Raw genomic sequence first — 144,179 nt, forward strand, 5'->3', positions numbered from 1 at the left:
TTTGCTTGTTTCTCCTCTTCTTCTTTTCTCTTTTTCCTAAACTGTGCACCTGATGGCTTTGACCTTTTCCTTTCCATCTGCCACAATTCGCCACCACCACCGCCCATCCCCAGGGTTGTCAGATCTGACTGACAGTTGCCAGCCCAACACAACAAAACCTCCACTGAAACTCATGTTAATAGCACCAGGTGTGATATATATTTAAATATACAAGCTTTGGGTAACTTGTTAAAATTTTGGCTGCTTTTCACCATATTTGGTAGGTTTTTAGGAAGTTTTTATTGTAAAATTATATATCTATATAATTTTATAATTATATAGAAATATCTATATAATATTCCACCCCAATGTGTTCACAAGCTGCCCAATCTGGCAACACTGCGCCATCCACCAACATTTGTCCAAACTGTCTAGATTCGTATTTGTGTTATTTTTTTTATCAGGATTCGGGTTCACACAAATACTGTGATTTAATGACCATATTTACAGTATTATAAATGAAATGGGCTTTGTGTTCTATCAGTTGTGTGCATCTAATTTTATTAGACGCACAGATTCATTCTGTGGAACATGGGAGGAAAAAAAAAGAGTCAGTTTTGCATATCTCGCAAAAGTTTTGCGAGATCCTGAGTTACTTTTGCGAGATCTCGCAAAACTTTTCAATATTAGGACATACACTTCGCGTTAATCTTGATATGGCAGTGTCCGTGAGGATGAAAGGTTTGGCGAGAGACTGCCAGCAAAAGTCACCTTTATTTATAATTCAGCGGTTACTGTTGGCTGTAACCAGGCCCAAACTGTACAGGCATGAATGAATGAACCCGGCTGACAGTCTCACTCTCACGCCATCACTGCTTCACTCGACTCGCACCCCAGGCTGAGAGGAGAAGGGGGCGGGGCAGCGCTGTGTGTGTGACGATCGAGTGAAGCAGTGACAGCGAGACAGAGAGAGAATCCCCCGCCTGCCCTTTTTCTTCTGTTACAACCTGTCTGACCATGGCAGAAAGCTACATGCAATACACAGCAAGCAGAGGGCGCCCATTACCCCACAAGTGGAGTAGTGCGGTAGGCGTTGCTGCGGCGATCGCAATGCGTTGGGGGGAGGGGGGCGCTCATGCCGCCCTAGATGAAATGCCGCCCTGGGCGGCTGCCCATGTCGCCCATATCAGAAACCGCCACTGACTTCTAACATTCATTCTGGGTTATTCTTACATGTAAACATGCCACGATCAGCTGTTAACTAATGTGTATGGTTATTCTGTCAGTGTTACAAGCACCTAAAAGTCTTGCTAGTCTAGGCTTATGGGATGCAACAATAAAAGTGAATTATCAGTGATTCTGAAGATGGCGAAACTATTTATTTTAACAAGAACAAAATCAAACACACCGAGTAAACAGCCACACATACGGAGTCTAAATGCTGCTGGCACGCCTCGCTCAGTTATTCCTCAGTGGTCCCTGTTGACTGAGTAGAGTTAGTTGTCTGCAAATCACCAGCTTCACAGGAAAAAAAAGCAACAAGAAAGAAAGAGAGAGAAACACCATGCACACCCAAAAACAACCCACTGAAGGCCTAACAGGCCTCTGAATACTCAGGACAATCCATTTCAAACTATGCAAAGGCTTAGGAGACTGCTTGCATGCAGTCTGCCAAAAATCAGTCAGCATGTAGCCCGGTGGGGGTGATGCTATGTGTAGTTCAGCCACTGATTGGTTAAAAGTCTGAACAGGAACACAGCTGAATACACCCTAAAAAGAAAGAAGCCCAAAAATAAGCACATGAGAAACAAAAGCGATGGCTGCAGTGGATTCTTCTCTTTGAAACTAAAGAACCAACAAGAGTACAAACATGAACCAGAATAGCCAATATTACTGGCTGTTCCATGTATTTTTGACAATGTCCGCTACTCGCAGTACACACCAACAACATGCAGTGTTTGTGCCTTTAAGGTTCTTGGTAGCGCGGTCATGCTGGGTATTTAAGTTTATAATAAACATTATTAGCAGTGGAAGGTAGCAGCGTGGAAATGGCTGTACTTTTAATAGGCTACGTTTCAGTCTATTTCATACTTAGTTGATTTTAAATATTGTGCTTGGAAACAGGAGAGAAGCAATCAGTTGTCAAGACACTGACACTGACTGACACGAGGCATAATGGAAACACAACACAAAGTCATGAATATACTAATTAGTGGATCACATCATTTTTACGCTTTGTGATTTTTCATGCAGGCTTTACTCGTGTTTCACAGACCGTAGTTGTCACAAAAAAAAAAAAAAAAAAAAAAAAACTAACAGGGAAAACATAACAGGTAATTTTTTTTTAATTGAATCCAAAGCAGCCTTAACTTATTTACCTCATAGTTTTGGGTTTTGGTGTTTTTATACAAAACAATCTATAGTTTAGAGAGTGAATGCTCGCCATCAGATGGCAAGAAACTGTTGCTGTTGGCAACTGTTGGCTAATACATTAACCCTGCTTTAGCTGCAGACCAGTGGCTCATAGCAGCTAACACTGTTACAAATCTTTGGCCAGATATTACGAGGCTGCTGATACAAAGATGATACGTTTTCTGTGATGGGGTTGTTTCTCAAAAATAAAATAAATAAGAATAAAATTGTACCACATATTACTTACTTTTTTGAGAAAAGTTACAGTGCATTATGTTACTTAATTACTCATAATTTTCTAGATTACTCTGTGTTACTGAGCAACATGGCCTGAGATCCACTGAAGAAACTGTGTTTTTTTTTTTTTTTTTAAATGAAAAGATAACAATATAAACCTCAGGCTACAGTCCCACACACTGACACAAATACAGCAATGAGGACACACAACATCTGTCTTGTAGAGTTTGAGCATGAACACACAGCCAACAGCAAAGTTGGTGAAAACGATCCCAAAGTGCACCTCACAGCAATTTTTCCCGTACAAACCGGCACCTGTGGAAATAGTACAAATGCTGCAGTGCTACAAGCCAGACTGCTCATCACTGTTTTAGTTGCATATAAAAGAGGTTAGCACACTGTTGCTAGGAAAGACCCAGTAAACATGTCAATATATATTTATATATTCATCTGAAACACACTTCTCATGCCACCGAGCTTATTGATGCTGCCTACAGTCCTGTAGCATCAGAGAATTTATAATACTGATATCAGATGCATAGAGGCAGTGGTTGTGACCTCTGTCACATGTTAAGCTTACTATAATATAATAAATCAAACAATTTATGTGCAGATAAAAGTAAATGGCAATTCAAAAAAATAGGTAATACATGTCTGCATAAGGGAAGTGGACATTGTGAGGCTGTCTCTTCATCTAAATGAATACATATGGGAACCCCCATCAATGTAACAGCCATCTTTTTGTAGAATAAGGAGGTGTCTCTTTGTTGTTGTTTTTTTTCCTCAAAGCAGCACAAAACAAGGCAGGGACACATGGATGCAGATGAATGGAGAAGTGAGGTCAAGCATGAGAGCCACCTGGATCCAAAGAAGCCGATGCCTCTCTCCTCTGACCTGGCTGTGTTGGGATGCATCCAGTGAGAAGCAGAGCTATGTGAGATGTTCTAATATAGGCCCATCTGCCTGCCTCTCCTGGGTACCCTGCTACCTTTGCCCTGCCATGTGTTCCCCTGTAGCCTACATTTCCAAAACGATGCCAAACGAGCCCACATTCAGCATCTGTCTGTGCTAGATACGTCAGTCTGCGCTGGCCCCCTTTCACAGCCTCGCCACAAACACTGAGAGGAAATTCATGCACTCCAGGCTTCCCACACCTCTCCACTAAATTATCACCTCCCCAGAAAGACAGCGGCATGCTGCCTGAGAGTTTGGATTACATATCATCAAGTGCTGGGCCCAGACAGTTGACATTGCTGTGTAATCATCATTGCAGTCATAACTGCTTCTCAAGTAGGGTCACAAGGTAGTCAGCACTCAAGTATCATACAATAAATGTTATGTAAATGCTTGAATGTTCAAAATGCTCCTTGTCTGAAGAAGTGCATATTTAAATGCCTGTTTAGCGACGCTCTGAAGATGTGGTGATAAAAGCAGCTGAACTGAAATATATGAAAAAATGGGTGTGCAGCAAGTTTATTTCTATGATTTTGGATATTTTTAAGAAAATAAAGAATATGAAATGTTATTTACTTTACATCAGTTAAGGAGGAATTAATGATAATGGCAAGGCTCATCCTGCATCCATAATAAAATTTTACATTACCATTATTAAAAAAAATAGATGTTCCCTGTCCCTGATATTGCCTTATTTATTAAGACATATACTATATAGAACAGACTGCACTATATACTGTACTATACCTGGTACTATACTACTACCTTGTTTTTTCAAAGGCCCCCTAAAGCCTTCTCAGAAGTAACACAGTATGCTGTTTGTATCTAGGAATCATATTGAACATCCTTAATTACAGCAATGCAAATGAAGTACATATTTATGGGGACTTTTTTCTCTCTCTATGTGCACAATGTACTGATTTCATTTTGTGTTCTCAAGATGAAACTAGTCTCTAGAGGCGCTAACACCGAAATTACACCTGACCTGAGAAATATAGCAGCCCGACAGGCCCCAATTTAGTTCTACAAATGTTTCACAGCCATATCTGCATATTCAACATACCTAAAGGGATGAATCACCAAAAAAAAAAAAAAAAAAAAAGAAAAAGTTTTGCTACATTTTTACTCCCATGTTTTTTCAAAAGTTGCTTCTCTCAGGGAAAAAAAATGTGTTGATGAATGAAGCTCTCATACAAAGTGAGTTGCTGACAGCTTTGGAGACCTAAGGGAGCCATTCATTTGTGTGATATGTTGAAATCAGTCCCGCAAATGTCCCAGATGCCTGAGCACTTTGAAAGAGTCGCAGGCCGGTGCTGGCACTCGAAATTCAACAGCACTCCAAATGAACTACTGCTTTTAGAGAGCAGAGCCCCTCACTGCCGCCGCAACGCAGAATTTCTCATCACCTGATTGTATGAATCAGACATCCACTGGTTTAATTTCTGCTTATGATGTATGATGGAGACTGCAGTCGGCCAGGAAGGGGCTTTACATTTCGGTCTCTTGAGGAAACAGATCAAGGAACGGGTGCGTGCCTCGAGGGGAATCATGGCCAAAAAAATTGTCAGGGCCATCAAAGGCTGGAATCAAACACAGTTATGTGAACGGTTGAAAAAGTGCTTTATTAGTACCACTGCAGACTGCTGGAAGAATTAGAAGTTTTACTGACTACTTTAGCAATACTGCAAAGTCTCAGTGAAGTTTAAAAAGGTAATTTTAATATACAGAGAGTTAGTGTTCAGTGAGTTTCTTCATTATTGATGAAGCCAAGATAATGACTAAAGAAACAGATTTAGTTATCCATGCAGGAAACACATTTAATACCCCACCCAAAAAAGGCAGGAGTCAATACAAAATGTGCTGCTCAGCTATCAAGGAACACACATACATATATATATATATATACTACTGTGCAAAAGTCTTGAGCCACACCGTATTTTTTTTTTTTTTTAAGTGATCTTGAGCAAAAGCTCTCCAGGCTTTCTGGAGGTCTTTCAAAGCTTTTTTTTTTTTTTTTTTTAAATACTTTACTGTGGCTGTAGCTCAGGAGGTAGAGCAGGTCATCTACTAATCGGAAGGTTGGTGGTTTGATTCCTGGCTGATCCAGTCTGCATGCCAAAGTATCCTTGGGTAAAATACTGAACCCCAAGTGTGAATGTGAGATGGTAAGCACTTAGCTGTAGAAGGAAATGCTCCTATGAATGTGTAAATGCCAATGTGCTTAGAGTAGAAAAGCTCTATATAAGAACTAGTCCAGTTACCAAGTCACTAATTTTCAATCCAGTCCCTGTACCCAACCATTTTCAAGCCGAGAGTTTTTGTTTGTTAAGCCACTTAACTCTGGCCTTTGAATCATTCAGTCATAAAAAGGGCGCCTAACTCAATGGATATCTACGTGTACCAGGCAACTGTGAAATTTTGTCTTTAGGAACTTTGTTACTAGCAGCCTATTGCAATAACACAATTTGCTCCCATTTCTTTAATTGAATCTACTGTATGAAAAGTGCCAAAGACAACACACCTTCACAGGCATCAAGTAGTATTTTTGCACCAAATAGGTGATTCCCATGCTGAGACATGTCAAGCTGGCATATCCCAGCACGGTCTGCAGTGTGTCCTGAAAGAAAGATATTGGACAAGTGCAGGACAAAAAAAAACCAAACAAACGAGCAGACCTAACATTATCTATAGCAGATGAACTGAATCTGAAAGTTGTGTCCTTAAGAAATAGGAAAAAATTCTGTCATGACGTGTGATGGTGGAAATGTGGACCCAAATGCAGATGAGGAGAGCTGAGAGGATTAAAAAAAACCAAAACCTGTTATTTTACAGAAAACAAAGTCTATAAATCCAAACTGAAGGTTGATACTCTCAGGCAGACTGGCAAAACAAATGATGAGACAGACGCCACAACCAAGAACACATGTAAACTAAGGCCTTAAATACACAGGAAACTAAGTGGGGAAAACACAATGCAGCTGGGGAAAATCAGGTGAACAGAATCAAACTTACGGGACAGAAGGGAAGCAAAACTAAACAACTCGCAGAAGACCACAGACTCGCAAAATAAAACAGGAAGTAACCAAACACCAGACAGCAGAAAACCAACAAAGAATTGAATATAAACTATAACCAAGAGCAGAACCTGGAAGACTAAAATGAAGCAAGCCTGACAACGTGAATACTAAACACAACCAGAAAACCCAACCATGCTCAGAAGCTGGAACTAATAACTCAGATGACAAAACATTAAACAATATAAGTTCAAAACACAAAATTCTGGGTCAAAGACCCAGATTCAATGATCCCAAATGCACTGTCAGTGAAGTACCTGGATAGAAAAACACAGTGGAACATTATCCTCCCAGAGCCCGGACCTCAACATTAGTGAAGCAGCGTGGAATAATTATAATAGAGAATGGAACAAAGGGCAGCCAAAATCAGAAGAAGAGCTTTGAATGTCCTTCAGGAAGTCTGAAGAACTATTCCTGAAGACTAGTTAAAGAAATTCAGGCTGTGTGGAAGAATAAACGTGGTCATATCAAATACTGACTTTCAAGCTTGTTAGAAAAACTCGTGTTTTTGCCTTATAGTGTATTTCCATGTATGTTTGCATATTTGGAAAGGTCACTGAACCTGTTTCCCATTTTCTTGCCAAAACATAAGAAATGAAGGGTGGCTTAAGACTTTTGCACAGTAGTATAGTCATGGCTGATTACTGGACCTCAAGATAACTGTCCTTTTTTACAGTTATGATATGCATATTTTCACAAAGAGTGCAAGGTACCACATCCACAGTTTCTTCTAGATCGGGATCCTCAAATCCAGGCCTTGAGGTCCACTGCAGGTTTTAGATGTGTCCCTGATCCAACACACCTGAGTCAAATGGCTGAATTTCCTCCTCAGTATACAGTCAAGTTCTCCAGAGTCCTGCTAATGACTTCTATATTTGACTCAGGTGTGTTGAAGCAGAGACACATCTAAAACCTGCAGGACACCAGACCTCAAGGCCTGGACTTGAGGATCCCTGTTCTAGATTTTAAGTTTAAATATCAGGAGCTGACACAAAGAACTGACCCCAAATGTAACAATATTTATAAAATGTCCATTCACATTTATATTTACTCTTGCATTAAGCTGCAAAACTGCTACCAGAGGTGTAATGTACAAACCACAAGGGTATGAATAGGTATGGTCTTATTTTAGAGCATACCTCCCCAGTGACAAGCCATTGTAACCCTCAAGATATAATAAAGCACTTTAATTTTTGAGTATAATATGTAGCTGTCTTATCATTTCCACACTAATTGGATGCACTGTTTCCTTTGCTTTGCTGATGTCAGCCTTACAGCATTTTTCTGGGAACACAGGGGGGAATTTATATGGCAGTATAAAAGAGTCCATTTTCCTGTTTATTTAATGCAAGTATGATTTTTTTGTTTTATGTTGTTTTTTTTTTTTGTTTGTTTTGGTTTGTTTGTTTTTTTTTTTTACCCCAGCACGAGACCTTTGTGGCAATTCTGACATTCATTTGAGTCTTGTATTATTTATAACTTTGATTTAGATGAAACACCGTTGGAGTGCTTTGTCTGGGGAAAAAGGGCTCTCTCACATCAGTGCAGCTCTTAAAAGTCCACCTTGTGCTTTAAGTCATTGACCCTCCCTCTCGTCTATTCATTGCTCAACAAATGGCGATGCCCAGAGAGAGGCTTGCTTCTATTCCCTGCTGCGGTTTCCATTAGAAGTACTGACACACAATAGAGCATTTTTAAGCCTTTGACATTGCCATTGTAATGGACTGGGGTCATGGCATGATATGTAGGATGTAATGCATAAAACGCTGGTTAAGTACACGCTACTGTTCTTTATGGGTTTCAAATTATAGGCAAATCTTTTCACCTCTGTCCAAGGTGCTGCTGCAGGGGTGTCATAATAGTTCACATGAATACATTATCCTCAAATCAATTGTGTGACCCCATGACCCAGTGCACATAGCACAGTGATACCATTCATATATATCAGACCCAAGGTTCCCATGACAAAGCAGCATTTACTGGAAAGGTAAATTGAAAAACACACAGTCGGAGTAACCTCAGTGCTACTGTTATTAGTGCTACAAGTGAATTCTACTTTGTAGCTTCAGTTCACAGACACATTAAAAACTACATTTAACACTATATGAATTTCAGATATTTTTTTGTGTTTGTGAATATTTAAAACTAAGTTCTTTACACAGGTTGTTTTCCAGGGTTTAAAAACTGGCATCAGTGCATGGTTAACATAGCTTAGCATAAATAGAATTGGACCCTGTATTTGAACTATTGCTTGAAGTCTGAGATTTGGCATTTTGGCTGTTTCCATTTTATTTATTTGTTTATTTATTCATTTATTTGTTTATTTTTTAACTGGATATGATCTAATTTGGACAAAAGGGGGGGGGGGGGGGGGGGGGGGGGGCATTATTACCTAATGCTAGTGCTTATTGCCCAAATAAAAAGGAATAATAAGGTTATTGAAGAGTCATGGCTAAAATAAATTTAAGAGGGAGGAGAAAACAAATATTTAGTGCCCATTTATAATCGTGGCTCCAATAATAAACATTTGGGTAACAAGGACAACAATTTAATTCAAGTATCGAAGTCATGTGCTTTTGAATCCATCCATCTGCCCCAAACCCACTTAAGAGAAATGCTGGATTTTAGATAAAAAGGGATAAAAACTAGCGGGCTTTGTGCTATGAACAGAAGCAATATGGATGAACATAATGTGCCTAGATGGAGCAGAGAAGCACTTTTAAAACCTACCATAATCATTTTGGTTGTTTTCCCCTCAGTGAAAACAGTCACTGTTAGGCTCTGCTGTGCGGTAACTGATCCAAAGTAGCCTCAGCTGCAGGTTTCTAAGTAGCAATAGTGTAAACTATCAAACTCCCACTTTCTAACAGCAGGCCTATGGAGGAAGAATGCTGACTATTAGAACACAAATCTGTTGATTTTACAGATTGAGTATCACATGAAGGCAGACGTCTAAAACCTAAGCGGACATTTACCCAGCTTGGTGAAATGTGATTATGTATAATGCTTCTGTTGCTCTCTTCCTCACGCATAAATAAGAAATAAAGGTTCAAAATCATAAGCCTCTCCAGCCACAAGAGTTAAGAGTTCCATTACAGCTACATTTTCATTTGTGGAACCAGCCTACGATTCCCAGGGCTTCAGATACTGCTGTTTTGTCATAGCTGCTGGTGTCTCACACATTCTCACACTATTTAATGTACTAGGTGTCTTCTTTCAACAGGCAGGGTTGAAGTGAATATTTTTATATTCACACACACGCACATATAGTATATGTTTACTGCACTGACAGTGCTTTTTGTCTTGTTTTTACTACAATTGTGTCTACTGTATCATCCCAACCCTGTCACTGTAACCTACTAAATACTAAAGATGGTAACAGACATTAACTAAAGTTATAAAACGTTTCAAGTAAATAATGATTGCAGACTTTAAGATCTGTTATACTTGCACCATCTATAAAAATGTATATGAAAAATTCACAGTTATTACATGCATCACCTTAAGGCTAATACACAGAGGAACGGTCACATGGACCGCATGTTGAAGTCTTCCCATTTTTTTCTATTCAGTGTCTCTTTTTACAACTCCTGTCTTTACATTTACAAAGCAGATTCATAATACGTGCAAAATTTTCAACTCGCAAAGAGTTATCACCATAATCACATTTAAAAACAGGTGCCTGGTCTGAGCAAACAGCAGGGCTGCTATTGATCATGCAGTGACTGTGAGACTGGTGAAATTGACATTTTTCACACGCTCTCATGACACATGTCTGTGATAACATCATTTCCCTTGCGGGATCAATGAAGTATCTATCTGTCTTTGAAAAATAAATTCATGAATGATAATATCAACACACAGACAAGGCAGTGCAGAGTTATTCGGACCAATTAGGCAAAAGTGAGAAGTGTCTGCAAATTGTAATGTAAAATTACAAATAGCAGAGGATTCACTGTATTCCCTTGCATGTTGCAGAGCAATCTTAATCAGCAGCGCTTGTTGCAGCAGCACAACTATATAAACAATGGAAGTAGCCATCGTGACATCACCCATTGGTTGAGAAGTCCCATGAAGCCTTAAGCGGAGCAATTTCACCATCGCCATCATGTTGTTTGTGTTTTGTCCTTGTCTAGCGTCTTCTTTCTCTTCTCTTTCTAACCTGTGAATGGCCACAGCAGATGGCTGCCTCCCCCTGAGCTGGGTTCTGCTGGAGGTGTCTTCCTGTTAAAAGGGGAGGTCTTCCTTCCCACTGTCACCATGTACTGTGTAACATGATGCACACACAGGTTAGTCGTGGAGTTCAACAGGTTTGTGTGCTGAGATCAATGCTTTTTACATTATACATACTTCCCTTAGGTAATACTATTAGAAAACACTAGATACATTTTTATTGTAGATGATAAACAACCTTTACACATGATGCCAAATTATAAAAATCAAATAGTTTTTTTTTTTTTTTTAATCTTATCTTAGTCAAAATACAGGCAACTCTTATAGACATAAAGACCTGGATGACCTCTAATTTCCTGCTTCTAAATTCAGACAAAACTGAGGTTATTGTACTCCTGCCCTAAAAACCTTAGAACCATGGTGTCAAACCACATACTTTAGATTGCATTACCTTGGCCTCCAGGAACACTGTGTAAACAAATATGTAGGACTGCCGTCATTCATTTGAGCAATATCTCTAAAATCAGAAACATCCTGTCTCAGAATGACCCCGAAAAGCTAGTTCATGCATTTATTACTGCTAGGATGGACTATTGTAATTAATTATTATCAGGTCACTCTAAAAGCTCCCTGATCCAGTTGATCCAGAACGCTGCAGTGAGAGTACTACCTGAGACTGGCAGTGGTTAGCACTGCTGCCTCACAGTTAGAATAACATCTGAAAGGTCTGGGTTCGATTCCACCTTGGCCCAGAGGCCTCTCCCTCTCTCTGTGTGGAGTTTGCATGCTCTCCCTGTGCTTGCGTGGGTTTCCTCCCACATTCCAAAGACATGCGCTTACTGGGGTTAGGTTAATTGGCTACTCTAAATTGCCCACGGGTGTGAATGTGAGCGTGAAAGGTTGTTGGTCTCTCTGTGTTGGCCCTGCAACAGGCTGGCGACCTGTTCAGGGTGTACCCTGCCTCTCGCCCTATGACAGCTGGGATAGGCTCCAGCCCCCCGCGACCCTGAACAGGATGAGCGGAAGCGAATGAATGGATGGATGGATGGCTTTTCTTTTTCTCCCTGTTAAATTCAGAATTTAATTTAAAATCCATCTCCTTACATACAAAATATTGAATAATAACGGCCCAATAATATTTTAAAGACCTCATAGTACTTTATTATACTAAAGAGAACACTTTGCTCTCAGACTGCTGGTTTACTTGTGGTTCCTAGAGGTTTTAAAAGTAGAATGGGCGACAGAGCCTTCAGCTATCAGGCCCTTCTACTATGGAACCAGCTCCCAGTTTGGAGTCGAAAGACAGACCCTCTCTCTACTTTTAAGATTAAGCTCAAAACTTTCCTTCTGGATAAAGCTTATAGTTAGGGCTGGATCAGGTGACCCTGAACTATCCCTTAGTTATGCTGCATGTACTGTAGGATGTCACTTTAAGAGATGCAGACATGACCTCCATGGCGATGAATGAAAGGGTGATAAGGTGCTGACTCTATACATCCACTATCTCAACAGGGTTCTCAGATAAGAACTGGTGGCCTAATCTGAAATGGGTTCACTTCTGACCACATAGGATTTGTTTACTCTTTTATTGAATAGGAAGCCTCATCTCAGGGGTATACATACATAAGGTGAGTGTGTGGATATAATGTGAGGTAAGGGATGGTGTGTTTTTTGTCAAAAAAAGCACATAGAGGTTTTACATAAGTACATGAACAGAATGAATTAAACGTGTAATACAACAAACCCAAACAAGCCTCCTGGAGTTCAGAGTTGCCACCTTTGACCTTTGTAAATTGATGGGATAATAATTCGAAGGGCTTTCTGCATCTTGCGATAAAACTTTGCAGTCCCATCAGGAAATGAATCAGTGTCCATGCTGGTGAGATATTTGAAGTCAATTCCCCATCATTTCTCCATATGCTACTCCGGTACATCAGTCCCATTGGGGATAACCACAGTTTGCTGCTCTCTGAGACCGATCCTGGTGGTATGTGCTTGATGAGTTCTGGGTAGTTAAGAAGCCCACAGCTGTAATTCGAAGCCACCGGTGAGCAGCAACCGCTGGGGTTTGTTGACTGCTTGTTGGGCTTCAGACAATGATACAAAGCTCTGGAGGAGGTTGTCGAGATAGAAACAATTCTTCACTGGGTGATGGGTATCTTCGCCTGGTCTACTATGATGTCCAGAGAAACCAGAGAAAGGGTCTGTCCGGTATCAGAAGAAACCTGATGGAACATCCTCTTACTGCTACTTATTGTGATGGGGTACTCCCTGAAGCAGTGGTCCAGGCAGGAGATGCTCATTCAGGCTGTTACTGTTGTGTACAAATGAACAACTGAAGACGATGTAATTCTTACCATTGTGATGAGCCATGTAGTGCGATGTATATACCAGGTGCTAACACAGGCCCACATGTCTCCTGTAGCCCGCATCCACCAGTTTCTGAATCTCACCGTTATGTGCGTCTGCTCTAACAGGTTACTTCAAGAGGCGTTTCCCCTGCCCTGCAGGTGACCCAGCACAGAGTTCTGGTTCTTCCTTCTAAAGTAAAGGGGTGGTATATTGGTTGACACCATTCACCCCCGCTCTGGTCTTCTCTAGCATCACCATTTTGAACATGTAGCTACCTTCTCATTCCAGTATGGGAGAACATCTGCCATGGTTGGTTACATGAGAGATTCGCCAGAGGGAGTCAGAGTGCTCATGAGTAGGCAGAGGCCTGGTGCACAAGAACTTTGGCTGGACCCTCAAGAGTTCACACAGGTCACATCTTGACTGCAGTTACAATACAGTGAATAATGAACAGTAGTAACATTTGGCAAACAAACTGTGTGCCGAGTGTTAAATAGAACACTTGAGGATAATGTCCACAATAAAGATAAATAAAAGAGAGCAAAAGTCCACACAGTGTGTTTATACCTGCCGACTGTCCCTGCAAGCAGCTCTGACCAAACTCTCTGCGTAGAAGCAGTTACCTGATGAGATGACCTTCTGATTGGTGCAGAGAATGGGTCAACCCGCTGCTGATTGGCTGACTGGTTCCTGTATTCAAATACAGCTGCTCTGTCAATATGAATCAGTAGTGGACTACGGCTGACTACAGAAGGCTTAGGTTGCTGGTGGACCTTCGATGAGGCACTGAGTGTGTCTTCTAAACTCATCTCTTTTGACTCTGTTTATAGCAACACTCCTGTATTTAATCATTGTTAAACTCTGGCTCTCCTGTAGTTTGCCTTTTGTCACATCTCTCGCTGCTCTCGTCTCTTTCCTCTCACCCCTAACCAGTATACACGAGTATAGTAGCATTTGAATGCTGTATAAACTTGTGAAAAACCTTCAATTTTGCACCAAGTTGATAGATTTTAATGTTTTGTGTTTGTAGCCTACAGTGTTTTTGTAAACAGTTTCTCTAATAGGCATTTCTGTTTGTCTCTAGCTGTGATGTAATTCGGCTTCTCTCTGGAGAGCAGTGATTGCTATGTTGCACAATTAAGCTCTGCAAGTAGCTCACCCACCACTGATTGCATGTGTACAGATACATCCAGCTGTTCATATTGTTTCCAAAGTTGAGAAGCTCCAGAATGGCAACCAGAGGGTCCATTACCAACACCTGAAGGTCGCATGTGCGAAAACTGCAGCCTCTCAGCGCCGCAGTTAAGGCAAACCTGGCTGAGTGATGACAGAGTGTTTGAGGCAGATGCAAGCCACGCAGTGAGAGCCCTCACACTGACACTCTCCACTCCCTGCTATCAACCATCAGACATGATTACAGCTCCCGCTCCTTGATCCAGTGCCTGGCTGAGCCCACTACTTTGATTTCTCGTGATTCTCTCCTGCAGCCGAAGTAATCTAACAAGATGCTCAACTCAGACAGAGACTTGACCCTGGCGCGACATTTGTTAAAGTCATGCTGCAAATGGGAACAATTTGTCAAACATCTTCTACTTTATTCAGATTGAATGAGGATGTTTCACAAGGTGGTGCTTTCTCTCTGCTCATATTTTACTGCCGGCTGAAGGTAAAGGCAGAGATTTATTCAGCCACAAATTCGTCCACGGGGGCCTACAAATAGTACTGCAGATAGCACGAACATTAATAATCTCCTGCCAGTGACGACTGTGACCAGACAGGCAGTCATACTATTACCAGATGTAGGAAAGTAAAGCAATTTAATGACATTGAAAAACACCAATTAACATTTATAACATGCAATGCAATGAAAAACCTTTACAAAACACTGCAGTTTTCCGGATCATGTTGCTAATGTTAATGCTGAACAATATAACAGGTTTTGTTTTGGACTGGCAGCATACTGAAAATAAGGCTTAATCAAAACCAATCTAACACTTCACTACAGCACACTGAATCAGCAGTGTAGGTGGATGGCAAATATCATGAATCCAGATCAAGTAATTTGATTACAAAAAAAAAAAAGACGTTTGTAATCCATTACAGGTACTCAGCCTCTGCTTTGTCATGTCTGAGAAAATAACCCTGACGGTGACATAGTGATACCACAACTTGGATTTGGAGACTACAAAATTAGGAAACAGTATGTTCCATTTCTGAAAAGTTGTATTGTGGGAAATGTAGGAATCTGTGCTATCGGAGCTAGAGTCCCACAAAGCTCAAAATATCTTGGCTTTTGTTGGTATTTTTTAAAGGACATCTCCAAAAACATATTTAAATTTTTAGAACTAATTTGCTAAAGTAGCAATTTAAAATAGTTAAATATTTTGGAGAAAAAAAATGCATACTGTCCCTCTGTAAATGAAAAGATCAATACATCCTTCATATCTGTACCATATACCCTATTGCTATTCCTAAGCTTTTGTTTGCATTATGTTGCACTTTCTTGACTTGATAGTTGAGATTGCAATCTCAAGACACTTCCCGGTTAAGGCCATCGCCCATTGGTTTTGAGCATAACATTTAGATGCTTCAGGGTTGCAGTTTTAGTGTTGTCATGTTGATTACTTGGAGCCAGAAATCACCAAATTTGGATAGAGAGTGCAGCGCTAAGTTGTCAGCTAACAGCAGCAAGTTTGGTTAGAAAGTTGCATTCATAAACTGTACATAAACACAGATGCCCGATCCTTGGTCTGTACCACAGCCATTATTTACTCAGTGGCTTTGGTCTGTACCACAGAGCAGAATGTACCACTTGTCAGATTCCATTAAATTAAACCCCAGTTCCATTAAAATGGAGTTCAGTGATAGGTGGCCTAGCAGACAGGTGTCAGATAGAGTCGCATGTGTCAAACACCTGTCAGTCGAAACAGCCATCTCAACTTTAAGCTTTGCCAGTATCCAAATGTAACTTATGAAAATATAAAATTCACCCACTGTACAGTTATGAAGAGGGAAACTATTCTTACCGGGCTGTAAACATGCTTTTTTTTAAGGCTGTTTAGCCACGGATTTTAACATAGGAGTCTATGGGGATTGACTCTCTTTTGGAGCGAGCCTCACTTCCCCACTAAAGGAACTGAGGACCTGTTTTTGACACTTCCATGTTGGCTTCATGCTCCTGGTTATTACTGTTTGGTCTGTACACTAAATATGTTCAAGCTAGAAGCCAGTTCGCTGGTTAGCTTAGCTAAACTAAGGCTAGCTCTTCCCCCAGTCTTAGTTTTATATTTAAAATACAGACATTAAGTTGTATTGATCTGCTTATTTATTGATTTGTAAAAAAAAAAAAACAAAAAAAAAAAAACAATATACTGGTGGTCAAATCAAATTTAATCAAGACTGGGTTGTCTATATATTTATTTAATAATATCAGCCTGTAATGGATTACATTTTTCAAACTTTTTTTCCCCAAAATCTGCTGAAGCACCATTTGGCTGTTATAGAAAACCTAACAGATCTAAATGTTTATATACAAGGCACAGCTAAATTATATAGCCTAACATCACAAGGAGATTCAGGACCCAAAAATCAGTCTTTATGATATGCAATGATATGTGAATTTTCTTATTACTTTGTCAGGTATAAAACCACTGGAAAAAAAAATAAGTTAATAAGCAAACCTTTATACACATCTTACATAATATTTAATGAATCCATTTCAAATATAAAAGGTCAGTAATATATGCTCCAATTGAAAAATATCAACTTAATATCCCAACTTATCTGTGGCCTGCTGCAAGGTGACACCAGAGGTGAAGCTGCCTATAATAATGCACAGTGGAGAGGGGAGTACAAAGAGTACTGCAGCTGAAGTAAAGGAAATAAAAACAAAGCCCTCTAAAATTTTGAGTAATAATAATCATAAAAAAAGACACTTCACACATACAATATACACTATATATACACTGTATTTAGTAATGGTCATTCTTTTGCAACTTAACAAAACAGAGCTTTATAAAATGAGAATGGCAGTGTGCAGTTGGCAATGACACATTACGTTTGACACAGAACTTGTGCTCAATATGAATAATGTCTGTTTCCTGTTTTATTTGTTCCAACGGCTTTAGTGGAAACGGCGTCCAGCGGAGGATGGATGGCCGTTGTTCTCCTCATGCCGGGGTCTGAATGGTGGCTTTGATCTCAGCAGACGCCCTCTTCTCCTTTCGCCCGGCGTACTCACCGATAAAGGAGCCGTCTTCATTGAACTGAGCGTCCTCGTCGCCGTAGTCCACCAGGCTGTCCCCGCTTTCCACCGCTTTGATCTCCCTGCTCAGCGAGTGTTGGCTGCCCTTGAGTGGCTTCTCGTCGTTGTCACTGCGAGAGAAGCACAGTGGCTTTAGAAGCACCTCATTTCACCCATGGCTTCACTCTGTAGCTTATTGGAGAGGACGGGGCTGCAGTGAGCCTCTGTGACTGACATTATCCTTTATTTCTGGCTGACCAATGGGAAATAATCACACCGATGCATATGTTGAAACAAAATTAAAACTTGAGCATACGTGCCTCATTTGACCAAGCGCCAACTGGAAAACAAATGAGATATTAAGGGGCACATTAAAGTGGTGCTGGTGAGGCTACACACATGCTGTGGTCCTGTAATGCAAAAACAAAAGTGAAACCATTACATAGGATTTACTATGTAATATTGCCATGTGAATCCTGGTGACATTAGAACTTTTGACACGAACTACCAGTTATTCAGGAGCTCGGTGGACTGGCTAGCTTTTCATAAATTCAAACTTAACCTGATTCCAAAGCAAGAGTGGAGATCGAGGTACGGTATGCTTGTCAAGATTATGGAAGTACGGTGACAGAAATAATTATTGGATTCCCTACAGAAGTCGTGGGCTTGCTCACTTACAAAAAATTGACAGCCTCTAATTTTTATGGCAGTTGCATTTTAATGGAGAGAGACAGAAAAAATCCAGAAACATTATACTTTGGGGCTGTTTTTCTGTTAAGGGTACAGGACAGCTTCCCCACATTGAGACCATGTACCATAGAATCCTGAACAAGAACCTCCTTCCCTCAGCCAGGACACTAAAGATGGGTCGTGGATGCATGTTCCAGCATGACAATAACCCAAAACATACCACCAAGGCAAAAAGGGAGTGGCTAAAGAAGAAGCACATTAAGGTTCATGCAGTGGCCTAATCCAGTCTAATCTCAATCCTGTAGAAACTCTGTGGAGGGAGCTGAAGCTTGGAAACCCAAAGGATTTAGAGAGTTTCTGTAAAGAGGAGTGGACTAAAGTCCCTTCTGAGATGGTGACCAACTGCAGGAAGCGTCTTCCTGCTGTGCTTGCAAAAAGGGTTTCTCCACCAAGTACAAAGTCATGTTTTACTTGTGGATCAAATGCTTATTTCACTCAATGAACTTTTAGGTAATGTGTTTTTTCTGGATATTTGGTTGATCTTTGGTTTGGTTCTGTCTCTTCATTAAAATGAAACTACCATAAAAATGAAAGACGGTTCATTTCTTTGTGAGTGAGCAAGCTTACAAATTCAGCAGTAACTCCTGAACCAAGCAGCAAGGATTGGAGGGCCCTTCCAGGGCTTAGCTAAGAGGACCGAGTGACAAAGCTGTTATAAACGGAAAATAAATATTAGATAGGCTCAATAAATATAGATTGTATTCTAAAGGGTTTTCACAAAAAACCTTTAGACTATATGATTAAATGAATCTTAGCTTAGCAGACCTGAACACTTGAAACTTTAGTTGGGACCATTTTCTGTCTGTGCTACATTATGGTGATATGATTTATAGCAGAGAGCAGACTTGGCACTCAGTGACTCTTGAATAGAAATCAATGGGAGCGTTCTAAAGCGCCCCTGTCATCAGAGCCAATCAACAGCCAAACCAGGAAACTCATGCTGTTGCAGGTACAGGCCAGTTTTAACTGTTTGGTGGCAAGCATATTAACCTTTTATCACCCTAGTCCTAGAAACATTTCAGAAACAGTTTTTTTTTTAATCAGATTTGACTTTTTTTTTTTAAATCAAGTTATGGCTCTCTCTTTCTCTCCCCCTTGCTAGGACCTTCAAAATAACTGTCCACATAACTGCCGTTGCCATGATTTGCTTTTAGAAGGACGTTGTTTATAGGCATGCCGTCGCCTCCACTTTAGTCCTTGGGTGTTCTTTTTTACTCTTAACTTTATTATTTATAGTCCTCATCATTGCATCTTCTAGGAAAAAGTTGGGTGATCAGAAAGATGTGACGGACATCTTGTTGTTTACTTGTAAGATTCTCAGTGCACACTGCCAGCTGCACTAAACTGACGCACCGAGCCAGTGAGCTGCTTTCAGTGTCTGCTCTGACCACCTGGGACAATTCATAGTGCACCCTAAAAATGATTTTTTTGGTAACTCTTGGTCAAATGTTTGTATCCATGTCATTTGACTTACTCCAGTATCCTGTTCTTAATTAAATATACAGTATATAGTTTTGTTTGGTTACTTTCTTTATCATTTGTACTCATTTCTTTTTAAACTGTTGCTCAGCACCACTGTATGAGATGAAGCCCTTTTCAGAATTATATAAATTCATATTTCATTATTAACAGACACCCAGTGACCCATGTCTGAAATTATATATTGTGGTTACTGACCTCATTATTTTTTGCCTGAGAGCAGTGCCTTCCTGTAGTCTTGTAGTCACTTGAGTTTGAAGGTTAACTAGCACCTAATTCAGCTGAGCGGTACCTGCCCCAGACTGTGTGCTAAGCAGGTTTTTTTTTTTTAAATTGTTGTATCAATCTTTTCATCTGAGTCCCTGCAAGAAGGCATACTAGCACACTTCCCAAAATGCTGAGTGGTTTCTTAAAGTTTAATATATTTTTTGGCCTAGTTAAGCGGTTATACTTGAAAAATACTGTTTGTTGTTATGCTGCAACCGAACATAGTCAGTCGGTGGTTTAAAACACTGGAGCTTTTGCGAAAAGCCGGGCCACCTCGCACCTGAAGTGAACATGACAAAGTCTAAATGCTGTCACACTGAGCCACTTCAGAGTTCGTCACATCAGCATTTGTTGTGCTGTGCAGATCACACTGATTGGAGAATTACACTGGGACTCATACTGCGTTAGACTGTTATGAATTGGACCACTAAAGGATTAATGAAACGTGCCCAGATATTACTGCCCCGGAGATGAGCTGCTTTCAATTACATTGATTGGTTTTACTGTCCTGCTGTGTGCCGGGCAGCTCGCGTTTAACTCCATCCGGACAGAAAATGGCAACTTGTGAACGGTGCTGTGGCTCCCTTTATGATGCAATCTGTCACAACACACCAACACAACACCGTATCTACGATCACAACTTCCTATGAAGGGATGCTACTACTCTGACAACACTGACGTGTAAACAGCTTACTGCTGTTTATCGCATACTTTCCAGTTAGTCAGTCCATCAAATGTCTTCAGCTGAAGAAGTGTGAGGCTCCATGGGAACCTCACGCATGCTGGGGTGTCTTTTTAGTGAGAAGAGAAATGCAAAAAAATAATAAAAATTACTGAGAAGAGAAGATGGAAAGACCGCTAGCAGAGGAGCAATTCATTTGCTGTTGCGCCTGAATTGCAGCCGGGTGGTGAAATAGCGCTCTGAGGGTGACGCTTACCTGTATTCACAGAATGTGTCGTCATTCATGCCCTGAGACTCCACATCTGGGTGAAGGTCTTCTTTTTCTTTTACTGCTCACAAAATAAAGAGAAGATATCAGCGATCTCCTCAAGAGATGACTGCCAGTGAAGATCACTACGTCCCCCGACTGTTAACACTGTCTGAATAAATTTGAGTGTCAGTCCCTAATTCCCCGCACTTACTCAATGAATGAAAGATCAATGCAAGCTTTAGAAAAGTTTATAAAAAAAAATTTTTTTTAAATAGCTTTTTATATATATATTTTTTTAATTTAATTTAATTTTTCTTTAATCATACATTTAGTTTTATGGGAAAAACGAATCTTTGGTTTAAATGTTTTCCTTAGTATGTGGGGAAAAAAAAAGCACATGGCTCAGGGAAATGAAAAAAAAGGTTGTGGCTAATGAGAACTTAATGAGGAAACAAAGGACAGAGCTGCATCTCGCTCTTTATTTCTGCTGACGAGTGAAACCATCGCTGGCCAGACGACAAACCTGAAGGCCATTAGCCGTGAATAATAAAGCTGATAAGGACTCTTGTGTCCCCAGTCGGAGGACTAACACTGAGATACTACAGAGCTTCTGTCACTATTCACCGTGCAGCCTGCTCATGTGCAGCATTTGCATTTTGTCTCGCTGTGGGCTGCACTTTGTTTAGATTGTTTGCTGGAAAAATAATGCAAAATTCAAATGCTGGTCATACAGTACAAATGCTTATTTTCCTTTCAATAGAGCAGCCTATTTTATGTATAAATTTGCATTAAAATGCCTGGGGAAAAAAAAGAAACTAGCATCATACATATTCCTGTAATGGCTTCTGGGATGATTGATCATTTTTTCATGTCAACAAACAACAAAATGGAACTATAATGATGCTCTGAGCAGCAATTAGTATTCCAGCAAGGTGATGAGCGTGTGTGCTTGTAAAGTGGGGACCTACCAGAATACTTCCCTCCTTTATTTCTGTTGACAAAGCAGGCGATCAACACAATGAGCGTGAGGAGAGCGATGGCACACATCAGGCCGATAAACCAGCCCTTGGTAGATATCCCTCCGTGGATGCTGGCCAGACCTGAGGAGAACAATACCCGGTGACTTTGACTCGCCTTGGCCTTTTCATCAGGACACTTGATTGAATGTTTACATCGACAGAACCTATCTGATGCAAAGGCAGAAGGTGGCAGGGCGCTCCACTGATGGAAACACTCCAATATTAATATTAAACAGCTAATCCTGCTTGTCTAATTAATCAAGCAAGGAACGCTGTACAAATGTAATTCCTCTTAGTGAGCCAAATTAAATCCTTGTGACACCGTAAAGGACCACACGTTGCAGCTTGAGTCACCGCTCAAGGACACGCGGGTTGCACCTGCTTTTTTCTTTTTTTTTAATGGGAGGTCAATTAGTTCTGCTTCTGCTTTTTTTTTTGTTATAGTCTAAGCTTTTTCCCCTCCTCCTCACCTGTAGGCCCCGTAGTGATAATGTCTTCAAATATACTAGAATTATAAACCCGGCTGTTAGGAATAAGGCGCACAGTGTACTCGGTCTCAGGTTCAAGGCCATCAATGATGTGGAAAGTCTTAGAGTTGTTTAAGACCTTTGATATCTTCCAGTGACCCTCACCTGTGCAGACGAGTGAATGATCGACAACATGTCAGTACTCATGAAAACACACAGCTAGCTTTATCTACTGTAGAAAAGACTGAACAGACAGAACACGAGTGCTTTATTCTAGTCTATAGAGAAACCAAAAGAGATCGAGCTCACGGTTGTTCATATATGCGATATAAAACTCAGCATGCTCTCCTCCAGATATCCAGCTGATATTTGCAGAGCTGTCGCTAACAGCAGAGCTAACATTAAACAGGGCCGGGACTGACAAGATGAGGGAAAGGAGAGAAATGGCAAAAAAGGGTTAGCAGAGGACAAAGCAGATCAAAGTGTTAGCACTCGAGTGTGTTTACAGGATAAAGGATGCTGCTCAACGCTTTCTAAGGAAGAGGCAAGCGTGCTCCTTACTAACACTATTGTAAGGAGGCATCAATTACATCTGACAGAAGGGGACGTCGGGTCAGTCTCACAACAGGACAAGAGTAATGTGGATATGGAAATGGAAGCACAGGTGGAGCCTGCAAAGCTGAATGGAAATCTACTAAAACCTGAAGACATGATGGATGTAAAGGTTCCATGAATGAAATCAAGTTCTGCGTACAACACATTTATAAGCCACCATTATTTTTTTCCATTTAATTCATTATTGTTGTACTATATTCCATATTTTTTTTTCTTTCTACATGACAGGTATTCGAATATTTTTGCCTGAAAGGAGCAACTTTGGCCCATGGTCATTTTCTCCTTTGATGAAATACAGAAAGGCAAGAAAGAAAGAAAGAAGCTGAAACGAGACAACGTTGAGCATTTTTCTAGGTAAAGTGCAAATTATCAGAATTGTGTGTGTTCATCTGAACTCAAAAAGTAGAAAAATAGTTTCAGCTCTAACATTAAATTTAAAAAACAAAAATAAAAAGTGAAAAAACAATGCATAATGTAATTTAATGAATGTCAAGGACACAAAGTTAGTTTACAAATGAATAACTGGCTTGAATAATCCCGTCTTCACTGTTCTCTTCCTGTTAAATAGGAGTTCTTCCTCCCCACAGTCGCCAAGCGCATGCTCATATTGGATCATTGAATTATTGGAGTTCTTTCTTTAATATCTTAGGATATAAGTGCCTTGAGAAGAACTGCTGCTACATAAATAAAACTAAAGTGGAAAATTGAAATTTTATGTGTTTTAGCTTCATCTCTTCCAGACGTACCTATCAAGCTAGTTTTATCCTTTTGATGCTCAAACAGGGGAAGAGGAAAAAAAAATCTAGTAATTTTGTAATTGCTGGGCATCATCAGTATGGGAAACGTGTGCTTTGACAGCAGCTGTCTAAGCTAGTCAACAAAGCACAATCCACTTCATTTCACCACGGCAAACACGAAAATCTTTGTCTTTGCTTCCAGCTCAGGTGCTTTATTTGCTCAGGTGATAACTCAGTTCACAAGAACACCTGTGTCTAAGCTGTCCATCCCCACCACTGCAAACGACACTCTCTGACTAATGTTGATGGATTAGTCACCAGCTATGGCAATTCCAGTCATTGCAAGTGCGTGATGACTTCGACTGACATAGACAACCTGAGTTAAAAATATCCAGAGGCTCACCGCCGTGTTTTGTCACCACGTTCCTCAGCTTGCTATTAGCTGCTGCAGAAAGCAGCTGCTCACCCAGCAGGGAGCGAATACCCTGGAAGACACCCCTTCAAAGTCAAGAAGCTTTTTTTTTTTTTTTTTTATAAGGAGAGGCCAGAAAATATTCTGATATAGGAGCTTTCAACAGCTTGTACTTATCCACTTATCTCGGTGTCCTGTAAATATCACCCTCCCAGTATGAGCTCATACTTCCCCGCATGGCTCAGGAGGATGTTTCTCCTTGCTGTTTTCTCTCTGTCCCTGGACCTCTTCTTGTCCCAGAGCTGTGTTACTGTTTACCCAGTTGAAGATTACATGGAAATGTCAGGTGACTACTGGGTCAATACACTGCCACGCAGAGGGTTGAGAGGGGCCCAACAAATCAATCACTTACAATTAGACATATTTGTCCTATCCGAGTGACTGCCACACTGTGGGATCGGGATATAGATCTACTATCCTAGATTTCCTGGTGGTGCCGCAGAGAATTTAAACCCCAGCTTGCAGTACAATATGGCTGCCATTTTACATCATAAACTAGCTGAGATAAATAACTGAAGAGGTATTTTTATCTAAGCTGCTGTCACGTCATAATATTCAAATAAAATGTATTTGGTTTTGTATTCTTGTGCATTTATTTCTTAGCCTTGGCCTCGTGTTCATGCTGTGCTGTTGATGCTTTGCTGTGTCAGAATGTGCTGCAGCTCTACCTATGGTGGAACGAGTGGGTTTGGTCACAGGGGACTTTGGAGTGCTTGGTGGTGAGGGGGAAGCTGACTTGCCTGAAAAGAAAGGACAGACCTTGTGGTTATCAATTGGGATGAGGGCTCGAGGTGCTATTGTCTACTGTTAGCATGCGTGCTACTGTCAGATACACTAAAATTAGTGACTACATAATCTACAGTGAAACATGGTCTAGAGTTTTAAAACTATATTTTACATTTTCGAGATGTGCCTTTTAATTTGACTGCAATCAAAAACAAAAAATGGAGATGAGCGTGTGGCGTGTCTGATGCTCTTACTTGCTTTGGCTCTTAAGGCATCATTTATTACCCCAGCTTGTTGCACTGAGTCTGCCGTTGCTAGGATAAAAGTCAATATTCGTTTACAGCCACTAATGAGCCGAGATTAATATGAATTTATAATTAGGTAACTCATTACCAATTGTTATTAGAGAGGAAGCCGCAAACTTTATCTAAGAAGAAGCTGACGTTTTTCTAATGAAAGGAGGCATCAGAGTGCTCTCTGCTGATGGCAAGGGCAAACAGCAGACAAGGTCAATTATGTGCAGAGAGGCTGAGTGTTTGGGGCTGCTAAATTCTGTACAGGACAAATAAAATGTGTCCAAATGTTTGACAGTCAAGTCCCGATGATTTATTCAGGCCTACAGCACCTGCACACGTACCTACTTCTACTTCTAAAGCATGCAACCACTACTGAAAAGAACTGTTGAGCATGTCATACCAACATAAATGTTATTCTATCAGTATTTCAGAGCAGTTTGATGCTCAGTGTATGCATATATATATGACATGCCACAGTTGCTGCATAAGCAGATCTACATACTGAGGCCAGCAGCGGGAGCCAGAGAGGAAGCTGAAGAAAAAAACAAAACAAAACAAAAAGACAGAAAAAAAAGACAGAAGGGACAAACATTGCATGGCTAAGCAGACGTCCACATTCACAGACACATTTATAATACACACTGCATGATCAAAGCTATATCTCAAAGCAATGCACTACTTTAGTGGCATATGTGAAAGCAAGCAGAGGACCATTAAGAAAAACCCTCACACACACACACACACACGCACACACACACACACACACACACACACACACACACACACACACACACACACACACAGTGATGGAGGTGTTACCACAAATAGCTTTCATGTGCAAACCTTGAACCTCTCCCCCGCACACATGTAATAGCTTGACAAAATTGCAACTCAATACATATAAAATGAGCCATTCTTCCTGTAATCATTTTTCCGGCTTTTTTTTTTTTTTCTAGCATGCAAATAAACAACCCCTAAGAGCCAATTAAGTTTCTTTCTGTGATTGTGAGGATTCTTACAGTAAACAATAAGTAATCGCTTGCATATTAAGCACCTGTGCTGCATTTCAAAGTTGAGAGTTCTGTTTTTACATAACACAGCCTGAGTGCCATACTACATTCAGTTTTTTTCCCTGCATTTGTATTGAAAGTGCCACCTGCTTATTTATTATCACTACAGAGCATTTAGTGACACTCACATACAGCTTCCTGTTTCATTTCCCATCCCACCGACCGCAATCACAGGAGCTTGACTTGAATTTGAGCCAGCTGAAGTATGGTGTGTGGACCTCAACTAATGATATGTAATTAAAAGGCAAAGATTACATGTTACAAGCTTGCAAATTATGATGACTTACCCAGCAACTCTTTCATGATTGCACAATTCAGTAATAAAAACTTCAGTTTCCTTCCTGCTCAAAGCAATTTTCTTTCTTAGCTGATTGTTTCATAGCTCACGCTCTCTGTCCAATCAATAAGCATTTGCTCTCTCATGACAGTGACAAATGAAAACCTCCACTGCAGCCATATGAAATTGTTTATCCACAAAAATTACTTACATGAAGATATGAAAAGCTTGGCTGCTCAGGCTTCTATCATATTGCACTAGTTCAATGCCACTTTGAAATGGTGAAATGACTCTGTAACCTGCTTTGCTTAGCCTCGGTTCACCTGAGCAAATTGTGCTCCTCAGAGCTCATCTGTGCTCTCATTGTTCCCCCTGAGAAAGCAACATGCGCTTTCAGCCATTTGCCCACGAGCTTATCTAGACACACAAAGCCTGACCAACTGGCTTTCCAGACCTTCAATCACTCACTTGTTTCCAGGGTGGTGGTGGACTCCTCGCTGATGTCGGGCCCACAGCCCACTGTGGTACAGGAGCACAGGTAGAACTTGTATTTACTCAAGGGCTCCAAGTCACGCAAGATCCACTTGGTGGTATCAGGATTGTTGATGTCTATTGTCTGCAGTGGTCCCACTTCGTCTGTGTCATTGACTGGAAATAAAAATGGCAGAGAAAAAAAAAAAAAAACAACCCAAAATAAATAAATGTAAATATTTTGTGTCACACAAAGTACCTAACAGAAGGTAAAGGAACAACAAGGGAGAAATGCTGTACTTACACTGCATAAGTACAGTGCAAATGGACGGTTTGCCTTCACTCAGAGTGCAGACAATAAATAAAATCTGGACCGAGCCACTGTGACTTCACCCACCGGTCAGTGAAGTGCTGCTGCAGACTCAAATTGCTGTTTTGATACTGATGAGCAAGTGGATGCTCTCAATGAGAAACCAAGGGACACTTCACGCTCCTATGGTAGCAACTTTACAGTTACATGGCAGACCTGACCTAAGGCATACCCTGCTTTACTCTGGTTTTACACTGTAATGGGGACCATGCTTTACAAAGTACACATCATTCTGTACTCAGTAAGACTTCAAACTAGTAACTGAGACAACACACTCATCAGGAAAGTGTTTACTGAGGTCATAGGTCAGAGGGAGCAGTTGGGTAATTTTCCCATAGACTTCTGTAACATCAGGCTCTCTTTCACACTCACAGTATAAAACATGGAAAAATGAAACTAATGCACAAGTGCCTTAAACCTGCATTCTATCTGAAAGCCACCAGATGGCGATAGCTGTGGTAATAAAAAGACTTCTGGTCCTATAGAGGTTTATCGGAAAACAGCTTTCTGGCTTGACCTCTGTAAACACTTTCCTGCTGATTTTACAGGCTCAGTCACTCATTTTGGGAAACATCGAATGAAAAATGAAGTCTTTTCTGTGACGTGGAACTGCACTGGTGCAGATCTGCACACTCAGATCCACGTCTCTTTGTCACATTTGGTTTTTGCGACCAAAATAGTGACAGTGGAAACGCTCAACTCGAGGCTTCAAAAAACAGAAAAGAAACCATTAGGTGACATCATGGTAGCTATGTCCATCTTTTAAACTGTATGTTTGCAACCAGAGGAGTTGGCATTAGATGGGCTGCAGCTTTAAGGCATTTCTGCACTCACTTCAATTCTGAGACCTGGAAAGCGACATCCACCTTTAACATACAATTCATGCACAGTTTAGATCATACACTATAATGAGCTTATGATACGATTTTGACTTGGCTTTGTAGTGTCTTCATATCCAGTACATATACCATAATAAGAAAACTTGTTTCACACATTTTCAATCCCTTTTCCTGGTGCTATAAGAATAAAAAGGATCAAAAAAGGAAACATAGCTCATATTTTTTACCCTGTATTTACATTTGAAAAGGTGTTTTGTTTCACAGCCCACATACTTTGTGTTTGTATTGTACTCCCACATTTTTTGGCTCCAAAAGGTGTCAGCGATTAGTTTTGCTGGAAGCACTTATCCACGCTGTATATACTCAAAACGGTTTGTGTCGGGGTGACAACATGTGTGTTTGACTGCTTTATTTTTTTCTGATCTACTGACGTGGCCACACGTGAAAACTCATCTAGATTTTCAGATTACGTTTTTTATTATTTAAGAAGCAAGTAATTATTTTAAAGTTGAGGTTAAACCTTCGTTCTGGCTTATCCTAAAATATGTCGTCTGCACCAACAATAATTCTGGTCATGACAGTTTATCGATACATACTCATTTTCAAATTTCTATATGACTGTACCATATGTACCATAACATTGTTACCCTAATCTGCTCTTCCTTGTACTCAAAGCATGTTTGTGCATGTTTTTTTTTTTCTTTGACTGAATGACTCCAGTATTTTGAAACACAGTGAAATGTTTGACTGTGTCTTGTTTTTGGGGAACTCTCCAGTGGCCTTTAAAAATACTTCCAACTGACAATCACAGGACATTTCAGCTCTGCCAAAAAAAAAAGCAAATGTCACTTGTCATTTTGGCTTGCACTGTTTCAGGTCCTGTTTGGGCTTTAGAAAAAAGGAAACTCATCCTTTGCTTTTAATCCCTATCCCTATAAAATGTTATCTGCATTCATCTGCATTAAAAAAAACCCCAAAAAGCAAGCAAATTGTGCTCCACTAATTTACAGCTACAATTTATTTGTGTTTTTGATGTGTGTCTACATTGTGATGGGATCTCATTTTTCACTACGTAAAGCAGCCCAGTAGGTAGGGAGGTGGCATTTATGTTCTTTGTGACAAAAACAAACACAGCAGGTGTTGAGGTGACCTTTGCTGTGAAAGAGGTGCCACGTCTCTCTGGTAGGAGGCAACAGAAACAATGACAAGAATGTATTGGTCTGCTTCTCTTATTTGCCTGGATGCCACCCGCTGTTATCAGACATCCTGAGTTTTTTTTTTTTTTTGCTCAGTTTTATTTCTAGGGACAAAAATACTCAATTTTTAGTATGTTATGCAATCAAGTCTGGTGCAGGAAAGAAGCTACGAGCATCATGTTTCCACCCTGTGGAGGCATTACTTTCTTACTTTTACAGCAAAACTCGGGCCTGTCAGCTGGTGCACATGATCTTATGGAGTGAACTGGCTTAAGGCTGCAGACTTTGGCTCTTTCACTAATGACAAACAACAATATTTCCAAATATTCTTCATCCTAGCGGGCCAAATGCAGTTGGCCTTGAGGGGTGTGAAGCAAACCAAGACTCTCCAACACTGAAATGTGACCTGACGGCAAGTGTGAGTTTAGCTCAAATGGGAGAAAAACAGACTGCATTATAGCCAAGGTCATTTTTAACTCCCACTTGTGTCAATGTAGCAATCCAGTGCAGTACAAGAACGGTCTTAAGCACTCAAAAATATGTGTATCTCATATAATTGCAAAAAAAAATGGATAGATTATGAAGCCTTGAGTGCATTTTCAGTGTATAACAGTGAACTGCTCTGTACACAAAGGATCAAATATTTCAAAATGACAAAACAGGTTGAGTGTGAGCCCTCGTCGGTACTTTTATGACAATCTTATCTTTGCCTTGTCAAGCTCCCTGAGAGGCAGGCAGACGGGTTGTTTAGCCTGTACTGGCATATGATGCCCCGGGCTTTAGAGTGGGTTAACAGCTCTTTAAGGCAATGTGACTACGTGCCACCCACTCAAGTTGTGAGGGCGACGTTACTCAGCCTTTACATTCAAAAATGAATTAAGTGATTCAGAAAAGAAATCTTATAAAAATAAAACTTATTGGTATCTGAGTGCAGGTAGAGGAAAAATGTTTATGATATCCACCTCTCCTGGTGTCTTCCCCCCACAAATAGATCTTATTAATAATGTCACAAATCTCTCGATGTCCACCTGCCTGTCCTTCCACTGCCTCAACAACAGTTTATCTTTTCCATTTCAAATTTGCCAGTGGTACCGCTGTGGATCCAAGTAAGTGCAGTGCAGAGTTTGAGGTTGTTTGGATGTGCGGTTTTCATATTTTGACAACTCTAACAAAAGTTGTGTTTCCCCTAGAGCGACAGCTGCCCAATCTTTGTGTAGGGTAGGAGGGGAACACACACATACACACTGTTCTCCACACAATCACACACACAAACATTCAGTGAGAGCATCCTTCAAGCTGTCCTCTTTTCATAACAGTAACTTTATTATTACGTATGCGTGACACATTTAAGGGACATCGGAAGATTGTGTTACATTCCTTCTGAACGGACCGTGCACTAATTATTGATAAAGTCAGCTGATATCACGATCGAAAGGTTTCACCCAGAAAACGTTTAAGTGTTTAAACCCGGTGTTGATCCGGCTTGTGTTAAACAGTGTGTTACAATGAGGCTTCTTGTGAAACCAGTGAAATGTGAAGCTATTAAAGGCTGCTGTGAAGATGGTCTTCAAACAGCTATACTGTAGCTTGAGATTCCACTTGTGTCACCGATGATACACTGACAGCTGGCTGCATTATCCTCAACATTTCGCACATGACTTCCTTCAAGGGGACTTCAAAAAAAAGAGTCACACTTCAAAGAGTCCATCAGCTTTATTGCTGTGGCACAATGAAAACGTCCTCTCCTGAAATATTGCGTGACGCCCGGCCCTTTTTTGTGCTGCCGCCAAATCAAACTCAATTAGCCGGGAAATGCGGCACTAAGACGTTGTTGGAAGTTAGTCATTAGCTTCGTTATGACTTTTATTTAAGGACAGCAAAGTGTGTGCAAACGTGGGATGTGTTCAGGGATGAAGTCCCTTGGGACAGCGAGCTATGCTGAGGATGTCTCCTGCAGACAGGATGGGGTCAGTGAAACCGGACCTTAACAGACTGTGACTCAGTGGCCTTGGTCAGCACTAGCTGAGCTACGACCATGACACGCAGGCCAGCAGACATCACCCTGACATGTCTCCTATACACACACTTTGACCTCAGCTTTATTAGAGCAGCTCAGTGATTTTTCTTTCTGTGCAGAGGATCATGGGTTAGACAATCACCACTTTCTTTCTTTCCCAAGACACTCTTGAAGTACTGCACATACTTGTCTGCAGTGCAAAGTTATGAAGAGGAAAAAGGTTTGAAACAGTAAAGCTGAAATGCAGTCGATGTTTTCAGATTAAAATATATGGAGGGTGCAAGCTAAAGGTAAACTCCATTAAACACAAGGTGAAAAATACATAATCTTATCACGACATTACAGAAACATCACCATTATATCTGTGTTGATTAAGTGTAAGGATGAGGAATAGGGATACGTACTGAGCTGGTACTTAAGCAGGTAGCCGATGAGAATCCCATTAGGCTCCAACGGTGGGGCCCAGGCCAGAGAGACAGTGTGCCTCTGTATATCTGTGACCCTGAAAATAGGATTTTTCTCTGGGACTGTAAAGGCAACACACACACACACACAGTAAGCAGTCAAATTCTGCAACCCAGTTTACTTGGCTATTATTAGATTTTCCCTTCAGTAGTTGCGAATCAATACACTCCATGCTGTTTTTCCACAATCTTACCTCCCTCTGGGGTTTTGAAGTTGACGGGATGACTGCCTGGGCCGTTGCCCCGCCCGTTGAAGGTCATGACGATCAGGCTGTACTAGGAGAAGGGCGTCAGACCCGGTACCGTGGCGTGGTTCCTATCCCCAGGGAATGTCAGCGTGTGTTTGTCTCCGTGACTTTTCTTTGAGTCCACCAGACTGCGCAGACGCCACCAGCTTATCTACACCAGGGAGGAGACACACAGAGACATCCTCAGCAGCGCCTACAAGACATCTAACTTTGAACATCATACATGTGTGAGGGAATGCTGACTGAGTAAGTGGGATTTTTTTTTTTCTGGTGCTGCTAGCAAGAAAACATTGAGCTGGACACAAGTAAAGGAGACAGAGTGGGGTGAGAGAAGCAAATGTTTGGAGCAAGGTCAGGGCCATTCCTTTTAAACTGTGTCTAAAAGCAAAGGTCTGGTTTTGAGGTATTACCCTGTAGCCTCCCAGATGTCCATGTAACTTGTCCTTGTGTACTCGTGTCCAGCTAACCTTGACCGCGGAGCTGTTCATCACCTCCACAGCTACATCATCAGGTGCAGCGGAGGGAACTGCAAAGGCAAACACACATTAGAATTTACAATAAGCTGCAAAAGAAGCAAAGAAAAACAGAGCAGTGAGACAAAAATAAACCCAAAATAAGATGAAAATACTGAAATACTACTCAGCTAGCTACATTTAGGGATCACTGACCTACTGCAACACCTATGAGGAGGGAACTGTACCTAGAGTCACACGAAACTGTGAACAAGCGCTACATTTCCAAAAATCACATTTTACTCAGGACACAACAGTGAGAAAGTGCCACGACCTGAGGTGACCTCCTGAGGACAAATCCAGAAGAAAGCTAAACAAAAGAAAAACAGTGAACGGTACGGTATAGGCTGCTTTCTTTTTGGAGCTGCTACAGCCCCACAGCCTTGAAACTCAAAGTCTAAGTCAAAACCTTGGTCCAAAACCTTTTGCTGGAATAATGTATCTGAAAATATTAGAAGTACAAACAAGTGGAAAGGATTTTAATTAACTGGCTTATTTACACATTGGCAGATCCCAAATGACAGCGTGAGGTTAGTGGGAAGTTTGAAATTTATTTTAGACAGTGTGATCACTTTTATCCAGTGAAAACAGTGAACCAGACTGTATAACATTACCAACTTCTACTTATACACAGTTTATCTTATTTTAGGATAAACTGTGTATTTTATTGTTTATGTATGCATTTATTTATTTAGTTATTTTTTAATTACCTTTTTCAATTTTATCTTCTCTTGTCCTGATATGTTTTATGTACAGCACTTTGGTCAGTGGTTACTGTTTTTAAAGTGCTTTATAAATAAACTTGGCTTGGCTTGGCTATTTATATGATTATATGGTTGCATAATCATCATAAATATGCTAATGGATATGAAACTTCTAGAAATGTACCAAACTTCTTTATATGGTTAGCAGCACTAGCAAGCAAAAGAAAAAAATGTTTGGTAAACAGCTGGTACTGCGGCCACAAGCATAAAGAAAAATAAAATGTTTTTATGTGTCTTGCTAACATGACACACATAAAACACAAATAAGGTTTGTGAATGTTATCATTAGTTATTATTCATCTCTGGCTCTCTTCCACAGCATGTGTTTTTCCCTGTCACTTGCTCATAAACATCGTCTGATTGTTGGGGTTTTCTCTTTTATATTGTAGGTTCTTTACCTTACAATATAAAGCACCCTGAGGCAACTATTGTTGTGATTTGGTGCTGTATAAATAAAACTGAGCTGAACTGAAATTATTGATTAATTGAATGTAGAATAACTATGGAACAAGCTTCAGCTAAAGATAGCTTATTTTTCCCAATTCTTAATTTTAAAATTCTTAATTTTAAAAGGTTTTTTTAGCTGCTCGGTGCTTTGGATATTTACTCATTCATTTAGTGTTTTGTAGGCGGTTTACAGTAGCTTTATCAGGCCTTTTACAGCAATATGATTGAAAAACTAAAATGCTCCACAGAGAGGAGACCAACTGCAGATCTGGGTAATATCTGTTAGTTTTGCAACTCTCTCCCCCTTTCCCATAATGTATACTCATTTTATTTATTGTGAATACAAAAACATGCAGCTGTGCAGCTTTAAACCAACTTATGTCAGCTCAGTACTCACAGTCTTCTCCTGAATAGCCAGTCACTATCTTGGGCTCAGGCCCCCAGCCTTGATGATTCTTGGCTTGGATCTTTATTTCGTAGGGAACAAAAGTGGGGGTGTTCTTCACCACGAAAGAGTGTCTCTTCACTGTGTGCTCCTTCCAGTCCTCTTCCACATCCTGCCGTCTGTAACTCACCTTATACTCCAAGCCAGGACCATTATGCTCTATGGGTAACAGGGGCTGTATAATGGTAGGAAAAAAAAAAGGAAAGCAAAAGTGAAAAGGAAGAATAGTGGTGGGAATGGGTTTCACTGAGACTTTCACAGTTGCGTAAGATATTTGTTGTATTTCACCACTTAAAGTCACTCCTTCCATAGGGAAAAAATGACAAGCTCGTCCAGTGAACTGTGCTCGGAAGAGTGTTTTATCCACCATCTAATAAAACAATGGAACAATTGACCTGGTCTAGCAGCAAGGCTTTTCTTTGATATAGTGCTTGCTAAAACTTTATAGATGAAAAGATTCATCTCCTCACAGAAGTCAGACCATGAGAAACAGAATGAGATACCATTATCCACAAAAGCAAATCATTAACAGTAGGAGAGCTCATGAATCCGGGATTCAGGGGCTACATTACCATGACAGGGCAACCGGATAATAAGTGAAGAAGAGATTCATCTTTCTACAATAAAGGCCAATATATGACTGTGAGCGTTAAAAAGAAAATGTTCATCTTCACAGCCTTCCTTTCTCTTTCTAATCAAAGAGAAGGAGCAGCCTTCACTGAGGAACTCATTCATGGAGATTCTAGAAAATGGCTTCTTTAAAGATCTGAACTTCAGAGTGAAATATCAAAAATGGGCAATTTCTGTTTCTTTAATTCCTATTGGTAATAGCCTATGAAACATTGATAAAACGTCATCTCTGTTCTTTGCCTGCTCAAAACTATAACGGATTGGAATAATGTGCTATGTAAAGGTAGGCCACGTTGCAGTAAGTAGATAATAAAAAGGCCATACTCTATTTCTTACCTCCCATTTGATATCCATTTCATGCGGCAAATGACCTTCGATTTTGATATTTTCAGGGCTCTTGTCAGGGGCTGTAGAAGAGAAGGAATATAGATTTTGTTGGCATTGTTGGTGGAAGAAATCTCCAGTGAAAGAGGGACACGAGAAAGCAGAGTTTCAACAAGAATGGAGTCAATTATGTAGCACGTTTTAAAGTTTTAAAGTTCACAGAGCAGCAGCGTCGGCAGCTCAAGTGGGCTGGAAGACCCTAACAAAAGGTATGCTGAGAAATGAAATGAGAAAAGTCAGACCTGCCGGAGGAGTTTTGTATCTCTCTGTGGGCTCGCTAGGACGGCCGGTCCCCACAGCGTTCACGGCAGACACTCGGAAGCGATAGTCGACATTGCCGTGGAGTTTGAGCACGGCCGAGTTGTGGTTCCCAGGTACTTGGAGCAGCTCCTTCCAGTTGCCTGGCTCCCACTGGCTTTCCTCATACTCAATAATAAACTCTGTTGACAGGAATACAGACAATCAGAGCGCTCCCTCACCGCTATGAATCCTGCCAAAGGATTACTTATCTAACCACCAGCTGTGCAGAAAAGTCCTCAAACCCTGCTCTGGGCTTGTACGTTCCTCAGGGAGACTAATCATAATTCATGCTTGGATGAACCAATAATGGATTCATATTGTACAAGATGGTATCAAACAAATCTATTTACATGCAGGATGATGCTCAGGAATGTGCATGTCATGTTAATACCATTCACTGCAAGATGCTCCGATTCACTATGTGCAGTCTGTCCTGACACCTGCACACACGGATGCTCCTTTTTTACCTGTGGTTGAGCTGTTGTGATCGTCCCCGGGGACCCATTTCAGCTTCACACTTCTGCTCTTGTGGTCAGACAGGACCAAGTTCTCTGGCGCATCAGGGACATCTGAAAATCATCACAACAGCACGGCTTTTTGGAAAATCACAGACACACAAAGGTCGAGGGAGCAAATGTTCAATCAAATCATCCCGGGAGTCAGAGGATGTGGAATGAGCTGCATCGCTGTGCTGCCTGTCGCTGTGTCTTTAGACTTTAACATGTCAACAATATGTCCAAAGAAGCTGCACTAATAAAGCCACAGTCTGCACCTTCATGCTCTGCTTTTGGCTTCCTGACATTTTGTGGCTTTCCTGAATTTGTTGCGCATTAATGTAGCATCAGGGTGCTGTGATCCTTTGACCCCTGAAGCAGAAACAGCGCTCACATGTAAGCTTACCTAACACCATGAGCAGGGTTGAGGCCACGTCTCGGTCCACTGGAGTTTTTGCCACACACGTGTACACACCCTGGTCACTGTGGCTCACATTGATAATGTGAAAAACGCCGTTCTCGACAAAGTATCTGTCGGCACAAACGTTGAGACGAGGCATTGATTTACGTAAGTAAAACGACTTTTCAGCTGGGATTAAGTCTGCAGTGCTGTTTCGGTAAATAATTAAATAAATAAAATTTTACCTTGAATTCTCAGTGTAGTTGAGGGCTATCTCCATATCATCTTTTTCCCACAGGAGCTCAAAGTCATCGCTGAAGGACTTGTCGTACTCTACCAGGCATGAGAGCTGGGCCGCGGTACCTATTAGGATCTGCTGGTCCTCCGGGGCCACCACTATTCGAGTGGGATCTTCCACGGGAAGGACCAAGTTAGTTACATTTCAAGGACTGTGCACAACTGAATGCAGTTCTTTAAAGCAGGTAAAGCTGTTTACCTTTTACATTAAGTATGGCATCAATAGCAGATGATCCCTCTGTGTTTTTGGCCAAACACGTGTACTGTCCTGTGTCGTCCTTGCCTACATTGTAGATCTCCAGTGACCCATTTTCATGAACGGTAAACCTGGGTCCGTGCACAGATTCAGGGGAGTCGTCTTTGCTCCTGGAGAACATGCAGGAAAAAAAACACCTATTAAACACTAAAGTTAAGTTGTCACTGGGGAGAAAAATAAATATAAATGCAGGCAGCCTACACTACAACAATGTGGCAGCACTGAAGTAATAAGAACACAAGAGAGTTGCGTGACAGGGCTTGTTCTGAAGAAACAGCAGGTCATGATACACAAACAGGCTGTATATGGAGGGACGGCACGCACCAACCGGTTGAGATCTACTGCTCTCTGCTGGTGAAAGAAAGTGTACACTTACCAAGTGATTGTAGAAGGAGGAGAGCTGAAGACCTTGCAGTGCATCGTCACTCCTTTACTCTCCACAGTGGAGTATTCCTCCCCATCACTCGTTAAAATCATGGGCTGCAGATCTGCAAAAAAAACCAGCAGGAGAATCTTATCATCAGTCTAAGGCTTTTAGAAAAGCAGAATGTGCTTATTTCACAGTGGAGGAAATAACTTCCAAAAAAAAAACCCAGCTAGATTAGGTTTTAGAAGCTGATAAAACCGGAATGGAAAAAGGCAGATAACTGTGGGTTAAATGAGGAGACAACAATGTTACCTGTGCATTAATTATGGGCTTGTTGTGTTTTTAAAAATAAAAAAAAACAAAAGAAACGATTGAGCTGTCAGCCTGTCAGAAATGTGCAAATGTGAGAGTAAAATCAAAGACGAAAACAATGGAATAATGAGTTAGCTGAGTGTGTGCTCCTTATCAGTTGTAGCCAAAGCCTCCCATTAAAATGGTCTGTCTCTACTAATTGTTTACAAAGGCAGCAACTGGGACTCAGCATTCAGAGACTGTCCAGCTTTATTAACTCCTGTGTCACTGGGAAGCAACTCCCCACATTAGCACAGAGCGACAGAAAGCAACATTCTCTCTTTGAGTTTTTTTTTTTTTTTTTAATCTGCACTTGTAAAGCAGCACATGTTTGTCTTGTGGCACTGGAATTGGTATGGAATTGAGAAGGGACTTGTTAGCATATAAATGGTAGGGAACGGGGCTTGTTGCTCCACAGGGAGAACGCCTAGCCTGAATGAAGGAATACAGCATGTAGACAGCTCTCCTTCCCTGGGCTCCTCACTGTTTTATGGGCACATGCCAGCATCAGTGCCAGCTCTCAAGCGTCATACCTCAGTTAGAGTCTCTATGACTCGCAGGAAAGTCTTATTCAAATACACTGTGAAACAAATACTTTGTATGGATAGTATTTTCATATACTTCAGATGGTGAAGCAGAAATTAAGAAGACTGTGGCACATCAACATACTTACTCATAATCATGATGTTTGCGTTGGACAGAATGGTTCCATGTCTGTTTGAGGCCTCACACTGATAGACAGCACTGTCAGAAGCTTGGGCGTTATGTATAACTACAGTGTCACCAATGGCCCTCCTGTTTGCTGACTGGGTCTCTGGAACAACGCAAAAATACACTCAGTGAACACAAAGAGAATGTGAAGAAACAAACACTATAATTGTTTGTCCAAAACATCTATGTGTTAAAGAGATATCAGCTGAAGTTGAAGTAGGACCAGGCCATAGTACCAGAATGTGATGAAGCAAGTCAACATGACCTCTGTTTTATCCAGAAAAGCTACGAAGAACACGCTGCTGTCCAGTAACATAAACAGTCACCATGGGTCAAAAAGCTCAGCTTTCAGGTGTCTCTAAACTCTCAGGTTCAGGCAGTTTTTCATACTCTCGTCTCAGCACGATGTCAGTGAGAGAAGACATTCCTAATATGGTAATCTCATTTGGCTTGTTTGTGAGGAGCAACCTATCAGAAAAAAAGCTGACTTAAACAGTGGTTCTCAAACTCTGAGGTGTGCCCCACTAGTGGGTTAGAGAACCATAGCAGATGAAGAAAAATATGAAATTAAGTTGAATTAATACGATTTTTGAAGGGAAAGTAAACAAAAAAAGAGTTTCCTGATGCTATCACGCTTATTTTATTAAAATTCAACCTTTTTGTTGTTTTTAATGATTGATAAAAATTTCAGGGTATGGGGCATGGACCTGTTTAGGCACATGGAGTGTGGCACAACAGAAAGGTGTTGAGAAAGCCAAAACAACTTGTTTCAGACAGAGGATGAACTCAGGGTCTGTTGTGAATCACCCAACCCTACTTAGTAGAGCCCAAGTATAATAAATATATTAATGCACTATAATATGTCTCTTTTAAGCAATCACTGAAATTTGTAATTAAAATTCAAAGCATGGATGTGTTTAAAACCCACAACATTTTTTTTATTACTGTAGTTTTTATTACCTTTTTAAATGTAAATATTTAATCATAAATATTTTCTGGTCATTTTCAATTATTGGTCAGTACGGGAAAAACATAATAAGATTCTCCCCCTCAGGACCTCTTACAGCCTAACCTAAATACAGACAACCTGGTCTGTGTGATGACCTTTTGAAGATCATGCCTTTAGTAATTATTTAATAATATGCACATTAGCTTTAACATGCAAACAGACACAGGCCTGTTTGCCTTTTCTTAGTGTCCATGGGTGTGTCTCAACCGAAGGTATCTTCACATTCATCATCCTTTGAGTGCCGTCCTACCCACTTCTGGATACTTCCTCCTCATCTTCTAATAAGTTGTACAGAACAAAACAGCATCAACCTTTAGCCTTTTCTGTGAGGTTCAAAACGTGTAGCAATCACAAGTAGCTCGCAGTGCAACGATATGAAGTGAGGTTTAAGTGAGACTGCTGTGGGACTGACCCCGCAGAGGTACGCCGTTCACCCTCCATGTAGTCGTCGGCTGAGGAGTCCCACTGGCAGAGCACTTGATGTGCACGTCTGAGCCGATCATACTGAGCTGACTCTCTGGCTCAAACACCCACTCTGGAGGCTCTGAGAACACACAGTCAGCATGATGTTATCAGCACAAAGAAGACACTAAGCACTTACAGAGGAGGCCACAATCACAGGAATAGTTATGCAATATGTATTATTCAGTACAAATGAATGCTACATTTACTACCCATTACACAGACATGGAACCACAAGAGGCTCTTCAGCTGCCTTCAGTCTCACCACCGACACTGCCAGCATGATATAGGGATTATGCTATTATACATTACTTTGGAATTATTCCTAACAGTGTTTTCACACACACATCCATAGACACAGGAGATAACATGCTCAGCGTGGCACAAAGCATAACAGAGAAAACAAATCAAAAGAAGGGACACTGACAAAAAAAATAACACCTGCACAGCATAACACGTAAAACTGGTGTTTTAAAGTGGTATTTTTCATCAAATGATTCAATGGCTTGCATCAACAGCGCTGTGCAGATATTAAAGTAACTGCACTCATTCAGTCATGTAAAGCATGCATGCTCATATTTCATTTAAGTACAGTTACTGTAAGTAGGTTTTTTTTTTTGCCATTTTATGTTATTTTATAATTTTGTTTCACTATAACTGAGAAGGAACTACAGTTAGCTTCACAAAGATTTCTAATAATAATGCCATTCTTGTGATTTTGCCTCTGTTTACCACCTCAGTGCATTTTAATTCAAACAATCAAGATTTGATTGAAGTGCAGACTTTCAGTTTTAATTCTTATATTAACATTTTTATACTCAAAAGTAACTGACAGGCTATCATAACTTCACATATAAGGACTGTTTTTAGTTCCTGGATGAAAATCCTTCACAGTCAATGACTTCCTGAAGTCTAGAACCCATGGACATCCCCAAATACTGCATTAGTGTAATTTTACTCCACATGACTTTCTTACATAGTTTTTTACAGATTAGAATTTTTCATGCAGAACATGTGATGGGCTTCAAAATTCAACAAAGTCTTATTGGTGTTCAGACCAAATGCAAAGAAAGGTTTTTGCACAGTGCACTTTCATATAAATTGTGCGCAAAGATGCAAATTTGTGATGGGTGAACAGAGACACGGGCGCATGTTGACACTGTATCGGAAAGCTGAAGTTGTCCCACACACTGTGGATTCTCCTGACCCTACAACAATGACAAATGGAGTGCAGGGTTATTGTCATCCTCTGTCATCTTTTCTATAGAGAGAAATCACAGGACTTCCTGGAAAGATCTGAAAATATTTTAGTTTTACTTAACACAGTGTAAAACTTTGCTTCACATTTGGTTTTGGACACACCAGGAAAGATTTCACTTTTTTGCCTTAAAACTAGTATGTAGTCAAATCAGATCTTCACGGTTCCAGTGATGTTCTACAGTTGTTTTAATTTGAGGTTTAAACAAGTAACATTGTCCAATATTCCATAAAAAGAGCAAAGATCGGAAAATGCGTAAGTCCTAAACATGAATAACAAAGTATATAACATCACGGCCTTGTATTATGTTGGTATCACTCCCTTCCACTAGAGGGCTCCAATCATTGTTTACATTTTTTGGGCTGTCTGACGTGCAAGGAAGAAAGAGACACAGATAGCCTTTTCAGCTACAGAGAGCCAAACAGAAAAAACAAAGCAGACAAAGATTAAACCTGTCACTTAACTATCCAAATAACATTGCCCCAACGTGGTAAGTTGATCTGATTATTGTCAAACATTTGTTTAATTGTGTAAACGGACGTTGTGTTGTTTTGAAGATGTAAACTATAGTTGTTTTGCATAAAAGTGAAATACGTTTTCCCGCATGGGTTTTCAAAGGAGATATGTCGCTGTATTCAATCAGAATATCTGTGAGATGCACAAATTCGGTTTAATTTTGTGTTTAGATCTGTAAGATCCTCATAATGTGTAATCTGATGTGTTGTTGCATTTGTTTAGAGTATAAAGCTAAGCGTCTTGACAGTTTATCAACCTGGAAAATGTAATGTTAGAGATTGTAAAGTGTTTAAATGCTGAATTTGAATCTCAGAGTTATAAGTGATTAATCTAGCACAACCTTAAATGTGAGTTATTCAGACGGTTTATAGTGAAAGGTTCTAAATTTGTGTTTATTTGTATTATGATCTTAAATATTGTAATTTCATTTTATTTACAGTTTAACCGGCTGTCATTAGGCTGTGTATAGCCAGAGGGCAATAAAAAAAAACAACTACAACAAAACAACAAGTTTATGTTATTCGTAACATAAAGTTAAACACGTCGGCAACATGTCCAACAAAGAAGAGTCTGAGGGAGAAGCAGACCTCGCGACACTGAGGAGAAGGCGAGGACAAGCCAAAGCAGCCATAACTAAAATGATTACAGCTGCAAATATAAAGATAAGAGAAAATGAGCCTGAAGAGTTGAAGGCAGTACTGGAGAGCCTTGACCTAGCTGTCACTCGACTCCAGGAAACACACAGACTTTATCATGATAGGCTCACTGATGATATTGACAAAGAAGAGTCGGAAGCCTATGAGAAGGTCATCTTGATGAGTGTTCATGATGTGCGCCACAATGCTTTAGCCTGGCTGCAAGAAGTTTACACTCCTGGTGAAGTTGATGATCAGCTAATTGCTGGTGAATTGGACATCATAAATCAAACTCCTCCAGATGACACGGATGATGACAACCCCATGTCAGCTGAGCTAGAAAACCTACGTGCCTTACGAAAGAAAGAACAAGAAAACTTTGAGCTATTGCTTCGGCGCAACAAAGAGGAGTTTGAACTGGAACTCCAGCGAATGCATCACAAGGCCGAGCTAGATGCACAGATATTACACAATCAACAAAAGATACAAGCTGTAACAACAGATCTATATTCTACACCTAAGGCTGGCAAGAGCCCATCAACAACACGACCATCACTGTCACCAATATCAGAAGATTCAATCTCACACCTGCTTGAATTATCAAGGCAGCAGTATCAGGCCCAAGTGGACTCCCTGAGGCTCCCACCAACTAACATGATAAAGTTCAATGGTGACCCCCTTCAGTACTGGAAGTTCATGAGGCTTTTCACCACAATGGTGGACAAAGAGTCTGTTGCTGCAGAAGAGAAGTTAACTCGTCTACACCAGTACACTGAAGGAAAAGCTCAAGATGCTGTTAGTCACTGCTTATACAATCCCGATCCCAGTGCAGGCTTCAAGGAAGCACTCGAGCGACTAAAAACAAGATTTGGAAATCCTCATACCATCTCCCAGGCTTGGGTTGAGAAGGTTTTGAACTTTAAAGAGATAAGAGACAATGTGCAACTCAGAGATTTTGCGGACCAACTGAGAGGCTGCAAAGATACACTTTCTGCTATGAAATGTGAGGAAGAGCTCAGTGGTCGCCGCACATTGGTTGAAATCATCAGTAAACTACCACCAGATCTCAGGTCCAAATGGTTAAATGTAAACTACGATATCACTAAGGGGGGACGTCTACCTAAACTTGAGGACGTTGTCAACTTTGTTGAGACAGAGGCTGAGAAGAGATCTGACCCAGTCTTTGGTGGCATAGTGAGTTACAAGAAGCAGGAGAAACCAAGCAATGTTATGTTATCCACCAAAAGCTCAAAGAAACCTCGGCCAAACTACTCTGCAAATGTTAAGGCAGCTGCAGTTCAAGAGAACAAGTTTACACCCACCAAACGGCCAGTTAATTCAAAATGTCTAAAGTGTTCAGAGCTCCACTTCCTGAACCAGTGCCCAGCTTTCCGATCACTGACTGTGCCAGAACGCCTCATGTTTGTTCAGGAGAAGCACCTGTGCCAAAACTGTTTCATGATGGGTCATAGTGCTGAGGTATGCACACGCAATTGGGTATGCAACGTACCTGGCTGTGGACAGAAACATAACAAATGGCTACACCCAAACCACACTAACAAGCAAAATACAGCAGCAAGTCAGAATGCCACGGGTGACAATAAAACAACTCAACAAACACAATCTACCCAATCACCTAACGTCACTTGTGGATTTGCTGGTGCTGGAAATGGTAAAGTTTGCTTACCTATTGTTCCTGTGGTTGTTAGAGGCAAAGCTAGCAACATCAGTTCTGTCACATATGCATTGCTTGACCCTGGAGCCAACACAAGTTTAGTGTCAGAAGAACTTACAAAGAAACTCAAGGTCAAAGGCAAACCTGCAAGGCTGGATCTTGACACAGTAGGAGGCAGCCAAGAAGGCATATTTACTCGATGTGTGAATCTTGAGATAGACTCTCTACATGATGGCAACATGTATACACTCAATGGTGTGAGAACCCTAAGAAAGTTAAACATAGGTCTCAGCTGCCTTGCCACACCTGATGAGGTTGCCAGATGGGATCACTTAGCAGGCATTCCTATTCCCAGTGTTAACTCTGATGATGTGCACCTCGTCATTGGACAGGATGCCCCACGCCTTCTCAGAGCTGAAGAATATCGTGTAGGTGGAGATAATGATCCATATGCTACAAGGACAGTGCTTGGTTGGGCCATAAATGGACCAATTGATTACAAAGAAGGCGGAAAGAATGTCAAGGCCTATTTCCTCAAGTCAGATCACAGTCTGCAAATGCAGGTGGAGAGGTTTTGGAAGCTTGATGACCCCACCCAAAAGGACAGCCTATCAATCAACGACCAGAAGGTGATTAAGCAGTGGGAGAATTCAGTCTCTAAAGATGGCTCACACTACATCTTAGACATACCTTTTAAGAACGAAGCTGTGGCGCTACCAAACAATGTCAACTTAGCAGCACACAGACTGCAACTCCTGGAACGTAGACTGACAAAAAATGCAGACTTGCAAATGAAGTATGTAGAGGCAATGAAGTCAACCATCAACAATGGCTATGCGGAAGCAGTCCCTGCTTCGTTTCCTGACCGCAATGATGGCAAGGTATGGTACCTCCCGCATCATCCAGTGATTCATCCTCGCAAGCCAGAAAAGGTACGGGTAGTCTTTGACTGTGCAGCTAAGTACGATGGAGTATCGCTCAATGATGTTGTTCATCAAGGACCAGACTTAACAAACAAATTAATAACTGTGTTAATTCGATTCAGACAAGGTCCTATTGCTATGATGGCAGATATCGAAGGCATGTTTAACCAGATTTATGTAACACCAGACCACAGAGACATTCTGCGATTCCTGTGGTGGAAAGACCATGATCAAAGGAATGAGGTAGTTACCTACCGTATGACATCTCACCTCTTTGGCGGAGTGTGGTCTCCAAGTGCAGCAAGTTTTGCCTTAAGAAAATGTGCATCTGACCATGCACATCTGTATGATGCAGACACCATCTCCACTGTTGAAAGAAACTTCTACGTGGATGATTGTCTGAAATCTTCTGACTCACCTCAACAAGCCATCCATCTAGCAGCGCAGCTGACCAACCTACTCAAGCAAGGAGGCTTTCACTTGACCAAATGGACAAGCAATTCTGCAGAGGTCCTGAAGTCCATCCCAGAGCAGGAACATGCAAAGCGCTCACCGTCATTGGACCTGGATCAAGATCCACCAATGGAGAGAGCTCTGGGTGTGTTATGGGACATAAAAAATGATTGCCTCACATTCAGTGTGAATGTTAAGGGCAAACCCAGCACCAAAAGAGGCATGTTAAGCACAATAAGCTCGGTCTATGACCCCCTGGGTTTAGCTGGCCCATTCATTTTACGAGGAAAGGCACTATTCCAGTCACTGTGTCGCATGAAGCTAGGCTGGGACGAAACCATTCCAAGTAAGATTGCTGAGCAATGGGGCCGGTGGTTGGATGACCTGCCAAGACTTTGCAAGCTACAAATTCCTCGATGCCTCAGACCAACAGTCTATACTGTACCTTCAGTCACCATGCAGCTCCATCACTTCAGCGATGCGTCTGAGTTGGGATACGGTGCCGTCTCCTATCTCAGGCTCGTTTGCCATAATAACATATACTGTAACATCATCATGTCCAGGAACAGGCTGGCTCCAGTCAAAACAACCACTATCCCAAGACTAGAACTGGCGGCGGCGGTGGTAGCAGTGCAGCTTGACCTGAAAATCCACCAAAGCTTTGAGCTACCCCTACTGGACTCCGTCTTCTGGACTGATAGCACCATTGTGCTGCATTACATCAGAAATGAAGATAAAAGATATCAAACCTTTGTCGCAAATAGAATCTCACAGATCCGTGAAGTTTCAGCAGCCTCGCAATGGAAGTACGTCTGCACAGAGCACAACCCTGCAGATGATGTTTCTAGAGGATTTTCAGCTGAAGAACTTGCAAGCAATGAGCGCTGGCACAAAGGTCCTGCTTTCCTTGGCAGAGAGAAGAGTTTTGGCCTCTCCAGCCGGAACTAGGTGGCTTACCTTCAGAAGCTGAGGTAAAGAAATCAAGTCAGACATACACAATCTCATCTAAAGTCACCACTCATTCAGCAGTTGATTGTTTCTTCCACAAGTATTCCTCCTGGTACAAACTCAAGCGAGCTATTGCATTGATCTTACGGGCAAAAGACATTCTTTTGAAGAAGATGAAAACTAAACTATGTGCACCTGTAACGCTTAATGATCTGAAGCGGGCGGAGATTTCCATCATTGACTATGTTCAACGCTCCCAGATCACCAAGCCACTGAGGGTTAATAACTTGAGGAAGTTAGCACCAGTACGCCTCAGTGATGGACTACTTCGAGTTGGAGGCAGACTCACCAATGCTCCAATACCTGAAGCAGCAAAACACCCAGTGATCTTGCCACAGAAGCATCATGTCAGTGAACTCATCATATGGCACTTCCACAAACTCACAGGTCATTCAGGTGTTGAGAGGGTCCTCTCTGAGATTAGGCAATCCTTCTGGATTGTCAGAGGACGCATCACAGTGAAACGAGTCCTAGCACGGTGCATACCATGCAAAAGGCACAGAGCTCCAATCAGTACGCAGTACATGGCCGACCTACCAGCCGATCGTGTGACTCCAAGTCAACCACCTTTCACCAGTGTTGGAGTCGATTACTTCGGTCCCATTAACATCAGAAGGGGACGCGGTGAGGTGAAGAGGTATGGTTGCCTGTTCACTTGCCTAACAACCAGAGCCATTCATTTGGAGGTAGCGCACAGTTTGGACACAGATTCCTTTATAAATGCTCTTCAGCGTTTCATGGCTCGTCGGGGAACACCTCAATTGATGCGCTCGGACAACGGATCAAATTTCGTTGGTGCCCGCAGTGAACTACAGAAAGCGCTGGATGAATGGAATCAACAAAAGATTGAAGAACATCTGCTCCAAAGAGAAACACAATGGAAGTTCAACCCCCCAGCAGCCTCACACATGGGAGGTGTATGGGAGAGGCAAATCCGAACAGTGCGTTCAATCCTCATGGGCCTTACAGGACAACAGACTCTGGATGATGAAGGATTAATGACACTCTTCTGCATCATTGAAAAAATTGTCAATGGACGACCACTAACAAAGCTGTCAGAGGACCCAAGAGATGGTCAGCCTCTGACTCCTAACGATTTGCTTCTGTTAAGACCTGAGTGTTCTCTACCCCCTGGTCACTTTGTGAAGCAGGATCTGTACCGTCGACGCTGGCGCCAGGTCCAGTACTTGGCGGACATTTTCTGGACTCGATGGACAAAGGAGTATTTGCCTAGTCTACAGCAGAGGCAGAAGTGGACCCACCATTCCAGAAATTATCAAGTAGGTGATCTTGTACTAGTTCTGCATGAATCAACACCTCGCAGTCAGTGGCCCCTTGGATTGGTCATTGATGTCAATGTTGGAGCTGATGGACTGGTACGTTCAGTTCAAGTAAAGACACAAACAGGTATTTATACTCGCCCCATCCACAAACTATGTTTGCTGGAAGGGAATATGGACAAGTAAGCTCTACAGACTTTCAGCTTGTGTTTTCCATGAGACTGTTACAATAGTTGTTAGCCGTGTGTTCAAGATTAACAGTTATTGCTCTAAAGTGCATGTATTACTGTATTATTACATAGTCGTTCACCAATTTTACTTGGATGACCATCTGTTGAGGTCATCGGGGCCGGGATGTTGGTATCACTCCCTTCCACTAGAGGGCTCCAATCATTGTTTACATTTTTTGGGCTGTCTGACGTGCAAGGAAGAAAGAGACACAGATAGCCTTTTCAGCTACAGAGAGCCAAACAGAAAAAACAAAGCAGACAAAGATTAAACCTGTCACTTAACTATCCAAATAACATTGCCCCAACGTGGTAAGTTGATCTGATTATTGTCAAACATTTGTTTAATTGTGTAAACGGACGTTGTGTTGTTTTGAAGATGTAAACTATAGTTGTTTTGCATAAAAGTGAAATACGTTTTCCCGCATGGGTTTTCAAAGGAGATATGTCGCTGTATTCAATCAGAATATCTGTGAGATGCACAAATTCGGTTTAATTTTGTGTTTAGATCTGTAAGATCCTCATAATGTGTAATCTGATGTGTTGTTGCATTTGTTTAGAGTATAAAGCTAAGCGTCTTGACAGTTTATCAACCTGGAAAATGTAATGTTAGAGATTGTAAAGTGTTTAAATGCTGAATTTGAATCTCAGAGTTATAAGTGATTAATCTAGCACAACCTTAAATGTGAGTTATTCAGACGGTTTATAGTGAAAGGTTCTAAATTTGTGTTTATTTGTATTATGATCTTAAATATTGTAATTTCATTTTATTTACAGTTTAACCGGCTGTCATTAGGCTGTGTATAGCCAGAGGGCAATAAAAAAAAACAACTACAACAAAACAACAAGTTTATGTTATTCGTAACATATTAATCTTTCCTGGACTGAAATATACCTGCTGAGCATTTGGCAGATTCACAATCCACAGTCTGGGAAAGCAGTGTAACAAATAAAGAAGAACTAGCTCCTTTTCCACCACCCATAAAATGTTACTTACAGATTGATGCATCAGAGTTAAGTATGCAATAATATAATCTAAATTAACATACAGGTCACCCAAAATAGTTTTGTATTTTTACCTAGGCAAACTTCTTAAAGCAGAACTTTTACTTGTAGGTGGGGAATTTGGCACAGTTTAACTTGAGGAAAGAGTTAGTCACCTTTTAAAGGGTCTATACATGAAGTATAATTAGAGCAGCTGGTCTTTAAACCCCTTTTAAGTGATGATTAATCTACTTTCTCAAATAGAAAGAATGAAATCATTTCAGACAAATCAGATGTGATAACACTGCTGTGTTTCATCGTCCACTTTGTGGGTGGTTGTAGCTCAGGAGGTAGAGCAGGTCCCCAACTCATCAGAGGGTTAGTGGTTTAATCCCTGGCTGCTTCAGTCTGCATGCCAAAGTATCCTTGGGCAAGACACTGAACCCCAAGTTGCTTTTGATGCATTCATTGGAGTGTGAATGTTAGACAGAAAGCATTTAGGCACAGAAAAAACTGCTTACGTGAATGAGGCATGTTGCATAAACTGCTTTGAGTGCTCGAGTAGAAAAGCGCTTTATAAGAACCCGTCCATTTACGCTGTTTTTACCTTCGACCGTCACTGTGAAGTAATGGACAACTTCTCCCAGTGGGTTCTTCGCTTTGCACATGTACTTCCCACTGTCTTCTTGTTCAGCTCTCGGTACAATCAGCAATTTCCCATGATTCTCCAGTTTCGCTTTAACAGGAAGTTGGTGGCCCATTTTCACCCACTCAACCTGTGGAGTTGGACTGACAGAAAGGGGGAACAAACAGTGAGCCTACAAATAGTTACATACTGCCCAAACATGACTAAAATAACCACAGATTATTATTATAAGGTCCTATTACTCACAATCCTTCAGCAATACACTCCAGGTTCAGTTCCTCTCCTTTGACCAGCTGTGTCTCTGATTTGACACCAGAGGGCGTCAGAAGAGAGGGTCTTCTCTCCAGAATTGCATTAGCTGAAAAAAACAGAGCACACAATAAGACAGTACAGCATATTCACACACCTTTCTTGTGCACAAAGCTGTTTACATATGCACAGAAATGCACTCTAATAACTTACCATTTTCAGAACTGTCACTTTTCCCTAAAATGATGATGGATGAGACAAAAAAAACAAACAAAAAAAACCACAATGAACATGTGGACAAGGTGGATGCATCATGACAGACATCATTGAGATCTGAATCACATCATAAAACCAAGAAGATGCACATGAACAGAACAGTGTGACACTGGGATGGCTTTTGAAGTGTTTCTGTGCAACACAGATATTGACGAATGTGCTGGTAAATGATCAGTGCTGTGAAATCAAAGCTCGCATCATGCTGGTTTGAGCGGCAAACGATGCTCGAGTGAAGACAAAGAATACAATGAGACACCTACTCGTCTTGACGATGACAGACATGGCGGTCTTCTGAACAATAGTTCGTATTCTGGGGAAGGCGGCGAAGCAGCAATAGTCTCTCCTGCTGTCCTTCTCCACTGCGTGGGAGAAGTAAAGGTCTCCGTTCAGGCCCACGGACACCCTCTCATCCTGCTCGATGTGCTGGAGATCTGAGCACAAGACGATGATGGCAAAGATTCCATGTAGATGTAAAAAAAATCTCTAATTGAACAACTGCTGATTTAACACCATGTATTTTAGTTTAACCCAGCTGAGCAACAGTGGAATGTAATTAAGCAATTTTGCTAATACTTCACTAAGATAGTCACTAGATTCAGTTAAAGTTCCCCAAATTGTGTGGCTTTCAAATGTTAAAAATAAACTACCACTGTCTACTTTGGTCCGCTTGTTATATATTTCATACACACAGTTACACAGAAGAATGAATTCCCCTCTCATTTTTAAATGACTGTGGCACAAAGAGGATGAGATATCCAATGTTCATCTCTGGTACAAACGTCCAAACTGTGTACAAAATAGAGAAAGTTCACTACTCTTATAACTCCACCAGCTGTAACAGTAAGATTAAGCTCTACATGCTTTGGCCACCACGGCTGTGAAGTGTCTTTATATAGGGAAATCTTATTTTAAACTGTTTAAAAGTGCTCCACGCTATATATTTACTACTGGCTTGTTCCAACTCTTCACTAAAGCTAGAGAAAGAAAGACACTTTAAAGCGCATCACTTAATCATTTGTAACTTTAAACACATTCTTCTCAGGAGTCTACCTGATGTATTTCGTGTATGTGGGAATGTGAATTTAAAAGAAGCTCTTAATGATAAGGCGAGTTTGTAATGACTGACCTACCTTCTGATTAGAAGGTGACAAGGAGACATTTTTATAAGCTTAATATGACTGACTGTCTAAACCATTTCTACATTATGTTATGATAGAAGTTAAATACCAAACTGTACATGCTTCACTTTGAATGTATCATAATTATGAGGTATAACTTACTGATAGTCATCCAGTAGATCTGCAGAGGAGGTATACCTTTAGGCGGGTCACATTTTAAAGTAAACGGCTGGCCTTCCTCTACCACAACAGGATCAAGCGTCTCTTTAGGGAATTTAGGAACGTCTGAAAACGAGAATGAGAGTTGAAAAAAAATATGTGCTTGCAGTTCCTCTTTGCTGCAGAAGATGGCAGTAATATTCTTGAAATCTCTGTGGAGCATGTTTTTTTTTTTTGTTTTTTTTTTTCCTGTGGAGCAGCTCTGGATCATTCAATAGCTTGAATCATATGGTGTTCTGTTTATTTATTTATTTATCTTCAGTTCATTTCTGGCCCGCAGAAACAAAACAGACATCACCGCTACTATTGTGCATTGCCCTGTCACCACCACTGAGCGGTTGAAGCCCAGCCAAATTTAGTCAAAGTCCCCTGTGGAGTGGATTTTCTTCGAGAATTTATGTAGTGTGCTTGGGAACAAAATGAAAAATGTGGCAAAGGAAATGATGGAGAGGCTAGATCACACTCTTTTCTGGTGCAGACCTATAGATGAGACGCTGCGAGGGGTGGAGCACTCGGGAGCCTCAATGACTTTCTGCCACATCCAATACAATGAAAAGCTCACAACAGAGAGGTGCAGTCATTACACACGGCTGCTGGCCCTGAATCACTTTGAAAGCTCTGTAACAGAGCACCCCACACACACACACACACACACACACATCTGCACACACATTCAGAGATGCAGGTTACTCACTGGGCACAATGAACTCAATCTCCTTCGATATGGCGGTCCCAAGTTTGTTTGAGGCGTAACAGCGAAAGGTTCCCTGGTACTCTGTAAGGTTCCCATTATTGGGTATCACAAAGGTCCCAGAATTCTCTTCTTTCATCAGGCGGGGGTCTAGAAAGGGGTCAAATTCCTGGCCATTCTTTGTCCATCTGAATCTACATGAAGAAAGACGGTGTTAAAATGTCAAGTCTTCCAGCCAATACTGTAGCACACTCAGTCCTCAAAGTTACAAACCAAGTGCATCATGTTAATGGAAAAGTGTTGTTGTTGTTGTTGTTTGGTATTTGGTGTCTGTTTGACTGCTAATAACAAGCTCTCTGTCCTCTCCTCCTATCTTCTGAAGTACTCACTCTGGCTCGGGATTCCCTTTGGCTTCACATATCATGGGGAAGCTTTCATCAAAGGGGAAGGCGATGAGAGTGCTGGGCGACTGAGCCGTGATGGTGGGCAGCTGCTCAACTGGGCAACAAACAGACAAGCAAGCATGAAAATGAGAGGAACAACACAGGCCTCAAGAAAGCTATTAAGAAGTGACTCGTGCTCATCATGATACTAAGGCAGTGGTTCCCAACATTTTACACTTGTGAAGGCTAATTTCCCCTGCTGATATGTTTTTAACTTACCTCAACGTATCTTTAAAATTGTCTGTTCTTGAGGTTTTATGAAGCTTGATACAGAAAAGGTACTTTGTACATGACAGGAAAAATAGCAATAATGTGATAAAGAAATGAACTAATAAAGATAAAGAAATCATTACTTTTTTGTTAAATAAACACATGACTCGCACAACCTTTAAGGTTCTATTTGTTAAGTCAGATAGTATTTGACTATAATTTATTTAGATAGTATTTGTCTTTGTATTATTGTAGGGTCTTTACTGTTGTTGTGATTTGGCGTTAAATAGAATAGAATAGAATCTTTAAATATCTGCATTATTACATTGAGTTTTAGTCTCTGACTGTGAGTACATATACTGTTTAAAACATGACTTTGAACAAGTGCAGTTATTTTAGATTTGTACATAGGGATACTAGGGGTAGGCATACTTTGTGTAAAGACTTTTGATGCCTGGCAGTTACTATGATTATTTTGTTTACTGACTGCCAAGACCTGGGAGAATAATTCTAATAAAAACAATAATTACATATTTTCATTCATTTTCATTTGGGACAGAGTTAGGGCTAAGATTATGGTTTTCAGCAGTGACAACTCAGACCTCAAAGGGTTAATGCTTTAATATTGAGCACTGTACCATTGAAATCTCTGGGTTTTGACTCATTTCTGTAGCAAGCTTCGAGTGGCCACTTGAGGAACTGCAGTTTATGGCACTGGCTTCATAACTGCTTGGTTGGGAACCACTGCACTATTATGTCAGTTACTATATGAATTCATAAATGAGTTCTAGCCAAAAACAAATGTATCTATAAAGGTGATAATGTGCCACTGAAATGAATCACTTTGTTAGACTTGGTTTATTCTGGTATAAAAGCTCTTCCTTTAGTCTCTGATGGCCTTGATGATAAAGTTTTGATGGGGTGTGGATGGAAAATGCACAACACTGAATTAATGGTAGGATTTGGAAAAGCACATGTCACGAGTCCTAGAATTGTAAATACCAGTATAATGGAGTCATGACTGATAACACATGGGACTCAGATCCAACACATATGGCTGTTAGTAACGCTAGTGCTGAGCTCAACGGAAAGCCACGAGATGAAAAGAAGAGACCAGAGGATGTCTCTAATACTAGCTACAGTATGGCAGGGTAAACTTACTGTTTATGTGACCTAAAACTATATAATCCATTGCAGCAGGGGGAAATAAAACAGAAACAGTCAGCAGTTTGGGAATAATCCTTTCTTGTCAAGTATTCTCTAAATACAACATACACCCAAGTAATGCAAAACACAAGGCAGAATTAATAAGATTTTTCTGACGGTGAGCCCCCAAAATTGCATTCGCCTTTTTCCCAAAACCTTTTTGAACTGTTCTTGATCAAGCCCATAAGAGATATTTTTTACTGAATAATTTAGAGGAAGAGGTTGATGTGTGTTTCCAAGGAAAACTGGGATATACACACACCGAGAGCTCACACAAAAGGAAAGAAAAACCTGATTCAAACAGGATAATAGCTGTGAATATATTCAATTCACAAAATGCTTGATGATTGTAACAGTTCTCTACAGTGTGATGTATTCCCCTCTAAATTATTCAATGCTTTTCTTTTTCTGATAAAAAGCACTTCAAGGAGAAGTGCTCTCTGTGGATGAGCATAAACAAACAACCCTTTATACATTTAACCTTTCTTTCATTCGTAAATCATTTTCTTGGAGTAGCCTGGAATGTGTGTGTTTATGTGATGCAGCTGAGTGTCAGTCTGTTATGTCAAAATTGAACCAATTTGTGCAGAACTGCAACCCATCACAGAGCAATTTAGCAGACTCACCATAACTTTTATGATTTATTTGTCAGATGAATTACATCTTTATTTATCTATTTTTTACTTGTAAACAAGTACAATCAAAAGATTATTGTTTCCATCTGCAGTAATTAATATCTTGCACTCTGGTTCTGTTCTGGGACCATCTTGTGCTTCCACTCACACACATGGAAAGCAGGAGGAAGAGAGAACAGCAGACCCCCTGACAGAACAGAGCAGCTATCAATGTGACTCTGATTAAGTCAGACACAGCATAAAAGGGGGCGGGCATGGGTTGTTAAGTGGCTTGCAGATGCCAAATGGATGGGAAAAAATGAATCAGCAGAGCAATCAGCTGATGTTGACTGGCAAAGAGATTATCCGATCTACTGGAATTACAGCTGAGCTCACCTTTGTGGCCTGAGTTTGGAAATTATATTGTTTTTATGGAAGCACATGTAATAAGTTTGCAACTAGCGACTGAGACCATAAACTCATCAGAAAAGTTTTTACCCAAACATTAGGTTTGTTTGTAGGGTGTTTACGGTTGTTTCACTGTTGAGTGAAATTGGGTTATTTTCTCATAGACATCCATACAGTCTGACTTCTTTTTGAAACCACAGGGTTCCATTAGATAAACTGCAGGTTTAAGGCACTTCAGCACTAGCTTCACTTTTCAGACCTACAGTCATCTTTATACACTCGCCAGCCACTTTGTCCAACTGCTCATTAATGCAAACATCTAGTCACATTGCAGCAACTCGCTGCATTTAGGTATGTAAACACCATCGGGACAACCTGCTGAAGTTCAAACAGAGCATCGGATCAGGGAAGAAGGGTGATTGGTTGTCTGAACTGATGTTCTACTGGGATTTTCCCACACAACCATCTCTAGGGTTTACAGACAATGATCCAAAAAAGAGAAAATATCTCTTTTTCTGCTGCAACATTTGGATGGTAGAGCATTAACCCTTAGAATTTGACATCAACAACATGAATGTGTGGATTCATGCTACATTGTATCAACAGTTCAGGCTGGTGGTACTGGTGTAATGATGTGGAGGATATTTTCTTGGCACACTTTGGGCCCCCTAGTATCAACTGAGCATCATTTAAGCACCACAGCCCACCTGAGTATCGTTGCCCACCATGTTTATCCCTTTATGACCACAGTGTTTCACATCATGTCGCAAAGCTCAAAGCATCTCAAGCTGGTTTCTTGATCACAGCAGTTCACTGTACTCAAATGGCCTCCAAAATCACCAGATCTCAATCCAACAGAGCATCTTTGTAATGTCTTAGGAAAGGAGAGTGGCATTATAGATGTGCAGCCAATAAATCTGCAGCAACTGTGCGATGCTATCAAATCAATATGGACTAAAATCTCTGAGGAATGTTTCCAGCACCTTGTTGAATCTATGACAATAAGAACTAAGGCAGTTCTAAAGGCAAAAGGGGGTCCAATCCGGTAATAGCAAGGTGTACCTAATAAAATGTCTGGTGATTGCATAAACAGTCTCTCTTCTTTAGCTGCTAATCTTTCACTATCTTTGCATTGAACACACGTTGTTTCGCTTTTAAAGATTTCTGAAAACAGCTACTTCCTAAAAAAGTGCTTAGAGTCAACCAGAACAGTAGTGCCTTCCTACACAGCTACGCATTTCGCTCAAGCATTTGTTTTCACATCATTTTCTCACTTTAACAGCGTCTTTTATTCTTAGTTTTCTTTTCTTTTCGCCAAAGTTTAGGGAAATGTTTCTCTGATATTTACTGTAATTCCCAATCAAACAAAATGGAAATGATTTTTGTGGTGCTCACAGAATACAAAAATTACATTCACAAACTTGAAAGCAGAGTCCTGTTGTTAAAAATAATGTCTTTTTATCTGGATAATCCACATGATGTCATCATTTTTTTTCAGCAGTGGGATTTTCTTTAATAGAAAGTAGGAAAAAAAACTTTTCTATTTCTTTTGTTATTTCACTGAACCCCCTCCCATTTCACTACAACTGACAATCATCCAGCATCCTTTGTTGAGAATGTGTGACCTGCTGCTGGACAATCACGACTCACCTTCCAGTGGGATGTCAAATGCTGTAGTCATATGAAAGGCACAAATACAGGTGACCACAACCAGCGCTGTGGCCGGTCTAGGGCTCCTCAGCAACCTCATGGTTTCAGGATCTCGGACAGTCGCAGGAAATGAATGCTCTCCGCTACGTACTCAGTTCATGTCTCTGGTGAAGATGCAGTACCTGTGAAAGCAGCACAAATGTAGAAGTCCCCATGAATCCACCCACACGCTGGCAGAGAAAAAGGCAAAAACCCCAAACACAACAAATCCCCCGTGACTCCGAACCTGACTGCTCTCTGAGCCAGGCATAACCAGGCACACATTTTCATTTCCATCAACAGGGACTCTACTCTGAACTAGTTCAAATTTTGGTATGACAAAGAAAAAATATTCACATTAAAGCCTCCTATCATCCCCTTTCCCCTGGGAATCACATTGTTTTGTAGTCTGTGGAAGTGCGCAGCAGAAAGCATATTTCTTAAGCAACAATGGAAAGAAATAAACAAATGAGGAAGCCTGTGGATTTATTAACGCATGGCAGATGTTCAACATTACTTTTGGAAAAAGCCTAGATTGAAATCAACATCAAAATTACCATCAAAGTTTGGCCGATTTAAATCACTGTGCTGTTTTGATCTGTGCCTGCATGTTTCTGATAACAATGGCTCAAAGAGATTACGAATGCACACAATTTTATCTTTTATTGCAGCAAATACTGCTGCCTGAGGGGTGGGAGACATAAAAAGCATACATAGTTAACAGTCAGACTGAGTAAGCTGTCTGCACTTGCACCCCAACTGAGCTGGAGAGTACAGAGCGCTGGATAATTTTCCATCCAACAGACCAGAGTCTGGACCATAATGAGCACATGATTGGTCCAGAGTGCAGAACTAAAGGAGGATGGAAAAGAGCGATGTATGGGAATGTCTTGGAGAAGTACTATGAGAACCCTCTGGGGTGTCGCTTCATTAGTATGCCTCATGTTGGCTGTGACCCAGCTCAGCAGGTCACGCTGGAGTAATTAGCTCGACAGCTAATATGCCCCAAAACAAACAGAGACACAACAGAGAAACATTACACTTTTAGAGAAATGTGAAATCATAAGGCTACTGGTCTACAGGGAGTCTTGGTGACATTTGTGTAGAACAGAAATGTAACAAGGAGCGTCACAAAGGATAAAGTCCAGTAATTCTCCAATTATCGTATTAATGTTGCTAGGCAATCCAATTAATGTCAAGGAAAACGTGGGGGCGTTGTTAAGTAGTAGCCGAGATATGAGCGTCACAGTAGCTACTCTGCGCTCAACCAGCTGAGAAGTATCTTTAAATGAGTTTGCTCTTTACAAAAGCGCTCAAATCCAACTTGTGCTTTTCTAATCTTCTGGCTGCTTCAATAGGCAACACTGAGGTCAAACTCCTGTTCAAGAAATGTAATCGAATAATTGACCAGAGTAGGGGAAAAAAGAGTCGATTACATTCATTGGATGGAGGGCTGTTGTCAGATGAATGTGCACTCTGAACTCTACAACCATGCCTCATGGTGATGGTATTAACTCTGTCTGTGGCTTCTGTGAACCAATGTGTGACCTCTGCTCCACCCACCTACAGCATCACCAGCAAGATGCGAAGCACTCCATATCATATACATCACCCCACTCAATCACAATTTATGCCTATTGGCTACATTTCCAATGGAAGATTTGTGTGTCAAACTCTTTTAGAGAACTGCCCTAGGCTTTTCTTTATTTCACTCTTTCCCAGACATGGTGATTCATGTTGATAAAACAGATTCAAATAAAGAGCAAGGTGTTTCATACTAATTAGCTTGTACACTGTTGGTAAGCTTTGCCTGGTTAAGAAGTGAGGATCGGGGGTTACAATCCCCAGAAGAGTGCGCTTTCATTGTCTTATTGCGCCAGCCAAAATCCTTTACCAACCTAACAACACCTTAGATGGATTACACTTTGTTCAAACTGTGCCTGATCATTTGCCTTCTGATTTAATTTGTTCCCCCCTCGTTAAACATTTATTCAGAACCGACTTGGCCATCTGGCTGAGGGAGGTCTGCTTAACTGCTGCGAGTGATGATGTCTACACTGAACTTGCAGGGTATGGTGCCTATTGGAACTATATGATGCACAGGAGAGAGGGCGCCCCTCTCTCTCCAGCTCGCCTGATTTACAGACCACGGGCTGCACTTAATCCCCGCCTCTTTCGGGAGCAATCACACCAGCCAGAGATTGATGAAGCTGGCAGAAGGTTAAAAGCTGCTCGCTGTGGGAAGGCCAGTATGAACTCTAACCTTCCTCAGCCAAGGCTCAGAAGGGACAGAAGCTCCGCTGCGGAGGGGGCGCATGGAGGGAAATGAAGGGATGTGGGCCAAGTGAAATCTGCCTCTGCACTTTAAAGCTCTCTCCAAGTGACAGATTTAGAGCACTCTCCGACAAACTTTCCCTTGTCAACGAGACCAAATAATTTTTGAATGTAGATCCATTTGATACAAAGGCACTGTATCCTAATTTTTGATAGCATCATTAATGTCTTGGCATTCCCAACTGTTCCAAATTGTGGGCTATTGGGGCAAAAAAGAAAGCAGTATTCTCTGCTTTTGCATTCTCAAAAGAAGGAAACTACTATGTTTTCAATATAGGAAATCACTGTAAACCAATGATCTATGGACTTAGGGCTGTTGATGGACTCAAAGATAACTTGGACAGTGGGGATAGATATTTTATCAGAATGCTCCACTATTTGTTGATATTACATGGACTACGAGATTAAATGAAAATACAGCTGGAGTATTAATCAATTTGTCTAAAATTAATCCACCCAACATTTTCACAAGCTTTTTTATTAGCAAAGAAATGGCAGGGATAAGGGCTGTAGCTATCAAGTGATGTGCCAATTATATTCTTGGTTGATAATCTGTCATACAAAATATCAAACACTAACTTGTAAGAGTCTAAAATTAAGTCTATAAATTACCCGTTATGTCCGAACAACTGTGCACAGCCAAACATTGTGTAAGTCTAATTGCTGGGGTCTGGGACTGTAAGTGCTTTGTCACTCTGTTCCAGGTGACATATTTAGTTTCCCGTCTTGGTAAGCTCCATTTTTAAACTGTCTGATCCACTGAGCATGCAAACTGGGCCACAAGTAGCCACAGTAGCATCATCCGGTTACCTTATTTATCCCAGACAGTCCTTTACTCTTAAGGTAACTGTGGAGCTGTGAGAAAAAAAAGTTTCTTTGTAAAGAGTGCTCATCTCTCCTTTTCAGACTTTTACTACCAGAACATGTGTTTTGTTGGCTGACTAAACCTTTCTGTTTTAAGGAAAGTGTGCTGTCAGCGCCTTAAAAAAAGTAAATAGCATGGTTAGAAATCACTTCGTTTCTGAGATTTTCTTTTCTGTTATCACCATATCTAATGTTCTGTTTTCTGTTTTAATGCAACTCAGAATTAAACCTAAGACCAACTCCACAATGACTAAAACAGAAAAAACTGCATCATTTACTCTGTGTGCTTGTGTTGAACATTAAAAACAGATGTGTCTTTGTTAGTGAGCTAATCCAAATTTGCTGGTATAGGCTTTCATGTTAGAAATGCAAATGTGCACATGGGGAAGACTGTGGAGTCCTGAACTATTATATGATATTTCACAACAATAATATCCATTGTACCCAATTTTATACTCCACACAAAATACAACATGCCCCATAAACATTGTCTGGTACCAATTTTTATGATTGAATTTGTGCTTTTTGATATTATTAACAGCTACACAACAACATGTGTTCTAAGAAAAAACAAAATATTGTAAATGGACAGGCGAACATAGTTATGGTCAGAAGTTTACATACACTCATCATGGACATGAATGTCATGGTAATTTGGGGCTTTTAATGATCATTAAAAGCCCCAAATTACTGTTCATTTTCCAGGGTGGAATGATTATACAGTGTATATCTTTAATGACTTTAAACAACAATAATTGGGTGCACAAGTTTGAATTTATTTTGGAATTTTTCTAATCCACACAGGGTCATAAGTATACATATAAGGTCAAATATATACATACACTAATGTTTCGTTAAATGTCGCTTAAAAAGTTGCAACTCGACCGGATGCCATCACCAAGCTTCTGATATGATTCTGACTGGATATTTGATCACTCTTCTTGGCAGAATTGATAGAGCTCATTTAAATTGGTTGGTTTCCTGACACAAACCTGGCTTTTTAGCATGTTCCACAAATTTTCAATATGTCTGAGGTCGAGGCTTTGGGAAGGCCAAGAAGCTTAGCCTGCTTTATCCATTCCTAAACAGGTTGTGTGTCTTGGGTCATTGTCCTGTTGGAACATCCAATTGTGTCCAAGTTTGTCTAGCTGTTGTTCTGAAGTAAAATAGAAGAATTTGGGAGCCCTCCTTCTTCATCCATTTCGTGCAATGTACTGCATGTCAACCAAGATGCTACCACCACCATGCTTGACAGCTGGTACAGTGTTCTTGAGTTTGAAAGCCTCAAACTCAAGAACAGCATACCTATTGTCACTGAGACCAAATAGCTCAATCTCAGTCTGAGAGTGACAGTTTGGATCATCTTCCAAACTTTGGCAAAATGGTGACACAGCTGCATAACATGTACTTATGTACAATTGTTTGAACTGATGATCTTAGGATCTTCAGTTGTTTAGAAATGGCTCCCAGCTTGTGTAAATCTACCGCTTCTTAGATCTTCACTCAGTTACTTGGACTTTCCCATTGCTCTGAGTACTGGTCAATCTAACTAACCCTTTTTTTATGCTGGCAAAGGGAAACTACCAATTGTAGTCAATCATGGCCACTAACAAGATGTCAATAGGCCTTGGCCCTGGCCCAGTTGAAAGACATTGTAGAGCCAGCATAACTTATTAAAAGATTTGAGTGTATGTATATATTTGAGCCTGTATGTATACTTCTGACCATGTTTGAATTATATAAAATCCAAAATAAATGCAAACTTGTGCACCCAATTTTTTTAACGTCATTAAGTATGCTGTATAATCATTCCACCCTGGGAAAAGAACAGTTCAAAGAAATCATCAAAAGCCCCAAATTACTATGATATTCTGACCACAACTGTATACAGTACATTGTTTTTTATCACATTCAAAGATACTAACAGGCACTTCAGAGGCAGTTTAAGGCTAAGTATCTTGTTCAAAGGCACTTTAAAATGCAGACTGGTAACAATTTAACTATTGGTCATCACTGTTAAATATTTATTGTGCATTATTGTCAAGTAAATTATTGCATTTATTAAATATTGTGCAATTATTGTGCATTTTAGCATTTTTAAGACCTTTGAAAGATTGACTTAAGACCTGTCAGTACAAATTACAGCATATTTTTATATAAATAATTTCAGTGCCCTTTAACTTCCCAATGTTGATTCCAAGAGCTTTTCTTCACACTACAGTACTATTTACTCAATTATTGTGTAGCTTTCACTGACTTTTACTTAAGGAAACAATTCTGGCACGCCTTCACAGTCCAACTGGCAAGCTGCGTCTTTCTGTTTCTTGACTCCTATAGTTTAGCCATCTGCTCTAGCTTAACACCCAAACTTTAAGCCATAAACATGTACTAACAGTTTATATAAAAGGATCAGAGAATGTAAGGAAGTATTTCAAGGAAAAAGACCACACTAGCAAGCTGTTTCTGTAGCATTCTTTAAACTTGTTAATGTGTTGTTTAGTAACAGGGTGGGGTCCAAGCGGGGCCATACAAAGTTCACTACAGTAGGCCCTTGAGCTGGCACCATCTGCTCCTTTCACACACAAAGACAACAGGCAGAGAAGTGTGGGTCTACTGTAGTCTAATGTGCAAGCCTGTAATAGGATTAAGCAGATCCTCGTCTTGTCAGACTGGATTAAAATATTCTCCGTGCTAAAGACCTGCGACGGGAAGACAGCAGCTCCACACGCCCCTCTCACGGTCTTGATAATGCCTCCACTCTGATTCCCATTTGATCACTCAAGAACAATTAAAACAATGGACCAGCTGATTAACACTAAGCGCCAATTGACTTGCCTTGCTTCTGATGTGTGTAATGAGTTGTTTTTCAGCCATTTTGTTCCTTTTTTCTCCAGTCAGTTGCTCATTTCTCTTGCAATTCTCACGCTGTCTAGCTCATGGTGAAAAATAAAGCTTGTAACTTTTTTTTTTTTTTTTATAATGTACAAATTAATTTTCCTGTGTTTTGACATTTTGTCTTCCCCATTTGTTCCTCTGAATTTAGACTGTATTCTAAGCTTCTGGCAATGATAAGCCTTATGAGTATTCTTCTACATGCATTTCATCTAATATTAAAATATTAGAAAGAAAAAACAGAAACAAGATGATAAATGAGTATAGGAAGCAATAAGAGATAATATGCCTGACTAATTGAGATCGGGCTTGATTTTTACAGCACTTCAGAAAGCAAGACTGTTCAATTACCACACCATTAATATTTCAGGGATCTCTAGCTTTCGGATGCTGAGAGCACTGGGAGTGGAGTGATGACAGGATGAGGATGGAAGAGGCTATGAGCTAGGAATGAGGTGAGGTCCTCAGGTGTAAAAGATATAGAGCAGGTGCACTGATGAGCTGTGTGGTTTGTGACCCCGTGTTGTGTATGAACTAATGAAGAAAGTCCTTCATAACCCTGCAAGAACTCTTACTACCTGAGAGAGGCAGATCTACTACATACTGCAGTGGACCAGCAGAGTGTTGTGGAGCTGCAGCAGGATGATCATGTCACCAGCTGGAAGTGGACAGCAAGGATGTATGTTCTAGTTCATTAGACAAAAGAGAGAGCAAACAACTGAAGAGCTTTTCAACCACTGCATGCTTTCATCCTGTCGGTAATGTGCATTTTTCTGAAAGCTTTCTGCTCTTTTTCACAAACAAAAGCGCGTGCATATTTTTCCCCAGCCTCTAATTAGCTGCTCTTTTGTTTGCCGGGAAGCAGTGTGTCTCAGTTGTGCTTGTAATATTAAAAAAGAGGACTAAAAACTGTACAGACATACCGTCTTCATATATGGTTGCAGCTAATTATTATCTCTCCTCTGGATTATGAGTTTTAATTATCGTCTGCTGCATAATTCATATGTTTAATAAAAACACTTAAACTGATCACCAAAGCATGTCACATGACATGGCAGTAAATCACCCAGGATGTATGTGCTATGCTTTGAGAGTCTTCACTCTGAACCTGTTAATATATTTAAAGCTAAAGAAAGGTTTGCGCTGCTCCTGTCTGCATCACAGCTTACAGCTTTTTTCATTTTCTCTCTGATCTGCTCTCTTTGAAGTCCCACAGGAGTGGCCCTTGCCCAGGACAATAATCACATTAGCGTGTGATCCTCGCTGAGTAGCCCAGCAAAGAGATGAAATTCGTAAGTTGGACTGTGGGCACTGGAGTATTATTTTGTGTTCCACTCCACATTCATTCATGTAGTCTGACTGATGCTGGCAATTTCCCCAGATGAAGCTGTGCCACAGCAGGACATGATCGATGGCTCTCATATCTCAAATCCTTACTTCGATCAGACCCCCAAGCAATTTATTTCTGCCAACAACTAGGAAATTCTGATGTTCCTATAGGGGCAAGGAAACCCTGTTTTCACAGAAACACCCTTTTCCACTTATCCATTTTTAATCCCTTCAGGTGTCTCATATACATGCAGTCCAAGTGATAATTTCAGCCTGTGAAATGAGAGGCTCTCTGCTCACTAAAATTCCTCATTTGAATTTCCTGTTCCGCACTTGAGCTGAGCATCTGGATAGTGTCACCCTAGCTGTTTGACACATCTGTCGGATGTGTGGCCCCACTCCAGCGCCCCTCTGTCACTTATTAGGGTCGAGCAGAGTTTGCCGAGACAAAATGGACGATGAAAACTACAGTCTAAAGATTTACAGCCTTTAAGTACAACAAGGCAAAAATCACAGTGTTTAGATTAGTTTATCTTCAACTATAAATCCAAATAAAAAAGTGATCTAATTTCCTGTCAATTTATCAACAGCAATTTCTAAACAGCTACATGGAGAACTGGTTAAAATGTGTATCCAGTTGTTGAATGAAATGCTTCCAGGTTAAGAATGTAGATTTTTTTTTTACTCCCTAAAACATGTTCAGTAATCCCAAAACATCTAAACATGAAAGAACACACGAGTAGCTGCTTCTTTAAAGGGAATCACGCAGTTTCACTACAAACTGCTTTTGGCACAGTTCTTTAAAAACACTTAACCGATGAAAGCAAGATGCTTCCAAGAACGCTTCCTTTGAGTGGATGAATGGAAGAGTACACAAAACTGATCTGAGGTCTGCAGTGATGTACCTGGAGGTCAGCTGAAAAGTCAACACTTTAATTGTTCCATGCAACTTTGATGTAAATGTGCCTTGGCAAGAACCAAAGGACAGGAAGAAGAATGAACGTGGATACAGTCTGTGTTTGTTTAGTGAGGGCCTTGAAAATCATCCTGACAGTGGATTGCATGCAGCGCGTTGCTGTTTAACTAGGGCTGGACAATATGACAAAAAACCTCAATGTGGGGAAGAGAAATGATGACATACCATAAGATTTGATGGAAACCTTATTGAAATATTATGCTATCAGGAGTGCTGAGCACTTTGTGTACCTGTACACCTGTTATAATTTCATGAGCAATGTAAACGTCCACTTGGACTTTATTTCAAAGCCACTCTTCACAGCTCAACTGTGAAAACATTAATAAAAACAAGCCATGAATTGTCTTTGTTTAAAAGCAGTGACAGATGAACACTGACAGAAGGATGATCTATTGCAGACATATTAACCGTGCAGTAACCATGAAAACACCAGAATCTCTTATGTCACACTACCATAACACAGTTCTGTACTTAGATAAAATAGTTCCTTTAAATAAATACATATAAATGTAGCAGTATGGTGTAAGCATAGTTGTATACAGGGTGAGCCATCCATCCCCTTTAATTAAGAAGTGGACTTGTTGGCTACTTGTTATGACCACAACAAAGAGTGACAGTTAATTTACAGAAATCACTCATAAAGCATTGAGATCAGCCTTGGAATCAGCTTAACAGTCATCCTAATGTTATGTACCATGTTTGCTGCACCATAAGATAAAATAAAGTCCCAGTTCATGCAACACTGTGATGATGTCTCTCTGTCTATTCTCATCACTGCAGAGTAGATCCAGACAGTGAAATGTAATCTACTTCCCAACTGTGAGTCAGACTAAAGACACTTAGAGTGGATCTGGAAATATAATGTGTGTGCACACACACTAATCAGTGAGAGAGAGAGAGAGAGAGAGAGAGATTATGAGTAGTCTCATAACACTATTTTATTTGTTCATTTAGTCAACATAAAGTCCAGCTAGATTTATCGTAAAAAATGACATTATAACATTTTTACACAATCCTTACAAAGACAATTATGTCCCATAATAAGTATGATCCTAATTATTAGTGTATTAGAAATCTCACTAAATGAGACCAGAAGGAACAATGAAAATATTTAGTCCTTAACATTTCAATTTTCTTGTGACAGTTATTTGAGGAACAATTTGTTGAGTCACTGGCTCTAGTTTGGATATTTCAAAACACATGGTATAAGAAACAAGGGAATAAAAAGTGGGAATAAAAGTAACTGTAAAGCCATTTTTTGTTCTTTATGACACACAGCTCACTCTTCACCTAAAGTGTATTATATTTACAAAAAGCAAAAAAGCAGCCAAATGTACCAACATGTGTTTAATTCTTTAAAGATTTTATAATGTGAATTCGAAAGCAGTTATTTTTGTCTTTGCTTTTGTAGAAACCTGCACGTGGAAGGGCCAGAACATGAACCCAAATGTGCTGCAACAGCTTTACAGACATCCTAACATTATGTAGGGTACTCACAAGCTTTCATTTCATCTTCAGCGCTGGGCCCCATGGGAAGAGTAACAATTCCTTTACAGGTAATAACATCCAGAATAAAAAGTAACCATGACTGAGGAAAACTCTGAATTCTGCAGAAAAAGATAAAAGAAAACACAGAGAGCGCTGAGCCCGTTCAGTGCTGTGTCACAGAGACTTGAGGTGGACACAAACAGAGGCGCTGCAGTCATACATGTTGCCAAAGCCTGCAGTTTGGCAAATGCGCTCATTAAGCCACTGACAATCATTCCCACAAAGCCCGATCTAAAGGCTATTCAGAGGAGAGTGGAGGAATGCAAGTTCCATCTCGCCCCTCCACCTCCCTTCAGCATGAGCTGAGATGTCTGCACCTGAAGGCTCGATAAAATGTGTTAATTTGCAATGACCGGCTGAAGAAAAAATACGAGCAGTGAGCAGGGTGGGAGCACAGATCACCCGCTGTGCAAAAATCTGTTGAGCTTTGCTCTTGCTCCAATCTTCTTCTGTCAGCCAGTCACAATCTACTTAATTGTTAATACTGCTGAAGATTGTCGCCCAGCATTAGTCATTGTTGGAGCTTTTAAAACATGCTCCCATGGCTTATCTCCCTTCAGTAAGCGGTTGAAGAGACACTGATTTCCTTTTTTTTAATTTTTTTTTTTTTAATTTGTATATATTTAAGTGGACCTGATTGTTCCACACTGGTGAACCGGAACTCCAAGATCATACAGATGGACTTGAATGATGGGTGGGTGACATGTCTGGGGAAATCACAGTGTGCAAAGAGTGTTGAGACTGTTGATAAGAGCCTTCCACCAAAACGAAAAAAAAAAAAAAAAAAGAAAAAGAGCATTGTCTCTCTCTCTCATAACACATGAAGGGGGAAGGGAGGAAACAACTCCCAGTCTGGATGATGTATGGTGTGGACCCTAGTCAAAGACTTGGGTTTTAACAGGGAGAAAAGCAGAAAATGAAAGGGGGGAGGAGGGTCATGCTTGAATTATGCTGATGCAGGTCGTAACCACGGTGAAAAACCAACCAAAGGCATTGCTGCTTGACAGAACTTGAAGGCGCTAATGACAAGGTTGTTATCGCTCGGGCCTCACAAATGCTGATGGTTAGAAACCAGTAAAGATTGTATACCATTATAAGACGGAGCAGAAATAGCAGGGGTTTAGCTTGTGTATTACCAGCCCTGCAGCATGTCTGGCCTAAGCTGACCCCCCACCAGGCCTAAAGCACCGGAGATCGGTTTATAAATGAAAGCTACAATCATGAAACTAGCTAATGCATCTCATTGGCCCGCTGTTGCAATTAGATATTTTACAAATAGAAAAAACAGCCCAAGAGAACTACAAAGGTATTTAAAATGCAAAAAAGTACAAGGCAAATTTTGCAAACTTAGCACCATTTGACCTGTTCGGCTGATCTATTCACCTGCATCCATTAATTACTGATTACAATAGGCTAGATCATTCTTTGTTGAATGAGAAATATATAAGATAATAATGGGAAATACTCTCTGGTGGCTTTCTTTCTCTCTCCAACACAGCTCCGCTTTTGCTGCCTGTACCTTACAATTAGCATTACAGCAGGTTGACAGTGTTAGTTTAACACCCCCCCCCCCCCCCCCCCCCCCCCCTCCGTGCTGGCCTTTTCCAGCCCTGTCAAAAACTTCTCTTCCTTTTTTATTTTATCTAGCTCGAAGTCATCATTTAGGAAATTGGTTTTAAAAGGCAAACCTGACGAAGGAGATGCTGATAATGGAGCTTGAGATTCAGAAATCCCACTTGGGGGGTGGGGGGGGGGTGTTACAGGGGGACACTAGTCTTTTCATAATGAATGCCGCCAGCCAAAGTCAGTAACCGAGAACACTCACACGCCTTTGCAACGCCAGCGCCAGGCCCTCAGAGCCCCTTAACACTCTTTGAGCTACAACAGGATGGAGCTTCCATTATGGCCACACAAACAGAGGGAAGCCTTATGAACTTTGCACAAATGCTTAGTGCTCCGGGGCCGGGCAGCTCTGGAAGCTGTGTGAGATGGGTAGGTACCGGGGCGAGATGCCAGTTCCGAAAAGCTTAGTGTTCATGCACTCGGGCCAGACAAACCTGACATTGTCCCGAGCACTGCCCCGGGGAAAGCCTCTTCCTCTTTCTCTCTGCCGCTCCAGCTCATTCACACTTTGAGCCCAGCTGATTCACCGATTTGGACGAGGGCAAGAAGGCAAACATTTATTCACACTGTGAACCAAGCTGAGGAGAAAGTGTAAGCAGATCAGCCACTCACTAAACTCTCATAAATATAGCTGGCTTATTTTCTGCCTTCACCACGCTTCGTGGGCCATCTGATGTGCCATGTGTCATATGCTTTGACTTCACAGGGGAAGTACTCATTCAGAAATTGCATTTAAACTGGGATAATCCGCTGTTTTCTCACAGAAAATGATTACAACAGCTTTAATCTACGACACATCTCTTGTCTGCCTCAAGCAGCAATCGCTTAACATTATCTGACCACTACAAGATGGAGGACTACAGCCGTGTCATGTCTCTGGAATTAAAATACTGCTCTCTTGACATGCTGTCGCTGATGGGCAAGACAAGGCTGAAAGAGCAGAAACAACACCAGGCACATTTAAAACTAAAGCTGCACTGCTCCCCCGCCGGCTGCTCTGTGAGCAGAAGAAGAAAAATGCAGGCGGTTCAAAGCCCCACTAAAATCTTAAAATGTAGCTATGGATTTACAAAGCAGGTGCTCATGTGGTACCTAAAAACCGCCTTCAAACCGTCTGGATAAGATAAATGTTGTAGCATTAAATGGAGTTTTAAAAAATGAGTTAAGGCAGAGCCATCAATATCCCTGAAGGACAGCCAGATTGCTGAGAAAGCACGAAGACTGATTTACACTTTTCTCACCATTTGGCAAATGTGCTGGCGTCACACAGAGTGGGGCTTTTAATTGAACTTTGGGCCCACAGCCCACTTCACCAAAAACTCGTCTGCTAGTCAGTCTGTCAAAAACGGTCAATAAGCCTCTAACCTGGCACTGGCAGACAGAAGCAGGGCAGCCTGCCTTTAGCTGATACCAACTTCTATATTCTCTGCAGATTCTCTGAATCAGTGTGACAGCCAATGCATCTTTTTGTATGGGTTTTCTTATAGGTTGTCATGGTAACAGGCGCCCCTATCTTCATACTGATCACTTATGCATTGAAAGTTTTCCTGGGTTGATGCATTGTGTAGCGGCTTACTGCAGCCGGCTACATGCTTCTGCGCTTATCGCAGGTCACAGTCTGGGAATGGCGTCACAAACAAGTTGCAACTCTATTTGAACTCAGCAAGACGCCGTGCATTACTGCCAGAGATGTGGCTGGTACTATTTACGACCTGTGACTGCAAATGGAAAACAGACAAAATTCCAGCAATGAAATTACCCACATTTATTTGTATTCTCTATTATCTGTGACACTTTAATAGGCTCCACTCAATTATTTCCAGATTCATGGTGACAGGTGATTTATTTGGAGCGGCACACTACAGAGACAATGATCAAGAAATATCTAAAAAAAAACAAAAAAACAAATAGACAAATCAAAAAAAAAAAAAAAACAGCAAAGGCGGGGCTCCACTCATTCTGTGGTTTTTCTGAACTACATTACATTTTTAAAATAGTAATAGCTTAAGAAGTGTCTGCAAGCAAGTGATAAGTGGTTCCAGGTCTTTCAAGTTAAGTAAAACAGAAAAGTCATACAGCAGGAGATTTAAGGCAGAGCAGAGAGCAGGCCAGTGAGGACAGGAGAGAGTACCACGCTCTTACCCAGCTCTCTCAGTCAGGCTGCCGGCCATCAGAGCATCACAGATGGTGCACTCTGCGATCATGGCAGTGATCAGGGGATCTCTACTCCTGATTAGCACACCTACTGAACACAATGTGCACAACAACGTCTGTTGCATCTCTGGCTGCATAATACAGTGAGGAAGAAAGCATGACAAGCAAATGCAAAATTTTCTTGATTTAATACTGTAACTATTGTTATTTGCAGAACAATTGCATTCCAGGAAAATCATGCCTTTGAAAGTGCCTGAAAATTATCTTAATTATTCACTGGGGATGCACAGATAGATTAGCCAAATAATGGTATTCCCACAATTATTGGCATATAAGCAAATAAAGTGAGATTTACTGATGTCAGAAGCCAGGAATAAATATCTACACAAAAATAGGGGGATGCAACCAAAGTGTTGGAGACCAAGGTGTCTGTTTACTGTAGGTTCTCCATCAGGTGCCCTGCAGCTATCATTCAGGTCAAGTTTGTTGCTGCCTGCACCTCCATCTGCACCCACAGACGTCCCGCAGGTGAGGTAGTGGGCAGTTGCTATAGCACGACAGGCTTCATGGTCAGAAACACCCATTAGTCTGGACCTAACTTCCTACTACATGAACCTGCAACCCCTACATCCACATATTTTTTTCCCCATTTATTTATTAGTTTTTCATTTGAAATAAGTTATATTTAAATGCCAGTGTTTTCCACGTCTGCAAAAAGACACTTTTTTAAATTTCAATGACTCCACGTTCTATATAATATGCAGACTTATGATGAACGGAGCCCTTAATTCAAGTACAACAAAAGAGTGATTAGCAGACCAAAATCTGGACAAAAGCAGACAGTCCCTTCTAGAGTCGTATCTTCTCTCCTGTAGACAAGTTCAGATGAAGTGCCCACTTGGAACTCAATTTAATCATGTTTCCCCCCCTAGAATCAATAACCTATTTCCTCCCCAGGTCACTTTTAGCAATGGAGAAGGCCTCTGCGCCACAACTATGTAGAGTGTGTACACAGCTGACAGAGAATGCAGCAGCAAACATAAGCTTGAAAATAAATTCATTAAGTTAAACGCGGTGTCTTGCGGTGAAATGTGTAGGCATGGTAACCAGGCTTGGGTTTGCTTTGAGATACACCCTGGACACACAGCCTTCCAAATAGTTGGCGGTATCAGAACTGACGCACACACACACACACACGCGCACGGACACATCGTGCACAAGAATACACAAGTGTACCAACTAGCCTGAATCAAATCCTCTTCTCCAGAGAGGGCGGATCAGCTGTAATTTAATGGAAAGATCCTGCAGGTAGGACATTAATTGAGAAGACGATCATCTTCGTCAGCAGCAGCCCACCTGTCAGAGGAAACACTCAAGGCACCAGCAACGTCTACTCCTCAAAATTATTATGCCAACAAGTAGGATTAATTATTTCCAGAAAACAGGCTTTTTTCCGCCTATAGTCCTGTGACAAGAGAAAGCAGGACAGATAACTCAGTCGCATGCCCCCTCATAATAAGCAGCAAGGATCTAATAGCCTTTTAAGGAGTGTCCTGCTGGTCCCCTCTTCATACACACACCTCGGGGTCAGCCCTTCAGGACCGCTGAGGCAGAGCTACCCGTTGCGCTACACAGCTAATCCTGCAGTGGAAAATGTCGGTGGGCTCTGTCTCGCATGGACGCGCAGCAAGAGATGAGGAGGCAGGACCAATATTTGAGAAGAATTAAAGATGTGTCTGTGTAGGGTTGGAGGGGGGGGTTTAAAGGGCGAGGCCTCATCTGTGTGTGTTTTTGCGCAGACATGCTCGTCAATAGGCCGACTGCACAACCTTTCAAGCCTCATCCTCGCAGCCATTCACGGAGGAGAAAAAGGAGCACCACTTCAGTGTGTGTGTGGGCTGACAGTATTGTCTAGATGTTACTTGCCTTAGCAACAGCAGGAAATCCTTGAATATTTACTCAAGATATATCACCCCAAAAGACCACATATTTCTTAGCTTTTTTTTTCTCTTTTATTTTCTCTCTCTTTTCTTTTTATTTATTTTTTTTTAACTTCTGGACCAAAGGAAGCTTGCAGTGGTGGGAAACCAGCATGCCCACTCGTCTCACGGCCTCTCCTGATAGCCAATTAGCCAACGTCAGGTGTAGTAGCCCACGGGCACAATTCTATAAAGTACACCAGAAACTGTATTACCATGCAAATATCCCTTCTGGCTCCATTTGATAAATTGTTCTTATCAGTGTCTAGTTATATTTTTTTATGCTATATGTGTTCCAGGCCATTCGAGCACAGCACAGGATACTTGGGACTCAGGCAAGTAGTGACTTATAAAATTTCAACTCAATATAAATTATTCAGCGTGTCTGGAGGGGCCTGTTGAGGAGGTGCAAGCACTTGACATTTGCCTATAGCTTAATAAATTGTAGTGTACCTGAGAAATTTATAGATGCACATAAAGCAGCACCTGCTGGTTTGGGGACAAACAGTCACAGTTTATTTGTTGGGTGTAATACTGAACGGCCAATAAAAAGATCAGGTTTGTGTCCTTGTTTTACCATTTATGTGCACCGCTGGTATAGTGGAATGACATCATTGTGGAGTAAGCCTTAGAACAGGAAATGTAACCACAGGATAACGTGTGTATGCTGCAATATCTACCCGACATCAAACACCCATGACAGATATAGAGAGTGTCTCCAAATCAAGAGCTTAAAGCTCTCAGTGGTTCTAAGAGCTGCTGCCACTTGAAAAGGATGCTCGAACAAATGAAACAAATGCCTGCTTCAAACTGAAACATGAGGCACACCCAGAAAGTTATCTTTTCACAACTTGAAAGGACACACGGGGCATTAAAAAATCCAGTGAAAGGAGCGTTGGAATTGGTGCCTTTGTCAGGCTAACATCAAAAGCTGTGCCTGAAGACAGAATATCGCTTTGTGTTTTGTGCATGTGGGTGGAGGTCTGCTGTTTGTTGTACTAAAAGTCATACAGAGGAGAAGTGACTATGAGTGAAGAGACTGCTCTGCTTTTTTATACACACATTTATTATGCCCATTTGTAACTCTACTGTTAAAAAAATATATAATTTTTCCACTAGAATTAAAAAATAAAGATGATTCTAAACTGATTTTTTTTTTTATCCAGATTTGGTTTACTAAATTTACTAATAAGGGGAGCCACATTTACATGCAAGAAAACAGTGAGTCCAAAGCAATTTAAAGAAACATTAAAATCCAGATGGTGTACCCTGTTTTTTAATATATAAAAAAAACTTACACATACCAATATATAATTTTTGTAAAATAAAACTATAGCATTATTTCAGTTGTTCAGTATAAAACAGCTCAGACCTACATCTAAAAACAGCACAAGAAATCTCCAGAATATTAACTTTTCATATCTGGGCATGCACACGTACTAACACTGATAGTGATTTTTTAATTTTGCACCATGGAGCCTGACTGGCAATGCCAGAGGATACCAGAATTGGGAGGTCCACCACTGGCACCCTGAGCACATGTTCCAAATGTGAAAGGGTCTGGAGAATGTTATGCTTCCTGTAACATCATTCAGGATGACCGGTTTGGTGATGGGTCAATGATGGCCTGGAGAGGCACATCCATGGAGGAACACGCAGACTACAGGTTGCACCTCAGACTGTCCATGAGCTCAGTGATGCCCAGGTCAAGATCTGAGAGGAGATCTCCCAGGACACCATCCGTCATCTCATTAGGAGCATGAATACAAGCACGTGAGGGCCATACAAACTATTGAGTACCATTTTGAATTATTGCAATGAAATTTCAGCTAAATGGACTAGCCTGCCACATCATTTTCAGTTGGATTTTCTTTGAATTCAGCCCTCTGTAGATTGACATCCTTTTGTTTCTCCCTAATGGGAGCAAATTATTATTAACTTTCCAGCAAATTATGGTCTGTAAAAGAAAAATTAATTACGTATTACAGCATATATCAGACATCATACACTCTGATATATGATATAGTGCCGATAGACAATTCCTTTTCACTACACCATTTGTTGGTACCGTATTTTTCGGACTATACGTCGCTCCGGAGTATAGGTCGCACCAGCCAAAAAATGCATAATAAAGAAGAAAAAAACATATATAGGTCGCACTGGACTATAAGTCGCACTTTTTTGGGGGGGGGGGTTGATAGAATCCGAGACCCAGAGCACAAATTCCATCTTGAACGGCAATTTAAAATAATAATGGTTTAAAGAACAGGACGAACACGGTTACACCTACGTTATGCTACCGTAGCACATTCAGCTACATGACGCACAACGAACACGTGTTCGGTATTGTTACGTTGTAAACACACTTCCAAAGTCGGCGATATTCACAACAAAGGTCGTCTTTATTAACAGAAAAACGGCTGCTGTAGGCCACAGCCACGCCACCCACAACTACAACAGCGGAACAGCAACACACACACAGGCAAGCTCTCGGTCTTTTTCTCTCTCTCCATGCTGCCTTCACGAACCTCCCGAACAGTCCGAAATCCCACAACATCAACACGCTCTCTAACTAAGAGAATCGCTACAGTATGTTAACGTAACATTAAGTTATTCAGATAACCATAGCATAAAGAACATACTAACAAGTTAACCAAACCATCAATCCATTGAATTCTTCATCCTCGGTGTCACTTCTAAACAATTCCGTACACTCCGTAGACGAAGCGCCGCTTCCTCTTCTGTGTCGCGTTAGTCAGACTCGTCGTCAGCTGCAGTTCCAATTATTCCAGCCTTTCTGAATCCCAACAGGATGGTTTGTCACTGAAGCCCATGTTTTCTTGATCCATCCAATGACTTCCAGGAAAGTTGGGTGGCGCATTCTCCCAGTTGCCGTTAAGCTGTGCTCTCCATCCATCATCCACTGCGCCCACAGGTTACGCAAGACTGCCTTAAAGCTGCAGTTCACGGAGATGTCAAGTGGCTGGAGTATTTTGGTTCATGTGTTATAAATGTCACATATACGTCGCTCCGGAGTATAGGTCGCACCCCCAGCCAAACTATGAAAAAAAGTGCGACTTATACTCCGGAAAATACGGTACTTAAAATTAACACACACGCATGCACGCACGCACGCACGCACACACACACACACACACACAAAATAAAAAAGTTTAAAAAAATTTTTTTAAAAATCAAGCTATGTGTGCCTATTAATCAGGGCAGAATATGCATTTAGTTTTCAATTCCATGTATGTAAAGGGTTTAAAGAGTGTCAGGTTAAGAGTTAAGGCAGTAAAAAAGCTCTACATTTCAAATGAGCAAACAGAGAGTTCATTGAGGTCTCAAGAGGCATCAAGTGGTTAGAGCAAAAGGAGTCTGGCTTTCTCAGACTGTGAATGTATGCCCAAATGCTGAAGGAGCAGCATCATTTAGCTGCTATCTGTGGTCTGCACTGAGTGGGATAAAATCCAATTTGCTTAATCATAAAATCGAACCTACAACAGAACTGGGTGAGGGAAGGAAATGAAGATAAAAATCATTAGTGCTGGCATACCATCTGTATCCATAGACTCAGTCATAGAAACGAGAGGTGTATTATAATCGCACAAGCTGCTGCAAACACTGGCGCATTATAGATTTGTTTGGTGGCTTGGAAAACATCCCAGTAACAGGTTGACCGATGGAGAGCTGGGCAGCGAGCTGATCTCCCAGTGGACCCATGTGGTGGCTGGATAATCAGGTTAACTCATGATTGAACACAAAGCATTGTGAGCTCTGTGACACACCATCCAAAGGCAAACAACATAAAAGTACCTTTTAATCAGCATAAGTGCTGAAAGGTACCAGCGACCTCCGGCTCAGTATTTCCTTTGATGACTTTGGTAATGTCAACAAATTAAAAGCAGAATCGATGATGGAATGGTAGCAATGCAAGAGAAAAGAGGGGCAACGAAAACAAAGGTAGTCCATCAAAAAAGATGTCTCACTGTCTAAATAATAGAAAGGTAAACATGACTTTTTTTGTCACGGTGTAAGGAGTCCAACTCAGCAGCGTGCTCAAATATTTGACTGACCAAAGGTAGTCTGAATAGCTTCCTTTGGACTCATATTCACAACTTAAAGCTCATCATTCTTGATTTTTTAAAATACAGGCATTAAACAGGAAGTATTTGGGATGTGAGGAACCGAATTCTCTGTGGAAAACCACTGCTTCATGCCAGCGTGCCGCCACAATCACTGCCACCACTGCTGAGCTCTCTAACAGAGGAGTGATGAAGTTCAAGATGAATGTGGCAGTCTGGTGTAAGTGCTAAATTTTAACATTATGTAAACTGAAAATACAACAAAATAATGCAGTTTATTTTTTGTTAATAATCAGGTGATGATTAAGTGATCATGCCTGGGAAAAAAAAAAAGAGATAAAAACCAAAAGCATGGACCAAAGGTTGAGGTATGAGCCAAACTATGGATTAGGAGAATCATCACATCCCTAATGAATATCTACACAGCATGTAAAATGATACAAAAAAAAAAAAAATCATAAGGAAGCATTTTCTTTCACCATTTTTTTTTCTTTACTTTCACCACCAAAACCTTCTGACCATCCACGGCTACAGTAAAACAAGAACTGCAGTGTATTTACTTTAAAATCATATTTTACATAGGAACCACCTCACCAAAAACACTTTCAATGTGGTATTATTAACAAAATCACACAACAGACTGGCTCCCACACAAGGAGTAATTGAGTCCTGTTCAAAAATTCATTAATGGCAGGTTATTAATCTGCTCACTGAGAAAGGCTCAGTCTACCACCTCACTAACAGTATACCCCAGTGTATATCATGTCCATGCTATGTAAACACCAATAGCACCATTCGGAGTGAATTCTTACAAGATTTCACCTTAGTTCAATTATTTCAGTCCGATGTTTGTCTTGTCTGCCTGTAACAGCTGTTGGTTGGTTTGTAAAACAGCATATTGAAAATGGAATTAAGAGGTGAGAGAGTAGTTGGATGCACTGAGTTGTCTGATCATTTCAACTGGTCAATACTGTATTGGACGTGTTCCACATGTTGACAGGACTGTCACTCGAGAAACACATTTTGAGCAGCTGACATAATATCAATCGAATAAACCTGCAGGCTGCTTCCTGGCTCTGCAGACTTTTTTCCAGAAGCCATATAGATAAGGAGTAATTACTTTCCCAAGCAATCACTAAAGCCTGCCTACCCCTCATTTATTTGCTTGCAGAAAGTTTTCCCTATTGAGAAACTTGGAAGGGCATAGTTACCAGAATTCACTATAACCCAGTGGAACAGCTAACTGCTCAATGATAGCACCTGTACTATCATTCTCCTGCCTCTTTTTCCCTTTAAACCAGCCAACAAAGCCAATTTGTTACATAAAAAAAACACACAACACCAGTTACTTTTTTTAGATATTGTAAATGTCATGGTCCATGCTCCACACAGAGGTTTCAGTGACTAAAGACAAGAAAAGAAATCTCAGTGTGACATAACATGCCTGTGTGCATTTTTGTTCATGAGGAAAACATGGGGTTCAACCACCCTGTTTCCCAGGAAACCAGTAATCTTGTTGTCATATTTCTCATGTTGTGCAATGCGTCTGGCTTTTTCATGCAGTCCCTAGCCACAGCCACCATTAGGGATGGGCTATGCCATGTCGTGACATGGGAACCCTTATAAACGTGTTAAGAGCTGGAGGCATTAGCATTTTGGACACCACTGAATAGAGGCATTTGTTCCTCTTCCTGTGCCTCCCTGAAAGACTCTATTAAAAGGAGGTTTAGCAATTGCTCTGTTTTGGTACTGAAGTTGGGACAGCATGGAGGAAACATTTGACAGTAGATTTCATAGAAAACATTTTGTCTGTTAGTATTTCTCCTTTGTAATTATTTGCATGTAGCCATGTAACTGATAAAACTGTAATTACATATTAAACATTTTCACACTTGTCTTTTAAACATATCAAAGTTTGATGAAACACTGCTGCTCTTTTGTTTGCCCTACTAGCAGTGACTGAAGGGGGTTTGGGTGAAACAGAATAACTCAATAAGGGGAAGCTGTGATTCATTTATGACACTTTCTATCGACTATCGGGGATAAAAAATTAACTCCCCGTGCATGTCTTCAACAGATGACAGAAAGTTAATATTTACACTTCAGTTGGCACACTGTGTTTTTTCCACATGCCTATAGATGTAAGATGTCTTGAAAACTCGAGTGCTTAATGGCTTTCACCATGTTGCTTTTAAGGAAGCTGGTAACAGACCAAGCCGAATTCATCTCTACTGTTGGCTCCATTAACGAAAGGCTTTGATTGATCTCTGATTCTACCTCATGCTGTGGTCACAGCAGGATCTATGGTCAGTGTCAGGCAGACTCTTCGCTGTCTGCCATCCAAGCTTTCATCTTCAGACCTTCAACAGTTTATGTGTTACATGTGGAATGACTGTCTCATCCATAATGCATATTCCTCAGCTGTGCCTGATGATGAACAATGGTCGGTACGCTGCATCTTAGCAACATGAGCACACTTCTCAGTAGACAGCTTTGATTCTCTATCACTGGTCGTCTGCTGCGCCTGAGCGCTCAGCTGCTAATCCAGAATGAGGTTATTGAAAAACAGGATTGATCAAAATGCAAGTGAACTAGATACAGTTAACCTCAGAAAGAGGCAACTGTAATACTATCAGTGCATTTAGTTTGGGGGTTGCTCTGAAGCATTTTCAAAATTAAGAAAAAGAGATTAAATACTGATACATATCTGACAACTTGCTATCTGTCTAGGCTTAGGTTCCTTTGATCTTTATTACAATACCTTAAAAATGTGAGTAAGAAACTAGGATGTTCAGAATTTGTACAATTACACCTTGGACAAGTGACTGTAGTGTTCTGCCATCAAACCCAATTACGATGTTTTTGTCTTTCCATTTCCAAGCCCAGACATATCTGGGTATGACTAATGAGATTTCCGTTATTGGCCAGGAATCAAAAACAATACAATTAAAATCAAAAAATAGAGCCAAGTTGACAGTAGTGGGAGATATTGTAGTAACAAAGACAGACTGGTAGAGTTCAGCTGTGAAACACCCGCTTTCTTACTTTTTACAACTGGAAAAGATCCACTGCTTTACTGAAGGATCAACCAAACTCTTTTTTGAATCCTGGCAGCCATTTATTTCTTTTGTGTCAAATATGGAAGCAAAAGATCTGAGATTAATTTTGTTTATATGTGATCTTTCTTTTTTATATTATTAGAACAAATTAAAAATACCTTGTTCAAAAAAAAAAAAAAAAAAAAAAAACATCCTCTACTCTGACAATTGGCACTGTTATATATCAGCTGATATATAAATTTTCTCCTGAAAATCATTATTAAAACTGGCCTCGGTGATTTGTGGGTAGGTTCCAAGTCCATAGCAGCAAAGGGGTCCCTAGCCTGTGCACCATGTAGGGGAATTGATTTCACACACTACGAGTATTGATCATCATCAGGTAGGGACAGAGTGTAGCCAATGAGCTAATCACAATCAGTAATGCCCTATTTTCCAGAATCACACTGGATTCAGAGGTCAAAACATAAATCATGAGATATCTGGAGTGAAATAGTAATCAATCCAGCACTACCAGTCTGCAATTTATTTGGCTCAAGAGAAAACAAATAACAAATATGTGAGACTCTAACAAAGTGTACTCATCGATTAGCTTTTCAGTGGCAAGGACAACAGGGAACCACACTGATTCTGTGATATAGAATGAATTTACCACCATCTCTCAGGGGCACACAAAGTTAAAATACTATGAAATTCTATTGATTTGCAAAGTGTAGATTTGTAGGAGGGAACAATTGTGCCTAAAACCAGGAAACTGAACACAATGACTGCAGGCACTAGAGTTCAGTCAGATGGCTGAAAATCCATACGGCCGCTCCAACAGCAACAGAAAGAGGGGGTTCAACTGCGCTGGCCTTTGCATATAATTGGAAAAAGATAACCGCGTGAAGCTTTGCACCATGACAGAAGAAATAAACAAAACTGATGAATGCACCTTGTCATGACCCTGTATTGATTCTCAAATATTGCATTTAATGCTTTCTTGAGAAATAAAGGTAATAAATCTTCATTCCACTGAAACATGCATACAACATCGCCTTCTGAAGCGAGAGTACTTTCCATTTGAAGATGACAATTTTGCTTATTTAAATCTTAACCCTCAATTAGGAGTCCAGGGACAGCACATCCACAGCACGTCAGTTTTACCAGCCCCATCCCCCAGTTTAACACTGCCAACACTGTTTGTCCCTGCTCCCCACTCCCCTCTTCTCAATATTGAAACAAGTAAACAGCACCATCTTTTCCAGCCTTTAAATGAATATAAATGAGGACAAACTCCCCAATTAGCCCCCTTTGATGATTCAAGGGTAGCAGAAAGAGGACGTCACCACTTATGCACTCATGGTGGCTCTTGGCTATACTAAGATTTCTATGTCTTGGACCCTGCTTTAAAGCAGGAACAGGCACGGTGAATTCATCCCTGGGAAAATAATTCATGTGTTCACACCCTCAAGTCTCAGAAGAGCCCTGTGAATGTGCAGAGGCAGCAGAATGGAGACAGCCATTAGTGTCCACAGCAGTGTAGCTCTAATGATGATGGCTGTGGACTTGCTGTGCTCTGCATTCTGGGCACCAGAGCCAGAATGGAAAGGATTCCCCCAACATGCTCTTGTGTATATAGTAGCTGCACCACCTTTACTGGATCAAGACAGGACATGGCTCACACACCAAAACCTCTTTGATGCACAGAAGGACATACAGCTTTGATCAAACCATTTTTTGGTCCTTCTTTCTCCTTCGTTCATATGCAAAGTGCTCAATCATGTGTAGAAAAAAAGCATCTAGAAATTATTAAAATCAAAGCAGGAAACTCCATTAGCCAAACCCAGCCTTCAACCTGGGTACTGACAGTGACAGAGAAGCAATGCTAGACCATCAGTTTAATAGCCCCACCTCCTGCTTTAACACAGCAGCAGGAAACTGGAGACATGCAGTCTTATAAATCAACTACTGTGCAGGGGGAAAAGCATTTTGAACCATTTTCACCACTTATTGAGCAAAACAAATCCCCCCCTCTGGTTACTTTTGGAGCCAATGTGGGGTCAGAGCATAGTAATAGGATCTCACACCTACAGCTATATATGCTTATAGTTGGCTTGATCAGTACTGGACAAGAAAAAAGGAAAAAAGGGAGACAGATAGATGTGATTTCACTGGCAATAGACACACTTCTAGTAATGCATGCTCCCCCACCTACATACAATATGAATCACCACACAGTAGATGCATTGCTCACACACATATTCAGAGTTTTTCCTCTCTGGGATACTAAGCACGCAGTCACAAAATGATGCAGTAGAGTCCAGGCATGGAAGATTATTTTATCTTTTTTTTTTTTTTTTAACTAATTCATTCAATCGCAGCTGTTCTGCCATCTGTGTTACAGTACCACATAGATAATTTAGATTACCTCCAATGCCAGCAACATTCTGTGTGTACAATGTGCAGGCAAATATTGTGATAAGTAATTAACTAAGCTCAAGTGAAGAAGACGATATTGAGGAAATTTGATTTGTAACATTTTTAAAGTGAATCTTTTATGCTCACTTCCAACTTGGTATTTTTATTTTTGGACTATACTCAAGTAGTTTTGCATGCTCCCCACTGAGTTCATCCACTGTGTGAAACATGCCGTTTTAGCTCCTTACGCCACTGCCTTTTGGCCATCTTTCTTCTGAATGGCTGCCCCTCGCAAACAAAGATATGAATAAAAGGTGGGCGGGGCTTCAGTGCTCAGAACCATGTGCCTGAGACGACCATGTTGGAGACATCTGTCCTCACTTACAACACACAGAGCAAAGAACAGAAAACCTGAAACTGAACTTTTACAACAGTCTGAAGCCTGAGTTTTTGGTTCATAGGGATTACTTGTACATATGCGGAACTAATTATTTGAAATTTGTGGATGTTTAATTTAAGCATCTGCCATTGTACCATTTTATTCTAACATAAAATATTAAAAATAGTCTTGAATAATGACTGACTTTCTCAAAATTCATTGACATCACCATCAGACTCACTACATCGTTTCAGCACTTCACATGTCTATGAACAAAATAGGACCGCTGTGATTACTAGAAAATCCTCCTCTCTTCACTCTGATGCTAGCACGCCTCTGTCAAGTTAGACACCCAGTCTCTCTTTGTGAAGTTAAGACACACTCCTACACACTCGGGAAGACTCATTGTTTTCTTCCCTCTTTTCTTGAATAGCTATTTACACTCTGGTTGTGTCGTGAATGAGGGGAAAGATGTTTACTTCATGATGGAGATAGCTGAACCAATCCCAAGGAGAAGCAGCTTTGGTCTAAACATTGTTCAAAGACAAGTGCTGTGTAAATGGGAAGAAAAGAGCATCTACTGCTGCAAAAATCTGCATGAAGGTTCTTTGAGAGCCAGCAAACTATGTCCGTCCTCACCAGAAGGAATGACGTCTGTTCTATTATGAAGAGGGGAAGAGTCTGCCAGTAGACTGCCCTTCATAGAAAGACACAATACACAGGGTTAATAGCAGTGCTTCTGGCACACTTTGGACCCCTGCTAAAACCCCATCGCACTGCAGGTGGTGAAGGAAAAGAGCGGCTCAAGTTTTAAAGAGACCTCAGCGTGTCAGTAATGACATTTGAACAACAGAGAGAGAGACCTGACGGCAACCTTCAAATTTTCCACACCTCTGCCACTGGTGAACCACAGGAAGCAGCGCAGCCATCTGTAACTTTGGTTTGGCTGCAAATGAGGAACTGGGGGCTGCTCATTGCTCAGGGATATGATCCAAATGTTCCAACGGCAGGTGAGTTACACCAGACGGCAGAGCCGAGGGGCCTATACAGCACCGGTTCAACAAAAAGACACGAATACACACCCTGGAAGAATCCGACTTGTGAACCATCTTTCATGAGCGTGTGTTTCCACCTGTGATTCACACATTGGAAAAGGATAATCACAATGCCATGACACAGGGCGCAAACTGTGGCTCAGCTGGGAAAAGCAGGTTTTAGAAAGGGATTACTGAGGTGTAAAATGGTTTAAGAACAGGAGCGATTAATTTGCTCTGGATAGGGAAGGAAAGATACGTGAACTCATCAACTGTCAGAAAACTGACAGACCTCAAGGCTAATAGTGTCAATCATACCCGCTTTTCTGTGTCAAACTGTCACTCTGTGAGCAACATGGGCCCCTGAATTATCATGACCCCTGCAGAGCTGGCAATGTCTTCTTGGACTATTTTTACAAAGTGGATAAATCACAGAGGTGACAACATGCACTGAAAGAGCTTTAGCGTCATAAAATGTATTTTTAAAAGTGGAATGTGCTAAGCAGGTGTTACTTCCTCTTAGTGACAGTGGTGATAACAGTGGATAAAAAAAAAATTTAGCACAGACACGCATCCAGGAAATGGGCAAGAACATACTGTCAATCAAGCAAAGTAGAGCCCATATAATTGCAAAGCCTTATCACACAAAGTTTTATATTTCTTTTAGATATCAAAAAATTCAAAGGAACATTCCAAGTTCAATTTTCTTTGCAACGTGAAGAAATATTTTTTCTTTACTACAATTAATTCATGAGAAAAACTGTCACGCACGACTGACTAGAATTTAATCTGCAGTTTTAAGAGAATTTGAGAGACACAAGTGGTCTGTGGCTGGTGTGTGGCTATACTACACTACGAAACAAAGTTATGACCGCAATTCCACTGAATAATAATCCCACTTTGGTTATCACGCTTTTGGCAGATGCAAGAGAATTAGAGGCAAAGCCGTCGACAAAACTCTGTCACTCTCTCAAGGAAATAAATCACGGCGGCATGAAGTCAATTTAAATGCAAATGTCAGTGTTTAAGACAACAAAGTGCCAGCAGTAGCGTGTCTTAAAGAGTTGTGGTGGTGGTGAAGGTAAATCGTACAACTGAAGACCACCCAGATGTTCTCACTGGGAAAGATGACACGCTGCCTGCAGCTAGAAAGCAGAAGGGTCAGCTGAAGAAAAAAAAAAGAAAAAAAAGAAACCTGCGTTGCATGTCACATGAAGACTGATGGGAGCATTTCCAGGCCGAAGCCAAAGATATCAAAGCGAGTTTTCTCGAGGATCACCACTATTGATCTGTTTTTGTTTCTCTAAGCCATTCTTTCAAGCCTTTAAGCCATTTCAAATTGGCAAAGCACTCATAGTGAAAAGATACAGGGTTAGCTCATACACAGAATTTTGATAGAGCTGAAAAATCTGATTTGAACCAATAGAATGCAATAAAAATGAAGTAGATTTAGCCTAGATTGCTCATGTTGCGTTGACATTTTTGTCCCCTCTTTTTAATCTCTTCTAATCAAGGTTTGGATTAAAGTCTACCTATAACTATTTGGTAGGTAGAGTAATACAAGTGCAACCCTAGATAAGAGGATTCTACATTGATGAATGTAGGCAGGCAAGCAATAAGGACTAATTACTAGACTGCAGGGTACTGTTTTTATCTGTAAAGTATTTGTTCCTCTCAACATCAGGATTAATCTGAGGCAAACATCTGCTTCCTTTTCAAATGCATCTGCAGTTCATCACAGTAAATTACCATGTGGCTGTTAATCATGTATTGCATCTGTGACAGAGCGATGTCTTTCTAACTTTCCTTCTTCTCTCATGCATTTTGTTTTTATTGTAAAAGTTCAATTCTGTATTTCTCTTTCTGTGTTGAAAAGTTACAGTTCACACAGCATTCAGTGCACAAAAATACAATATTTTCTCCCTCATGGGATCATGACCGACAGAAAGACCCTGCAGCTGCATTTCTGTGAAGCATGGATGCTATTTGAAGAAAGCCTTGTATGGAGGGCTTTGCGTAGAACAAGCTGTGGAAACTAATATTTTTGGATATTTTCAACTATGGTGCAAATAAGAAATAAAGGTTCAAAGAAGCAATGCAATGTTTAACATTCCCTAAAAACTCACTCTAATCCTAATGTTACTCCACAGTCTAGTCTACCACCTCTACTGTCTTCCAAGAGATCCCAGCTTCAACATTAAAGTGTTTGCAGACTATTTTCTAAAAGGAAAACACTTCCAATTATAGTGGATGCTAATCTGGTTGGCATTTCATAATGAGCACTACACTCTTGTAGTTGTGTTGAGGAAAGTCTGCATAACACTGATTAGCTAATGCAATTAAACTGTACTTACCCTTACCACTACCCTCTTATGTCTCCAAATGAGTCAATTTGTGACTAAAATGTTTAGTAATTTAGCACCAAGCTACTTTCCTTCTAAACATCCTAATAGTTCTACCTAAACAGAATGAGACCCAGTGACTGGTCTTATTTTGCCAGAAAAAGCCACCCCCTTGAGGCACATTAGAACTCCACTGTAATGCACAGAAAACATTTTAAGGTGAAATCCTTTGCAATCTGAGGCCATAAAAATGTGCTCTGCAAGAAGTCTACCCTCAAAAATCTGGATCTTTAAAAATAATGAGGTCAAGGAGGTCTGTGGTTCATAGCTTGTGGTCTGCAGGTCACACTTGTAAAAATGGAGTTGGGAGCTCCTCCAAGCTGGTGAATTAATTTGGATTCTTACCAGCTTGGCAAGATTCTTTCACTCATCATTTGCTCTATCTGGAGGAGAGTGCATTAAGAAATGGACATGCTGAGTTTTGGCTCTCTGTGGAACACCCTGAAGGGCAAATGAAAAGACTTTTACAAACGATCACAACCTTCAAAAACTGCTGAAAATATAAATTAGTGTTATCAGAACTAACACAGAAAGAACCACTAAAGGATACGGCTCATCAAAATTTACAAAAAAAGTTAAAAGACCTAGGAAATATTGTACTCATGTCAGTATGAAATGTCTGGGCCATTTTCCATGTGCACATTTCCCACCTATAAACCGACCTTAACAATTTGGACAAATAGACCAATTCAAATGCTGCAACAGAAAACAGAAAGGGATTAAACTTTTTGCTCACGTGTTAGCCCATTTAGTAAATTGACCACTCAGCCCTGCCTTTTTATTCCATGATTCTAATCATGCCTGATCTGCTCTCTAATCTTCCATTTGGATGATACTACTATGCTTGACTCCAGGCCTCAGTGGGCCAGTAAATAGGCTTTTAGTATGCAGAGCAGACACTGGATTGGTATGTTCACACCAAATCACCATACATGGGCTGCACCGGCTTGGGACTCCCAACAGTCAACTTACAGTACCCAACGGACCCCAACACAATGTAATGAGGTCCCGGGGGAAGCATCTGGACATACAGCCCTGCTGCCCTCACAGTACACTCTGTCAAACAGACTCATGTTATTTATCTACTATTAGAGAGACCTCCTTCATGGTATCACATGAAATATTAGATTTTTCCTGAATATAGGGGACTGCATAAGAAATTGAATCTCTATTTGCCAATGATGTTTAAAACAAAAAAAAAAAATGGCTTGATTAAACAGAGCAAATTGAGCTTTGCCGAATGACTTTAATAGGCCTTTAACCGCTCAACATCCATCACATCAAGGGTGACCTGTTTAGGATTGTTGTTAGTGCTGGTTTTTGTTTTAGCCAAATGCTAAACTACATGATGCGACCCTTCAAATCAAATCAAATCTCATACATTCATTTTGCCATTAACATTGTTAGGTGAAAATTCTCTAAAAATGTGTGGACATTAGCCAAACTCTCAACCTAACCCTAACCCTAAATGGGTAAACACAGTTAAGTATGCCAGTACTGTCAGTGTTTAGCTCAAATGTGTAAACTGAAAAGGGTTTTAGGGACTGACAAACATCACAGAATCATAGTCCGAGGTGTGTTTCATATCCAGCCTGGTATGCCCTCTGTGTCCCCTGCTTGTCAAACGTATCCTTCCTCATCCTTGGTGCCCTTCACTTTCATGTCCCAAAGGTCCCCTTGTAACCTTATCCACACAATACCCTTCATGGGACACAAAGCCAATGATACCAGGCTCTTCTGTTCCATTCTCTTCATTTGTCACTTTTATTCCTCTGCTCTTTGTTCGTCTTACCTCTGTATGCATGACTTATCCCAAATTGAGACTACAATTGAAATGGAAATCATCCCTGACTCTCACTGACTTAAGGGCAATAACTTCTTGCTATTTGAGGCATATCTGTCATGTTCGTTGTTCCTTGGAGAATCTTATGGTTGTGTTGCCCTTTTCACCGAGGTTTTTAACATAAACATTGAATTTAGATGGATATGTACCCTATGATCCAGAAGCGGCACTATAAATCTGAGCACGCATGCAAAAACCGGGACAATATGATCGGAAAAATGAGTTTGGAGCTGACAGAAATGCACATTAGGATTAGAATTCCTCCCCTTTACTGGTTCTCATTATTGGCTATGGTTTTCACGTGAGCCTAATCTAAGCTGATTAATTCAACATAAAAATTACAGATGAGGCAGAAGAACAGTACATGTCGCTATCTTTGTTCTGACTCCAGTAGAGGAGAAAAAAAAAAAAATTCCCATGAAAAGCACATTGACAAACAGCCTGGAGGTATGGATAATAACAATGCAAGTGAAAGATGCGTGTAAACGCTTGTACATAACAATCACGAGACATTTTTTCTGAATGACGGCATGTAAACAGAAAACACTATGAAAGATATGAAAGCACTGCAAGCTCTGGAGCTGGCAGCGAATAACAATGTCTGGGTAAAATGTTCCATTTGGGAGAAAACAGCCTCAGTATCACAGAAAAAGAGCAATGACAGGCCAAACCATACCTCCAGACAGGGATGAGTGTGCAGCACATCGCCAGCTACTGACCCCTTATCCCCTTCTTCTGCAAAAAAGTAGCACTGAACGTACAAGATAACATTGACCTCTCTACGGGTTTGTCCTTCAGTATCTCCTGATTAATTAACCGTGCAGAGCGAGAAGCCATTGATCATGTTCGCCCAGTGGCCCTGATGATGCAGTGGCCTGTTAAATAAGAAATAAACCTTGATTCTGATGATCAGCACCTCTTATCTTTCCACCTTCATCCCCCATCAGAGAGTGCATGGAGGGAAAAAAAAAAATACTCAAACCCACCTCCCCTTTCCATCTCCTCTCTGAACCAATCATGGGAATCATTAAAAAAAAAAAAAAATCCGGTAAATAAATACTCACATTGCTGGAGAGCAGGAAAGGAAATGAATATTTCATGTAACCAGACACATTTCCAGAACATACTGGCTGGAATGTGCCTTTCCGGCTGTCATCGGTGACAAACATGAAAGAGCAGGGCTCAGGTATGGCTACGCCGCACTCTCAACTCTGCCTGAAGCACAGGGAGCACAAGTCGTCAGTATAATTGCTTGTAGTGGTGGAGCCTGAGCTGAACCTCAATTAGGGCCTGGGTACTTGCTAGGCTCCACACCTTCTTCACACGTCTGCCAGCCCCTTGCGGGAAAACATATTTGAACATCTCAACACCGCCAGGTATCACTGTAATGCTTGTTGTTATCACACTTTGGGTTTTCGCCTTGTATTTGTACTTGTTCACATACACTTGCATCATCACTAGAAACATATTCTAGATAGGGTGATAAAAGGGCAGCTTAAATGGACAATTAGTCTGATACAGCTATTCACTCCTGCTCACTGCTGTCGGGCTGCTTTCTCTATTCTGTTATAGCCATCTGATACTCCAGTTTCCATCCGACAGGCTGAATTGCAGCCCAAAATTACAGTTCTGACGCTGGTAAAATGGATTTACTGCAAACAGTGCACAGATAAGACACAGGTAAACACTTTAGAGTGCTTTCAATGCACAGATCATGTGAAAGAATGTATCAGATTCAAGCCACTTTTGGATTACATATTTGAAATAAAGGCTCCAGTGTTTACAGCCACATCTGACTGAGGCTGGTTCGTCTCAGGACTTATTTCAGTCTGCTCTATTAAAGGCCAGGTGTATACAGCCTGAGTACAAAAGAAAGGACTCTCTGTTTCCTCCTCCTTTTCACTCTCGACCCCCTCATTTCTCTCCTGCTGTACACAGGACAATACAGTAAGTGCACAAACATGCCATGAGTGCAAACATTTATGCTCCAAGGCAAACACACACCTGTATGAACAGGCAAAGACAAAAAAATCATAGTCTGCCTCTTGTCTTTCATGTCTTCAGTGCACTTCCTGCCTCTAAAAGCGCTGCCAGTTTGAGCAAAGCCCGATGACAAACACAGCAAAGTGGAAGCTCAGGTGCGCTCATGCAATACTGCATGAAGCCTCGTTGATGTGCAGGTGGAGGTTTTATCCGAACAGTTGTGGAAATGCGTTGTAAACACACAGTCAGCTGAGTATGTAAGGTTGTTTTAAGAATGAGCCCGTCTGCGGCCTCAAAGGATGTTCTGTTTGCTGCATTTTGTAATCTAAATGATTAAAAGGATGAAAAAGCTCCATGAAATGTGCCAGGTTGGAGCTGAATATTAAGTGCTGTGGAGGCAGGGTGGGGGTGCGCTGGCTGACATGGACCGGCTGGGAGATGGTCGACACTTTGCTTGTCCAATTACTGGCGCTCGTTCAAATTGTTTGGTGAGAAGCATTCGACCTACTTCTGGACACAAAGCACCACTGCCCTGAATACAGAGAAGCTGAGGGGGGAAACCACGTGTGATGACAAGTGCCATTAGAGGCTCTTGTCTTTGGCCTAGAAATTAAATTTAGGCAACTTACCTGATGTGCGATAACACTGGAGAAGCCGTGAGCTGGAATGAGCAGGGGGAGAGCATAAAGAGGATCTGCAGCTGGATTTGATTAAACTCACTAATGGCAGTCTGACCTTCACAAGGTCTTTGTGTTGAACAGTAAGCAGTGGGACCAGTATGAGAAGTAGCAGCACCCCCTAATACAAACAAGAGAGGCAGTTTTGTGTTGTTTGTTTTTTTTCCTTTCTTCATTTTAAATGTGCCACAAACTGTGCTACAGACGATATAGGTCAAGTTGGTTGTTTTTGTGAACAATACAAGATGAGCATCAAAAGGAATAAAAGTATCAAATTATGGGTAAACTATGGAACAGTTCTGCTTTGCTGGGATTCCCTCAAAGGCATCATCCACAACGGGGAAAACACAAAACAACACAGAGGAAGCCAACATTTGAAAATGCTGCACTTCCACACAGGATTCGGTACATTTGCATAACCTGTAAATATTCATACTGAGGGAATCCTCCTATCAGCCACGTGAGACATAGCCGGTTCATATGTGAAAAGAAAAAAAAAAAAAGCACAAGAAGCACACAAGCAACAACTGTTCTTGACTTAAATGTGACTGTAATGTGATTTTAATCGCACAGATTAAAGTCTAATCAGTCATTCTGATCACACTTTACACATCAATGCGTGTAATGAAGAGCCATTTCCCTTAGAGTGGAGCGAGATTAAAGAAACCTGGGGTGTTTTTGTTTGTTTGCCACAAGCTTTATAGACTTTTTTTGAGCAGTGTGACACCATTTACCTTCTAAATGGCATACATAAAGGTCCTCTACATTCAGATCCACACTTGGAACACATGCATCTTTATTCCTGCTCCGCATACCTGGCATATGACTGTCTTATCACATGCAGAAGCAAAACATTTTTGCCCCCAAAGAATGAGCTTCACCATGCTGGGTGACAAGGTATGATTCACGTCTGCAGCTCTGCACGCAGCATGCGATAAGCAGGCTCAGATCAGCCCTGTGTTATGGGCAGCGTAGTGGCAAATAAGAGGGATGGTGCGTGTGTGATCTCTACTGAGTAATTTTTATCCCAGGCTGTCATACAAATAAGAATGACAGTAATTCATAAGCAGCAACTCTGTATTACGGAGGTGATTTAAAAAGGGTCTGAAGAAAAGGCAGCAACGTCGCTGATACTAAACTGTAACTGTAGTTATTATTCCACTCATGAAACATTTCCCAAAAAACAGTCGTGACAGCATTTCCCCGCACCCAAATTCCCTCTTTTTTTCCTACACTTTCTTTTTTCTTTTTGTTTTCTTTTTTTTTTTTTATTGAAATTTCCAACCACCTGCCACAAAGTCCGCGCAGGTGTCTGCTGTAACCACTGTACCAAACTGAGAGCTCTGCGGGCACAAGCTAGCAAACATTTCTAACAAGTGTCACAACTAAAAAGTCAAAGGACAAAAACGTGACATTCTTTTCTTTCTGAGGCAAAGTGAAAAGGCAAAAAATTGGGAAACTCACCTTCAGGTGCAACTCATGTCGAGGCAGCCGTTCACAAAGTTGAATTCTGTCCACCGCTGGAGGAGGAAGGAGGGTCCACTGTTAGCGTAACGCCGCCGTGCCTCGCAGTTGGTGTGAAACGGAGTACCACCCTCCTCCTCCTCCTCCTCCTCTTCCTCGCCCTCCTCCCCTGGATGCTACCGCTCCCCTCTCCTCCTCCTCCCCCTCCTCCCCGCGCCTCTGTAAGGTGGGCGGGGGGGGGGGGGGGGGTAGTAATAGCGGTTTCTTCCTCCTCCTCCTCCTCCTCCACCACCACCTCCACAAAGACAGACTCAAAGAAGGGACCCTATCACAGTCAATAGGTTTCACAAAACCCCATGGCAACGCAGAAAAACCGTGCGCAACTTCCCCACGTTGTGACCGGGTTAAAGCTCTCCCCAGCCCCCCAAACAGTGACAGACATTATTCCCAAGACTCGGAGTGAGCAGGTTTTATAATGGGTAAGAGGAGGAGAGGGGGGGAATAAACTCTACTGGTGAGGATGCTGCTCCAACATGAATTAGAGGAAATAACATTGAAATGGTCTGTTGACTTGCAGCTCTTCATTACGTGTAATATCTCTGTTACTCCCTATGATGGATTTACTTATTTGTGCTGTTTATTTGAAATATTTTATAATGTCACAGAAATTCTGTCGCTTTTACAGATTTACCCTGTATTTTCTAAATGCATGACATTTACAAAATTACAAAAACAGCTTTAGGTGTATAATATCAAATGATTAGAGAAATGAGAGTTTTTGTGGGACACATTACCAATGCTCAGTGAAAGTCTGAAATGTCTGAAACCTAAAATGTGAGACTCAGGTGTACTCAGGTGTCATATTCTCCCTGTGTAAAATTGAAAAATAACTGTGGGTAAAAAAGAGAAAAGGTCTGAGAATCATCATCTTCTGACTTCCCCCAGTCATAAGTCATCTTTGTTGTAGCTGGATTAAATTTTCCTTGTGATTGCATCCAAGGAAAATTAAATGCTTTATGATTTTGTAGTGTCATGCGATATTTGGGGCATAGCCTTGGCAACAAAAGATGGTAATAAGTTCGCTTGCATAGCCACAGGTTAAAAGCCAGACTTTACAATCTGTCCAGTTGTGTTGATTACATTGCCTCGGTATTCAGAACAAGAAGTGAGACTATATGTGGGACTGCTGTGCACGGTACACTCTACCTTCAGGTCCCCAATCTAGTCCAGTCCAGTGCACATGGCAGGACAGACAGACACCACTTTCACACCCAAATCCGAGGCCAATCCAGACTCTCCAACACCTCCAGAGCATCCAGAGAACAACATGCTCACTCCACACAGAAAGGTCTCAGCCATCCATCCAGGGCCTTCTTGCCATGAAGCACAACTGTGTCATCATAAAGTAGAGTTTTTCTGCTCATTGTTAAAAATAAAGCACATATGGAGAACCTCAAGCTATCTTAGATGTCTGTCTAATAAATCAGACAGCGACCTAAATAAAGCCAAAGGTGTTTTTGACTAGATGAATTTTTCTTTTACACATGACATCTTACACATGACATCTTAAATGAAAAAGGCCTATAAAATGAATAAAACACTCATGTAAAATTACAATAACAGACTACAGTTACTCCAGTTTACCAGCAGCCTGAAGACTTAGTGTAGCAGAACCCTGCATCAGCAGAACCGCACACACATACAGAGAAATGACAGTGAATGCTTATCCATTCTAATTACCACTGTGAGAAACACAATTTCAGTCCTTCTCTCTCACTGTTTGAGTCTGGGGAACCTTCAGTGTCGTGGTTGTTCCAGTGTCATTACCTGCTGTTTGTTACGCTTCACTAATTAGACAACATAAAGCACGAGTATTGCCACTGGCCTCTTGAAACTGCCCTTTAGCCATTCAACCATTTTTTGTTTGCAGTTAGATGTTCAGCACCTTACTCAAGGGCACCTGAATAATACAGTAATAAAGGGGGGGGGGGGGGGGGGGGGGGGGGGTAGTTCTTAGTTCTCATTCCCCACAAATCCTCCCCCAGCCAGTTCCAGTGTTGGCTAGAGCCCTGTGGTGCATTCTTCATGATTTCATGAAGCTATCAGGGAAGGGGACTAGGTCTATGTCTTTGAGTATGCATTGATTCAATTATAGTCTGAAGAATATTTGAGTATTGAGGTTGTTGAGAGTATCCAAAGAGTTAAACAATCTCTAACCCAAATAAAACCAGCCTCCTCTGAGTTTTGTTTGTTTGTTTTTGACTTTTTGTACTTACAGTATATTTTTAACCTAAAACCTATCTTATAATGGTGTTTATAAGAATAAAAACAAAAAGAATTCAACATAAACATCTACAAAAGCTGAGAAACGTGTGACAAATACAAATATCGGATTGTACCGTATTGTTATACAGCAGAGAGAGAAGCTGAAGTCACTAAAAGGCAGCTCACTCTCCTGCAGTATTGACCTCAGAGGGAACAGCATTGCACTTTGTATTAATTTTGTTTTCTTTGTTCTTTGTAAACATATTTTAAGAAGTTTGTACTGCAGTAAAAATCAGATAAGGGTAGCCTGACAGATGTTTACTTTGATTACATAGATATTGATTTGTAAATAACTGGGCATGAATAATAAGCTTATTATATAATATTACACTATATTTCTAACTAACTAGGCAGCTCATTCTCTTTCTGATGACAATACTTTCTTTAAAAAACACATTTGGGGGCCATCTTGAAAGAAAGGCAGATATGAAATGTAAAAGTGAGGTCAGAGGTCAAATATATATGACATGATATTTGGATGCAAACTATACACCACAGTGAGGGGAGATGAGGCAGCCTACAACGAGGAGGTCCTGAAGTTGACAGCCTGGTGTTCAGAGCACAAACTGGCACTGAAAACCAAAGAAATCATCATCGACTTTAGGAAACACAGGACTGACCCAGCCATCTCCCCTCCCTGATGGACATCTACACCTCCCGCTGCCTCAGCAAAGCCGAAAACATCATCAAGGACAGCTCACACCCCGGCTTTGAATTGTTTGACCTGCTGCCCTCTGGCAGGTGCTACAGGTGCATCAAAGGCAGAACAAACAGACTCAAGAACAGTTTCTTCATCAGAGCCATCACCACCTTCAACTCACACACACACACCCACTCTAACGTGCAATACCCACATCTCTGTGCAATATTAATATAATTTTCATTCACCAAGTGCAATACTCGCCCATCTTCATTATTATATGTGTATACTTATTTTATTTTTTACAATGTATATATATTGTATACATTCTGTTTTATTTTTATGTATATTTTGGGAAGTTCTATTTTATATTTTAGAAAGTGTGACTTTCTACAGCATGGCACTGAACACGAGTGGCCCTCCAATCTCATTGTACATTCTGTATAACAACAATAAAGACATTCTATTCTATTCTATGTGATATTTAGAATCCCCATATACCACTATCACTTCCTAAATGTTGCCCATACAAACAAAGGCAGCAGAATTTTAAGCAGTTTTAAGGATAAAAGACATTTTATGAAAATTTGACCTTATTTGACCTTGAAGAAGAGGTCAGAGGTCTAAAGTAAGGTGATATTTAGAATCCCTGTATATTATTCCCTATATGCCGATATGCTGTCAATACAAACAATGGCAGAAAGTAAACATAGTTTTAAATATTGTCACATTAACTTTCAGATCAATCTATTGACCCCAAAGAGAGGTCAGAGGTCAAATGTGACATGATACTTTAAACCATTATATGGTACTTTCTAGATGTTGCGAACACACACCACACTTGTAAGAATCATAGTTTCTAAGTTATAAGGCTTTTTGTCAATCTTCAACCAATAAATCAGTAAGTTGACCTTGGAGACCTCAATGAATGTAAGCCGAATTTTAATGGATTGTTAACATGACCCCGCTCTGCACCCCTACGCGCTATCGTGTTTACAGACAGAATGACATGCACACACACAGGTGCTACCAAAAACATAACCTCCTCGGCGAAGGTTATAATGCTCGTCACTGAACTTCTACAGAAACAGCTCACAAAGTAACACACACACACAAAAGCAAGACAAACAATTACATTAAACAAATTCAAAGTACAAAAATTTCAAAAGTTACCACAAGGTTGAATCAACACTCCTACGAAGTTTCATTGCATGCTTCACAAATGCAGTATTCAGTGCAGGGCTTTTTGTATTGGATTACATTGCAGTAACAGGTGTTCATATTGTTGTGTCAACCTGGTGCAGATCAACCGCCTTCACTGCTTTCATCATAATGTCAGCTGTGTATTGTAGACTAATGGCGTCTGCAGGGATCTGTGATTTCAGCACCTTTGACAGCACAAGATCATTAAGAACTCTTTGCATCAGTGGAGCGGCCAGCAAAGGTCAGCTAGAAATCAATTTATCCAATAACCTCAGACCCACAGACTGAAATGGAGCAGATTTCTAACCAGTAAATGACAAAGTGGGAAGAGCCTCTGCCTATTGCTGGTAATGTGCAGGAGCTTACTTTTGGTTGAGTCTGACCATCTGGGTCGGTCAGTAATGTAGACCGGTTTGTTTCCAGATGGTATGAGGTGTTTAAAAGGGTTGGAAAAAGAATCTTGGAAAAAAATCTTTTTAATGACAGAATAAAGGAAGTGGGGCTCAAATAGGAACAACCTATATTGTTTTATTGATCTCAAGGGAGTTTCTCCTTTCTCCTTCTTCACATCCATCTTCTGCACTCCTATGAATGTCAGTTTGTTGCTTGCTCTGTAATGAATTGTAGTATATACCAAACATACAGGCCCTGCTCACATTTTTCCTCCTCCTCAGAGTCCCCAGAGCATGTATGGTTTGTGAGACATAGAAAAGCACCCACATATTGCCATTGCCACAAGCTGGTATAAAAACCTATGATTACAGTTTAAAGTTAAGCAACACCTAGTGGTTGTGTGAATAACTGCATGTCAATTTTGGGCCAGTTTCATCACTATCTTCTGGGGTGAAGCTCAGTAACCTAGAAAAATGGAGCCCTTTAATCATGAACCTGCGACCCTTTTCTTACCATAAGTAATACCTTTTTTGCTGTTGTTTTGCTTAAATAGAGACTGAAAACAAAAAATCAGTAAGTGAAAGCAGAACTTAAAAGTGGCCCCAGGTGAAAGTTGAAGTCTCTAAAAATTGTATTTGTTTACGCCACCATCATTGTGCTGTAAATAACCAGTCACTTTAGGCCATTTTATGTGAAAATGCCAGTTTCAGATGGTAGAAGCAAACAGCAGATGTCGGTTATGGGATGTAGGGATGGCAGGTTATTAGGTTTTGGTTTGTAACTGCTCATACCTGTCACCAGGACTTTTGGCAGGCCCACATCAGAATTCAAGAAGTAAATAAGTAAAATTGGCCCGGTTATGCTTACCACATTCAAATCCAAAAAGCATTACATGTTCAGACTCCCACTAAAGGAAGACTTTCACAGTGCAGCTGGACCATCAGAGTATGAACTGAGAGCAAACACCGGCACAGGGACTTTCCTGTGGATAACTACTTCACATATGGTGGGCACTTGAACGGGGAATGGTCACAATAGGGCTACAGGTAACTGCAGGCTTCTGAGCCAGGTCATCTCACAGTCTTTTTCACAACGGATTCATCGTCATCCAGCTGGCACCAGAGAGGCAGGACTGAGACCTCTCCGTTACACAAAGCAGGGAAATGAACAGATTGACTTGAATCCAAATAACCTGATTTAGGGTATCACAATTGCACTGAATGGATTACACAATGGCTCGACTGAGCAATAAATGTAACAAGATACCTTTGTGAGGTGCTCCGTGTTACAGAGAGTGCTCTTATAAAATCAAATTAGATTTGGTGGGAACATCTGCTTCCTATTTTTTCAGCAGGACATCTATGAGCGTTAAATGTCTTACAGTAGCTGGAGGCCTCGTTCTCACCTGACCTTTAGGAGGTCCAGTTTAAAAGCTGGAATTGTGCCGTGTTATGTTATAGATGTGTTTCTGTTTTTTTCACATCCTGTTTGTCCCCCTTAAAAAAATCTATTTTCACCGTCTTGTTATGAACAATGTAGTTGTAGTAATTTCACATGAGTGATTATTGTCTGAGACACTTATGCAAATTTAAACTAAAGTACCATGACCACTGGGGGTGTTATATTATATATATTATGAATATAGTGAAATATAGCAAAGTTATTAAAGTGGACCTATTGTGCTTATTTCCAGCTCTATACTTTTATTCATGTGCTCTATTACAGTAGTTTTGCAGTAACTGTCCCCTGTTACGTACCTCTCAGTTTTTCATCTGTCTAAAACAAGTTTACGCTTCCTTTCCCCTCTGTTTCTTCTGATTGGTAGTCTCTCATAAATACACGGTTTGAGCTGTGGGGCTGAGATGACCATATTAAGGAGGATATCCACACTCACTGATGTTTAGAGGAGTCTGAAGCCTGAGCTTTTGGCTCACAGGGATTATTTGTGTTTACTCTGACCTCATTATTTGAAACTTTAGCCACGTTTAAAATGACCATCCATCATTGTAGCGGTATATAGATATATGAGAAAAAGTAGAGGCAAGCATAATAGAGCCACTTTAAAAAATATACTATTTATGTTTGACATTTTGAGCAATAACCTCAAAATATATTTACATTCAGTAATTACCTCTGTATATTACAGCAACCAATATAAATGGTGCAGTCTGCCATTCCCGGAGTGGATTTAAATTGCTTCCATCACTTGTAAGATTAACAGGAAGCAAGGAATGCAGGCAATCCAGTGTTTACTGCTGAGTCGCTACAGCCAAACCAGAACTGTAATATAGCTAAAACAACCTACAATCACTGTTTCATATTAAAACCATTCATGGGGAAACAGGGAGTGGGTTTGTTTTCTAAAGCAGTCGCAGGAAACCCAAGGTATTTGTCACAGAAGTTGGCACTGACTCCAGGTATTCATTTTAAACGCATTTTAATAGTTTCATTTGTTAGGGGATTGGTTCACTCCTCTGCTTTTTTAGAAGAGCACTTGTGCAGTGTGGTGACGAACATGTTAAAAGTTAGCATTAAAAGAGTGAACTTCCTCAACTTCTCAGGAAGGTGGTTGAGATTGTTATTCCTTACACTGAGACGATGATTGTTATTCTATCACTGATAAGTTTAAAAGCTGAAAAAGTAGCCAGAAATACGCAGGAGGAATCGACAGTACTGAACAGGCTAATCACAATAGGTCGACCTGATGTGTACTTATGTTCCTATGCATGTCAGGTTACACCCTAAGCTACTGCATAGGGTTCATAGGGGCTTGTGGTTACGACATAGGTTTTCCCCTTAAAGCATCAATCCCCAGTAAAAGGATGCTACTGTTGCAACAAGTCAGTTTGTGAAATTTCTTCCCTCCATATTCCACAATAAACTGTAAATGATATTATTGCAAAGTGGAACTGTTCAGGAAAACACAGCAACTCAGCCATGAAGAGGCAGACCACATAAAGTAACAGAGTGGGGTCACCGGGTGCTGAGCCACATGGTGCATAAGTTGTCAACACTCTGCTGATTCAATAGCTGCAGATTTCCAAAACTTAGTCTGACATTAACATCAGCACAAAAACTGTTTACCTGGAGCTTCATGACATGGGTTCCCATGGCCGAGCAGCTCCTGTAGGTGTAATGTGTTGGTGGTCCAGTACTTTTGTCCATTAAGTGTACAGTTGCTGCTAAGAACTTTAACTGTAGTATTAAGATTGAGGAATTACAGCTTCATGATCAGATGATCTTAATGCTAGCCAACATTAGCTGATGGCTCAGCTGATGTCCTGCTATGCGTCACATCTAGGGCACACTATTCAGGCTGTTGTAGCCTGCCCACAGGTTTTGTGTACATGCAAGCTGCTTTGCAACCCACCTCTAACCCAGCTCGAATCAGTGTGAGTCACTGATACCTCCTGCGCTCTGTAAGGGGGGTCTTGCTGTTGCTCTCCCCCTTTCCATCGCTCCACATACACACATGGAAGGGCAGAAAGGTCTCACACATAGAGCCACGCAGCCATGTAAATCACTGCAGCTGGAAATAATCTTTTGAGAAACGTATTCACTCTAGCTACAAATTAGTCAGGATTTAAATATTAAAGAACATTAAAAATGTGAAAAGAAGTTGTCACGAAAAGCCAAAAAACTGGATCAAAACACTAATTATTTTTCCACCACAAAGAAAGATCTGATCATTGTAACCACCATAATCATTATCTGTCAGATATGCTCCTGCATTCAGAAATAATATGTTGAGACCGCACCATTTCTCAAGTGGCATTTTGCTGGCATTATTAACCATAATTACAAAAGGGAAGCAAAACCAAGATATGAAATCACAGCACCTCCCCAGCTACACAGGGCAGGGCCTCATTATGTGGCAGCGAATGTAAAATTTCCAACGGCGACTGAGCGAAGCCAAAAGAATGAGCTGGTGCCGTCAACGTAGGCTCTGAAAACAGAGGGTACCTCTGTCAAAGGTGTCAAAGTTCAGAGCATGAATGAATGCCCCCCCCCCCCCCCAATTGCCCTGCTTCCGTCTTGTTTTTCCTGATGTGTTCCCCCCATCTCTCTCTCTCTCTCTCGCTCTCTCTCTCGCTCTCTCTCTCTGCATATCACAGAACATCACTGTGGGGCAGAAATCCCCTCATTGACGTCTGCAGGACTGCATAATGAGAATAAATGAGCTGGAAGTAAATATGCAGGCTGTGTGCTGCTTTGCCGCTCTATACCAGACAGCCCATAGGCTTTCATCAAAAATGAAGATGGATTGTGTTGCCAAAAGCCCATAACAATGCTGTGCAGTGTTTTATTTATTTAACGTGGAATTCAAAGGCCATTTTAAAGGATTTAATGTGGTCCTTCAATCCAATTTGGAATATTTTTCTTACGTGCTTTATCCTTTGTGAGGATGTTGGTTTTAGGTGAATGTGATGGTGGTGTTTCAAAATTCTAAATTTCATTTCACACTTGTGCAAATAAATAGCTAATGTGTGTGTTTTACCAAAGTGGGGGCAGCGGGTGAACTGAACATTGTGTAGCAATGGTGGTCCACCAACCCCTTTAGTTGCTCCTCCCTCAGCCTCACCTGGTGGCAATATACAGGGTGCACAACCAGTTTTTAAATCCTCATTTAGGTTGACAGCTTCTTCCCATAATGCAGTACATGCAGGTCAAATACACAGTAAATATAACTCAAGATCCCGCACTTGAAATACTCATGAATTTCATTCTGTGAATTCGTCTTACTCTAAACACAAAATAAGTTCTTTGCTTTTCCCACAGCACAGGGTAGAAATCCCACACCAAAGATGTTGACAAACAATTTTTTTTTTTGTCAGGTCGGATTAAAGTGTCAGCTCTGACGCGACCAGAGAGAAAATCTCCTTCTGAAAGAGGGTGTTATCAAACGCGCGTGCTGGGGGCCGCAGGTTGTTCATCCTCAGCGGATCCTTCACAAACACTAACCTATCACTGAAGGGAACATGCGGCAAAATTCAACTCTTCAATCACACAAGCAAACCACACAAAAAGAAAGCTTTTCAAAAAGGTTAATTAGAAGATGTGATTTTGCACAGGCTCTCTCAGATTTATAGATGTTCATTTGGGGCTTTTTTGGCTTTAATGGATGAGAATTTTTCTATTTTTAGGAAGTGGAAGGTATCTGAATACATGCCTAGGCTTTTGTGTTTCAAACACAAAACCCAAATAATACTGTCTGAATACCATTTAGCTGCTTCAGTTTCAGGGTCCTCGTGTACACTGACTCACTGTCACACAGTCACACAGTCAAAGCTTACTGGTGTACTTGAATATAATAGAGCTATTGTTAATGTTATTAGCAGAAGGCATGTTACTCTTATGAACTGAATTTGGGGAAACAGACTGATTATGTATAAAGGCAGGAAAAGGGGAAGAAGACAACAATCATGGGTCTGTTTAAATGTAAAAATGTTACATAATATCTTATCTGTAAGTCTGACTAGGCTCCAATTTGGGTGCAGTGAGGCATCACAGTCAGGTCAACAGCAAGAAGGATCATTTTCTCTCATATAGTGTATTATAATGGATGAAAACTGACACTGTTCTAATGTGTAACACCTAGTTTATGCTTGCTATTGTCCCCCTCACAAAAGTAATGTCACATCCATACAGTATATAAAAGATGGATGTAGCATCCATGATGTCATTTGTTGGTTTTACAATCAGCATTAGTATTTTGGCCACCACCATGTTGGTTTTTTTGGGACCAGAAGTGACCATATTTTATGGAGTGGGTGGAGCGCTAAGTTATCAGCTAACACTAGCTAGCTTGATTAGCAAAGTGCATCTTAGTAAACTGTACACATGCAACACAAAGACACACATACCTGCTTATTAGTGCTAAGGAATAGAGAGGCAGAATTCTGTAATTTTACTCACCAAATCCTAAATATAAACTTTTGCACTACATTTTCCAAAAGGGACAAGAGCACAAACATGCCCTCAAACTAGCAGAAATGAGGTCCAGCACACAGCTATTGACTACTGCCACCTGTGCAAGTGCACCTGTTAATTCAATTGGCCAAGCCCTTAACTTTAAGCTCTCACAAGTCCAAACAGGTGATTATAGTAAAATAAATCATCCCCAAACAGCTGTGATGAAAAAGTAAATGATGCTTAACATGGTAATTTCCAAACACTTTAAATATGAAACCTAAGGGTTAAAGATTTGGGTTGTGTGTTTTAACCTGGCAGTTTATGGGTGCTGGCTTATGTTTGGAAACTCAATCCTCAAGTGGCCAGTCTGGGAACTGCAGTGTCTGGCATTTCCATGTTCATGGGCACATGTTGTCAGCCACTAGCACAACCAAACCAAAGCCTGTCAGAGGGCTATCTGCCATAGAACTACTATTTTTCTAGCGTAATATCTTCAAAAAAGGTTGGTAGGTCGTTAAAGATAGTAAGCTCTTTCCCTCTTTATGCTAAGGTAGGCTAAATGTGAGCACTATAAAACTTATGTTGACATTTTCCAAAGTGTTGAATGCTGTCTTCGTGCGCCTAAGAGCACAGGAGCTGTTTCAGAATACAGATTGCACAGACTTGGCAAATAATCTCGCAAACACAGTGTTTTATTTATGAGTGCATCATTTTCAATCTTGTATTTGACTCTTGAACAAAATTGTGCTGTTGCACATATAAAAATCTTCCAGCAAGAAATAGCTGTGCAATCAATAATGGTTCTGGAAAAAAAGAAATAAATTATTTGCTGTATGCTACAGACAATATTGCAGGGATACATCATGGGAGTCTGCACAGAGGCATCTCTGGCTGAGCACATGCTGTATTATCATCAAGAATGTTTTCTGCTCAGACACCCAGCTCTTACCAACACACCTGCAGCAAAGAAATGAGAATAAAGCAGGAGCCTCTCCCAGTTTTTACTATAAGAATGTGTGAATAACATCTGTAGTTTCCCCAGGGCTCCTCGTGGCCCCTCCCATCCCTGCACAGGAAGCGCTGGAGGCACAGCCGTAGCTCTCGCTTCGTAATTAATATCAGCAGCATGTTAGGAGAGGGCGTTTTCCTGTGCCAGATTGCGCTGCACATAGGCGCGCTCCCCAGAGACTGCACGTTGCTCTGCCAGCAGAGCTTCTTCATATGCCTTCGTGGCATCATTTGCTCTTTATGAGAGCGACAAGAAGCATCCTCTCACCCCAATAAAGTCTGGGAGATACCGTGGTGTCTGGATGAAAACAGGAGGGGAGGGGGAGGTGTGGCGCTCACAGTATAAAAGCTGTTACCATAGCAATCCAAATATTGTCTGCTATGAAATCTGAACCAAGATGGGAGACTGGTGCCAAACAGCCGTCAATCATTTAACAAAGGAGGAAATGGGGAATAAGCTTACCCTCTCTCACCACCTTAATATAACTGATGGGTCCCCTGATAAAGATGGAGTGTTATCATTAGATGAGAGCACTTTTTTTTTTCTTTTTCTTTTTTTACACGAGCATGCTTGAGTGCTGCAGCTCAGCATTTTAGTGGCCACTTAGGTGAGACAATTGATTCGACTGTAGTCAAGGATCCACACTCCAGATTCTTTATCAAATCAATTATTCTGTAAAATCAATCAAAAGACAAGTCAGTACAGGTGGAGGTGAACACTTTAACACGCATTAACCAAAAAGAGGTGATTTTCCAGCCTGAATTACCCGTGTGGAACAGTTTATCTTTAGACGTGAGATTATGGTGTGCATTAAAAGAAACCTGGACTGATACAGTCAGTAAAGATGGGTCAAATCCCTACTCTTCTTCTGTGAAAGTATTTACCATTAGATAATTAAATTCCAGTGTGGTTGGATGCAACACAATGCCTGTGTGATCATGCAAATAATTGCCTTTCCTCTCGTACTCGGGCAGACAGCTCAACAGGCACGGCCATATCAGATCTCCCGGAAAGCGGGAGCTCACATTTGCACACGGTGATGTTTGTATATTAATTCATTATTGTGTGAATGGATGCTGCGGATAAACATTGTCGGCACTCTGATAAGGAAGATGTCATACAGGGGCTTTATTAAGTAAACATCTCTGGTGCTCCTGACCGCCTCTGCAGGCAGCATGATCATTCTGAGATGAGATTTGAAGGTGCGGACGATGTGCCGGTGCTGCACTTGCTTCGTGGCTGCACACCTCTCTCAGGGGAGGCGCATAAGAAGCTAATAGAATTGGGCCCCCAGGGTAACAGGGGTGTTATTTTGTCTGTTTCAATTAAATGTCTTGGGGAGCCATCCAAGGGGGCAACTACATGTTTGGTAGCAGGGCAAACACTACCCACATGGGAGTAGGAGGAATTTGTAATAACCAGCAGAGTGGCTTTAAAGGAATCTAGTGAAAAAAAAAATCAATAACCTTAGATCCACAACCCCATCTAATCAAGTCTTAAGCCCTGGGGCTAATTAAGAAGAAACAATGGAAATCAATAGAAATAATCCTACACATTTGCTTCATTGTATTTTCCCTTAATAGCCAAAGCATTTCCTCAGGTAAACAGTCATGCAATCTCCTATTATCTGCTAATGTAATAACAAAAAAAAGTTGGAATAAGTACATATGATTCACGTAATATTTGCTAAAGTACTTCCCCTTTTACCATGCGTAATAATCACGAGCAGCTCTATGTGTGAGATTTAAGTGGCATAGCATTCACTTGCAATTACGTTTTCAGCAACTGAATTTAGCAGTTAGATGACGCGGCATTAGGGCTTCTCAGGTTTGTAAAAAAAATACAAAAAGAGCTCAGCAGGTGTGTATATTCTTTTGGACAATTTCGTGCTCCCAACTTTGTGGGAACAGTTTGGGGATGGCCACTTCCTGTTTCAACACGACTGCGCACCAGTGCACGAAGCCGAGAGAGTTTGGTGTGGAAGAACTTGACTGGCCTGCACAGAGTCCTGACCTCAACCCAATAGAACACCTTTGGGATGAATTAGAGCGGATGAATTAGAGTGGAGACTGCAAGCCAGGCCTTCTCGTCCAGCATCAGTGTCTGACCTCACAAATGTGCTTCTGGAAGAATGGTCAAAAATTCCCATAAACACACTCCTAAACCTCATGGGAAACCTTCCCAGAAAAGTTGAAGCTGCTGTAGCTGCAAAGGATGGGCCCACATCGTATTAAATCCTATGGATTAAGAATGGGATGTCACTCAAGTTCATATGTGTGTGAAGGCAGATGAGTGAATACTTTTATCAATATCGTGTAACAACAATCTCCAACAATCCCAGCTGCTTCTCTGTCGACTCTGACTGAGACTCTGACTGAGGTCAGGCTTAGAAATTGAAAGTCTATATGAAATGTAATTACGCTGATGTTGACAACAGACATGAGCAGAGGAAATAAGGAGCTTAGCAAGATCCAAACAAAATCAAGAATTTGTTTAGAGGAGCTGGTGTCTGTTGCATGTTCTTGTGCAATTTGCTGCATGTTCCTGTGTGACTTATTTCCTGAGTCGCCCCTAGCAGGATGAGACCTTCTGGGTTTTGTTACCCGTCTGATGTGGACACAGGATCTGATCTATGTGTGGGAGGGGTCAGTGTGTCAGGAAGGGAAAGAGACTCACAGAGGAGGCTGGCAGTAGTGATTCAGGACTGGTTTATGTCACTTTGACAGAGAACAGTGAGAGCCATGTTGGTGTCAGTGGGGAGCCAGACGCTCTGACAAGCTGAGCTCCTCTTCCGTCTCCCCCCCTTTTAATGGCCTCACCTCACACTGCCTTTCTTCCACAGTCCTGCCTGGTATATCTGAGTCATTAATATTTATGCCCCTACTAACAGATATAATCTGTGTAATCATGTGTTGCCCTTGATTAGACCTCATTATTCCTTTAATAACATTAGTGGTTAACAGTTTGAGTGCAGTTGAAATGTAATCACCGATGTATTATTCATAAAAGAAAACAGAACAGAGTGAATAGAGGCTTTAAAGAAAAAAACTTTGTTCTTTTTTACTAACAATATGAAAGGAGATGGCTGGTTTAGTTGCCATGGAGAAAGAGGCTTCGTGGAATTCAGGAAGTCAATTAGCAATCTGGCTGCATCTCATTAAATGTGATCAGGCAGCAGTGAGTGGTTTAGGATTTATGTTTTATCCGGGAGATTTATTCTTATAAACATTCATGGGTGTCTTATCCCTCCACTTACCTCAACAGCCAGTGGTCAGTTAACGATCTGTGCATATGTGACCTGTCACCAGTGTAACGGTTGAAGACCCGGGACTCCATTTAAATGCTCTAATGCGGCTATTGTAGATTTTAAATGAGGTATAAGCTGGATAGACAACATGTGTTTGTCTCAGCTCCCTGTGCTGGAGGCAAAGGTGCTAGGAGCTGGGGACGGTCACAAAAGAGGCCCTGCTGATAAATCTGCCTGTGGAAGAAGACACACACACACACACACACACACACACACACACACACACACACACACACACACACGCACACACACGCACACACACACACACACACACACACACACAGAGTTAGCCGGCAATTATTTGCACGGGCCTCTGAAAACAGTCTAAAGCGATTTCTTGCTTTTCTGTTTTGCAGCTCAATTGTGCCTCTGAGGATCAAGGGTGGAGCATGAGCAGCGAACAGCACCACCATGTCCTGGATGCACAGAGCAGCTCCTGGTTTTGCAGTGAATTCCAAGAAGCATCACACCAGCACTAATGAAAGCAACACAAATTCATTACAGGCAGCTTATCACCAGCAGAGGATATATCATTGCATATATCAGATCGCAGGTGTCCGGGAAAATGCTTAATGCACTATCTGTCCATTATCACTGCCTTGACCAGCTTCATTCCAGGACCTGATGAATCCAGCAGCAGGCTCCATTCATTCATTGATTCACTCACACACTCATTCATTTATGCGCAACAGCAGCAGGCTTCCTGTCATTGTGTCTGACAGGCAGATGACATCAGCATGCCCTCAGGCAGCTCTGGGGATGCGGCATCTCTTCCTCATCAAGTAAAATAAAGGAGGACTTTGATGGTATCATGTCTGAGTCGTGCCCCCCACCCGACCCACTCACCCGCCCCCACTACCACTGTACTGTCACAGTCACACGACAGCAGACTTCCATTTCCTAGTAATCGAGTTTCTGTCTCGCTTCTTTGTGTTCAGATGAAGCTTTGATGAAGTCGCCCCTCCACAACACCTCTTCCCCCATCTCCTTATAGAATACCGCCTCCACTAACCATGTTTGTGTCTACTTATTTCTCTCTTCAGTAGACATAATGAATATTTATCCCCAAACTTAGCAGCCAGGGTAACTGTGTTGACTGTAATAGCATGATTTTTTTTAAAATAATTAATTGAGAATATGTTCATTTCATTCATGGTTGGTTTTCATGCCCTGCCTCTTTATAGCAGTCAAATGTACAGCAGCTACTGCATCATTCAACTCTGCATCTCACCTCTCAGCCATTTCCACATTTTCCCTCCATCATGAGCAAGCTGGTCCCACAGCTGGATTGAGCCAGTTAACCCCAGCATCTTTTGAGTTTAAAAATAAGCTCTTTGATTAAGTCTGAGATTGGGCAACTCAATGGGTAATTCAGTCCACTCCGCGTATGTTCACCCTGAGATAAGTGTGTGTGTGAGTACAGAAATAAAGCCATCATCAATGGAGCTCCGATACCAGGATTCACCATGGCAACACATAAATGAAGAGCAGAGCCTCCATTTTATTCCAGTGGACTGAGGTATGTGAATGTGTATTCAACGTGGACCATTTATATGTAACACAGCACCTCTTGGGTGAGGTGCATGTTCTACAGGGAGGTGGCCCGGGGCAGACCCAGGACACACTGGAGAGATTATATCTCTCGGCTATCCTGGGAATGCCTCGGTGTTCCCCTGGACAAGCTGGGGGAGGTGGCTGGGGAGAGGAAGGTCTCTGTTCCTCTGTTTAGGGTGCTGCCCCGTGACCCGGCCCCAGATAAGAAGAAGAAAATAGATGGATGGATGGATGGATGGATGGATGCTGAAATCCAAATTTTACATTTGACTTTTTGTCCCCATCAGCTGTAACCTGACGGGGAGAAAGCACCTTTAATGAAGGTAAAGTTTTATCGGTAAAGGTCAACATGTTAAAAACATATCCGCTATATACTAAACCTCAGTCCACTGGATTAAAATGAATGAATGTGACCTTGTGACATTGATAAAATAGTATGGGAATATTGTTTAGCAGCATAATCTTAATCCTTAAACGATAATGGTAATTTTCTTATATAGTTAATGATCCAACTGAATACATGCACTGGTATCCTGAATGTATTCTCATTTGTTACCCCAGTCACAGGCCTGCTTTAAAAGCAGTCCTCTGGCCCCCTCTGTTGGTAGAAGAAATATAGTAGTTATGAACAAACCTGTTTCCCTTCCCCGTTTATTGTCTCTGTCACCCTCCTCTGGCTGTATTTGTTTCTGCACACTTCACTTCAGTCCTGTCCTCCTCCAGATGCATCAACCTTTAAGCGTGTTTTAAATTTTTATTTCATATGTAATCACAGTGTTACAGTGTTGAATGGGCTTTTTTTTTTCTTTAACATCCAGACCTCCTGGAGTGACATCGTACCTCCTCGTGTCAGCGTGGTCAAATGCCTGAAAATGATTAAGCACGATGATTTATTAACACCTGCTGCATAGGGAATGAGGGGACTCACACCATCAAAGAGAGGTGTTGTTTCTTTTTTTTATTCAATATTCTTTTCAAGCTCCTCTTGACTTTGAGCTCCCCTTGCCACTGGGGTATCCCATTATTTCGCCCACCATTTTCCCTTGAATATATAATTAAAGCCCTTTTTTCTACTGTGTCAGCAGCGGGTATTACACAGGGTCAATAGCCCAGTGATTTAACACCACGGAGATGATTCCAAAGAGGCACTTGTATTTATGCCCTTGAGCAAGGTTCCTGTCCTTAATTACAAAAATACACTTGTTCCAATGTGCTCCAGTATGTATAAAACGTATCATATTTTTTAAAGAGTTATGGGCTTGGACTGTTATTAATGAACTCCAGCAGCAATACCATCCCACTTTATGCTAGCAATAACATAAAGAACTCTATTTTTCCCAGCACAGCCGTATGCAAAGTAGGGCTGGTCAGTGATTACTTAGTAATTCATCCTGTTATATATAAACTTCTGGCACATAGTCCAGAGGGAAAAATGGAGCATAAAAAGCGCACACAGCTCTCTCCTGACTGTTTGGATTATTTTAAGAGAGAGAAAAAAAAATGTTGCATTTAACATTCTTCCCCCGAGGTGCTGGAGAAACTCTGTCTGAAGCTGAGCTGGTGATGCACACACGTATGTAAATCTACTCCTCCTCAACACCAGAGCCAATTCCCATGGAGAAGATCTCTGACTTCCACTCTCACCCACAGCAGCTTCACACCGGCGCAACCTCCTGCCTTGTGTCAATGCCTAGTCTAATCTCACACCCCACACCATCTGCCGCCAGCCCCCCCAATTTGGCATCCGTCACTCAGCGGGGAGCGAGCGAACATGCAATTCACGCCTCTGCACATATTGACCACTTTTACAGATGCTGACTGGAGCATGGAGCTTTCCAACCAAGACAGAGCCACATCTCCTTACAATAAAACTCAAAACTGGTAATCCACTGATAAGCATTTCATAAAACCTGTATGTGTCCATTTTGACTGTGTAGGATGGCTGTTGTAATGCTTCTAGTGCATGCCTTTTTAAGCAGCTTTTGCAGATTTCCTTGCTCTTTTTTTTTTTCTTTGTGCCACCTCAAAATGAAGAATCACACTGGCTTCACTATCAGCTCCACAGACCGTGTCACTCTTTACACCCCTTGTTGCTAAAGTGCTTTGAACAGACTACCAGACCATGCTGTCCGCACTCTCACACTCTGTTTGTGAACTATCTAACACTTGCTTGAATAGTCTGGTGCTGTGCTTTAAGTGTGAAAGCTCATACTTTGTTTCACTGTTTTTTTGGAGTTTTTAAAGTCAGTCAAATTATGAGCCTAAAAAATTTTGGAAGTACAGTACCAGTCTAAAGTTTAGACTAGTACTGTATGCACTCCAAATAAAAAAAGGGAGCAATGCCCTATGAGGTGTTGCTGTAATAGAGTGTGCTCTTAGAGTCTATTTAAAAGATGGACATGGCCCCCGGGTCTGAAAATCAAAGCCAATATTGATGTGAACCTGTATTCTTTGTAGAGGCCACCAGGGGGTGACTCTTTTGGTTGGAAAAGAAGTCAGATTGTATAGACCTTCTTTGTACTCCATTTATTACACCAGTAAACACTTTCTTAAAAAAAGAAAAAAAAAAATTATAAGTCCTATTTATTACAGCATGGTTTTCATATTGTTGACAATGGTCCCATTGAGAATGAAATAGACAATAAAGCAGAGCAGCCAGCCACAGGGGGCCACAAGCCAGTGTACTGTGCCGGTCCTGAGCATGAATAAATGGGTAGGGTTGCTTTAGGAAGGGCATAAAATCTCTGCCAAATCAAACATGCAAATCATCAGTAAGATTTCCATATAGGATTGACCGCCGCTAGCTCTGTTTACCAGCAGGGTGCCAGTGGAAACTGTGCTACTGTTAGCACAAGACAGAGGAGGAGATGAGAGGGAAAGCATGTTTGGAGACTGCAAGAGGGAAAGAAAAGTAGGATGGAGCAGCCAGGCGGAGGAAAGAGGAATGCCCTTAGAGAAGGTTCATGGATGTAGTGAAGAAGGACATGCAGAGGGTTGGTGTGACAGAAGAGGATGCCAGAGATGGATGCAACTGATCAGCTATGGAGAGCCCTAAAGCCAAAAAAAGAAAAAGCAGACAATGAAACAGGTCATGATTTAGGATGTGACTACTTTGTAACTGACAATTTGCTTCCATATGAGTGCACGCTGTCCTTGCTTTGTCAGTCAGATGCACCCCTTGCGTGTCACATCTGATTTCAAAGTGCCAAGATGAAAATGGTGAAAATGCTCATCTCGAGGTTTGATGTATGTAGTTATATATGCAGTCTATGAGCGTGCAAGAGGTCCTGTCCACAGCATTGGATTGCTCAGAGAATTCCACTCTACAGTGGATATGATAAGCGCCCTTTCCTAAGTCGTTTCTTAAGCACTCAATGGGGTGCAGTGTATGTGAAAAAAAAACATTGCTAGCAGAAAATTGGCCATTACAGGGTCGACCATTAGGCAAATACATTACTCTTAAAAACGCCTGCAGACTTTGGGGAAGCTGATTTTGGTCAGTGCTGGTTTGCTCAGCCACACGGCCTTTCTTTGAAGCTGGAGCCCTGAACTTTTTTTTTTTTTTTTTTTGCATAATAAATAACATGGCTTTTTTTGCAATTAAAGCAAGTTTGTGGAAATCAGATATGATGCAGGGTGTTTTATTAATATGTACAAACTGTATCCTAAACAATATGCTAGATGGATAATAGCTAGGATAGGAAATCCACCTGTACATATGTTGGCAATCAGAGGGATGCTCAGTAAAACTTAGACTGCTGCCTCCACAAGTTAAAATGTTTGAAAAAAAAAAAAAAACGTGTCTTCAAAGTATTATAAAAGCCAGAACAGCTAGAAATGAAATGGAATGGGCTGCATTAATATAGTGATTTTTTCAGTCTTATTGTCCACTCTAAGTGCTTTTCTTTATCACACATACACACTTAAACTCCACTGAGGGGAAGTTTGTGGGGTTCACTATTTTGCTGAAAGAACCTTCAACTTGCAGGAACTGAACGCAGAGGTGGATTAGGCGTTAAAAACAGATCCTTTCACGTTAACCACATGTCCAACATGAGGACACGGTCACCTTTCTGAAAAGATCAGATACTTTATATTCACTTAGTCACCCAACAACAGGAGGTCATGTAGGTAAACAGCTGCCATTTTAACCTCTGCTGAGTGTGTTTCATGCTCTTCATATTTCTTTGGTCCCGCCCTTCAGACGTTCATCACTAGAATATTTTACAGTAAACTAGTGCATAGTTTCTTTTGTGTGAATGGGATTTAATGAACAGTGAATAAGATATATTTAAACAGGACATTTATTTTAACGGGTGGATACTAATGTTTTATCCGAAGGGATTTTTTTTTTTTGTTTTACTGCAAGAGATTATGTTCATACAGTATCATTCAAAATTAATCACATCATTGACATATTATCATCTCTTGTTTTTTTTTTTTGGTTTTTTTTTTTTTTTTAAGATTGAATGTGCATACACTGGTGCATCCAGCAGGTACAGAACAATTATCATTTATTTGGTAATAAATGTTAAAACGCGTTTGCGCTGTAATGTCTTCCTTCTTTAATTTGTTTTTTCTTTTTTTTTCTGCATTGCCTGTTACAAATAGACCACAATTTCTCCTGGAGAAAACACAAAGACTCCAGGTGTTAGAAACAGCAAATGGAAAACTTTTTAATGAACTAGGCCGGAGCATAATTGTATGAAATCAGTCATTATTTGTGGACAAAAAAAAAAAAAAGAAAAAAAGATAAGCCTGTAGTGTTTAATCTTTACGAGAGTGACTTAACTTGTTTGCCCAGGCAGTGTGTGAAATAGAGCATCTGCTCGTTTGGACTAATTGAAAACAGGTTGTTTGGCTGGAAGGTTACTTGTAAAATCTGTGGTGATTGGCAGCTAAAATAGTGCTTGTGCTGTAACCGCATTCTTGAAATTATTTGAAAAAAAAAATGGAACAGTTTGCTATGTGCTTAGTGCTTTAGGGCTGCGAGAGAAGAAATTGTGCTTTTTACATGTGGAAGGGATTTAACGCACCCTCACAAAGAAGGGGACTAAACTTGAGCTTATTTTAGTCTTTAGGGATCATTTTCAGTCAAACGACGGCCGTGCAAGAATCTATTCGAATCTATTTGCTTAGCATGCATTAAGAACTTTTTGGGTCCTCTCTTCATATCGGAGCAAACGTTAAAATCCAATTTAAAAAAAAAAAAGAAAAAAGGCAGCGCTGAGCAGACACACACTCCTGCATGCTGCAGATAGTTCAATAAATTGGTAAGAAAAATAGCTCTCGGACTTTTATGTTGATGCAATACATGTGCTCATAATGTGCAGGAGCACTGCAGCTGCTGCTGCAAATATTTAATTACAGCACAGGAACACAATCACTATCCTAGTTTAGCCTTGCTAATAAAGTCAGCAGAGTTCCCAATTATTACTGTGTCAAGCTCACTTGTCAAGGGCCACAGTCTTTTAAAAAAAAAAATGCAAAAGTGAGCAGCAGAAGGTCTTATTAGATTAATCGGTGCAGCCAGTGTAAAGTGTGTGGCGGACCCACAGGGAGCAGGGCTGTGGGCTGGGAGCAAGCACCCCGGCAGCCTGAAGAAGCACCAAGGAAGGCTGTTGACAGTCCCCAACCTCATTAGAGGGCAAGTCAGAGGCGGCGTGTTGCAGTGCAGTCTGCTGGAATGTGCTCCCACCAAAACACTAGAAGTGCTCTGAAGCCTGCTGGTGCGTTGTAGCCATGTCAGGCCGAGAGCAGAGCCAATGTATGTTTGTAGCACTGCACTGTTTTGACATTAATTATCCTCCCACAGCCTGCAGGCTGGAGCTCATGGGCCGGCTATTGAGAACTCGCTCTGTAGTGGTGTCTAATTTTTGATGTTAGTCTTAAAATGTTCTTTGGCACAGATTCACATGCATTAGCATTTGTGTCTGTGTAGAATTTTCACATCTTAACCTATTTGGCTCTCAAAGACACCCTCCGTCTTTGGCTCGCAGAGTCCTTTTTAACATGGGTCAAAGTGTGTAGTCTGTATGTAATGTGACAGTATTTCCACATGGCACAGTGCAGATCCCGGAAGTATTCATTCATTCTGATATGCAGATTGAAATAAGCCTTAAATAAAGACAAAAACAACAACAACAATAAAAAAAAAAAACAAGTGATTGTGTCTGAACAAAGGAGCAGTTAGCAGCTGTTCTGTAACACTCTGGCCTGGTTCCAGTGTCCCTGAACTGGGTTGAGAATCTGCACCACTGGTGACATCCTGCAGCTCAGGTAATGTCAAATAAAACTGACAGAGCAATAACATTTCTGCTGTCCCTAAACGGCTGCGATGGGAGTAGGGCATATCCAGAGGAGCAGACGGGGTGGTGAAAGCGACACCTGGGTACTTATTTATCGCAATAAAATGGGTTGGAATCAGCCATGCCTTCCTAATATCCTCAGTTTAACTGCAGCAAAACAAATGAACGCAGTTCTACCTGAGAGAAGATACATCGCCAGTGGATAACCTGTTGCAGGATAAAAGCACTGTGAAGCAACTAAAGCCAGGCATTTTTTTTTCCTCTCATTTTTTTTTTTTACAAGTGACAAATAGTGTTGTGATGCTCCCAGATTGTAAGAGTGAATACAACAATGCTTCAGTACTCCCTGGAGAAAGGAACATTGCACTGTTTACAGCCCTGCTCTTTCCCAAGAAGCAGGCTGAAAAACAACCTGTGTCACTTGCGATGGGATCCGTGGCCAAAGTGATTGCAATGCAAAGTGCAATTATCAGCACGGGGCAATATGTGCAGGCAGCGTGGCAGTTACTGCAAACTGCTTTCCACAGCCTCCTCACCGCTGCATGAGCAGTGATGTAGTGGTGTTCACAGAACTCCGGTCGGTCTCATAACATGAAGTATGGTTCAGCATAAACGTGACTATAAACCTTGCAGATAGTCTGCAGCTTGCTTAATGAATGCTGTCATTGTGCTGTCCATAACGGCATGTAAACCAGGATTGTAAAATAAAAAAGATATTCAAGAAACAGTAAAAAGACATATTTATATGGATCAAGTTCCCCATGAATGAAGATAGAAATATGGTGTATTTTCAGCTAAACGGTTCATGTAATAGACTTTGAGTTATGAGTCTTTGTACTAAAGTATTTAAACTGCGGACAGCTAAATTTGTCAGAACATATAAATATCTGTAAAGCTGCACTAATCAATATTTCTTTTCATTTAAAATGGATGAAATGGCTATGCAATGTGAAAGCAGTCACTTCTACTAAAAAGGCCAACAGAGATTTATTATCTAAATTTGCAGCAACTTTTGCTTTTATTGAAATCAGATACGTAGATAGTAAATGTAGCTTTTATATGTACTGTATGTCTTTGAAGACTTATCAGTCCCATACTATAATTTCCATCTGAAAGTGGCCTCTTTGAAGCATTATTTAACTGAACATTATTTTCCTTTCACTTTCATTTAAATCAAAGTGCAAGTTTTATGCATTTTAGAAGCCATAATACACAAATAAACATGATTGACCTGAACTGAAACTTTGAACGCTTCACTAAAACTTCTGTCAGTACTGCCAGGTACTCTGTACTGATCTATGAATACTACTTTTGCATCCATAAAATGGGATTCATGTGCTCAGCATTGCCAGTCAAATGCACTTTATTCCAGAACTCATTTTTGTGCAGAGAGCAAAATTTCTCTGGGTGCAGTGTGATAGACGCCCGAAAATCAGAGCAATGCAACGTGTAGCATGATTCAAAAAGTAAAGCAGACTATATAATAATGACTAGCATGATGGTCATGTGGAAGTTTGTAATTCTGGATTTTTTAAAATCCAGAATAATCATAAATTTCTGACTGGACCATTAAAAATCTTAGTGCACTATGTGTTACGAACGGGGTGATCAGATTTGGCACATGAAGAGCCAGATTTTTCACCTTTTTTCATCCATGAGTTGAGAGTCGGCGGCACAGGAAACTCTAGTATGGGCTACATCAAGGCTAGATTAGCAACCTCTATTAGATTTACCACTTCCCTTTGTGCTAATTCAATAGAAAAAAAATGTTAGGATATTTGATATGACCAATATGATAAGGGTATCTCGCGTTCAGGTTTGTTCTTGCAGTTCAAGTTCCTAACCAAATCAAATTAACACACCAGTTATATTTTAACATACAAAAACCATACAGAGCTGAACATGAGTAAGAGAGAACAGAAATATGGAACTCAGCAGCATATGAGAGAGATGACTTTCTATCCAGTGTTTCATAAAAGGCCAATGCGGACCATTTTCTGTATATCGGCAAACTGGCCTACCTTGAAATTTTAGTTACTCGCTGACATGTCTCACATTTTTTAAAAGCTACCAACACTTGAACTCCCGGTGTACTCCCATTTTATACGGGCAGTTAAAGAATATGTATTTGGAATTACCTTCAATTAATGAGAAATGAGGAAAAACAAAAGGTCTGTGTCTGCAGAATCACAGTGGATCCTGAAACATTCAGTGAAAGAAGATTTCTCTTAAAAATCTAGTGACTGTGTGCTCTTGGCTTCACAGTCTGTCCTTGTCCAGCAGCCCCTTTCTGTGTTTCACCGGTCCAGGAAACACAAAGAGAATAGACAAAGATGTGTGTGTGTGTGTGTGTGTGTGTGTGTGTGTGTGTGTGTGTGTGTGTGTGTGTGAGGGTGTTGTGGGGCTTCCTGGAGACTTGATTCTGCCTATTGATGTTTGAACCAAGTTTTTCAGCCATTTCTGTGGAAGGCAACATCATGGCACTGCACTGGCATGAACAAAGAGACTCAGGTATGAGACTCACTGCACTTGGTGCACAGAAGCATGGATACTGCTCTGGAGCAATATCAGCATTTCACAATGCCCTTGGCCTGGGTTTCATAATTTCCTTTTGATGTAAACAGAATTATCATTATTAAAAGGAGACCCATACTGTACAGCAGAGTCACAGTGAAATAGAAAAAAAACCCCACGCACCTCAGCATCATTAGAAGTCTATTGTCCTAACAGAATATCATCAGCCAGCTATTCCCTTTAACAGCAGCACTCAACATTCCTCAGACTTTGCTCACACAGCAACTTATCATGGTTGTGTGCACATATCAATGTGTCAAGCCCTTTGTCCTTGAGTTGCAACATGGAAGTAATTTGCAGCTGGTGAGGGGTGTGCAGCGGGAGCTGCAAACGCACCAATTATACTGACATTCGCCTTTTCGCTCACTTGTCTTTCACAACACACGAGCGCTGGTGCTCCAATGCGCAATGAAAGGAAGTTCACAAGTGAAATCCCTCGATCCCTGAGAGAGAGCAGAGGCAATAATTACTGGCCAGCACATTTGATTTATTGTGCAGCTACATTCCCTTGGCATGCTTATAAAATACTCCCAAGACCTGCCCGAGTGTGATACAGAGAGCATCGACATGTCACATGTTTACTTTCAGCGTATTTATGGCTTGATATGAGAAGATCCAGTAATAAAAAGATACTCGTGTGTTATCTTTTTAAATAAATTCAGTGGATTATTGGGGCCTTCTTCCATCTTTCAAACTGAAACCAAGTAAAAGGGGACATTTTGACACAGGCAGTCTGATGACATTATAGACGAGAAGGAAAAAGCCTGGAGACAAACCTGATATTCCCCTGAAATCTCTGATTGAGTCATTCCTTGGGATGTGCCGATGGCTGAGCCACTCACAAGCTTTAAATATCAGCCAATCAATACGGTGTTGAAATAATGAAATAAACCAGCAACAGAATATGTATTAACATTAAGTACAGCAATGTCATTTTGAAAATATGATCCTGACAGCGCTGATGCCTGACTCAGTCAAATTTGAGATCACCATAAAAATCCTTTTACCGCAGATCAATCCTGAGTCATGAGGTCACATCGTATCTCTTTTAGAGCTTTGTGCTTGGTGGCTTTGTGCCTCCTTAACTAAGCTTGAATACATACAGTGTTTCCCCGCACAGCCTCCACACTATCAGTAAATGGCATTTATAAAACTGACATTTGTAGAAACTGTGGTTTACGAGGGTTAACAGGCTGTTATGGGTAATGCATACTGTAATCATGTAAAGGTTACAAAAGACATTATCTATCATGTATTCTCAGTGTTCTCGTGCTGCGGCAGCTGCGGCGTGATTTCGGGTAAGAGCTTACAGATTTCATGCGATTTACACAAAATATTACGACCTTAATGCACAGAGTGAACGCTCAGACCTCTTCTTTATGCCATTGCAAATGTGTATTAGACATGTGCATTATGGATAAGTAGTGCACTTAATAAATAAAAAGGAATGCCTCTGATTGCTATATTTCCCTCATGTCTGGGTACATGCTTGCATTTTCAGAACGTGAATGCTCTGGAGAGCATGGATTATTAGGTATGTGATAAAAACCGGTGGTTTCTCCTGTTTGTTTGTATTGTCAAAAGAACTGTGCTGTGTGTGATTTTAGACAGTGATTATGTTGTAAACTATAACAGTGAAATATGCCTTTGTTATGGCAAAATTTACAGTATCTTGTGTTTATGAGAAGATTTTTTTTTTCAAATGATTTTTTTTTTGGCCTTTTTGCCTTTATTGGATAGTGAACAGTGAAGAAAGACGGGAAAGCTGCTCAACTCCTGTGCAGGTGACCATTGATGCTGCCCTTTATAAGAAGATATGACAAAAAAATACAAATGGCAACACAATTTGTCATTCTGAGAATTTTTTTATATGTGCAATAACAGTAGCATTTTCTTTTCAGTGCAAAGAAACACAGGTAAACAAACATGCTTCCACATAAAGTGACCTTTGGAAGCTGATATATATTATATATATCTGCTGAGAATGACAGAGCTAAGATACAGATGGACAAACTGGTGATGACTAACCAACTGGACATCGTGGTGGACAAGCAGAGGAAAAAGAAAGCTGTAGTGACAGATGTAGCAATACCAAATCATAGCAACATCAAGAAGAAAGAACACAAGAAGTTCCAGAAATACCAAAGGCTGAGAGAGGAGCTAGAGAGGATGTGGAAGGTGAAGGTAACAGTGGTCCCTGTTGTAATCGGAACACTGGGGGCAGTGACCCCCAAACTGGGAGAACGGCTCCAGGAATGACATCCGAGATCTCTGTCCAGAAGAGTGCAGTCCTGGGAAAAGCTAAGATATTGCGCATGACTCTCAAGCTCCCAGGTCTCTGGCACAGGACAAAGACCGCCCACAGGAATTTTTTCACAGGTCATTCCATCTCAAATCAGCAAATTTATTTATTTATTTTTTTATTTTTCTGCTTGACTATCTTCGATTTGCCTAAAGATTTTATGGTACAAGGTTTGGACATACATAATGATTGCTGCGAAATCTTAGCTTCATATACTAAATACTTTTCAGAATAAAATTCTTTTTTGAAAAGTGGTCTAAGGCAATCTTTGAACATGAATGTCTCAAAAACCATTAGAGATAAAAGCCTACAATTTGCACTGGCCTTTCTTGCCATCAAAATGAATCCGGACGTTTAATTTGGGACAGAGACATTTTTTGACATCTCTGTCCCAAATTAAACTTCCGGTAACAAATAAATAAATATATATTACAATTCTTGCTGCATTTATTCCTGCAGTCAGCATGCTGATTGCCTGGTCCATGCTTACCTATAGCAACTGCCGCATTAGGGTTGGGTTAGGCATTTAGGGGTTAGCATCTTATATTGGACTGGCAATTGCACCGTGTGGACATGGCAACTTGGTATTTCAAGACAACTCATGGTAAATGAGCTACTAATCCCGTTTTCTTTATTCATAATTGTTTTGCTGTTTTTAACTTTATGTATGAAAATTTTACATTGGCACTTTTTAATGCCTCTTAGTATATTTTAAAATGAACCTGAATTCTCACGTTTCCAGGGCAGTAGATCTCAAAATGGTAGGCAGAGTAGATCTTGAAAATGAAAAATATGCACATATTTATCAAAATTATTTTCTCATTTATAATTTGAGTACCATCTGGAAAGTTTTGTTCTGTTTGTGTTAGACTGCCTGCATATGTTTTTGTTTTTGTTCAAACCAGCGTGAAAGTTGAATGAAATGAAAATAGCATTGTTTTTGACTAAATATTTCATGTTAAATTTTTTTTGCATTATTGTGAAATAAATAGATATACTACTATTTAGAAATGGTCATAGGTTTTTTTTTTTGTTTTTTTTTTAGTATTAGTGTGTGCTCAGATATGGGACTTTCCAGGACTGCTTTCCAGGACTGCTCCAGCCAATACTTACAGATGTTTTAATTTGTAGGTCCCAAATTACAGATCCTGATTTAGTTTGATGGTAAGACGGCCCATGGCAATTTAAGGCTTTTACCTAGTTTTTGAGACCTTCATGTTCAAACATTGCCTCAGATTGCAATGTGCAAAAAAAAAATTATATATATATATATATATATATATATATAATTTCACAGCAATCATTATATATGTCCAAACTTTAGGTCATAACATTTTTATGCAAATTGTAGACGGTCAAGCAGAAGGCCCATACTGATTTGAGATGGAATGACCCATATACACCAATCAAGCATGACATTATGACCACTGGCTGGTGAAGTAGATTATACCACCTGTTATTGGGTGGGATATATTAGGGAGCAAGTGAACATTGTGTCCTCAAAGTTGATGTGTTAGAAGCAGGAAAAATGTGCAAGTGTAAGGATTTGTCAGAGCACCTCACTGCAGCTCTTCTGCGGTGTTCCCGATCTGCGGTGGTCAAGATCTATCAAAAGTAGTTCAAGGAAGGAACAGTGGTGAACCAGCGACAGGGTCAGTGGCAGCCGAGGCTCACTAATGCATGTGGGGAGCACCATAGGGGAGCTACTGTAGCTCAAATTGCAGAAAAAAATTAATGCTGGTTCTGATAGAAAGGTGTCAGAATACACAGTGCATCGCAGTTTGTTGTGTGTGGGGCTGCATAGCTGCAGAACAGTCAGGGCATCCATGCTGACCCCTGTCACCCACCAAAAATGCCAACAAGGGGCAGTGAGCATCAGAACTGGACCACGGAGCAATGGAAGAAGGTTTCCTGGTCTGATGAATCACATTCTCTTTTATATCACGTGGATGGCCGGGTGCGTGTGTGTCACTCACCTGGGGAACACCTGTCACCAGAATGCACTGTGGGAAGAAGGCAAACAGGTAGAGATAGTGTGATGCTTAGGGCAATGTTCTACTGGGAGACCTTGGGTCCTGCCATCCATGTGGATGCTATTTTGACACATACTATTCATTGCTGCAGACCATGTACAACCTTTCATGGAAATGGCATTCCCTGATGGCTGTGGCCTCTTTCAGCAGTATAATGCGCCCTGCCACAAAGCAAATATGGCTCAGGAATGGTTTGAGGAGCACAACAATGGGTTTGAGGTGTTGACTTGGCCTCCAAATTCCCCAGATCTCAATCCAATTGCGCATCTGTGGGATGTGCGGGACAAACAATTCCGATCCTTGGAGACTCCATCTCACAGCTTACAGGACTTAAAGGATCTGTTGCTGACATCTTGGTGCAGATATGACAGCACACCTTCAGGGGTCTAGTGGAGTCCACGCCTCGACTTGTCAGGGCTGTTTTGGCAGGAAAAGGCAGAACAACACAATATTAGGCAGATGGTCAGAATGTTATGTGTGACTGATGTGTGTGTATATGTTTTCTCTAGTGTGACTGCAGCATAGAGTACAGGAGCCTAACAGTTTTCACATGCAGAGCAGACAGTATTGGGTTTTAATTGTATTGTAATTATAAAATACACACAAAAAAAACGTTCTGTTTTATCCATTCTGGAGCAAATGTCTTCAAGGTTTTAGAACCTTATGAAAACTAATGTCTGCACAAAGTGTTTGTGGCAAATGAGCACACACATGCACACATTACTAATTACATAGCTTCAGATGGCACGCGTAGGGTTGGCCGTTTATAGCACATGCAAAAAGAGTACTCATCTACATAAACATTTTGTGAATATAACTCTTACAACCTACAGCACAGTAAACCTGCGCTGTAGGTTTACTGTCACTTTTATGCTTAAGAACATATATTAAACTTTCTTGCTATGACAACAGCATGCTGTTATCAAGAGAAGAGCCAACAAAAGTTTTGAAGTTTGAACAAGACGTATTTCTTTGATGATGAAATCCTTTTGTCTCAATAATGAGAATACAATAACATGAAAGTACTGTATTATCTTTTTCACGATTAGGGGAAAGATCCTGATATGAAAAGATTTCCTTCTTTCATTCTTTTTTTGAGGTTCTATGACAATGTCTTTGTTACAGCCCTTGAAGAAAATGACAGGGATTAAAAGGGTGTGCCATTGTTGTGCCTTCTCTTATACCACTCCATTCTAGTTGGCTCTAACCACCAGAACAAATGCTAAACAGCATATTCTGTGTCCATGTTTATAGACTTTTAAACATCGCATTACAGAGTGTCCTAGAAGATTGCTAGTTTTGTGGTCACTGCAGGGGCTTGAGCCATTCCTAAGGAACAACAAAGCAACATCCACAGTTATAGTGCACTGCTTTGAATCCTTTTAGTTCTATAAAAAAAGCTACTGTAATTAGGCTTTCATACTGACTTACTGCAATGTAATGAAATATGTACATACCAGACAAAGCCGACGAGAGGTTACAAAGTTTCTTTTGTTTGTTTCTTTGTTTTGCTGTCAGAACAAACAGTTCTATCACTTTCTCTCCTTTTATTCCTAAACCAAGGCTTCATTTTATAGATGATAAATTCTGTGCCACCTGTTAACTTTTGTAATGTGTCGTGTTTACAGAGAATAATAACAGCTGCCATCCTTTTCAGCAGAACTATTTCAGAGCAGCTCCACATCTTGAGACAGTGTCTGTCCTTGATCGAGGCTCCAAGGGTACTGTGATGCATTAAATGTTCTATGTAATACTAGTATGTAAGCTGTGAAGTCAGGCAAATGTTCCATAAATGAGTGTTATGACATAATCAAGCCCTGATTATTGTATCATTTTTATTACCAACATCAAATAGAATGTCCTTACAGCAGCCTTGACTACCCCTATTCTTTTCACAAGATGAATCTATTGTGTAATTTTTCACTCAGCTCGCCCACTGATGGCTTCCCCACCAACGAACTCAATCTTTTCTATGTGCCTGCCTTCAGTGCTCTCTATCCTGATAAAGTCTGGATGACATCTTAATAAAGGCTGGATGACCTTTCCCTGGCAGTGCAGAATGTATCATCTGGGCTCTACACACCTGACCACACAGTGCTTTGGTCCAGTGCCTAGGCCATAATGTGCCATTTTTTTCTGTCACTAATTAGTGAGGAAAACAATGCAAATGCACCAGCACTGTTCTGACATACGTACACAACTTAACACTGCAGGCATGCGTGTCCATCCATGTATTAGTTCAACATGCTCATCAAAAGGATCTTGCCTTTTTTGCAGCAATTTTATAATTACAATCCCTTCTATGCTTATTACCGGCCACAAGGTCAAAGGCACTTTACTGTAGTCTGGTTAAGCTCATGTGAATGCCAGATTTAGTTAATGGGTTGTGCCAAAATCATGCAAAATTGTCCCAATTTATTTTTAAGTGTGTAGTTCAGATCAGAATGAAGGTTAATTTTAAATATGGGTGTGGTCTAATCAAAGACTCTATATGAAAGATAGATGCACCCTTCCAGATCTGAAGAGTGAAGCCAGTTTAGGCCCCATCGCTAGGTAAAAATTCCCTGACCAGCTGTGAGTGGATGCTGGAGGTTGCTGACAGTCACTGTGACATCCATTGCTAAGACGCAGTCACCAGGGCTAAAGAGCAATCAGGGACTCCATGGTAACCACTGGTTGCTATAGAAAAATGTGTATTTATGTTGGTGAGTGGTTGCAGAAGGTTGCTGACTGTCACTGTGTAAAACTGGTCACAAAGGGAGTGCTGCACCAAAAACCTCCTTGTAATTACTTTGGCTGTTAGCAAATTGCTGTGGTTGCCAGTAGTTTGTACGGAGGATGGCAACTTGTCTGCAAACACTCCCTGAGCGATTCTGAAACTGTAAAGACTGTGATGCAAAATGAATGAAAAGACTGCTCACCTTCAACAATTTTCACTTAGAAGGCAAATTTTCACAGTTTCTCATATTATCCAGCAACCTCCAATAATCACTTTCTAACCAGTCAGGAAATCCACTGACCAGTGAGCTGTGTCTGTGACTGAGGCCTTGAGTGCCTTTTTATTTTTTACATGGTCATGTATGCGAAAATGACCCTGTTGATTTTTTATTTTTATTTTTTTGTCATATTGTTAGTTTAAGTCTTAATGAATTTAAAATGATGTTCTTCTTTTTTTTTTTTTTTTTAAATGGTCCCAATTAGAGGCAAAAAGGAAGAGCAAGGCATTGTTGTTGTGCTACTGCTGAAATCCTTTTAAAATCTTTTTAAAATCTAATTTAATGGTGATTATATAACAGAGCAATGTGACGATAAAGGGTTACTCAGATATAGATTTTCCAACATATGCAAGTAACTAACCAGTCATATCTCATTTGTTAGCAAATCTGGAGTTTCTAATCGCATTACATGATTTTTAATCATATTTAAACAATTGCTATGAAACTGAAAATGTTCAGAGTCCATTTTTTTCTGCAGAACTTTTGTTGTTGGAGTAGAGGTTTAAAGCTTATTCTTAACCCTGGAAAGAAATTATTATTTTTTTTTTATTATTATTTTTATACTCAGTTTTAAACAATCTGGCCATCTGGTTAATGGACCTTATAGCAAGTTTAGATTGTTAATGGCTTTTTTCTGGGTCAACAAAAGGCTCTACACCACTTTATTTATAATTTTCAAAGCAAGTATTCTTTGCTGTCATGTTCTTGACGTTTTCTCAAATGAAGGGGACAAACTGTACTTGCTGAGGTCAACACTGCAGCTAGGGGCCAACGCAAAAAGTATAAAGATGTGACACATTCATTCGGTGAATGTGTCACATCTTTATTCAATGAATGAAAAGCAAACACAATGGGTTACTTATCACTTAGTGTCTAATATTTTGAATCTGTTCTGCTGTTCCTTTTTTTATGCTGGACATCATAATTAATAGAACTAATAAAGTAACATGGAAAATATTTATGAACCCAAGTCAAACCCAGGTTTTGACTGTAAAGCAAAGCCATATGATCTATAAGAATTAATTATAATGGAAAACCACCATTCAGTTACATTCACACAGGATTACATATTTGTAAAAACAAGCACAGATTCAGACTGGTGTGAGGTTAATGTTAAAGTTTCAGTGATGGAATTTCCTTTTATTAAATTCATACCACTGCTGCAGTTGTTGTTTGTACATTAGCCACTGTAATTACAAGAACAAAATCTATTCTTGCTTTTTATTATAGCAGTTATTCCTTTATTTCTTTTGTCATGAAAATTGCCTCCACTCAAAATCATGTTTAGAGCTCCAGCGCAATCAGGCAATATCCAGTATTAGAGTGTGTGTGTCTGTCAAAGAGCGGTAATAAAACAAGCCTGCTTATCATTTCTAAAATGATTCATTCATTTCCTGTTTGAAAGTACAAGTGAACAAATGGGCAGGAGAAGGAATTAACCAAACTGGGCATTTTTCAAACTACTGGCTCCCCTACCAGTGTAGCATCTGTAGCATCAACACCTAACACATCAGATATGCAAAAATGGCAATTACTGTTGCACTGGGGTAAGAGTCCTTCAGTCCTTTCCTTCAGACTTTTCTGAAAGTGAGAGCAATCGAAGAGGCCATGGTCACTTCTCATTTCACACTGTTGTTCTTGCTGCTGTGGCCTTTCAAAGTTTAAAGCTTATTTTCCTCTCCTGTTTTTCTGCAGGAACCAGAACACCGTTACAAAAATCTTCCATTATTGAATTGCATTTTTTTTTTCCAGACTAGCAAAACATTTCTCTAAAGTTTTAAAGTTTCAAATCAAGATATTTTTGCTTGAAACTCGCACAGTTCTGGTTAAAAGTTTACATGTGCCCAGTGTCATTTTTTTAGGGGCTAAATACAAAATATTCACCCTTAAAAATAAAAAGTGGTTTTGCTGTTAAGCTGTTAACACTTTAGGCTAACACATAAAAGAACCCTGGTTCAAAACCAGGAAGGGACAAAAAAAAGAAAAGAAGGGTTGTATCAGGAAGGCAATCAGCATAAAAATCTGCCAAATCAAATATCCTGTGGTGTCTTTTTGTAAATAAGTGAGTAGCTTATAGAAGTTCCTGAAAGTAAAAAAAACACAACTTGTGATTTTAATACACCCCTTCTACTGTATTTTATATTCAGTCACGTGGAAAAGGAAGTACCTTTACTGTGTCCACAGGCATTAATGGGGTAAGTATGACCACCTTCATAAAAGCAGATGTTTTGGCAGTTTGCTGGTTTAGAGCATTCAGGTGTGTCAGCGTCGAGGAGGAACGACATGAGCAATAATCTTGAAGAAGAAACTATTGCTGCCCATCAATCTGGAAAGGGTTATACAGCCATTTCTAAACGATCTGAAGTCCATCATTCTACAGTGAGAAAGATTATTTGTAACACATTCAAGGCAGTTGCCAGCCTTCCCAGTAGTGAATGTCCCAACAGATTCACCCCAAGGTCAGATCGTGCAATGCTCAGAGAAAGTGCAAAAAAATCTGAGCTACATCTTAGACTCTACAGGCCTCAGTTAGCATGTTAAAATGTTAACGTTTATGGCAGTACAAAAAACTGAACCTTAAATAGCTTGTTTAGAAGGCAAAAAATGACATAGTCATATATCCCATGTATTGGTGTTCATTTGCGATTGTATTTAAGCACTTTTTGAAACTCGTAAGGACCATTTTTTTTGTGATGTCCTGATATGTAAAAGCTTAGAACTGAAAGAAGCTGTACCTTATTTTTTACATGACTGTACTAATGTGCTTAAACTCATTCAGATTATTAATCTGGTGGGGCTGAATGCTTCAGCGTGTATTTTAAATTAAATTTAAGGCCCCTTCATTTTCATTTAGTGATCATGAATGACTTCAGCTGATAGCTTTTCTTAGCCAACATGACCAGAACACAATAAAATGAAAACGCCCGAAGAGCTCAGCGGAGATTTGAGAAAAGAGATCATAGATTTACACAAGAATGTATCTTGGAGCCATTTCTAAAGAAATGCATATTCCAATATAATCAGTTCAAACAACTACGTAAGTTATTGCAGAGTGAAGCCACTGTGAAAAAGACCCAAGCTGTCACCAGCAGATGAAAGAAAGGAGGTTTGAATGGCCAAAAACAGCAAAGAAACCACCCAGACACAGACCTGCTACTGTATGAACTGGAAGCTGCTTGACCATCAGGGTCACCTGAGTTTTACATTGCCATGGACTGAGAGGTGGCCATGTGTGAAAGCAACATCACCTCAAAACTTATCAAGCTTGAATAAAATTTTCAGTTAACCACATGGACAAAGAGCAGACCCCTTGGCGGAAACGTGCATGTCAAATGAAACAAAAAAAAATTATTGTTTGGTTACACTAAACAGAGTTATGTTTGGAAGAGTAAAGCTGAGGCATTCAACCCCAAGAAAACTGTAGCATGGAGTTGGTAGCATCTTGGCCAGGAGGCTGTTGTGCTGTCAGTAGAACACCTATATTTCAGCTATCAATAATGAAGGAGGAGGACTACCATTGAATTCTTTAGCATAACCTTAAACCACTGGTTGTAACTTGAAAACAGCTGGATGTTATAACAGGGCAGCGACCCCAACACAGGCCATTACTAAACCCTGGAAAGTGGAATGGGCTTTCCTTTAAATTTCTACAGGTATACATTGTTTGTATACCTGTATAGAGAATGAGAGGACTGGGGAAAGAGCACAACTGTCTGTAAATGCTGCAGCTCCAGGTAGTAGCCAGTGGCACCGTAAAATCTTATTTTTGTGCATCTTTGGCCACAGCGGCTTTCATTGACAGTGGAGGGAGACAGGCCGGGACTTGAACCCCCCGCCGCCCACACCACAACGCAGCATATGTATGTGGTCGCCTGCTCCACCACTGAGCTACCATAAAAACTTTGACTCTGTTGCACATTAACAAAACACGACTAATACATTTAACCATCTAGTATTTCTGGCATCAACTAACAACAGCAGGCAGCATTGAAATGTCTAATCAAAGAGTTGTGCACATCCCTAATTAAAATGTATAGGTTGAGTTAACACATCAAACAACATTCAGTCAAAACCAAAAGCTTTAGGCCATTCGATGCATCATTAATGCACTCAGGGCCACATTTCCTCAGACACGTGCATTTGAAGCACTCTCTAGTATCTGGGGCCTGATGCATGCATCAAACAGGAACACGTGTCATTTCCAGGAGCATTATTGTTCTCCTTATTCTGCATTTATTGGTGACACTGCTGGATTTGCTAATGTAATTAGCAGCAATTGTAGCAGGCAAAAATATGGTACAAATGGGATTTGCGTGAGCTGCAAGGTAGATTGTAGTAATGTGGCTTGTTAAGTAAAAACAAATTAAAACATATACATTCTAAATAAATCCTATAAGAAAGTGAGAGCAACAGTTATGACCGGACCAATGTGATTATTTTATTTAACCAACAGAAGGTGGAGAATTGTGTTTTGCTCTCATTAAATGAATGAATTTCCATTGCGACTGCAGCTACTATCCTTATCTGTCACAGCATTTACCTCAGTGTCCTAGTACAATGTCAGCTGTATAATGCTACAGAAATGCTGACTGCCAGAATTTTTATTGTTTTAAATAATTATTTTGCTTGCATGCACAAGTAAAAATGAAATCGATGAGCACACGCAGATTTTTATCACACGAGTCAAGTAATGCAGCATTTTTATTTCCGCACCTTAATTTTCATCAAGTTCAAGTAAGAAATTATGAAAATGTTGCCTTTAATCACAATCTAAGTCAATCTAATCTAGCATAAGGGTCTAATTTAAAATCAGGTTGTGTAACATCAAAGTGCAGCGCATATAATGGGAATACTCTGCGCGTCAGTCTCTGGCTTTTCACTGATGTTGGGAACATTTTTCTGTGTATCATTTGCTAGGGCTGTAGCCAGACTGTGGATGGTGCTGAAGTTTTTTAAGGTTGCCTCAACACAAGGGCATGAACTCAGGGATGCAGCGCTGAAAAACTGAGAGAGCAGGGAGCTGTTCTCTATCATCTGCCTCCCCTTTGCAGACACAGGTTACCTCAGTAGAACAGCTGCTGTTTCAAGACAGACAACTCATCAAGATGAATGAAGTGTCGGGGCAGGATCCTGTCTGCTCACAGGACAGAGGGGGGCTAACAGCACATCACCTGTCTCAAATAAAAGGCAGGGAAGCTATAGTATCAGGAAATGTGATGTATACAGTACAAATGCACTGATTGTGAAATTTGGAATCAGTACCGATATTTAAAAAAAACTATCTGGCTGATAGTTGAAATTTTTTCTGTCTTTTAATTTAGCTTTTGCCCTCTATCGATCCATCTATTGACACATCCAATCGATCGTTTCCTTAACTGCTTATTCAATTCAAGGTTGTGCTGCCACAGGGTGAAGGGCAGGATACACCCAGAACAGTTCAATTCAATTCAATTCAATTCAATTCAATTCAATTCAATTCAATTCAATTCAATTCAATTCAATTCAATTCAATTTATATAGTAACAAGAAGTGACCTCAAGGCCCATTATATTGTAAGGTAAAGAACATACAATGATTACAGAAAAACCCAACAGTCCCTTTTAACAGGAAGAAACCTCCAACAGAACTGGGCTCAGGGAGGGGCAGCTGGTTGGGGCTGAGATGAGAGAGACAGGACAAAAGACACACTGTGGCAGAGAGCCAGATATTAATAATAACTAATGAGTAAATGCAGAGTAGGGTATAAACAGGGTAAAAAGAAGTGAATGAAAAGAAATGAGAAGAAAAGAACCCTCCAGCAGCCTAGGTCTATTGCAACATAACTAAGGGAGGGTTCAGGGTCACCTGATCCAGCTCTAACTATAAGCTTTATCAAAATGGTACGTTTTAAATGTAATCTTAAAAATGGAGATTGTCAGGCCATTGCAGGGCATCCACTGTTCCACTGTAACAGCAAATAAATAAATGAATGAATAAAAATAACTGAGCTGTTCAGACTTTCTTTGCATATTTATAGCCAGTGCAGAAATGATGTGACAAATAACAGGCCAATATATACCTATGTTACTGATGCTGATACTGGTACACACACAATTGATGAATTGGTGAATTTCTTGGGCCAACTTCAAGAAATATTTCTTCTTCTTTTTTTCTCAAATTGTGGCCATAAGATTCTAATTTTTAACAAATACAGAACACAGTCATGACTTACACACCCCAAGAAGTGATGCAAAGTTTTAGTATTTTAGCTTTTAGTTTCTGAATTGTAATGTGGATTTATGCCGTTCATGAATTTACAGTGCTTCAAATTTAGTTCATATACCCATGAACCTTTTCTGTTTGTTTTTTGTTTTTTTGCAAGGGGTAATTTTTGAATAACCATCATATTCCAATAAACTGTGTATTCACGGTTTGCACTGCACAGTAAATGAAATGAAATGTACTTTACAGGATATCACTTAAACTGGGTTTTGCAGTTAAACATTTTTGGAAAATGTTTAACTGCAACATCTTTTTAAATGCACAATTCAAGATTATACAAATAAAGACATATTAATGAAATGCAACCATTGCAGCGTGTGCTGTAATCAGCTGGAACTTCATGGGACATTTGTCTTTGTTATTTCTATCTGGCATCTCAACAAAATAGCAGGCAGCTCAAAACGGCTTAAACACTAAGGGGTACAGACACACTGAAAACTCCAAAAAATATTAAGGAGCATGTCAGCACTCACAGTTCTGCATATAATACAATATTACACAGCAGCAGAAGGAACACATTGCACATTGTGGCTTTGCTAATGCAAATGCGGGTGCAGCCAGGTGATGACAATCATTAATTAATCAGCACTAAGAAAGCACATAGAATAACAATTTGAAATGACAAAGTATGCGTATCAAAAACAGCTTCACTTAAATATAACACCAAACAAAGGGCAATAGAATAGCACTGAAATATCTTTATAAGAAAAAACTACTAAATGTTTTCTCTGTGCAATAAAGTATTCAATTAATAAAGTACATATTTATAAAAGAATCCATTACATGCACCAATTGCCAGTTACCCTTGGAGCCCTGGTAAGAGGCAGCTATGACATTACAGTTCAATTATGAAAAACAAAGATAACTTTAACAATGTCTATTTGACACGTGTCTCTCAAATGACTGGATTGCTTTGTAGTGAAAAAGGAGGATTAAAAAGCTCCTTCCTCTGGGTCAACAGACACGATGTACCAGTGTTTTCTAAAGAACTGGGGAAACAAGGGAAAAAGTAGAGGTCAAAATCCCTGAATTTCTCTTCTTTGTTGTAGAGTGCTAAAAGATTATTTCCATTAGTTTGTCTGACATTAGATAGACAAACATTTGAAAACCTTTTATCATAATTTTTTCTAGAAAACGAGTCGCAAATCACTCGCTTGGTCCTCAAACTCTTCCTTAGAACTGCAAGTTATTTTTATCCTCAGCAGCTAACCATATGATAAAACCCTTTTCAGGCTAGGTGGATCTTAACAGAAATATCTTAAAAACAAATTTTTTTTCTACATTACTGTTGTTTTTAATAACTCCCAACGTATTTATTCTCACATTGAAAAATGAAACAGAGCAACTGGCACCTTCTATGTGAGCTGCCTGATTACTTCTGTTCTAAAATGGGAGCTTTGTGAAGTGAGGTCTTGGAAGGGCTCTAATCAGGGTACCAAAAAGTCCTGATGAGTTACTGATGATGCAGGCAGTCTGTGACTAAGTGGAGCAGAAGGAGCAACAGCTGCAGACTGGGGTCAAGCAGGAGTCTGAGAGGTCTGAAAAGTTTGGATGTTTTGTTTCTGGCTGACGAGTTCTTGGGTCTAGACCTTGAACCTAAAATCTGATCCCGCTTAGGTGCAACCCATCACTGAGGCTGCAGTGATTTATCTGTTAATTACAACCACCAGTATCTACTGATGCTGCTGCTTTTAAGGCACCGAGTAATGGTATTACTGAAGCTGTCAGTGGTCTCTCTGGGTCACTCTGAAACAGATTTCAAAATTAAGAGAAGTGCCTATGCAGCAAAAGGACTGCTGGCAAGCTACCGTGATGAATTGGTGGGCTATTTTCAGCTCTGATCCCTGCGGCTCGGCTGGCGTCATGCCACGGAGAGGTCGGCCTTACAACTTCAGATGAGGCCCTGGGGCGCGAGGGACGGACCGGGCAGGGCACTGGGCCTAAGCCAGCTCTCTGAAGTGGTCCCTCCAGGATGGCAGATGGAGGACTATGCATGCTGCAGCCGTGTTCCCCTGGATCAGTCAGTCGCTCCAGAGGAATCAACCAACTGGGCTTTGATTCATCCCAAATCATCTGGCTTCTGTCGCTGCAGGTCCCACCAGTGAAATCAAAACTTGCTCTTCCAGATGGAAAGACAGACAATGCACAATATGTCCTGACGTGATAGACTGGTGCCTGCCATAAAATGAGGCAGCAAGAGTGTGGTGTGGTGAGCATGGTCCTTTAACTTTCTTGGCATCTAATGCACTGTAATTACTTTACTGTAAGGTGTCAGCTGAACAGCATAATTTATTTGACAGCGTTTCCTCACTGCAGTCACAACAGGATCAAACTGGCCTCTTAAAGTGTGTAGTTAGAGAATAGCAATAATTAATGCCTTTAAATGAATCCTCATCTTGACATTTTAATAGTGAGAAAGTACAGTGACAGTCCTGATGTTAGGAATTCCATTGAGTCCTCTCCCTGCTGCTCTCAGTACCTGTCACCAGCCAGTCAAGGGCAGCACGCACTTCACACTGTGTGCAACGTGCTCTGTGTGTGCGTGTGTGTGTTTTGGCAACAGAGGGCCCAGATTTAATGAGGCACACCTGGCCCTCATTCATAATGGAAGGAAGATTTCATATTAATTTGGTGGCAGTGTCAGTGTCCAGGGTGAAGTCAAACAGCTGTAGGGATCCAGTTACTACTGCATAATGTATGATATACCACATTTATATTAAACTAGCATCTTTATTGTTCAAGGAGTAAATAACACAGAGACGTATTAATTAAAGTCTTATATATATAAGACTTTAAGACTTTATATATATATATATATATAAATATATATATATAAAAAAAGAAAAACCTTCATGAAACCTTCAGCATCTTGAGACTTGTCACAGTGAAGCATCAGGTGGGTGGCTTTGGTTAGTGTCATGGTAGGTGTAGGTGGAGACTGCAAATATACTGTATGGACTGTGTAAGCAAGTGCAGCAATAATGTCTCAATAATGTCTGTTATAGCAGGAAATCACAGCTCCTGGCTAAGAAATAGTGAAAAATACAGCAGTGATTAAAGCAGACACAAACATTGTTTTTTACCTTGTGAGCGTGTGCACATGTCTTAATGACAAAATGGGGTCCCGGAGGGAGCCGGAAAAACTGTCTGACTGTCAGCCTGGATGTGTGGAGAGATTTTATCAACACCATAATGTCATAAGCTGCAAGATTAAGTTACAAATTTTTCCAGGTGTGTAGCATAGTCTGGATATTAAAACTAGAAGGAGCAATTGTGACATTACCCACTTATTTGTGAAGCCTGATTCAGAAGCATGTATTTTGGCTTCAGGGCCTTAATGACCTCATAGCTGGGGTTATTTTACAGTCTGGAATTATCATAATTAGCCAAGAGGAGGAAGATTTTTCTTCCTCCTCTTGATAGGTGCATCACCACACAGGTACCTACCAATTAGTACCAATATACTAATATACTAATAAAATACTACAAACTGCCAGAAAATCACATTAAATGTTTCAAAAGGCACAAACACAAAGGTCCAGCTCAATGACTGAGGCAAAGCCTAACAGATCAGTAGTCGGTGACTACAGCCACCAGTGTCTAATCTACCTGTCACTCAAAGGCAATGACACTTAATGCATAAAACTAAAGTCATTGTTATCATATTAATAGTGTTACTCCCTACATTGGATAACAGTTGGTTATATTATACAACATCCATAGGTCAGTTATAACAAGAGTTTAGAAGGAGGTAATTAGTTATCCAGCATAAGGTTTATTTCTGCAATAAAAGTGGGAAAAAGTTTAAACGTGTCCAAATTAGTAAACTTACCCCTCCATCTGTGCAAGCTGGCCTAACTGTCTAAAAACCAGCTGCTGTTGTTTATTGTTTTTTAGTTTTTTTTCCTTCTCTGGAAAAAACAATGGAGGCTTAAAAAAAACAAAAAACTGACATCTCAGACTGTTACACTGAATAAAGTTTGCAGTTTTGATTGAGAAAGGAAATTTTAAACAGTTCAATGAAATATTTTTTGTTTGCTCCTCAATCAAAAGTGTTGTTGTTGCGGGTTTCCGAAAGCATCCCCACTTATTCAGACAAATATGAACACATGCATGTGATTATTATATCCCAAAATAAGTCGTGCAGAAGGTGAAGTGTAATATTTTGACGGCGCCACATTCCTTCGTCTAAGAACACCATTAAGTCGTGATTAAGGTAATCCGCAGCAAACCATCTGGGCAGCTGGGTATGAATGTGTTTTGTCCCACATTAACTGTTAGGGAAAAATAAATTAGTATGCATGAACTTCACAACTTTTGTAAGGTGAGACAGTGTGAGTTTTTGTGCGTTAATAACCACACAATCACAACTCTTACAGCAACGTGTATTATGTTATGTGGAACCGCACCTGTGCTAGGAGGCTAAATCAAGATTAGTGACAGCTTGATTCAGGGTACGATGTGAAAATGAGCAGCAGGTCGTCACAATGCACAGATTGCAACACAGAGATTTCACCTCAATTAAAGACCACCCACAATTACAGACTGTGATAAATGATACCATTTATACATAGAATCAGGGCCACGGGACTTGTGAAATGTGTGTGATAGCAGGAGCAAAGAAACCAAAAAAAAAAAAAGTTTGCATTTCAAAGGCGGCTCTGTAGGAGTTTCAGCTCACCTCTTATTATAAAGGTTAACATCGGCTCCAGTAAATATGGTGCTTAAGAGAGATTTTTAATTAAAACCTTGAAGACCCACACAGGCCTTTTCAGGTTAAATAGCTGTATTTATTTATTTTTTAGCATTTACAATAAAAAAAAAAAAATGCAACAATCAATGAATTAAACAGTGTATTTATCTAATCTCTAATGTAAGCTTCAAATGCTAGCATGTTTGGCTAATTCGCTCCCTCCCTACAACAGTGACAGACTGATCTGCTGAGGAGCCGACGCATTTTTAATAAAGCTGCTAGCTAGCAGTATGCTGCACAACAAAAAAAGGTCTTTCTGTCAGTGCCGTGCGGTGATGTTCACAGAAAGGCAAGCACAGATGATGACACTCCCCAGCCCCCACACCACTGCGCTGTCCGCTGTTTACCAAGACAAATTGGATCAGATTAAAACATGTCATTTTGTGCTGCCTGTCTTTTATTCTTTTATATATGCTGACAGCCTCCCGAAGCTTCCTGCACCCTTCTTGGATGTCTTCACCTTTCTGCACTTCCTGCCTGAAGAATTGTAAAATATTATTACTGATATAGTAAAATAAATATTAATATAATACTATCTATCCATCCTCCATCCATCCTCCATCCATCCATCCAGGAATTTTTATAACCATTCATTTAGCAAAAGAAGCATAAAACACTATGAAAAAACCCTCACTAAAACTGTATTACTGGAAAATTGTACATAAAGTATTCAAAGTAAAAGTACTTATTCTGCAGAAAAATGGATCAATATTATCGGTGCGGATGGTTAAGCTTGAACTCATTTATTTTATAATATAGTGCTCAAAAAAATTAAAGGAACATTTTGAAAACACATCAGATCTTAAAGGGAAAAAATGATGCTGGATATCTGTACTGATATGGACTGGGTTATGTGTTAGGAACTAAAGGATGCTGCATTGTTTGATGGAAATGAAAATGATCAACCTACAAAGGCTGAATTCAAGGACACTCTGAAAATCAAAGTGAAAAAATGATGCAGCAGGCTGAGATTTTATTCCAAAAACTCTAAATTATACTCAGTAGTTTGTATGGGCCCCACATGTTTGTATTTATTTTATGCCTGACAATGTCGGGGCATGCCCCTAATGAGATTAGGATCTGTAGGATCTCCTTCCAGATCTGGACCAAGGTATCACTGAGCTCCTGTACAGTCTAAGGTGCAACCTGGTGACATCAAATGGACCAAAACAATGTCACAGAGGTTTTCTATTGGATTTAGGTCAGGAGAACATGGGGACCAGTCAATAGTATCAATTCCTTCATCCTCCAGAAACGGCCTGTGCCTCCCCAGACCGTCTATGACCCACCGCTAAACCAGTCATGCTGAATGATTACAGACAGCCTAACGTTCTTCACAGGTTCTCATCTGTGAAAAGCACAGGGTGCCAGTGGTGGACCAGCCAATTCTGATATTCTATGGCAAATGCCAATCGGACCCTCGAGCCACCCTCATGAAGTCTGTTTCTGATTGTTTGGTCAGAGTGGCCTGCTGGAGGTCATTTTGTAGGGCTCTGGCAGTGAGAAGGGATGTGCCTTAACCTGCATTATTTCTAAGGGCCATCAGGGGGCGACTCATCTGGCTGCACAAAAAGAAGTGCTGGTATGCTGAAGTCTGTGGGAAAACATCCCCATCGTCTTTGATCCATGACCTTCACTGAACACTTGTCTGATGACTTTATGGTCTTAATCGTGCCTTTCAAGTCCCTTTGAGTATAACATGAGATTAATTTAGTAAATAACAGCACCTGTTAGAATAAAACAGAGGATGGCTCTATCTTAGGATTGACAGCATGCAGTGCCTCTCGGTTTCTTAGTCAGGGCCAGGCCTCGCTTGTGACATCCAATTTCAAAACACCAAGATTGAGAAAGTCAGCACTTAGCTTGAGACTTCACAGCAAGACTTCACTAACCAACAAGCTACGTCCATCTTTTATTTATATCTGTGTTCAGCATCCATGGGTTGGAAATCAGTGAACAGCGGCTGTGATTTCAGTAAGAGTCCTTGTGCTGTTCATTCTGGCTCACTCTGGCTTACTGGGACACTTGAAGGAATTGGGTAGCATTTTATAACATTACCTGTGTTTTTCCTTTGACAAGTCAAAATGTCTGCTGTGAGAAAAGCCTATTATACTCATCAATTAGGTTTGCGCATGCAGAGAGCTTAATGTTCCAGACATCCCACGTTTGTGCTTGGAGATTTGGCTAGTGCCCCAGCTCATGTGGCCACTGACTGTGATGCCAGATGAACATTACCCAGCAATCCCAGCCCCCTCCTACTTCCTCCACCCCATCGCTTGTTAAGAATCCTCTCCTGACTTATTATCCTTTGGGCACATAGGAGAATTTGATGCATTGCGCACTGTCATATAACAGGTAAAATATTTATTCTGCTCGTTTTGCACTTGGTTTCTATTGTCAGGCAAGGTTGATGTATTATACAAAAGGCTCCACAGAAGCATTGCGTGGCAGTGTACAACAAAACACTTTATGTCTCAAAGTGAAATATGATATTGATTGATACCGTGGTTGTGTTCACCTGACAGTATGCCATAGGGCTGAATAGTTGAGGGCTTCTTCTGTCAAAAGAACAGCAACCCTGTGAGACAACAAATTCGACAAACACAAACTTGCAACAACTCTAAAATAAACTGCAAAACAGAACCCAAACATCCATTTACATCTCTGAAAAGGGAGTACATCTAACTGCTTATATAGATGCATCGGATATAGCTATTGAGTTGTGGCACTGTATCCTATTTTCTCATCAATGACCACCTCAGTGGGTTGATTCACATATTTGGAGACAAATTTGCTATTAGCAATGCAAGTGTAACATCCAGTATACGCTACAGTCCATTTTCCGCTGCAGTGTTATATCTCTCCCAGCATGCAGCAAGTGAAAGCTTGGAGTTGAGCCCAGAAGATTAAATTCTGGGAGTACAGTTAAAACCAGTAAGCCACACTCTGTCACCTTTCAACATTTCTTTTGGTTTTGGCAATTTGTGGCATGCTTATAGTTAAGTATCTTAAAATGCCAAAGACAACACAGCAGCTGTTCTGGGGTTGTACTCTCGAAGCTTTCATTTAAACCAATTTGATCTTTTCGCCATGAGGCTGCAATAATGCATTTAAGCTGCTCCGCTGTGTAATTGACCAGTACTTCTTTCACCACTGAGAATCCCAGTGACTAAATGATTAATCTGTCAAGTGCTGAGACATCTGGATTTAAAAATTAAGATGGTGATGTTGTGATTTAACACAAGCCACAAAAGGTGTCATTCAAATCAATTTATAACAGCGGCATGCAGGGACAAGTGGAGACTCAAAAAAGAAGAAAAAAGTAACATTATAAACAGGGCCATATTAAAACATACCCTTTTGTGATACTTCTTGACCTTTCTGCACACCTTCCCTGCTGAACAATTGGTAAATGGACTGGTTTTCCACTCTGAGCACTGGAAGCACTTCATACAATATGTCTCATTCACCCATTCATGCACACTTTCATACAAGCCCTTTTTTCTATGTCTAAGTGCTTTCTATCCACCATTTACAGCTGATAGTCATCGGGTCTATCTTGCCCAAGGATACTTTGGCATGAAGACTGGATCAGCACAGGATCAAACCATCAACCTTCCAATTAGTAGATGACCTGCTCTACCTCCTGAGTCACAGCCCCCCAATTTGCAAATATCATTGTTTTTGTAGTAATTATCAAAATATTTAGTCTAAGCCGACAATGTCAGAACCATATTTTTTTTAGTAATATCCATTAGTAAGAGTAGCAATACCTGAGAGAAGCTGATAGCACACTACAAAAACACCTCACCTATGAACTCGGCTGTGGCGCAGGTGGTGGAGTGGATTGTCTACCAGTCAGAGTATCCTTGGGCAAAATCCTGAACTTGACCCTGACGCATCCACAGAAGTGTGAGTGTGTTAGGTATAGCTAAAACCACTGTATGAATGTGTGTGAGTGAGTGAATAAGACTTGTAAAAAAGCACATTGTGTGCTCAAATAGAGTAGAAAAGTGCTATATATGTGCACTGTCAAAGTTTCAAAAGTAAAAGTTATCGTTGTAGAGAAAAATGTTCACCTTAAGTGTTACAGAGATCAGTATTACTGCTACAGATGTTAAGGTTAAGTTCACTATAAATACTCCAGTCGTGCATCACATTTTATAAAAAGACATTTGTAGTGTAGCAGTCTTGTGACGACCATGAGGATCTCGAAAAAAAAAACCTTTTAATGAGTTTAGAGAAAAGGCCTATACCTTGATGAAAAAACATAATAACAAAAATAATAGTTGAAAAGGCTTGAGCAGTGCATGACATGGTGAACTGTGAATATCTGCTGGGGTGTCAAAATAATAAAAAAAATAGGGTGCTGAACTGATAAAAAATCTTGTTAAACTTTGTATATTCCATCAATCGATTTCTCAGAGATGCTAATATGAAAATGCTGGTGGAGATGTTACCTCTTCAACAGGGATTTAATATCCTCTCTCCATCATAAAGGCTTTCCTTGATAATGTGCTGAAGGAGTAATTGTAATTGTAATTCACAGTACACTTTAAGTCCTCATCTCATGTTGGCCCAGGTGGTTAGTATGACAAAACTTAGCTATTAGCATGATAAGTGCTTGCGTATCTGCTAATGCTAGCTCTGTTTCCACACAACATGCAGATGCTAACTGATCTCGAGCAGTGAAAGCAGAGCCAGCGGCAGCTTGTCTAGCATGCTAGTCTCCCATCATTCCCCCTTCAAAGACCACAGGTTTATCTGCAATGCAATGAACATGGACACACCCATGAAACAGACATATGCTACAGATTTCAGTGAAATCAGAGGTAAGCTGAGTCAAGCCTACTTCTGGAGAAATAACCAACTGCAGCCACAAGATGCAGTAAGGCTGTATACAGGTGATGAGACAAGCTTAATGGGACAGAATGCTAGCAAAAGATCATTTTCCCTTTAGTTACCTCGCCCACTGATAGGTTATGTTTCACCCATTTGTTTGTTTCTTTTGTTTGACTGTTAGCAATATAACTCAAAGGTTTGGAACCAAAATTGATGAAACTTTGTGGAAATATTCAATAGCAGACTAAGAACACATGATTTTATTTCAGAGTGCAAGTTAAAAGGTCAAGGTCAACAAAAAATTTCCAAAATTTAAAAAAAATCCTTATTTCTGATCACTGGTAAATTTTAGATTGCATATCTCTGTGAATTGTTTCATCTATTGAGATGAAATTTGGTTACTTATGTATAAAAAATTACTGTTGATAATTCAGTGTATTTTTCTTTTTTAAATTAAAATAATCACAATAATGCAAAGAGAACTACAAACCCTAAACAAAATCACAGAAATATATGCAATTCATAAAGTCTAAATGGAGGATATGCACAATCCAAAAATGTAAAAAATATATACAATTCATATCTTGGCAAATGTTTTTCTTTTTCATTTAGTTTTTTTAGAGGATGTTATTAGTGTACATAAACTGAATAAAATATGTCCAGACTGTATATGTGCACCTCATATTTTAAATCAAATTTTAAAATCAAATTTTAAATAAAAATATAAAGTCATATTTTACAGTATTTAAAAGCCAATAAAATACATGTCTACTCTTTGTGAGCTAGTAGTTTATGATAGAGAATGACAACACTGGGTGGTGTCTATTACAATGTAGTATCAGCTCATAGACAAATTGGGGTGGAGGAGGTATGCGCTCTACTGAGTGCCCTTCTAGTTTTAATTGCTGTCTATTTTTAAATTTCACTGAACATGTAATACTCGTTTGCGCCCATGGAACAACGCAGAGATATAATGTCACTTCTTTTTTCTTTTTAACTTGAAGCTATATGTTTGTTGGAATTTCACTTTTTACAGAACAGAAATTTGAAAGGGCATTAAAGTGACTGTAACCCATTATTTTAAAGAAAAGTGTGCTGAATAATCGCATGAATCTGCAGCTCCCCTAGACTTCATAAGGCTGTGTGGTGAGGTTAAAGCTAATATTTAGCTTTCTAGCCAGTAAAGCCACTGTTTGTGTGCTCTTGTAGTGTAATTTTGGTCCAGACAAAAACAAATTTTATTTAAATTTTTTCCAAAAGCTCTAAAAACCCAATATACACTACCAGCACTCTAGTTTGCATCACTCAATTCAGTGTATATTTTTAAATTTATGGTTACAATTAAAGCTATTAACAACTGGTACTAAGCATGACTGAAGAATGACTGCATGAAGGATTTGATCTATAAGAGACAGACTAGACCGCCAGTGCATGAGGATGGTAGCAGGTAGCAGGATTACACATCTATAAATACAGCTTTAATTCCAGGTGGAGTCTAACGTCTATATACCTCTGTGTTGAGGGCGGGAGATGGGAAATCCCGGCGCTGTCTTACTGTGCTTATCGATGGTGCTTATTCAGCATCCAGAGACCAGTAATCAATGATCCTTTAACTGTTAATCAATCACATCTCACTGTTATTCTCATAAGACCACTGTAGCTTCATTACTGTTCAACAATTAACACTGCCAGGAGAGTGATTGGTACACTGAGTGCAATGATTAATGGCACTATAAAATGGGAGGGGGTCCAGTGAATTCATATTTAGATGTTAATTAATTATAGGATCGTCATTCATTAATGATAAGTTTAGGTTGTAATGGTTTATAGCATGAAGTTTTGTTGGTTGCAGATCTTCACATGAATTATACAATTTAATCATATCCAAAATGAACATATTTATGTTGTCCTGCTGCTGTCAGTCTGACAGGAAACTGGATTATTTATATTTGTGCTTTTTCAGCATTGCTTGGCCTTGAATTGCTATATTGCCTGATCTCTCCTTTTCAGTCCTAAACATTTTTAAAGCCTGCTACAAATCACTGGGCCTGGTAATTGCTGCTTGTACCCTCTCATGCTTTTTATCCAAGTGGTTTAAGTTATACCATTGACTGCATTTATTATTTGTATTCATTAATTGTTCATTTTCCAACAAACATATTAATGTAAGAGACTGCTGAAATAAATGAAGAAATGACAGGTAGTGGGCAAATGTTGAATTGTGTCCCAAAAACGCGATGACTCAAGACAAGATTGCAGCGCCTCCTACACACTGTTGTCCAACATGGAACACTTACATAGGCAATTCAAACACAATGAAAGGATAGATATAATCCCTACCCTGGTGAACAGCCTATGTTCTTCAATCTTTCTCAGCTATTTATTTAGGGATTTTTGCTGCATTTTTTCTTTTTGGTCCCTCACTGAGATTAGCATTGTATTGAGTGGAGAGTGATCTGATAACAAAACAGCCAATAAATTATCTTAAGTATCTTATCATCTGTCATGTGTTACCGCAATGAGTGAGACTTTATCTGTTTTTTGGACAGAGGGCTGCGGACTACAACACCGTGAAGTCAATAAGTCTGGCTTTTGTGCTCATATCTTTTTGCATCCAGCCTCAGCTCATTGGCACGCTGAGAACTCAATTTTGCACATTTGCATCAGTTCGCTGCCAAAGTGCCTATCACATGGGAGCCCGAGGCCACACTTCTAACAAAAAAACCAAATGTTGATTACTTTTTAATAGAATAACCTGCAGTGACACTGGAAAATCATGTAAAGGGAAATGTAGAAAGGAGCCAGCAAACCATATATTAACTTTGGCCATTGCATCAACTGTGATGCAGTCACCTACTCTGAAATTGTTGCAGTTATTTAGTCCATACAATAATGAACCATCAATGTAAAGCTACAAAAATGAGCGCATCAGGGAATTGTTTGAAGTCTGCAGCTGGGTTTATACTTGCCAGAATCTTGTCAGTTGCTGAATCCAGAATACAATAATGTGTAGTGGCTCGAACTCTGGGTGAAGCTCAGGCAGGGAGCAGGTGCAACAGATTGAATATAATAACCCTGGTACTTTAAGCAGACAAACCTCCAAATATCACCCCAATATAGATTTCAAATCAACTGAAAGCTTGGTTTTGAAACTAGCTTTTATCAGTAACATTAAATATTTAAGACTAAGTATACAGCAGTAGTTAAAGGTGTGTATGTGGGGGATTTTATTTACTGTGTCAAGAGTTGAACACTTAAAAACTTGGTAAACTGCTTTATTAGGACTGTTGGGTGTAATTCCAAAGGCACACAGTAAAAGTGAAAGACTTGGAGAGACTTGGAGCTGGGTTACACATCTGTTCATGAGTCTCCCATTTCAGTACTTTTAGTTCTCCAAAAAACATAACAGCCTGACTAAAATTGAAGATGCCAAGATCCTCCTGGAGGTCTGGCACATGCTGTTTTTACTGCAGTCACCATTGTTGGTCGATGGTCAGCTGCTGCTGTTAGATGGCTTCTTCTTAGATTGTATTCTAAAGATGTGCTTAAAAAGGCAGGAGGTGGCTGATATCAATTATGTGTCACATATCTATCTATCTATCTATCTATCTATCTATCTATCTATCTAATCTATCTATCTATATCTATCTATCTATCTATCTATCTATCTATCTATCTATCTATCTATCTATCTATCTATCTATCTATCTATCTATCTATCTATCTATCTATCTATCTATCTATCTATATTGCTCAAAAAAATTAAAGGGACACTATTTAATCAGAGTATAGCATCAAGTCAGTTAAACCTAAGTAGCAGAGGGGGTTGTTAATCAGTTTCAGCTCCTTTGCTGTTAATTAAATTTCCCTCCTCACCTTTTCTGACTGTTTTTTCACTAGTTTTGCGTTTGGCTAGGATCAGTGTCACTACTGGTAGCATGACGCGATACCTGGACCCTACAGAGGTTTGCACAGGTAGTCCAACTCCTACAGGATGTCACACGAAATGTGCTGTCTCCCAGCACAGTCTCAAGAGCATGGAAGAGACTCC

At 40.5% G+C, this 144,179-nt stretch overlaps 2 protein-coding genes across 2 annotated transcripts; one reads left to right on the forward strand and one right to left on the reverse strand.

Moving 5' to 3' along the window:
- Positions 1–14,979: 14,979 nt before the first annotated feature.
- On the reverse strand, positions 14,980–91,847 carry chl1b (cell adhesion molecule L1-like b). Its single transcript, XM_030728593.1, is given in 30 exon segments — positions 14,980–17,555; positions 20,859–20,931; positions 21,821–21,952; positions 22,342–22,503; positions 24,831–24,902; positions 25,687–25,716; positions 27,000–27,179; positions 31,829–31,951; positions 32,083–32,287; positions 32,547–32,662; positions 34,257–34,479; positions 35,271–35,341; positions 35,561–35,758; positions 36,086–36,187; positions 36,519–36,643; positions 36,758–36,923; positions 37,009–37,175; positions 37,442–37,553; positions 38,457–38,597; positions 39,916–40,047; positions 49,532–49,713; positions 49,817–49,928; positions 50,033–50,056; positions 50,356–50,526; positions 51,376–51,498; positions 52,127–52,317; positions 52,513–52,621; positions 53,938–53,955; positions 56,655–56,836; positions 91,716–91,847. Coding segments are annotated over 29 exon segments (3,765 nt in total). The 5' UTR covers positions 56,755–56,836; positions 91,716–91,847; the 3' UTR covers positions 14,980–17,350.
- Positions 41,565–48,758, forward strand: LOC115779791 (uncharacterized). The gene is made up of 2 exons (XM_030728594.1): positions 41,565–44,204; positions 46,759–48,758. The coding sequence occupies exons 1-2, from the start codon at positions 42,291–42,293 to the stop codon at positions 46,786–46,788; spliced, it is 1,944 nt and encodes a 647-aa protein (XP_030584454.1). The 5' UTR covers positions 41,565–42,290; the 3' UTR covers positions 46,789–48,758.
- Positions 91,848–144,179: the final 52,332 nt, after the last annotated feature.

Source organism: Archocentrus centrarchus, chromosome 5, assembly GCF_007364275.1.
Source record: "Archocentrus centrarchus isolate MPI-CPG fArcCen1 chromosome 5, fArcCen1, whole genome shotgun sequence".
Lineage (NCBI taxonomy): Eukaryota > Metazoa > Chordata > Actinopteri > Cichliformes > Cichlidae > Archocentrus > Archocentrus centrarchus.

What these genes read in the sequence shown, in the direction of transcription:
- LOC115779791 (XM_030728594.1), top strand. Translation starts at nt 42,291, where the DNA reads ATGTCCAACAAAGAAGAGTCTGAGGGAGAAGCAGACCTCGCGACACTG. An exon ending in AAGGCAAACCTGCAAGGCTG is followed by an intron (nt 44,205 to 46,758) that starts GATCTTGACACA and finishes AAAACACCCAGT; the next exon opens with GATCTTGCCACAGAAGCATC.